Here is a 132,755-nt window from a genome sequence, read left to right as displayed (position 1 = left end):
GCGATTGGATACCACAAAAATTGGGGAGAAAATGGGATAAAAATTTTAAAACAATAAAAAAAAAAAAAAACAATGCAGTTTCAAGAAAATGCAAAAAAGTAAGAATAACAAGTAAAATAAAAGAATAACAAATAATTAAACAGCAGCGTAAAATAACAATAGAGGGGCTATATACTGGTACAGAGTCAATGTGCGGGGGCACTGGTGTCGAGGTAATATGTACATGTAGGTGGAGTTATTAAAGTAAATATGCATAGATAATAACAGAGAGTAGCAGCATCGCAGAAGGGGGGGGGGGGGGGGGGGACAATGCAAATAGTCAGGGTAGCCATTTCATTAGATGTTCAGGACTCTTATGGCTTGGGGGTAGAAACTGTTTAGAAGCCTCTTGAACCTAGACTTGGCACTCCGGTACCGCTTGCCGAGTGTTAGCAGAGAGAACAGTCTATGACTAGGGTGGCTGGATTCTTTGACAATTTTTAGGGCCAACCTCTGACGCAGCCTGGTATAGAGGTCCTGGATGTCAGGAAGCTTGGCCCGGGGATGTACTGGGCCGTACACACTACCATCTGCTCTCGATGGTGCAGCTGTGGAACCTTTTGAGGATCTGAGGACCCATGCCAAATCTTTTCAGTCTCCTGAGTGGGAATAGGTTTTGTCGTGCCCTCTTCACGACTGTCTTGGTGTGCTTGGACCATGTTAGTTTGTTGGTGATGTGGACGTCAAGGAACTTGAAGCTCTCAACCTGCTCCACTATAGCCCCGTCGATGAGAATGGGGGCGTGCTCGGTCCTTTTCCTGTAGTCCACAATCATCTCCTGTGTCTTGATCACGTTGAGGGAGAGGTTGTTGTCCAGGCAACACACAGTCAGGTCTCTGACCTCCTTCCCTCCATCCCTCACAGGATGAGGGCCTGTTTGGGTGTTTGAAGTATATCCTTCAAGTCCGACTCATTAAAGAACAATTCTTCGTCCAATTCAAGAAGATGCTACATATTTATACATCCAGTGAAATATCTGTCTCATTGTTCCATCTGTTGTTGGGTTTTCACTAGTTACATATGTTTTGTGACATCGTCGTGGCAACGGAAAAACATAATCTAGCGACAATTCAAGGAGCCAAGGGAAAATACTTTAATGTCAAGTCAGTCTTGAATTCATTGTTCAAAAGAGTTGGGGTCAAGTAACTTGCTAAAGAGTTGGGGGGACAAAATGGCGCCATAGGGAGAACACTGTGTTTCAGCGAGCTCCCGTGGCATTCGTAAATGTATATTTTTACATTAATCTCCTAGCTTGAAAAAGTGGTAGAATTGGCAAAATAAGTTATCCTACAATGAATCTTGACGGCTATTTGTCAAAACATTTCGACAACATGCCCAACAGAACTACTAAGAACTTGACCAAAACCACCATCCCTGTAGATGTGCAGGAGGAGCTAGCTAGCGTTAGCGAAGCTAACACCTTTGCGGATCCAGGCACAATGGACCTGGTGATTCAAAAGATGACAGATAACATTACTAAAGTGATCGATGTTAAGATAAGAACGGTCTTGGAAGCAATAGCAGGCCATTCAGCTGAACTACAGAGGTTGTCAAACGTGTTGAGGCGGAAGGAAGAATTGCTACAGTGGAAACTTCAACTACATCTATGGACACTAAGATAAAAGCACTTGAGAAACAGGTGCGAGAAATGACGGAGCACATTGACGACTTGGATAATCAAGGACGCAGATGCAATATTCGTGTTGTGAGACTCCCGGAAAATTCTGAAGGGACACGTTCAGTCAAATTTTGAGGAATGAATCCCTGGATACCTACAAATGGACACTAAGGCTGGTCGTGTGAAGCTGGACAGAGCCCATCGCTCTCAAGCACCAATACCCAGTCCCAACCAGCGCCCACGGCCAGTGGGTATAAAGTTCCACAACTTCACCGACAAGCAGCGAGTCATGGATGTGGCTAGAAACATCGGTTCTGACGGTAGTCAACGTAAAGGTCCAAAGGTCTCATTCTTCAATGATTATTCCACAGCGGTTGTACGAAGACGCAAAGCGTTTGAGGCGAAGGCTCGACTCAAGAGAATGAAGATGGACTACGCACTGCTGTACCCAGCCACATTGAAGATTATGGTCAACGGATCGCCTAAACTCTACACACCTGAAGAGGCTGCTGCGTTTATTGACTCTCTCGGGTAAATAACTTTAAGCTGCACCTCCGCAGCATTGGATAACTTTTTTTTATTTGAATCTGATCATGAAATAGTGGTGTGAGTTCTCACGTGCTCCGGTTCAGTAATATTTGTATCTTTATTATTTTTCTTGCTAAAGTACTTGGTTTTAGGTGGAAGAGCCTCAATCTTCTGTTGATTTTAATTTCCATATATATAAAGGATGAGGCTATTGAGTGGCAATGCGTACTTAAGAGTCTACATTGGAAAGTTGAAATCCCCTGCATGTTAGCTAGTGGGAAAACCCCCTTTTGGATCTTTACATTTTTAATTTTTGGGTTTAGTATAGTTTGAGTTCAGGGTTCATATTGTTTGTTTATGCTCGGTGAGATAGAAGAGAGTTCAACACATAGAAAAGGTACCACCACACTTTTACAGTAGGATACAGTATGGATATTGAATGGTCAAAGTGCAATGGCAGGTAACAGACAGCGTGTATGTACATGGAACATTAGAGGGAGCCATAACCCCATTAAAAGGAAGAAGGTACTGTCTTTTTTGAAAAAAATTAATATTGATATTGCCCTGTTGCAAGAAACTCATTTGGATGATAAGGAGCATCTGAAATTACAACAAGGGGGTTTGGTCAAGTGTTTTTCTCATCATTTACATCCAGAAGTAGAGGTGTAGCAATTCTTGTGACAAAGAACTTGCCACTTAAGGTCTTGATTTGTGTGAAAGATACATTTGGTCGCTTTGTTATAATTAATGGTACTTTACAAGGGCAGAACATTTCCATAATGAATATTTACTTCCCCCCCTGCCCACCCCCCTGATTTCCTCACTAAGGTATTTCTAGACTTTTCAGAATTAAACTCAGACACTGCATTGGTTGGAGGAGATTTTAATTGTTTGTTGAACCCCCTTATTGATAAGTTTCCCAGCGGTATAGCTTCACTCTCTCCTCAAGCTAAGTCACTTAAAGGTATTTGTGATGATCTGGGGTATGCTGATGTTGGGAGAACTTTTCATCCCTCCAACAGAGTTCACTTTTTTCTCTGTACATCATGGATGTCAGACTAGAATAGAATACTTTTTTTATGCCCTGATCATGCAGAGGTGATCCTGGACATAACTCAACGGGGCATTCAATCTGTCAAGACATTGGAGGTTGAATACAACCATTCTTAAAGACCATATATTCACATCATATTTTATTACAAAGTTTAAAGCATTTTTCTCTAACTCTCAATCAACAGATAACCCCTCGCTCCTTTGGGAAACCTGTAAAGCGTGCGCCAGGGGTCTGATTATGTCATACACAGCCACTAAGAGGCGTGAAAAGTAAAAAACGTTCGAGGGTGAATTAGGAACTAAAGAGAAGGACTACATTAAAACTCCCACTCCTGCCCTATTAAAGGAAATATCAGTCCTTAGATCAACGTTGGACTCTCCTAACACAGGACGCTGAAAAGAAAATGAGATTTGTCAGGCAAAAGCGATATGAACATGGCGATAAGCCAGGAAAGTACTTGGCGTACCTAGCTAAAAAGAGAGCTGACTCGCAGTCAATTGCTACTATTAGGGATTCTGATGGCAATCATTTATATGAAAATAAATTGATAAATGACTCATAAAATTTCTTAAATGCAAATCTTTATGCCTCAGAACTGCCAAATGATGCATCCAAATTAATGGAAAACTTATTTTCTAAGATTGAGCTCCCTACTATCTCCGAAGAACAGAGGTCTCTCCTTAATGCCCCTATTACCGAGGAAGAGATAATGTTCGCAATTAAGAATCTGCAAAATGGTAAGGCCCCAGGACCAGACGGGTTTTGTAGTGAGTTCTATAAAGAGTTCCATGGCTTGATCCTTGAGCCATTGCGTGATATGTTTAACCACTCATTTTCAAATGACCAGCTCCCTCAAACGCTGAGAGAAGCAAACATATCACTTATTCTCAAAAAGGGAAAAAGTCCAGAGTCTTGTTCCTCGTACAGACCAATTTCCCTTCTGAATGTGGATAAAAAATTGCTTTCTAAAATTCTAGCCACAAGATTAGAGGACTCACTGCCACTAATTGTGAAAGGAGACCAAACTGGCTTCATTAAGGGCCGTAAGACATGCAACAATGTCAGGCTGCTTCTTAATGTAATTCAAGCCTACCAACAAAGTGCTATGGATGGTATTGTGCTCTCCCTAGATGCTGAGAAAGCATTTGATCGTGTGGAGTGGTCTTACCTATTCTTTGCTCTAAATAAATTTGGTCTAGGGGACAACTTCATAAAATGGGTGAAAGTTTTATATGATGATCCTCAGGCTGCTGTCCTTACTAATGGGCTAAGGTCAAATATATTCTCTATATACAGAGGTACCAGACAGGGCTGTCCTTTGTCCACTCTCTTATTTGCACTCGTTATTTATGGAACCACTGGACGAGGCCATCAGGGAAATGCCTGCTATACAGGGGCTGCTGATTGGTGATGTTCACCATGAAATAAGCTGGTATGCTGATGATGTCCTGATATTCAACTCTAGTCCCGAGACTTCAATTACATGTCTTATTAATATTATTGAATTATTCAGCGAATTCTCAGGCTACAAGATTAACTTAACTAAATCAGAGGCTATGCCACTTGGTAACCTTCACTCTGTACCTCATACTTCTCCCCCTTCCCTTTCAAATGGTCTTCCTCAGGTTTTGCGTATCTGGGTATATTTGTTACTCTTAAATTCCAGCAAATGTACAAAGCCAATTTTGTTCCCTTGTTTGATACAATAAAACAGGATCTGGAGCGCTGGAACTGTCTCCCGATTTCTTGGTTGGGTAGAATATCCCTCTTGAAAATGAACATTTTTACCTAGACTACTTTACCCAATCCAAATGATCCCAGTATTACTCTCCAATAAGGTAATAAAGGATGTAAATGGATGGCTAAGTTCCTTTTTATATGGAGTAAACACAAGCCAAGACTGAAAATGGCAATATTGCAGCTGCCAAGTTCTATGGGTGGCTTGGATCTGCCCAATATCAGGTTCTATCAGTGGTGTGCCCACATATGTTATATTTCTGACTGGATCACAAACGATGACTCCTCTATTTGGTTAGACATTGAGACTTCTCTTTCAAAATACCCCTTACAGGATCTTTTATTTTTCAGAAGTTTCAAGTATGTAGAAGATCACTGCAATAATCCCATTACACTTAACACACTCAAAGTATGGAGGTCAGTTCAACGCTTCCTGGGAAGGTCCAAACTAACCTCTGCTCTTACCCCAATTCTTAACAACCCAGATTTTGGTCTAGGATTGCTGGATGCTGGCTTTAACTTTTGGCTTAATAAGGGCATACGCAGACTAAATGACTTATTTGCTGATAAGATTTTATTGTCATTTGAGCAGATGGTCGAGAAATATCGACTCCCAAAGCAGGACTTTTTCCGCTTCCTACAAGTAAGATATTATATTCTGAAGAGCACCACCTTAATTGGTAAACCTGATATGTCTGTCCTTGACAGAAGGCTTTTTTTCCCACAAAGGAAAATGTCTGTTTTATGATGCTTTAAGGTCCTTTTCTGCTATCAACACACAGAGGGTGAAACAAGTGTGGGAGAAAGAATTGTGTGTTACTATTGACGAAGAGATGTGGGGGGACATTTGGAGATATGCAAAAACAATATCTATATGTAATCGTACTAGAGAAATCAAATTAAGAATAATACACAGATTACATATATCCCCAAGTCGCAGACATGCTTTTAGCCCCTCTTCCTCTTCTCCTCAGTGTCTTAAATGCAAAACATACACGCACCCTAACACATTGTTTATGGTCATGTACCAAAATACAAAGATACTGGTCTGGTGTTCTGCAAGAAATTGAAAAGATCCTAGGGGTCGATCTAGAATTGGACCCAGTTTTTATTTTTTTTAAAAAAAATTTACTCTTGGTTCTCCCTAGTAGGCATGTTACTTCTGTGAGTAAGAGGAGGCTTTACAACATCCTTACCTTCGCAGCGAGGAAACACATCCTTTTACAGGGGATTAATGATAAGGTTCCTTCTATTAAAGATTGGCATAAGATACTATTTGAATGGGTGCCTCTGGAATATCTGACATGTACATTGCATTCTAAAACAGATCAGTTCTACAAAGTATGGGAACCTTATCTAAAGTCAGAAATGTTTTATATTCAGTGTATGAGTAGTATAAATGGGTTGGTTGTTTCAGTGATAATGCTCAAGAAGCCAGTGTTTAGAGGATATATTGGCACGGGTGTTATGCCCAAAACAAAGTTGATATATACTCCAAACACCGGCTTCGAGGGCATTATCACTTTTATACCACGGGTTACCAACATATTCAAATAATGATTGACATATTTTCATTAATATTATTTGGATTATTTTATTCACACTTATATAGTCCCGACACAAATCTAGGGTTGCTACCCAAGCCGGCTGGTCATTTGTTCTGTTGCCAGAGACGCGACCCAGTCATTCAGTCTTTTTATTCTGTATCTATGGACGCGACCCAGTCGTTCGTTCTAAATATTCCATTGCCATACTGGCTGGCAACGTTCTTATCCTTTGCTTGCTAGCTAGCCAACTACGGCTAAGTTAGTCACGTCAAACTTCAAAAAGAATAACAATAGCTGCATTTGCATTTCTTTAAACTGGCATAGAAAATGTGCTCATGGGGCCTCCCGAGTGGCGTAGTGGTCTAAGGCACTGCATTGCAGTGCTAGCTGTGCCACTAGAGATCTTGGTTCAGGTCCAGGTTCTGCCGCAGCCGGTCGCGAACGGTCGACCCATGGGGCGGCGCACAATTGGCCCAGCGTCATCCGGGTTAGAGGAGGGTTTGGCTGCGAGAGATGTTCTTGTCCCATCGCGCACTAGCGACTCGTGTTGGGCCGGACGCAATGCATGCTGACATGTTCACCAGGTGTACAGTGTTTCCTCCAACACATTGGTGCGGCTGGCTTCCGGGTTAAGCGGGTGTTGTGTCAAGAAGCAGTGCGGCTTGGCTGGGTTGTGTTTCGGAGGACTCACGGCTCTCGGGAGTGGCAATGATGGGACAAGACTAACTACCAATTGGATACCATGAAATTGGGGATGTGTATGTATATATATTTTATTACCATTAATTTTATTATTTATTTATAAAAAATATATATATATATGTATATATATACACTGCTCAAAAAAATAAAGGGAACACTAAAATAACACATCCTAGATCTGAATGAATGAAATATTCTTATTAAATACTTTTTTCTTTACATAGTTGAATGTGCTGACAACAAAATCACACAAAAATTATCAATGGAAATCAAATGTATCAACCCATGGAGGTCTGGATTTGGAGTCACACTCAAAATTAAAGTGGAAAACCACATTACAGGCTGATCCAACTTTGATGTAATGTCCTTAAAACAAGTCAAAATGAGGCCCAGTAGTGTGTGTGTGGCCTCCACGTGCCTGTATGACCTCCCTACAACGCCTGGGCATGCTCCTGATGACAGTGGGCCTGGGCCAACTCCTGGACAGTCTGTGGTGCAACGTGGCGTTGGTGGATGGAGCGAGACATGATGTCCCAGATGTGCTCAATTGGATTCAGATCTGGGGAACGGGCGGGCCAGTCCATAGCATCAATGCCTTCCTCTTGCAGGAACTGCTGACACACTCCAGCCACATGAGGTCTAGCATTGTCTTGCATTAGGAGGAACCCAGGGCCAACCGCACCAGCATATGGTCTCACAAGGGGTCTGAGGATCTCATCTCGGTACCTAATGGCAGCCAGGCTACCTCTGGCGAGCACATGGAGGGCTGTGCGGCCCCCCAAAGAAATGCCACCCCACACCATGACTGACCCACCGCCAAACCGGTCATGCTGGAGGATGTTGCAGGCAGCAAAACGTTCTCCACGGCGTCTCCAGACTCTGTCACGTCTGTCACGTGCTCAGTGTGAACCTGCTTTCATCTGTGAAGAGCACAGGGCGCCAGTGGTGAATTTGCCAATCTTGGTGTTCTCTAGCAAATGCCAAACGTCCTGCACGGTGTTGGGCTGTAAGCACAACCCCCACCTGTGCACGTCGGGCCCTCATACCACCCTCATGGAGTCTGTTTCTGACCGTTTGAGCAGACACATGCACATTTGTGGCCTGCTGGAGGTCATTTTGCAGGGCTCTGGCAGTGCTCCTCCTTGCACAAAGATGGAGGTAGCGGTCCTGCTGCTGGGTTGTTGCCCTTCTATGGCCTCCTCCACGTCTCCTGATGTACTGGCCTGTCTCCTGGTAGCGCCTCCATGCTCTGGACACTACGCTGACAGACACAGCAAACCTTCTTGCCACAACTCGCATTGATGTGCCATCCTGGAGTCTCATGCTACCACTAGGGTGAAAGCACCGCCAGCATTCAAAAGTGATTAAAACATCAGCCAGGAAGCATAGGTCGGGGCCAAACAGACGGGTTTGGTTTAGATTGTTGACAACATGTAAGCTATATTTCGTCACCAATGTTTATTGAAAACAAATAAATTTGCACAATGAGCACGTGTCTGTCAAATGCATCGTTACAGTTGTTGGTTAGCTAACTAGCTAATTTTTGCCATATTAGCATTGACATGAAATCAGTCAAAACAAGGCATGGTATCAATGAACAAGATGAAACGAGCCATTTACGTTTCCATGCGTCAGTTTCTTGTCATTCTTGCTAGTAATCTGGCCATCCAGAATCACAACACAGCAGACTTCTACCCCATGGAAGCCTGCACATTGTTTTTGTGAGGTTTTCAGCAAAGCCATCTATGGGACTTGTTCTTTACTGTTCTAGTGTGGTTGTGAACTAGACAATCTGAATTAGCAATTCTCCTAAAAGGAAATGTGTGCCATGTGTTACAGAGTACATATGGGTGCCATTCTGTTCAATAGCAATTATGTAGCTTGCCAGTACCTGGTCCATAACAGGTTGGAAAACTCTGTTGTAAATGTCTGATTATTTGTTCTCCCTGAAAGGAGCCCAGAATAAAGAGAGGAGGGTAAGGATCTATAAGTTCTTGCTGGAGCACTTTAGACTCCTAGTGCTTTAACATCACCATCAAGATCAAATAGAACATCCTAGGTAAGAGCAACAACTGTGGTACATTGCATGGTTCTCCCCAAAGAATGTAGGAGTGGCGATGTGCCACCTTGTGGACTGGCTGCATCACTATGTAAATACAAAAAATATATACATTGCATTTTTTACTTGATTTGTTATCATTTAAGGACATTTTGTTTATTCTACATTGCAGGAAATGGCAGTTAGTTGCAAAATCTGAATGCATGCTTTGTGGATGGGGAGCTGCCCCTGGACAGTGATGGGGCGGCGGTGCTAGCCGAGACCTTTGGGATCCTCAGCCTCAAGGAGATCAAGCCTGGGTGTCCTGACTCTCTGAGGTCATTAAAGATCCCATGGCACTTATCGTAAGAGTAGGGGTGTTAACCCCGGTGTCCTGGCTAAATTCCCAATCTGGCCCTCAAACCATCATGGTCACCTAATAATCCCCAGTTTACAAATGGCTCATTCATCCCTCTCCTCTCCCCTGTAACTATTCCCCAGGTCGTTGCTGCAAATGAGAACGTGTTCTCAGTCAACTTACCTGGTAAAATAACGGTAAAATAAATAAAAATAAAAAATAAAAAGCCGTCAGCGCTGTGGGGCGGCAGGGGCTGGTGGCGACGAGTAGATTGCCATGGCCAAGGTGGACCAGAAGAAGGTGGTTTCATAGGTACGTTGAACTTTGAATATTGGTACTATTAAAAATAGATTATGATAATTGTACTAGAAATAATACAAAAGGGTACCGTTTGGTTGCAATTGAAGCTTTGTTTATTTATTTACTTTTACAAGCAACATGTCTTAATAGTACACACAGTGTTGTATTATAAAACAATTGTTGTAGTTGTGATAATATTGATGATATCACTCTTTGTCATTTATATCGAGTGACTTACAATAAACATGCATTTGTCCCACACAGTACTTAAAACCACAACTTGTGTTCCGAGCCACTAGAGGGCGCCAACGGCTAACTAACAAACCCCCATCCATCCTTTCACCCACTCACATCCAGAAGAAAGATTTCATCGATAACATGATTGCCATCATCAATCTGAAGAGCATGCTGAAACAGAAGCGCTGGCCAGTTCGGAAGGACATCATGGGCTGCCTCCAAGTAAGGCAGCGAGAGAGGACAGCCATCCTCATGACATGTAGTCCATTGTCAAGGATAATGTCCTTAGAAATTATACTGAACAAAAATATAAACGCAACAGTTTCAAAGATTTCACTGAGTTACAATTCATATAAGGAAATCAGTCTATTGAAATAAATAAATTAGGCTCTAATCTATGGATTTGTGGATTTCATTCACATGACTGGGAGTACAGTTATGCATCTGTTGGTCACAGATACCTTAAAAAAGGGAGACATCGGTGGCATTGTGTTGTGTGACAACTACACCCCCCCCCCCCCCACCCCCCCCTTTGAGCTATGCAGTCTGCAATCGCCATTCTGTTCGCCTCACATAACCCACGCTGTATTATAAAAACTATACATTCTAAAAACACTTAACAAGACTAGCTAGGCCAACGAAAGAGGACATGGACATTAACATTTTAAATGTAACTTTTTAAGAATGTTTAGCTCTCCCAGCTGACGGACATCCACATGCGGTCTGGGGTGTACACCACCGTTGGGTTCGCGTGGCAGAACAGCAGTGGATACCTCTCCTAGAAACTGGACAGGAACATCAACTAGGCTATACTCGGATTCAGTTTGATCACTGTAGGTTTTAGCCTGATTCATTACGTAGAACAGAGGAGCACGCTGTGTTTACAAACACTGATAAAGCTTAGCTAATCAATCTGCATGTCCAAGAACACGCTACAACGCACAGGGCGTTCTGTTCACAAATGCCGGGGCGAAGGCTCGCACTCCCAGCAACCCATCTTACCTGGTTACCCAAATTCATCCGCACTACCTGTTTTTGTCGCAGGCTGCTTTACCCAGCAGCGAACAGCAACCTCCCCCCGTTAAGGGGAGTGCAATGCGGATACTTGCGAAGGCTATAAGCCTAACATTCATCAAGACCTGCCTGAGCTCTCTGCTGTGCCTTATCAGTTTCAGAGTCTTGCAAGCAAAAAGTTCATGATTTAGTGACATCATCCCTTACAAGCTGTCCCACAGCTTCACCACAATATGCTGGTTGTTTTTATGTGTTCTAAACCCAGAGGCACAACATCGCGATACTTCCAGGAACGCTTTTGAAATGGACCATACAGACCAGGCCAAGGTTTTAGGTTTGAGAAGTGAGTGAGAGAAGTGAAAGGTTCTTCCTTAGTTGTTAATTTTCTCAATCTAAAGGCACACCCTAGATTCAAGCCAATGTCTGAAGTAGTTGAACATGTTACTACTCCAACCTCGTGAAAGTGACAAACTGACACGTTATCATTTGTCAAAAACAATACATTTATGGATTCTTTCAACCCGACTGCCACCCACCCGCCCTTCATCCACAAGGTTTCAATCCACACAACGTTTCATGACCCTAAACCCGCCCGGGGACTGCAGGTTATGAGTCAACCTGTGCATCACTAATACATCTAAACAGGGCTGAAAAGTGACTGGTAGCAGGAATATATAACTACTTATGGTAATATATACATGTGAACAGGAGAAATATTGACCAGTAGCAGGATAAATACTAATGTTAATGGAAATCAATTAATGAACAGCATTGTAATGGAGTAATACATCTAATCAATTACCATTGTAGCAGCAGTATAGGTTGTCTGAGTGGGTAGAGACCTGTAAATGGGCATAGAATCTGTGTGGATAGTCTGAGGGAGAGCAGTAGTTTTGATCCATTTAAGTCTGTTTGTCTAGCTGAGCCTTGATGCACCGTTACCGCCAGCTGGATGTGAGTATGGAGAACATACAAGGGTCACCAGCATCATCTCATCTCTCGTTTCATGATAAGCATATAGACACATGTAGCCCACATGGACGGAAGCTGGCGAAAATGTAGGCCTACACAAGATAAAAAGGCGATGTCCGTTCACTGTTTTGCTGCTTCCAAACTTGATCTTTTTAATAAAGCTTGGGTGAATTTTCAAAGCAGTCTCGAGTCAAAACGTTTATTGCTAGGCTTGGCTACTTGGCGAATGCAATTAGCCTTCATTAAGGGAGGGGTTTTTAATCAAATGAAAGCAAATGGTAAAAAAAACACGATTTTTTTCAACTGTTTATTAATACGAGGGTTACTGGCACACACAAAAACACATCTCCTCTCTGGTTCCATGAGCATAAGGGCACTGTGTGTCACGGCTTTATAGGTTGTGCTTCCGGCTCACAATACATTTTTACCAACAATGTTACTGCTAAGATCTGCTTTTCATTGGTCTAAAATATCCCAATATGCGCTGCATGGAAATGTCACCTTTGCACTTGTTTCAGACACACCTTAAATATTGCCATCCCTCCCACCTCAGCACAAGTGAGCTGATATTAGACAGGTAAATTGCTGAACCTGGCGCATAGGGTGGAAAACGCCAAAGTGCAATTATTTACATGCTGAAATTGTAAACTTTATTAATTTTTACTTCACCTTTATTTAACCAGGTAGGCTAGTTGAGAACAAGTTCTCATTTGCAACTGCGACCTGGCCAAGATAAAGCAAAGCAGTTCGACACATACAACACAGAGTGTTTATTCCATGTGTAAATGTGTGTTTGGCACTTGTGCCGCCGTAGCGGCAGCTGAAAATAAAGGCCAAAGTGAAAATTAAACAGAAGTTATGATTAGCTCCCAACAACAGCTCAAATGGCTTCCTATTTCGCAATAAAGAATTGTTCACTCATGCTGCCAAACATACCCTCGTAAAACTGACCATCCTACCGATCCTCGACTTCGGCGATGTAATTTATAAAATAGCCTCCAACACTCTACTCAACAAATTGGATACAGTCTATCACAGTGCCATCCGTTTTGTCACCAAAGCCCCATAAAATTCATTTTTTTCCCAAATATAGAAGTATCTATCCCTGTCAATCCTGGTATTACAAATGACGTTTGAAAGATATCTGGCTGTAAAAGATAGAATATGAAGAAATGTCTGAATCAGAATTTCAATAGTCTACAAGCTACATATTTAATTTCATTTGTCACATGCGCCGAATACAACAGGTGTAGGCCTTACAGTGAAATGATTACTTACAAGCCCTTAACCAACAATGCAGTTTTAAGAAGAAAAACAAGTGTTAATTACAAAATAAGTAAAAAATTGAAAATCAAAGTAACAAATAATTAAAGAGCAGCAGTAAAATAACAGTAGCGAATTAGAGTCAATGTGTTACAGAGTCAATGTTCGGTGGCACCGGTTAGTTGAGGTACTATGTACATGTAGGAGTTAGTGACTATGCATAAATAAAAAACAGAGTAGCAGCAGCGTAAAAGGGGGGGAGGTGCAAATAGTCTGGGTAGCCATCTGATTAGCTATTCAGGAAGCTGTTCAGGAATCTTATGGCTTGGGGGTAGAAGCTGTTAACAAGTCCTTTGGACCTAGACTTGGCGTTCCAGTACTGCTTGCCATATGGAACATGAGAAAACAGTCTGTGACTAGGGTGGCTGGAGTCTTTGACAATTTTTAGGGCCTTCCACTAACCCCACCTGGTATAGAGGTTCTGGATGGCAGGAAGCTTGGCCCCAGTTATGTACTGGGTCGTACGCACTACCCTCTGTAGTGCCTTTCGGTCGGAGGCCGAGAAGTTGCCATACCAGGCAGTGATGCAACCAGTCAGGATGCTCTCGATGTTGCAGCTGTGGAACCTTTTGAGGATCTGAGGACCCATGTCAAATCTTTTCAGTCTCCTGAGGGGGAATATGCTTTGTCGTACCCTCTTCATGACTGTCATGGTGTGTTTGGACCATGATAGTTTGTTGGTGACGTGGACACCAAGGAACTTGAAGCTCTCAACCTGCTCCACTACAGCCCCGTCGATGAGAATGGGGGCGTGCTCGGTCCTCCTTTTCATGTAGTCCACAATCATCTCCTTAGTCTTGATCACGTTGAGGGAGAGGTTGTTTCCTCATGAAGCTGGTTGAGAGAATGCCAAGAGTGTGCAAAGCTGTCATCAAGGCAAAGGGTGGCTACTTTGAAGAATCTCAAATATAAAATATGTTTTGATTTGTTTAACACTTTTTTTGGTTGCTACATGATTCCATGTGTTATCTCATGGTTTAGATGTATTCACTATTATTCTAAAATGTAGAAAATAGTCAAAATATAGAAAAACTCTTGAATGAGTAGGTGTGTCCAAACTTTTGACTGGTACTGTATATTTATTGTCACATATCAGTTTGCAAACAATGTAAAAATAATAATATTTCAGTTAATAAAACCGCATACAATTTTTTTTCGCTTTCTTGAGGAAGACAGCTCCAGAATGGAAGTTTTTCAGCCTTGCCCAGTGCTGTCCGTGGTGGTGGGGCAGCCAGCGGAAAATAGGTAGAGTAGGGGTTGGTAATGTTCTCTAGTGGTGCCGTGATTGGCTCAGTGTTCTGTCACTCATGGGGACACTACGTCACCGCAAAATCTACAGGGAGAGCTAGAAAATTCAAGCCCCTTGGGTGCTGCCATAGAGTTACATTAGAAGTGCCCATCCAAGAAGGCTCAAGGTCATTGGTCACAGATAAAATGACGTAAAATCATGTTATATCTACCGTAGCTTTGATTGGACTGATCATGTCAACATCATACTTTCAAAATCTTAACTAGCATTCATAATCATGAATCAAGTCGACAATCTACTGGCAAATCCTTTTCAATCCTTGTTATATGAAGAGAAATTATAGATAAAACGTATTGGTGCTCATCGGCCATTGGACATAAACCTTACACAACAAGTTGGACATTGAAATTCAACAATGAGTGGTTTGGAAGTAATCAGTGGCAAACTGCAAGCTTTGCAAAGCAATCACTAGCCTGCTATTCAATGGAGAGGGTGTGTGGTCCAAGTCTGGGTTTAAGGTTCTCTTTTCGAAGCTTAAAAGGATAAACATTCACTTGCAACACACCATGGGCCAGAAAAGGTTGAATTCATTGGCCATGCGTCAATCCAGCATGAATTCTGCCGCGTTCAAATTAACTGGAAACTCTGAACTGGGAGTTCAGTGAGTTCAAGACTGGGAACTCGGGGGAAAAAAAGAGCTCCGACTGGCAAAATATGCTTTGAACGGTCATCCAACTTGGAATTCCAAGTCGGGAACTCGGGCCTCTTTCTAGAGCTCCAACCTGAAGATCACTGGCGGCATGATTTGACCTTGTTTTTTTCCAGAGTTCCCAGTTGTCGTGAAAGCACCGTAAATCCACAGAATGCCAGATTTTTAAGAAAACATTTGTCCACAAGGACTGCCATGCCACCTTCCTGTTCAAGTGACCACAGCACAGTAAGGTGAGTCCAAAAATGTATTGTATGCTGCTGCATAAATGATGCCAGGGAGATATGTATACTGTAGCTAAGAAAGTCATACTAAGTGTATGTTGTGTAGTAAGCTGTTAGTAGCCCATGTGCCTCACCCTAATAACTTGGTCCCTTCCCCCCTCATAACTTAGCCTACTGTTCTGACTGGGTGGTGCACATGTAGCCTATAACCTGTTTGAGAAATGCAATCATCGAATATTGTAAGATTTTTAATTGTCTGCTTATATGCCCCTTATATGCAGTAAATGAGGCTGAATGAACTGTTTCGCTGCCAGACAAGGCTCCGCTGATAGCCAGGTATAGCGGTGGTAAGGATTCACTCCATGGTGCTGAAAAGAAAGCTCTGCTGTTAGGACAGCTTTATGTAGACCATAACAGTTTGTGGACACCGTTTGTCACCATTATAGAGCAATTCATGTATAGTCTAGTGTTGTGTTGTGGCTTTGCTGGCATGCATTGGTGATGAAAAAAAGTTTACCTCACCAAGATTTACATAGTAACATTACCACTGATGGTGTTTTCAGGTACTGTCACCAATTTACTGACTAAATGAAAGGTCCTTAATGTAGAGAGAAAAGTGCTGCCATTGAGCCATGACCCATCAATGGCTGGCAGCCCCATGATAAATCCCACCAAGAACAGTGTCCGGGGGTGGCTATTTCCCAGTCACTAAAGTCATCAGTTGGCACTAAGCTCCAAAGCTAGAAGTGCTACTATCTTAAAAGCTGCTAACCTAATGTGGAACCCTACACTTGATCCTAACCAAACTGCTAACCTTATGTCTAATTTTAAAGACCAAAAAGCTAATTTCCCAACATAATCTCCTTGTTACATGTTACTCAGGTAACATAAACTAAGTTGCATTCAGGAAAGGAGTCAGCACCATCTTCAGTGACCGGAGAACAGGTATGACACATTTTGATCTTTCGACAGATGCCATTTGATCATTAGAACATTGTGATAATGTGTTTGGTTTGGCTTTTTTTCTTTTTCTTTACAGGTTCAAAGACTGGGGAAGATGTCACCTGATCAGCAGTAAGTAAAAATTGTAAAGCGTTAAACCATTGTAATGGGTCGAATGTTTCACCTGATTATTCTGGTATTTTCAGAACTCGTGTCAAGGGAATGGAACTTGCAGTCCCCACTCAATAATAAAACAAGACAAATCCAGCAATAGTTGTTTATGTTTATGTCTTTTTCATGTTCTCTTCTGTCCATACTGAACACATTCGATGTCCTATCTAATATTTTCTGTGTTTATTTTTGTAAATTAAAATCCACCGCACATGTCAGAATATTAGAAGTGAGTTTTATTATTCATAGACATACGGTTTAAGAATTCTCAGAGGATTTGTACCTGGCCTGAGATGGGTGTTACATGAGTCTGGTTCAGAAAATGTAATCAATAAATTAAACATGTGAACACTTGAAAAGCTTGAACCTTTACATGACTTCAATGCCAACCTCCAGCATTGGAGAAATTAAAGGAACATTTTCAACACTGGATAGATGGAACCTCATGATCTTTGGATTGGAGGAAATGTGATTGCCAGTTAGTATTTGGCTTAGCTAGCCCCAACCACAGAACATGTATTGGAATACATCTTTCACTGTGTATTTACAACTAAATTGTAGGTTTTAAAGAAAGGGCTTGTAAATAACAGCTAGGTTTTGTAATTAGATTTTAGATCAGGAAAGGTGATTGTTTACAGCTGAATACTGAGTGGTTGAAACTTATATTTTTCCCAAAACCAAATAAAAAAAACAGTATTTTACAAATATTTAAAAAAGTAAACCTTTATCTATAGGCATTTCAAAATATATTCCATCAAAAATAGTCTGACATTTTGCTGGTAGAAAAAAAAAGTTCTAAATGACAAAGGTTTTTGAAGCAAATGTTTACAGTAGAAATGTGTTATGTTAGATTTACTTCAGAACTTAGCTAAATACTTTTCTCCTCCTGGCAGAAGATCTTACATAAATGTTTTTTTTCCAGCACATGATGTTAAAAACCTTTTAAAACATGCAATAACTGTAACTTAACCCCATAATTTAGCAAAATAAGTTGATTGGTGATAAACGGTCAACAAGTTGGTTTCAAAACTTGTCTGTATCTGTAACGATGGTTAACAGTTCTATATAGATGTGAAAACTTATTACCTTTGGCAAACTTGAATCATTTCAGACATGCTGAGAGCTCAAGGCACGTACTGTGGCAGCTCACTGGTCATCTCACACACTTAATGAGTTCAGTCCAAAGTACCACACCTTTCACTTCCATGCCCTTCGTCTTCCTCTTCAGATGACAAACGAAGATTTGTGTCGGAAGTCACCCTGGAATAAAAAGGAAGAGCAAGTAAGCTAAAGTTTAAAGGGCTGCCTAGTTGAACTTTGAGTTTTAAAAAACGTAGTTTTTCTTTACGCACCTCGTCCTCGGTTCTGACGTAGTCCACTCCTTCTCCTTTGGCTGGTGCTTTGTAACTGTGAAACACAATGGAGACATGATCAGAAGGCATTTATGCTGTTGCAAAAACAACACCATTTCTAGAAAGAATTGTTCCATGCATGTTATAAAACCTTGGGCCGTAAGTTAACCAGGTCAAGTTGTGAAGTCAAGCCTGTTCATAAAGTCTAAATTGGAAAATATTAAACCTCAATGAGCCATGACCCATCCCTATTGCCGCTCAATAGGAAGTTTCACTCACTTGTTTCCAGTCTGTTTCTGGCTGGCGAAGTAACCACGCTTGTACGCAAAGCAGAGGCCCACTGTTATGCACAATAGCACCACCACCAGCACTCCCAGGATGATCCTGGCAATATTGATATCATCTGGGGAAAAACAACAGGAAGAATGAAGAATTGATGTTGAGATCCCTTCAACTGGCTCTTTATGAATTGAATACCGGACGACTGGAATGACATGCTTCAACAAACAACATGTGTCTTGTGTACAAATTTGTCAGCTGTCAGACAGACTTACAGATTTCCATCGTCTGCGGTCCACACTCTGAGTGACCCGCGTCGTTCTTTGCTCGGCAGAAGTACTCTGCTGAGTCGTTCATTCTGACAGCACTGAATTTCTGCAGAGGAAAAACCAACAGCAAGTCTCAATTACACTCCGTATAACCAGAGTTCTTTCATTCTGGGGTGTGTGGGAAAGTGCAGGAAAGTGTGGGAAAGTGCAGGCTTATAACGAGGTTCAATTTGAATTACATTGGGGGTGGAACTGTCCCCAAAATGAGTTACTTTACTGTTCAGATATCCCTTCAGTTCTCGTTGTATGCTGTCTCCCATCGGATTTTAACCCACGTTAATGACGGCCTTGTCCTCTAATTCTAGTCCTGTTACTAATTAGTTGGCTCTCAGTTGGATATGAAAAGCAGATTTGGAAGCATGTGCTGGTGGTCTTCAAAGACAAGCGGCCAATATGAACAGTAGTAGGGTTGTGACACCCTGGAAGTAAAGTATGTCAGTGATAGCCAGGCCAACCTTTAGAAGCCAGTGTAAAGGTTGAGTGGAGTGAAGGGGCCGAGCCACTGACTATCTGGCTGAGCAGGGGAGAGGGAGTTCAGGAATGTGCCAATGAGGACAGCAGATACCCCTAATGGCTCAAGCCCCATCACACCATCAACTGTCACCCCAAAATATCTGCCCCTACCGCTGGGGGCTTGGCCACCACCCCCGCAGCCTCGCCCTGCACTACAGTGGCCCCTTCCCTCCCAGTCACTGCACACAAACACACACTCACCAGGGTGCCTGTTTCGGCGTTGAGCGTGTAGGAGGAGTTGATGAACTTAGGGCTGGTCTTGGGGTCATCTGGGATTTCCTCCTTGTTGCGGAACCATTGGTACTGAGACTTGGGGAAACCCTGATCCTCCACGCATCGCAGCTCTGCCGCCGTCCCTACAGGCACCGATTTGGGGACGGCACATTTCGGCACCACTGGCTTCACTGTGGACACAATCACACATTTAGCAATGGCAACATTCAGCATCCGATTGTGTCAAAAACAGCATAGCCCATGATACACACAGAATTATAGTTACTAGGCCAATGAATGATCTCGGAGGGTGGGCATGTGTTTTGTCCCGTGCCAAACCCTGCCAACACTTTCCATCTTTAGCACTACGATTTAGCGGGGATGCAGTTTCAGAGGTTTCCCCATATAGCCCAGAACACGCCTTTGGGGCAGGGACGGGCCAGTCAAAAAGCATCCTCATACAGTACGTGTGCCAAAAAGTTGGCGTGACCTAAAACACGGTTTCAGCTTACAGCATCGATAGTTGTAACCACTAATGCAGCTCCGTTTTAGTAAAACAGAGGAAAAACGAGTTCCTGTAAACTGATATGGCTGTTTTAGGGTCATTGTGTTCTGTTGTGTTTTGTATGTTATGTTTCATAGCAACTTTCAAAGCTTCAAGGTTTAAGACTAACGGCAAACATTTTCGCAGTGAAATGAGATGCATTAAAGAATTGCAACGCAAATGACTGATGGCAAACATGTAATTTCACAGAGATAGCGGCAATGCTTCCTTCCCTAAACATGTCATTTCAGTCAGCCACAAGGTGATGCATCTTCGTGTGGGTGTATAGTCTTGAATTTGTTCTGGTTTCAATATTATACCACAGTTTACTGTAGTAATACAACTAATGATGTGCTTCTGGTGCAAAAAAGCTGGTGATGTGTTGAGCAGATGTGAAGAAATGCGGCTGGGTGGGATGATAGACCTACCTCTTATGACGAGGTTGATCAAAATCTCATCAAAGGATCTAAAGTCAGTCTGGTCGCTGACCTCGCAACGATAACTGGCTGAGTCTGATCTTGTGGCGTTGGTTATCACCAATGTCGCAGGCTCTCTGATCCTTGCTCTGCCCTCCAAATCTCCTGCAGGAGTAAAAATACATGCTTTAAGTTGCCATTGATTTAATACAGGCATAATTGATGATGAGTATAAAACAGAATGTCATTCCCTTATTAGTCCAAGTTGTTTGTGTCTGTAAGAGGATTTGAACATTTTTGGGGGGGTTTTTCACTTTGATATTGAGGTTGGAGAAATTAGTGAAGATGCCATTACGACAAAGCACTCCATTGAGTCTGCGTTACCTGAGATTTTCTTCTCAAAGTAGACATAACTGGGCTCTCCATCCTTAATTTTCTTCCATTCGATTCTAGGGCTTTTTGTGGAGATGGACTCTATCAAACAGGACAATTCGATAGCTGCCAGAGGAGACAAGAGGGAATTAGATTTAAGATTTTTTTTAAAGGAAGAAGCAAAGGATAGATGTTATCTAGATCTGGTTCCTTAGTGTCATGTCAAGATCAAGCAGGAAATGTCTGTAACTGATTGTCATGTTGGTGTATACATTACGACATTTCTATTGGCTCTTACATTCAAATTCGTTGGCCCATGGCGCATCATTCGTTGTTTTCAGTATTACTGCCAATACGTTGAAGTAGCCTGCAAAACAGGAAAGGAAGCAACATGAGCCTTACTGCCAAACTTTGCTATTACACACACGTGCAATGTCCATTGGTGGCTGTTTGCAGGGCTGTGGTATGTCAGCTGGCTGTTATGCCTGCATTAGGGATGTTTCTACCCAGTCAGTTCATCCAAAATTCCAGAAACTCAATTAACATCAAACCACTCCATCCCCTTGCTCCCAGTCTACCACCCCACCCAGATGCATTCCTCATTCTTTCCAGCGTACCATGACCTGGATCTGTTACCTTCCATTTTTAGTCTGGCGGGGCGAACCAATGCGGGCATATGCAAGGCGAGCTCAGTTTCTGCGCACGGTGGGTAATTGTGCAGTGGCAGCCTAGCCGCCTGCCCGACCCCTCTCTTTCTTTCTCTCTCTCTCTGCGCCTGACACACGTGCCCATGTAGCAGTAATGGGCCATGAGTGCACTGGAAACACGCCGCTTTGGTCTGTGACAGAGGGATGTACTGTAAAAAGTAAAATCTAAGCAATCTTAAATGTGTTTTCTTCTGACCAAACTTAATTATCTAACATCAATGGCAGATAATTTCACTTATTTTAACGAAAAAAATACACACCGTTTTCACATCTGTAGACACTGGTTTGGTGCTGGAAATAATGAATATGAGGTTGAAAAGTGATGGAGTTGCAAGTCATTTATCTTACATGTATTTCAAGATATTTTACCTTAAATCGCCTTATCTTTAAATAAGATAAATTACTTGGAACTCCATCACTTTTCAACCTCATATTCATTATTTCCAGCACCAAACCACTGTCTACATATGTGAAAACGCCGTGTTTCTATGATCTGTGGTTAAAAAGATAAAAAGAGTCTAAAAAATGCTTCTCTGTGACATCACAGGGTGGGATTAAAAGTTTCTTTTAAATGATTTTCAAAACCTGCAACAAGTTTCTAGCCAGAGGGAGGGTATTTTCTTGCTCCCCACATCACCGTGAATCTCATAGTGTTTGAAAATCCGTTTTTTAAATGTTTTAACTTATGATGATAGAACTTTTTAACATTATTGTTTTTTACCAAACGTAGAGACACTGGTTTGTTGCTGGCCTTTTTTAGGTTAAAATAAGCACAATTATCTGCCAATGTTAGTAGATAATTTAGCTTGGTATGAAAAAAAAAACACATTTTAATAAATGAATTATCACTCAATATAAGATATTTAGGCTTGATTAGATTTCACTTTTTGCAGTGTGCACTACAGAATCACACAGAAAGTGTCACGTTCCTGACCTATTTCTGTTAGTTTTTTGTATGTGTTAGTTGGTCAGGACCTGAGTTTTTGTGCTGCAGTCTATGTTTTCTGTTTCTATGTTGGTTTAAGGGTTGCCTGGTATGGCTCTCAATTAGAGGCAGGTGTTTGGCGTTTTCCTCTAATTGAGAGTCATATTAAGGTAGGTTGTTTCACAGTGTTCGTTGTGGGTGGTTGTCTCCTGTGTTAGTGTTTGTTGCACCATACGGGACTGTTTCGTGCGTTCTTTGTTTTATGTAGTCATTTTTCCTGTTGTGCGTTCTTCGTGTTTTATGTAAGTTCGTATGTTCAGGTTTGTCTACATTCGTTTTGTTGTTTTGTTAATTATTTCAAGTGGTTTCGTTTCGTGTTTTTCTCGTCTTGTTTAATTCAAATTATGTCATTTCAAAACGCTGCGCCTTGGTTCAATCCATGCTCCTCCTCTTCGGATGAAGAGGAGGAGGAACACGTTACAGAAAGGCCATGCTCCCACACATGCATCCCAACCCAGTCATACACGCATGAATAGTCTCCCTGAGACTAAAGCTTAGGCTCAAGTAGCTGCTAGAGGCCTAAGCCCCCCAATCCATTAAAAAGACAGGAGCACATTTAGAGCCTTTTACTGTTTTAGAGTTCACCAGGCCTCTGCTGACACAGTGAATTAGCAAAGCACCACACGGTTCTTTCACACAGTAAGGAGAGTCGGTGACCTGAAGAGACAAGTCTTTCTGAAAGTGTAAGGTCACGGATCCTTTGGTAGACCATTCCCCAGGAAATTCTACTCACACCCAGGCATTAAAGTAGGTGTATTTTCTGTGACACTCACCCACTTCCTACTAAGTCAAGGTCAGCTTGCTTTGGTATCATACCAGTTCCCTGCTATCCAATGCACTATCCAATGCATGCATGGTTGAGGGAGCTGTCTGGGGATGCCTTCTAAAGCAGACAGGGTAAGCTGCTTACCTAATGTCTCTGAGATCATTACTAGATCACAGCTTGTTTACCTTATGTCGTCAGTTTAAACACCATGCTATACATTGTCCCGCGTTTTGAAAAAGGTGATTATCCGCCCTCGTACATCAATATAAGATTAAACAATTCATGAGATGTAGTAAGGGAGTGATCCGTTTACCCTCACTACTTGGACAGACCAGACAGAGCCTTAGATATGCAGTTTTAGAAACTGTTCTTCGTCCTGTCAGCATTACATGGCAATACAGGAATTTTGATAGCACGGGCCAGAAGGTTGTAGGTTGTCATACCACTGTGGACAAGAGTAGGGGTGGAAAGATCGCCTTTATGGTAAAAACATTGCATGAATCTATCATCGTATTTGCAGGTCAGAGAAAAAAATGGCCTTTTAGAACCATTTAACGCAATTGTACTTCATTTTACATATTGGGAGAATATTTTTTAATACCACACAAATTACTGAAAGTGCAGGCTAAGGATGGACAGAGCAATAGGCCTATGTGTTTATCTTATCATATTTCTGCAATGCCAAATCAGTGTGTCTTGTTTGCAATGAACCTGTCCCTGTTTGTAAACATTTTTATCTGAGCATGGTACTTTAAAAAGTTAGGCCTACCTTTCCACCCTAGGCCGACCAACGCAAAAAGAATGTAAGCTTTAACTGCTGGCTACTCTTCTTGTGTGGCTTAACCTAACAAAAAAAGGTCACAAGTGTTTACCGAAAAGCTGTCTGGGTTTAAACAAAAACATTATATTGTACCGAAAGTGAATAGCTTAATCAATTGATAGTGACAGAATTAGATTACTTCTCAAGCAAAGTCTATTTTTTGTCTCCTCGGTTAAAGATTGTAGCTCAGCCTCTGAATGTCAAAGAAAATGAAACAATGAAAACCCCATATCCATCGGAGTCACATCTTTCCCAGTATTTTACAACTTGTTTCTAGCGTAAAGCATCGCCGACCAAAAAGCACTGTTATAGATCAGTTTATATAATCGGATCCATTTTATTTTCTTCAAAATGTTTAGCTAACAAGGGGTAGGCCTGTGCTTTTTGCCATTTTATTTAATATGGCATACCCTCTCATACCCCCTCAATTCAAGTCTTGGTTTTAACTTAACAGCCCATCACTGACACAGAGGTAGGCTATTTAAAGAGTGCAAGGTGAGTGTAGCATTGACCTACAAATCTATGGATATAGAAGCTGTCAAGAGGTAGACCTACCTCTTATTTTTTTAAATAGAAATAAATAGGCTCCAACACAAAGCCCTCTTGCTGTTAGTAAAGTCTAATTAAAATGAAGATGGTTTAAAAGAATTATGCCTACTCCAATTTGCCTACATTCAACACCATGAGTTGTCCATTTCCGATTGATTTTGCTGCTGCTTCAAGTTTCAGCACCACAATGCAGGCTAGGCTACTCGGATCTGGCTTATTGTGAGGTCAATAACTCTGATGAATACATCCTGAGCAAGAAAAAAATTGTTGTTGAATAAAATCAATTAAAGTAGTAAGCTATCAAAGTTCACCTCCAGTCCTCATCTTCGTGCTCTCTTTCTCAAACTGAACAGAACATAGGCTAGTCCCTGCGCAAGATAGTGATTTTTTTTTTTGGACTAGACCTAATCAACAACAATAAAAATTGTAAGAAGCCTTTGACTCTCCTCCTGAACTGCCACCCTAGTCCTCCACAGCACAGCCGTTGGTTAGACAGGACACACATTTCTTTTTTTATCAGCAAGATCAGAGCAGGTCGAGGCACAGGGTTGGAATATCCATTGCAGTGTTAAATGCAGCCTACTTGTATTTACACCGTCACAGCATTTATGTTAGAAATATAACTTTGCTCTGTGCTTTTCCGAGCATGGACTTCGTAAACTATAGGCTATGGATCATTTGATTGAGAACACACTAAATAGCCTATAGGTGCACAGTGGAGAATCAGAGATGAGGGGAGGCATCAGGCACACATCAATATATAGCCGAATGTGGCAGGGGCTACAGTCCATTACGGATTACAAAGAAACCCAACCGTGATCTGCCCAACGATGCCTCTCTACCAGACAAACTCACACATCGATATATGGCCTAATATAGCCACGTGGCAGGGGCTACAGTCCATTACGGATTACCAAGGAATACCCAACCATGATCTGCCTAACGATGCCTCTCTACCAGATGAACTCAATGCATTGTATGCATGCTTTGACAACAACTATCAAGCCAGGTGTGAGGGCTGTCAACGACCCAAAGGATTGGGTGATCTTGCCATCTCTGAGACCGACGTGAGAAGAGTCTTTAAATCAGGTCAACACCCGCAAGGCCGGTGACCCCGACGGTATTCCAGGGAGCGTTCTCAGAGCATGCGCAGAATAGCTGGCAGGCATATTCACGGTAATTTTTAACCTCTCCTGGTCCCAGTCTGTAATCTCCACATGTTTTAAGATGACCACAATCATTCCTGTTCCTAAGAACTCTAAAGCTTCATGCCACAATGACTACCGCCCTGTAGTTCTCAGTTCTGTAATAATGAAGTTCTTTGAAAGGCTGGTTATGGAACATAATAACACCACCATCCCAGCCACCCTAGACCCACTCCAATTTGCATACTGCCCCAACAGAGCCATAAATGATGCAATCTCAATTGCTTTCCACACTGCCCTCACACACTTAGATACGAGCAATACCTATGTGAGAATGCTGTTCATTGACTACACCATTGTCCCCTCCAAGCTCATCACCAAGCTTAGGACTCTGGGTCTGAACACCTCCCTCTGCAACTGGATACTGGACTTCCTGCCAGGCAGACGCCAGAAGGTGCGGGTAGGCAACGTCACCTCCGCCACGCTGACCCTTAACACAGGGGCCCCACAGGGGTGTGTGCCCAGTCCCCTTCACCCACAATTGTGTGGCCACGCACGACTTCATTGTCAAGTTCACTGATGAAACGACGGTGATAGGCCTGATCACCGGCGACGACAAGTGAGCCTACAGGGAGGTCAATGACCTGGCAGTATGGTGCCGGAGCAACAACCTATCCCTCAACGTCAGCAAGACCAAGGAGCTGATTGTGGGTGGGGCAGCAGTGGAGCAGGTAGACAGCTTCAAGTTCCTCTGTGTTCAAATCACTGAAGACTTTTAAAATGGTCCAAACACACACGCACAGTCGTGAAGGTGCGACAGTTCCTCTTCCCCCTCGGGAGGTTGAAAGAAATTGGCATGGGCCCTCAAATCCTCAAAAGGTTCTATAGATGCACATTGACTGGCTGCATCACTGCTTGGTATGGAAATAGCTCCGCCCTCCATCACATGGCGCTACAGAGGGTTGTGCGGACAGCCCATAACATCCCTGGGGCCGAGCTCCCTGCCATCCAGGACCTCTATATCAGGAAGTGTGAAAAGAAGGCCCAGAAAATTGTCAAAGAAACCAACCATCCAAGCCATAGACTATTATTTCTGCTGCAGCATGGCAAGAGGTACCCCCCCCCCCCCCCCCCACCCACACACACACACTGTCACTCCAACACACACACACACACTCACTCCATCATTTTCTCACTCACACATAATATGTACATACGTTTATACTGACTCTACACACACATACACCCACTCACATACAAGCTGCTGGTACTCTGTTTCTCTTCTATATTGTTGCCTAGTCTTCTTACCCCTGTACATATCTATCACCATCACTCCAGTATCCCTGCACATGTAAATACGGTATTGGACCTGACTTTTTAAATATTTCCTGTATATAGTATGCTTACTTACTTAAATACACAATAAAGTATTTCATATGTCTTAATCTTATTTCTCGTGTTTTTGTCTAGTTATACATTGTTATTCATTATTGCACTGTTGGGTTTTGAGTTTGCAAGAAACACATTTTACTGTGCATGTGACATTAAAGCTTGAAACTTAATAAGCAACTAATTCTAAAACACAGAAATGGAATCAATGACAAATGACATGACCCTCCCCTGGACTAGGTTTAAAACATACTAAACCCTTCCCTTGACTGAAATTGAAAAAGCATGTCCCTCCTTCGTTTTCATCCAGGTAACCATTATGTAAATTTCGATCCATTGCTAAAGTTCAGGAGTGGGAGCGATGGAAAGGTAGCCTAGCGGTTAGCTGCTTGTTCAAATCACCGAGCTGGCAAGTGGGAAAAACCTTCCGTTCTGCCCTAGAGCAGTTGACCCCCATAAGACAGTTGACCCCCACAACAACTGCTCCCTGGGTGACTATGACGTGGATGTAGATTAAGGCAGCCCCCCTTCAGAGATTCAGAGGGGTTGGGTTAAATATGGAAGATATATTTTGTTTGAAATCATTCAGTTGTGCAACTGACTAGGTATCCCCTTTCCCCTTCTATATTTTACAGTAGGTATGAGGTTCCTTTTTGGATATGCATCCTTCTTTCGACGCTAAACCCACCACTGGTGTGCATGGCCAAAGAGCTCTATTTTCATGACCAAGGGCATGTCTTCTTGTCCCTTGATATTCTGGAATAGAGGAATATGTGAATGTTTCAGGCTTTGACAAAACAATTTGATGTTTCAGTTTAGAAACCATAGTAAATTAGCTTTTCAGTCAAGCATTGTTACAGTATTAACAAAATACTGTATTTTATACTGCTTTTACGCCTTGTCACTTCTAATGCTTGTGGGTTTTTTAAAAGGCAAACTGAAGAACTTTTTCCTCTCATGGCCTAACTTTTGTTGTTTGTCTGAACTAGAACTGTATGAAATGGATCACATCTCAAGAGACAAAGCCCAAAATGCTGTTATTAAAGATGCATAGCCATTAACATTAGCAATGAGGGGAACATTAAAGTTTCAAAGGCTTACACTAAAGGATTACTCATAGTCCTTCCTTTCAAGTAGTGGTGAATCTTTGAAGTTATGGGGCTATTTTGCATCCACTATTTTGCTTCCATCTTTAAGACAATAAACCCATATCAGCTTGCCTAAATATATTACTAAGCACAATAGTATTTTGTTTTTGATTTCACCAAACAGCTTTATTTTTGTTTTTACTGGCTAAAAGGCTAGCTAAGGCTGTAAATAAGACAGTATTAGTGCATATTTGGTGCTTAAGTTAGCTTGAAACTCCGATAAAAGGTTGTGAGGTCTGGCCTAGAAACAACTGCCCAGGAAAAAACGTACAAAAACCCCAGTCAAAAGGAATAACATTGAATTCCCATCTACATCCAGAGCATAATATTAAAGCCACAACACACTCTTTGGGAGTGCAGAAGGCAGCTTTTAAAACAACATACTAAATAATACTGTGAAAATATACTGTCCCCGACGAGTCCCGACGTTTAGACTATTTTGTGTGTAACTTACCAGTCTGCAGGCAGGAAGTCTGAATTCCTAATCATTTCCCTGGTTTGGCAGGCGGGGCTAGCTGAACAATACAAGAGATAGAACGGATCCAGCAGGCCGGGCCCTTGCTTGAACATACATCCTCTTAACAATGACATCCTCCTTAGCGTTTGCACAGCAACAGATGGAGCTTTCCTGATGGGGGCGTTAGCGGATCGGCGGCAGTGGCCAGTAAAGCATTCGGAGTCTAGGCGGCAATGAGGAAGTGATGATTGTGCGCTGTGGGACAGGTATCTCCCGTCTCTCTGCCCCTGTCTGCCACATCCTGCCCTATGACGCCTCTGTCTTCCTGTCTATTCTCTCTCCGCCTTGCTCTGGGAGAGACTCTTCCCAGTGCCATGACGCAGCCCCTGACACCTGCGCCTGAGAGGCTGCTCTAGTGTTTCCCACTGGGTTCATATACAGTGGACGGACAGATCTTTGCAGTGTGTGTGCCTTTGTGTGTGTAGTTTAAGCCCTCAAACCATAAAGGTGCTCTGTGACCTATATTACCCTGTCTTTCCTTCTCTCTTTCCCGTCTTCCTGGCAGGGCACAGCTGTGTGCGATCTGGCAATTTACTTCCTTTTTTTTATATCCCTTGCCCTCCTCAAGAGGGAAGGCTGGTTCTTCTTGGTAATCTTAGTGTAATGCCCTGATAAAATCCCAGGCTTAGCAGTGCTGAATAAAACAATAGCAGAGCAACTGGAGAAAAAAGCCATCCCTTAGCTTAATTTCGAATTATACATGCAGATGACATGGAGCGATGGTGATTGAACTGAAGACTAGAGAAAGGATGTGAATTGGATCCTAGCTTTCTATGGTGTTTTTCTATTGGGAATTGCACAAATAATTCCCCTTATGGTAGTAAAACAAAGTTATAGAGGAGTGTGAAGTTATAAATGGAGGGTTCCAATTAAGCTTCCCAGTTAAATCCCCAAGTGACAACGCTGCCTAGCACCTCAGCAAGATACTCCCATGCCCCTTTGAAAACCACAGACATTAAAGTACCTAGTTTGCAAAGTATCTTCTAGTTGCTGTCTTCAAATACTTTTTTTGTGTAAGGCACACAAACACGTGATTAGCAATTTGACACATCTCCTCAGTGAACATTCAACAGCACGTAAAGCGGATAATATTCCTCGTTATTTTTAAACTGCTCCATTGATTCAGTTCCCCCAGGAGGAGGAGGCTGTGCGTTCGCTGAGCAAGTGGTACCCACAGAGCAATTCATTATCCTCCTTAGTTAGCGATGGGATGTGTTTCTGTGCTCTGCAACTTCCACTCCATATGTGCATTGTGTTAAACTAGGCTCTACCCCAGTGCTAAGAAATACTGTCCAGTACAACACTCCTCAAGAATTAAGCTCTCTTCTCCCTCTACTGCTTTTAAAAGTTCAGCATGGCTGCCCGTTGGCCAAGGTGTGGAAAAGGTCACACATTCTCCAATTCAGCCACTCGGGTAACTGCACTTCTGTACCTCCACAGTGTCTTGGCCTGCAGAGAGTTTAACTTGTAGCCGAGGGAGGCTGTGTGAACACTTGGAATGCCTACAAAGATAGTAAATATTTATCTTTGCAAGCAAAACTAGGTTACAGTTTTTGTCACCACATACAGTGAACTACAAAAGTATTGGCACAGTGACAATTTTTTGTTGTTTTGGCTCTGTACTCCAGCACTTTGGATTTGAAATGATACAATGGCTATGAGGTTGAAGTGTAGACTGATTATGGATAATGCTGAAAGAATCGTGAATAATAATGAGTGAGAAATTTACAGGGGTTATTTTCATCCATATCGGTTGAATCGTTGAACCACTTTTTGTACAGAAGTAAGTAGCCTTGCACAAGCCTTGGCGTGTGCGAGCTGGAATGGCTCATAGGAGCAGGAGCCTATCTCCGGTTTCTGTAGTGTGAGGCAGCTTGAAGTACAAGTACACCCCCTAGACAGGACCCCCAATCTATCTACATAATGCTGCGTGTCAAGCAGAGACGCATCGGGTCCCAGAGATGCATCTGGTTTACATCGGATCCCATTTTTACAGTCTTTGGTATGATTCGGCCGGATCGAAATCACAACCTTCCAATCTCAGGGTGGTCACTAACCACAAGGCCACTGAGTTGGTCATAGTCCCCCCATTTTAGGGGACCAAAGGTATTAGAACACAATTCACTTATATGTGTATTAAAGTAGTAAAAAATTAAGTATTTGGTCCCATATTCATAGCACGCAATGACTACATCAAGCTGGGGAATCTCCAAATTTGTTGGATGCATTTGCTGTTTGTTTAGCTTGTGTTTCAGATTATTTTGTGCCCAATAGAAATGAATGGTAAATAATGTATCGTGTCATTTGAGTCCCTTTCATTGTAAATTAGAATAGAATATGTTTCTATGCTCTTCATGAAATGTGCAGGCTAAACCACATTGTGTTTTTGAGTTACTTGTACCCACTAAAACCAAATGCGTTCACAATACTGTTAGACAGGATAGTGTTCAACAGAACTAAAATAAAAATATAATCTCAGTGGCATGCTTTGCTATCTCTCAAAAATACAGATCTGATTTGTTTTACCCCTAGGAGATGCCAATTCCCACTTAGCTTAGCTGCAAATATATACACTGTGTCTGGACTCAGCCAGACTAATGAATTCATGAATTGACATTTATATTCCATATAGAATAAACTCCTTTCTAAGAAAGGATTAGCACTGACCCCAAAACAAAGCATGTTCCAGTTTCCACAGTTTCTATACCAAAGCATGCAAATTCCTGGACCTCTTTCCCTTCCCCCACCAGTAACCAGGAGCTCTGGTTGTCAGGGTTGGGGAGCAACTGAATACAGTTAATCTCTTACATGTAATCTGATTACAAAACAACTGTACATTTCATCTGTTCCCAGAAAAAAAGCATTGTAATCAGATAACAGATACTTTGAATACTTTTAAATTCATAAAGAATGTTTGTGAAAAAAGACATTATGACACATTTCTGTTTTCTCAATGACTTTAAATTAAGCATTGAAAAAAGGTGCAAGTTTAAGATTGTTTCACCTGAGGGAATCTGACCACAAGTCAAATGCGTTTGATGGATCATTTGTGTTCTTTCCTGCCTCTTGTGGGGAAAGTAATCAAATTACATTACTGAGTTTGGGTAATCCAAAAGTTATGTTACTTACTGATTACTACACAAGGTAAACATCTGTCGTTCTGCCCCTGAACAAGGCAGTTAACCCACTGTTCCTAGGCCGTCATTGTAAAGAATTTGTTCTTAACTGACTTGCCTAGTTAAATAAAAGGTTAAAGAAAAAATAAAGAAAAAAATACAGTTTTGGACAGCAACTAGTAACTAACAGATTACATTTAGAAAGTAACCTACCCAACCCTGCTGGTGGTGGCCCACCTTTTTTATGAGCTGGGGGAAAGTGGCTAAATGGGGGTTTTCCATTACAGCACCAGTGCTTATGTTAATGCAGTGTTATTTTTTGGGAACTGTGTTTCCATATAGCTAGGGCTGACACTGAGGACTTGTGAAGAGCAGATTCAAAAACCACCGCATCATCAAGACAGTTCTTTGTGAGAAAGTGTTAACCATGGAAGGTGTTGTTAACCCATGTTCACAGTTAGCCAATTATGTAAATCCCAGCTGAAAAGTACCAGTGGCCTGGGCTTGGCCACAGGTTAGACCAGGTCCGCCGGAGCAATGGCCCATAAGATGGAAACATAGATGGAAACAGAAAAGTCTGAGCCTTTTGGGGAAAACACTGGTGGTAAGTCCTTAGTAGAAATGTGACAAACTGACCTCAAGTCTTCAGTGAAAATAACAACCCTAACAACAACAATAGCAGGGACCGTTTTTTTGGGCAAAGCTTGCAGGCCGAGTGACCGCAGGTTGTTGTCACAGCTGAGGTCATCCAGCAGTGTCAGTGACCTCCAGTTCCTCAGTGGAGGTCACTCTTGACAGCTGACTTGACCAGTCAACTTTGTTATCCCCTCTCACCCCTATTTTTATGCTTCAGGTCCAACACAGTTTAACATTGTTGTGGGGATACATAGTGGCGAGGGCACACTGAAGCCTCTTTATATAAGAAGTGAAGATTACCACCGTGGGCCGACTAAGACCATTACCAGAGGTATTTAGTTGAATTTTCATCTAGTTTCTTGGACAATAAGCAAAATCGCCCACCATTTGCTTTCGTAAAGTGCCACTTCTGTTCTTATTGGATGATACAAATAACCTCTGGTTTCAATCAAACACTGGATCCATCTGTTCATCTTCCAAGCTTGAGCTCTGACAAGATATTCTGAAATGAAAGGTTTGTCTGCTGGCTCAGATGAAACCCGAGGAGCAATATAAGCATCTGCGCGTAGGCGGCAATGAAATACAATGAACAAAAATATAAACGCAACATGTAAAGTGTTGGTCCCATGTTTTGTGAGCTAAAATAAAAGATACCAGAAATTTTCCAAAAGCTTATTTCTCTCCAATTATATACACAAATGTGTTTACATCCCTGTTAATGAGCATATATCCTTTGTCAAGATAATCATCCACCTGACAGGTGTGGCATATCAAGAAGCTGATTAAACAGCATGATCATTACACACCTTGTGCTGGGGACAATAAAAGGCTACTCTAAAAGGTGCCGTTCTGTCCCACAACTAAATGCCACAGATGTCTCAAGTTGAGGGAACGTGCAACTGGCATGCTGACTGCAGGAATGTCCACCAGAGCTATTGCCAGAGAATTGAATATGCATTTCTTTACCATAAGCCGCCAACATCGTTTTAGAGAATTTGGCAGTACGTCCAACCAGCCTCACGACCGCAGACCACATGTAACCACGCCAGTCCAGGACCTCCAGATCTGGCTTCTTCACCTGCGGGATCGTCTGAGACCAGTCACCCGGACAGCTGATGAAACTGTGTTTGCACAACCAAAGAATTTCTGCACAAACTGTCAGAAACTGTCTCAGGGAAGGTCATCTGCTTGCTCGTCGCCCTCACCAGGATTTTGACCTGACTGCAGTTCGGCATCGTAATCGTTTTCAGTGGGCAAATGCTCACCTTCAATGGCCACTGGCACGCTGGAGAAGTGTGCTCTTCACGGATGAATAGCGGTTTCAGCTGTACCGGGCAGATGACAGACAGCGTGTATGGCGTTGTGTGGGCAAGTGGTTTGCTGATGTCAACGTTGTGAACAGAGTGCCCCATGATCTAGGTGGGGTTATGTTATGGGCAGGCATAAGCTACGGACAACTAACACAATTGCATTTTATCGATGGCAATTTGAATGCACAGAGATAACGTGACGAGATCCTTATGCCCATTGTCGTGTCATTCATCCCATCACCTCATGTTTCAGCCTGATAATGGCAGCTGATGCAGCTGATGCAGCTGATGTGCCATGCTGCATGAGGTAAATGGTGGTCACACCAGATACTGAGTCGTTTTCTGATCCACGCCCCTACCTTTAAAAGAAAATCTGTGACCAACAGATGCCAGTCATGTGAAATCCATAGATTAGGGCCTAATTTGTTCAGTGTAATTAACCCTAGGCAACTTTAACATCTGACCACTATTGCTATGCTGTGATTGCACAATATGTTGTGATAGTACGCTAAGAGTCACACATCATCTTTGTGCCTCATTTCCCCGAATCACAGGTTGTCGCTAGACTTGCCTTGCCATTGCTGTTTTCCTCTCTCTTTTTAGTACTGAGTAATAACTGAACAGGCTAAATACGGCACCGGCGGAAAGTCATTTTGTATCCAGGAGGCTGGGGTTGCTAGTGGATACCAGATCAGGGAAAGTCCTTTTGTATCCAGGAGGCTGGGGTTGATAGTGGATACCAGATCAGGGAAAGTACTTTTGTATCCAGGATGCTGGGGTTGATAGTGGATACCAGATCAGGGAAAGTCCTTTTGTATCCAGGAGGCTGGGGTTGATAGTGGATACCAGATCAGGGAAAGTACTTTTGTATCCAGGAGGCTGGGGTTGATAGTGGATACCAGATCAGGGAAAGTTCTTTTGTATCCAGGATGCTGGGGTTGATAGTGGATACCAGATCAGGGAAAGTACTTTTGTATCCAGGATGCTGGGGTTGATAGTGGATACCAGATCAGGGAAAGTCCTTTTGTATCCAGGATGCTGGGGTTGATAGTGGATACCAGATCAGGGAAAGTACTTTTGTATCCAGGATGCTGGGGTTGATAGTGGATACCAGATCAGGGAAAGTACTTTTGTATCCAGGAGGCTGGGGTTGATAGTGGATACCAGATCAGGGAAAGTACTTTTGTATCCAGGAGGCTGGGGTTGATAGTTGATACCAGATCAGGGAAAGTACTTTTGTATCCAGGATGCTGGGGTTGATAGTGGATACCAGATCAGGGAAAGTACTTTTGTATCCAGGAGGCTGGGGTTGATAGTGGATACCAGATCAGGGAAAGTACTTTTGTATCCAGGAGGCTGGGGTTGATAGTGGATACCAGATCAGGGAAAGTACTTTTGTATCCAGGAGGCTGGGGTTGATAGTGGATACCAGATCAGGGAATGACGTCACATTGGTTGCATCTATATGATGATTGAAACAGTCACTGGAGGAATGTTAACTCTTGTCATAAAAGGATTCAATATCTAATGGTAATACATACAGGCAATCAAATTCCGAGTTCGGAAATGTACATGGGCTTTGTGGTCTTCCCTCATTCCATTGCGACTAAATATAGTGCAGTTCAAGCAAAGATAACGCAAGCCTCTCAAAGAAAATATCTCGGAGTCCTTCAGCTGCCGAGCAAATGTCACCAGGCTTGATATGGGAGAGGAGGGCTGAGCGTTGTAACAGTGCAAGAAAGCAGCAAACTTCAATTGTATATGCAATATTTAAGTGATAATGCCCAAGAAGTCAGAGTTTGGAGGATATATTGTCATGGGTGTTGTTGCAAACCGTGCCATACAAGGGGTTAAACATATTTCCATTAAAAACACAATTTTGATGAATTTATTCATACTATTTAATCCTTCGACAAGATATTTATTTATTTTATCTTTATTTAACTAGGCAAGTCAGTTAAGAACAAATTCTTATTTTCAATGACGGCCTAGGAACAGTGGGTTAACTGCCTTGTTCAGGGGCAGAACGACAGATTTTTACTTTGTCAGCTTGGGGATTCGATTGCGCTAACCACTAGGCTACCTGCCGCCCCATTATAGTCCTGACACAAATCTAAGTTTGCTACCTAAGCCGGCTGGTCGTTCGTTCTATCACCCAGTCATTAAGTCTTTTTGTTCTGTATTTTGGGCAGTAGGAGTGAATGATAATGCCCTCGAAGCCCAGTCGTTCTTTCTAAATGTTCCATTGACATACTGGCTGGCAACATTCTTATCCTTTGCTTGCTAGCTAGCCAACTACGGCTAACTTAGTCACATCAAACTGTGCAGCCAGAAAAACAGTAGTAAGTAGCTGCATTTTGTGTTTGTTTAAGCTGTTTTTAGTGACATTTATTCGGATGTATCCATAATGAGCTAATGATGCACAAATTCGCCTGGCATAGAAAATGTACTCTCTTGTCAGAACACTGTTGTTTAGAGGAACTAGCCAACAACACGCTTAAAACTAAAGCTGGAAAGACAGCAAACTAGCTGCATTTCATTTCGTTTTTACCTGTATATATCCAAAAAAATGATGCCAGCTGATTCATGATTTCGACTGTCTGAGAAAAGCTGCCTGCCTGTCTGTTTTGTCCGGACTCCTGACATGTTTATTACTATGGGACAGCTGGATATCGAATTTCAATATTGAAACAATGTTGCAAATGGCGGAGAGACAGACAGCGAAGTTTATCCAAGTCTCCACTGTGTAATGCTAGTGTAAAAGAAATGGGAGATAATGTCTCAATGCTTTTTATAGTGGAGATCAAGTTTATAAAGTGCCTGGCTGGGCTGATGAGACAGTGGATTGCGCAGTGCCAGTGAAATGGAACAGAATAAATAGACATTTCAACGTCATAGATTTAGCCGGTGGTAACTTGTGGAATAGACACCGGCTGGAATGCAGTTTTAACCAATCAGCATCCAGGATTAGACCCACCCGTTGTATAACATGCTATATCCAGTAAGATACCTACTGCTGAGAAGAAACGGTGTACACTGTGTGTGTGTGTGTATAATGGTCTCAGAAGTTGTGGTTGGTAATCAGTGGTATGCTCATTTACATTCCATCTTCTCCAGGTCGACTCTGGCAGAGTTCAGTTTTACCCGGAAGGGCTCTTTGCGCATTCATTTATTCTGCATTTGCATGTGTGGCTGCGATAAGCCCCGCTTCAGGGCAGCCCCCTGTGCTTTTACGGCAGGGAGGGGTCCTCTTGATCTACGCAGGTCAAAGAGTAGGCCTGACTAGAACCAATGAGAGAGTGGAGGGGTTAGGGGGCGACGGTGTCACCGAATGCCTGGGAACCTGTCACTTTGCATCGGCGTTTTCATCTGGCCGCTATCACTTTGTCCTCCAGCTGAGTAGTTACTAACTGACAGGGCTGGTCCACAAAACTTCACTCTTCACCTTTGGTCGCGCAGCCATACCAGTTGTGATCTGCACTCGCTTAACATTAGAATACAGGATGTCAAGTGCTCTAAAATGTGCTATTCAATTGAATTATTAACTAAATAATTTCTGAATGGTCTTTGAGGAGAATATTGCCACCCTCATTCATCGAGTCATGTGCAGCGTCTATGCATGATAAAATCTTGTTCCTGGATTAAAATAGTGCTCTTGTTTGGTGCTGGTGGTTCACATGGTCCAGGCCCTCGTGCATGCCAATTGAGACCATTGTTTTGTGACACCGTTTTAGGCAGTAGGAGTGAGTGAATGATAAATTCAACTGAACAATTGTTGATGGCTATTGTGTGCCAGGAATAATGGCATTCCAGCTTTACCCAGTAGAAAAGCATAACTAAAACTTGCATCCCCCGGCCTACAGGCCTAACTGAAATAAGAGGTTCAGAGATCTCTCTGGAACAAAATATGCCTGACCAGATTTACAAATGTGTAAAGTAATATAACAGAAACATTGCTGCATTAACTCCTATAAAGATATGAAATATTTATGTTAAATTCAAGGTTGTTAAGAATGTAATCATGTTGTGATAATTTAATGCACTCTTTATTCCTCTTGACTTAATATGATATCAGATCTCAACACTCAATATTGCCTAGACGTAAAGAAACAGGCACTTGATTCACAGTATGTTGCATCTCACTTATCTGCACCAAACAGACCCCTCTGTACAGACTTTACAGTCAGACATCAGTCCTACTCACAATTACCAGCATTTATCCTTACTTTTCTCCATAAACTATTCCGCTGAGCTACAGAGAGAAATGTCATACTGTGTGCTACCTACAGTGCATTCGTAAATTATTCAGACCCCTTGACTTTTTCCACATTTTGTTACGTTACAGCCTCATTCTAAAATGGATTAAATAAAATCTACACACACACACACGACAAAGTGAAAACAGACCTTTACAAAGTATTCAAACCCTTTGCTATGAGACTCGAAATTGAGCTCAGGTGCATCCTGTTTCCATTGATCATCCTTGAGATGTTTCTACAACTTGATTGGAGTCCACCTGTGGTAAATTCAATTGATTGGACATGATTTGGAAAGGCACACAGCTGTCTATATAAAGGTCTCACAGTTGGCAGTGCATTTCAGGAAAAAAAAACAAGCCACGAGGGCAATGGAGTTGTCCGTAGAGCTCAACGACAGGATTGTGTCGAGGAACAGATCTGGGGAAGGGTACCAAAAAATGTCTGCAACATTGAAGGTCCTCAAGAACAAAGTGGCCTCCATCATTCTTAAATGGAAGAAGTTTGGAACCACCAAGACTCTTCATAGAGCTGGCCACCCAACCAAGCGGGGGAGAAGAGCCTTGGTCAGGAAGGTGACCAAGAACCCGATGGTCACTCTGACAGAGCTCCAGAGTTCCTCTGTGGAGATGGGAGAACCTTCCAGAATGACAATGATCTCTGCAGTGATCCACCATTCAGGCCTTTATGGTAGAGTGGCCAGACGGATGCCACACCTCAGTAAAAGGCACGACAGCCCTCTTTGAATTTGCCAAAAGGCACGTATAAAGACACTCAGAACATGAGAAACAAGATTCTCTGGTCTGATGAAACCTGAATGCCAAGCGTCACGTCTAGAGGAAACCTGGCCCCATCCCTACGGTGAAGCATGGTGGTGGCAGCATCATGCTGTGGGGATGTTTTTCAGCGGCAGGGATTGGGAGACTAGTCAGGATCGAGGGAAAGATGAACGGAGCAAAGTACAGAGAGATCCTTGACGAAAACCTGCTTCAGAGCACTCAGGAGCTCAGACTGGGACGATGGTTCACCTTCCAACACGACAACGTACCTAAGCACACAGCTAAGACAACATTGGAGTTGCTTCGGTGTCACGTTCCTGACCTGTTTTCTGTTGTTTTGGTATGTGTTTAATTGGTCAGGGCGTGAATTTGGGTGGGTAGTCTATGTTTTCTGTTTCTATGTTGGTTTAAGCGTTGCCTGGTATGGCTCTCAATTAGAGGCAGGTGTTTGGCGTTTCCTCTAATTGAGAGTCATATTAAGGTAGGTTGTTTCACAGTGTTCGTTGTGGGTGGTTGTCTTCCGTGTCTGTGTATGTTGCGCCACACGGGACTGTTTCGGTATGCTTGTTCGGTTTTTGTGTAGTCTGTTTTCCCTGTCCGTGCGTTCTTCGTGTTACATGTAGTTCTTAAGTTTAAGTCTGTTTAGGTCGGTTTGTTATTTTGTAATCCATCCTAGTGTTTGTTTTCATGTTTCGTCTTTGTGTTAATAAATCATTATGTATGCACAACCCGCTGCACGTTGGTCGAATCACTACTCTTCGTATGAAGAGGAGGAGGAACGCCGTTACATTCGGGACAAGTCTCTGAATGTCCTTGAGTGGCTGCGCTAGTGCCCGGACTTGAACCCGATCGAACATCTCTGGATAGACTTGACATATAGCCGTGCAGTGATGCTCCCCATCCAACCTGACTGAGCTTGAGAGGATCTGCAGAGAAAGAATTGGAGAAACTCCCCAAAATACAGGTGTGCCATGCTTGTAGAGTCATACCCAAGAAATGTGATATCTGTTTTTTATTTGTAATTAATAAGGAAACATTTAAAACATGTGATATAAGTTTTTCTTTATATACATTTGGAAACATTTCTAAAAACCTGTTTTTGCTTTGTCGTTATGGGGTATTGTGTGTAGATTGATGAGGGGAAAAAAATCTATATAATACATTTTAGAATAAGGCTGTAACGTAAGAAAATGTGGAAACAGTAAAGGGGTCTGAATACTTTCCGAAAGCACTGTAGTCTATTCCCTGTGTTGTATTAAATGGCAAGCATACTGTTTATATTACTACCGCTTACACGGAACCCAAACCGGCTGCGTGCGATTTATTGTGCATAAATGTATTTTGCCTCCCTACACCAGACGCGATCACAACACGCAGGTTAAAATATCAAAACAAACTCTGAACCAATGACATTAATTTTGGGACAGGTCAAAAGCATTGAACATGTATGGCAATTTAGCTAGTTAGCTTGCACTTTCTAGCTAACGTTAATCTGTCCTATTTAGCTAGTGTAACGGCTTTCCTCGTCCTCTTCATCCGAAGAGGAGGAGCATGGATTGAACCAAGGCGCAGCGTTGTGAAATGACATGATTTATTAAACAAGACGAAAAAACGAACTACACTTGAATAATTAACAAAACAAATAAACGATGTAGACAGACCTGGACGACGAACTTACATGAAACACGAAGAACGCAATAACAGGAAAACTGACTACACAAAAACCGAACTAACAAACATACCGAGAACAGTCCCGTGTGGCGTAACATACAGACACTGACACAGGAGACAACCACCCACAACAAACAGTGTGAAAACACCTACCTTAATATGACTCTCAATTAGAGGAAACGCCAAACACCTGCCTCTAATTGAGAGCCATACCAGGCAACCCTTAAACAAACATAGAAACAGAAAACATAGACTGCCCACCCAAACTCACGTCCTGACCAACTACCACATAAAAAACTAACAGAAACAGGTCAGGAACGTGACAGCTAGCTTGCTGTTGCTAGCTAATTTGTCCTGGGATATAAACATTGAGTTGTTATTTTACCTGAAATGCACAAGGACCTCTACTCCGACAATTAATCCACACATAAAACGGCCAACCGAATCGTTTCTAGTCATCTCTCCTCCTTCCAGGCTTTTTCATCGTTTAACTTATATGGTGATCCATCTAAACTTTCATTGTATTACCACGACTACCGGCAAAACAGTTCGTCTTTCAATCACCCACGTGGGTATAACCAATGAGGAGATGGCACGTGGGTACCTGCTTCTATAAACCAATGAGGAGATGGGAGAGGCAGGACTTGCAGCACGATCTGCGTCAGAAATAGGAATAAGTTCTAATTTAGCCCTTGGCGTCACAGACGCTCGTTGGCACAGTAATTGAATAACATGGATTTCTAAATTTATTTTGCGACGTATCCGGTCTGGTCAGCATGTTAGGTAATCTCTTCGTACTTGCCAAGGGCAACATGAAATTCAAAACAGCCAGGGCTTTAAGTCTGATAACATCAATAGAATTATGATACGGTGTTCTGATAACAGGTAAAATAATCTAAGCTTGGAACTGCTAATCTACATATTTATATCCAGGCACATTTACACAGGAAGCATTATAAAGTCATGCACATTTTAGTGGGTATGAAAGTGAGAATGGAGAGGAGAGGTGCGTCAGTTCGACATTCTGCTGTGCATAAAGTGAAGCCACCATGCTATATGGGTTGTGCATAGCCTGTTCTGGAGTCAATACTGTACATTAAGTGCAGGTTAGTGGTGATGTGGTGGACAATCAGAGGTAGCGGGTCTGGTAGGGTGAGAACAGGTTAGCGTTTGAGAAGTCTTGCAGCTATAGTGGCCCCCATAGTTCGCTAAATGGTTGCACTCTCAAGTAAGCATAGCAGCACTGCATCTCCTGATGTTTTACGGGCAGCTGGGGAAGCCTTGACCATTCTCCCTTAAGATCAATTGGTGGCTGATTTTTCAACCCCCGGCTGGCCCGTGTAAGATGCTGAAAACAACTTCTGTCAAGGAAAATTGAGTGAACGGCGCCCCTGATGTAGCACTCCAGTGCTTACAATCTGACACGCCATACATTTTGGACGTCAAAATAAATTGGGGAGCTCCCTCAGACCGTGGTAGGGGCTTAAGAGATCCATGGGCCTAATTCAGCTCATCACAGAGTTTTGGCAGGGGACAGAGTCAATCCCATGCTCGAAGCGAAGCTCCTACAGCAAAAATCTGTGTTAAATCGTGTTGCTCTCGGGTGCCAGAATTAGCTGCTCACAGCACTCTGCACAGATGGCATCTGCCCTGCTCACTGCAAATGCCTCACATTCTAGTCCAAGCAGACTGACCTTTTCCTAAATCCTAATTAGGAATGTAATTTCCACCCCAGCTTTTCCAATTGCAAAGAAACTAAATGTCTATGCTTTGTCGAGAAAGGGAAAATAGCTTTTTGTGGGATTAAATAGGTTTCTGGGCCAAATATTATGGTCAAGAAATGTGATTGTGATGACATTTTGAAATATAAACTCAAGCAAATGGGGTTGAAACATGAGTGTTGCTTGTTCACTCCATAACCCCTGACAGAGTTCATACACAGATAGATAATACTATTGTGGTTAAATCTCTGGTCAGTCCCTGAGAGTAAGAGCTACATATGTATAACATCCTCCTATAATAATCCCAGCTCCCACAGACATATCCACAACCCCCCACATGTACTTCTCATCCTTCAACTCTATACCTGCGGTAATAACTCTTTTGTGAAGCTTTCCATCAACATGATACAACTCCTTAATAATTCCTCACGAGCATAAAGAGATACCAATGCGTGAGTTTCCGGAATGTCGCCTCAGCGTTTAGTTTACGTCGTAATGGCCTATTTGGCCCGATACACTGGGGTAGGTTCGGCCACATTGGCCCGAGCTACAGCGATAAGCGGCCATTGTTGAGAGTGCAAGCCGATGTATGCAGCAGACACCGGTGAGCTAAGGCTTGTCTGACAGCTGAATAATAACGCCACACTGCTAGCAGAGACGTGTTGATTTAGTGGGGGCAAAAGCCTTAATCCGCCTCACTTCCTCGTCCAAAGGATGCTCGCTGTACACTGAAAAAGGGCTGAGTTGACAGAGCATCCCGTGTGACACTGCCTCTGGGGACAAGGCCATTGGCCAGACTTCACTGGCTCGCTTGAGCTTTTCACAAAACTGAGACTTTTCACAACCTACATATCTAAATCTAGCAAAGTGGTTTGACCTCATCTATTCATCTCTCTGTGTTTCCCAATGGAAGTTATCTACTACGTAGGCTTAGATCCTGTTGGAAGTGAGTGGAACAGGCCAGTTTTCTATTGGACAATGTGACAATGGCTGAAACACATTGCAGCACAGCCAGAGATGGTCACTTACTGAATGAACTCTTTAGCCACACAATCATGGTGTTCACAGGGCAGAGTCTGTGAGAAGGCAGCAGGAAGCTCATGAAGTCTCCATAATGGGCCTCCCAGGAGCATTCAGTCCACTCATTGAGATGCTATCAGCCCTGGAACAGCAGCCCAAGCACAAATCCTGTCGCCCCCACTGTCTTCCTCTCCAGCAGTCGCCCCCCCCATAGCCAATCCCATTAATTGCCTTTTGTTTGCACTCCTGAACAAAGGCCATCTTGTGCGGTGGGACAGCAACTTCAAATGCCTGGACAGTTAGGCTAGTTGAATGGATAAATAGCCTATACATCCCTCTAGTCACCTCTCTATTCTGGACACTGTTAAGCTCTGTGAAGCTGTTTCTTTTTTCATGACATACCCTGGTTTCATATCAGGGATTTTATGACATGTCATGGTTGTCAACAGCCATTTTATTTGATGAGATAGTGTGTTGCAAGGTATGCCTTTTAGAATGTTATTCTTACTGGCATTAAAAGAAAAATGAGCTAGCACTTCTATATAAAGAATAGTGAAGGGTGGGGGGAGGGAATTGATACGGTTACATATTGCAATGTCATTTTTGGACGATATGTCTATATTCGACTCAATTTGTTTAAAAAAAAATACAGTGCCATCAAAGTATTCATACCGCTTGACTTATTCCATATTTTGTTGTGTTACTGTCTGAAATTAAAATGGATTAAATTGATATTTTTCCACACAATACCCCATAATGACAAACTGAAAGCATGTTGTTGTTTTTTTGCACATTTAAGTATACACTCCCCTGAGTCAATACATGTTCAAATCATTTTTGGCAGCGATTACAGCTGTGAGTATTTATTTCTGGGTAAGTCTAAGAGCTTTGCACAACAGGATTGTACAATATTTGCCCATTTATTCTTTTAAAAAATGATTCAAGCTCTGTCAAATTGGTTGTTGATCAATGCTAGACAACCATGTAAGTCTTGCAATATATTTTCAAGCAGATTTAAGTCAAAACGGTAACTCGGCCAACATTCATTCTCCTTGGTAAGCAACTCCGGTGTAGATTTGAACTTGTGTTTTAAGTTATTGTCATGCTGAAAGGTGAATTAATCTCCCAGTGTCTGTTGGAAAGCAGACTGAACCAGGTTTTCCTCTAGGATTTTGCCTGTGCTTAGCTGCATTCCATTTATGTTTTATCCTGAAAAACTCCCTAGTATTTAACGATTACAAGCATACCCATAACATGATGCAGCCACCACTATGCTTGAAAATATGGAGAGTGGCACTCAGTAATGTGTTGTATTGGATTTGCCCCAAACATAACACTTTGTTTTCAGGAGAAAAAGTGAATTGCTTTGCCACATTTTGCCTTGTTGCAAACAGGATGCATGTTTTGGAAGAAAATATTCTGTACAGGCTTCCTTTTCGCTCTGCCAAGTTGGTTAATAATGTGATGTAACTTCAATGTTGTTGATCCATCCTCCGTTCTCCTATCACAGCCATTAAACTCTGTAAATGTTTTAAAGTCACCATTGACCTCCAGCAAATAAGTTAGGAAGGACGCCTGTATCTTTGTAGTGACTGGGTGTATTGATACACCATCCAAAGTGTAATTAATAACCACAAATGGATATTCAATGTCTGTTTTATTTTACCCATCTACCAATATGTGCCCTTCTTTGCGAGGCATATTTAACCTCCCTGGTCTTTGTTTGAATCTGTGTAGGAAATTCACTGCCCGACTGAGGAACCTTAAAGATAATTGTATTGTTGGGTACAGGTAGCATTAGCTAGCGCTAGTTGGCTGAACCTGTGCACCCACAAAAATGATTCATCCTATAGCATGTTCTCCATCTTCTTTTTAAATAGTGAGCCAACATGTTTTCAGAACTTTTATTTCCCTGACTGGTTAAAACTTTTTTCTCGTGCTCTCTCAGCAGCAGACATATAGTGATAAATATGTTTGGAACATCAAAATCGCAATAAAAATGTCAGTATTGAATCGCAATACATATAGTGAGAATTGCAATATATTGTAGACACCTAAGTATCGTGACACTTTCGTGAGGTCCCTTGCAATTCCCTGCCCTAATCAAGACATATCTACACTTAATTCTACACAGAATTAAAACAACTTTTATTTGTTACATGCTTCGTAAACAACAGGTGTAGACTAACAGTGAAATGCTTACTTACGAGTCCTTCCTATAAATGCAGAGAGAAATAATAGAAAAATATTAAAATACACAATGAGTAACGATAACTTGGCTATATACAGTACACTGGGTACCAGTACCAAGTCGATGTGCAGGAGTACAAGGTAATTGAGGTACAGTTCATTGTAAATAAGAATTTGTTCATAACTAAAAGGTTACACATATGTACATATAGGTAGGGGTAAAGTGAAGAGGCAACAGGATAGATGGTTAACAGTAGCAGCAGCGTATGTAATGAGTCAAAAGAGGGTCAATGTAGATAGTCCAGGTAGCTATTTGGTTAACTATTTAGCAATCTTATGGCTTGGGGGTAGAAGCTGTTCAGGGTCTGTTGGTTCCAGACTTGGTGCATTGGCACCGCCTGCCCTGCAGTAGCATAAAGAACAGTCTATGACTTGGGTGGCTGGAGCCGTTGACAATTGTTAGGGCCTTCCTCTGACACTACCTGGTATAGACCCAGCAAAAAGGGGACGCCCTATTGATTATTATTCTATTATATATATATATAAAAAATAAATGTCCTCGCACTGTTAACTGCATTTATTTTCAGCAAACTTAACATGTGTAAATATTTGTATGAGCATAACAATATTCAACAACAGACAAACTGAACAAGTTCCACAGACATGAGACGAACAGAAATTGAATAATGTGTCCCTGAACAAAGGGGGGGTCAAAAATCTAAAGTAACAGTCAGTATCTGGTGTGGCCACCAGCCGCATTAAGTACTGCAGTGCATCTCCTCCTCATGGACTGCACCAGATTTGCCAGTTCTTGCTTTGAGATGTTACCTCACTCTTCCACCCAGGCACCTGCAAGTTCTCAGACATTTCTGGGGGGAATGGCCCTAGCCCTCACCCTCCGATTCAACAGGTCCCAGACGTGCTCAATGGGATTGAGATCCGGGCTCTTCGCTGGCAGTGTCAGAGCACTGAGATACCTGTCATGCAGGAAATCATGCACAGAATGAGCAGTATGGCTGGTGGCATTGTCATGCTGGAGTGTCATGTCAGGATGAGCCTGCAGGAAGGGTAACACATGAGGGAGGAGGATGTCTTCCCTGTAACGCACAGCGTTGAGATTGCCTGCAATGGCAACAAGCTCTGTCTGATGATACTGTGACACACCGCCCCAGACCATGACGGACCCTCCACCTCGATCCCGCTCCAGAGTACAGGCCTCGGTGTAACGCTCATTCCTTCGACGATAAACGCGAATCCGACCAACACCCCTGGTGAGACAAAACCGTGACTGGACTGGAAAAAAGTGCTCTTCCCTGACGAGTCTGGTCCAGTGACGGTGGGTTTGTGCCCATTTCTACCAGTACTGTCTGGTCCAGCGACGGTGGGTTTGTGCCCAGCATTCTCACATAGGTGTTCCTCTTATCCAGGTGGGAGAAGGCAGTGTGGAGTGCAATAGTGATGGCGTCATCTGCGGATCTGTTTGGGAGATATGCCAATTGGAGTGGGTCCAGAGTGTCTGGGATGATGGTGATGATGTGCGCCTTGACCAAAGCATTTCATGGCTACAGATGTGAGTGCTACACATCTTTTTTTTAATGACTCAAAGATGAAGGTTCGCATCTCTGTATATTTGTAGGTAAAAAATAACCCCAGTTAAGTCTTTTCATAAAAGTTGTTATTTTAAATATGCTGGCCATGTAGGATGGCAACCCAGTGAAAAATGGGTCGTGGCAACAGAACCCATTTTGATGAATGACCCATGAATAGACTCCTGAAAATGATTGAGTGTTATGAACGACTGTACTCAGGAAACAACTAGCATGAGGCGAGGTTGGAAGATGTAGGCTACCTAAACATTGTCTGAGGCATTCATACAGACTATTTAGACTTTGCTTGTTTTCTTTTTGACTTATTGTTTACTGGCAAAAGAGTAGTGTCAACACTTTTATTCCGGTGGAGAGCTGTCCACAATCACTACTATCGATTGAGGGACTCAGCAGTCATACAATTAATATACTGCTTCAGCTAAGAATATACAGTATATTTTTACCAGATTTGAAGTAGACCTGGACTCAATAAATACGGATATATATTTTGTGAAATGCTGTGGGCAGCAGTTCTGGCCTATTTCATTGTTCCTTGGTAAGCAGTTAGTGCGGAGGAGTGTAGAATGTGAGGTCACCCAAAGCATTTGACACAGTGGGGACAACCGGTCACAGGTGATGCAGAGTTTTGACAAGCGTGGACAGGGACAAGGGTCCCTTTTTAAAACGCACCCACACTCTACTCATAGACTTTCAGTGGGAGAAAGTCCTCCCAGGGCGAGGTCAACTAATGACAAAAATCATAACTTCCCCGGTTAATTTGTTTACTGTCCCTTTTTATAATCCTCGCTTGTTAGTGTGAATACCCTTGTACAACATATAAAAAGCTGTTTAAAGTGCCTTGCTGAGGCAAATACATTGCTCTGCTATATTCTATGTAGTAAATGTTATAGTCTTCACTACAGTAGGGTTTGTATTTTCATGTTTATTGACATTACAGCTGACCCCAATTAGTCGACTGGTCAATTGTTTGGTTGATAGACTGTTGGTCGAGATTCTTTTAGTCGAGCAGTGGCAAGTGTATAAAAACAAAATGATGGCACACGAGAAGTGTCGGATTCATGCCTGTCTGAGTGGACTAATCCATTGGAGGCCGCGGGTTTGGCACACCAGTAGTACATTTACCGTTAATTCACATAACTTCTAATCTGCAATATTTATTTGGTGACAGTAATTTCTGTAAATGCATTCAACATATTTTTACAGTTTTATCGTGGTTATTGTAGGAGTGGACACGTTTGCAGAGTGCAGAACCTAAGCTACGCTTGTTTTTTCCCACATTTCATTTAGGAGTTCTCAATTTATTCATTGGCTTTTGCTTGGAGCGCTCCTGTCAATCTTGATTTAAGGACACGCACCTGATTACGCATCTAAAAGTAGGACTAGGCTACCTGGCCTGCTCGCAAATGTAGGCCTACAAATGTGCCCATTTGGAGATCTGATACTATTGCTGATAGTCTTAACTCACCATCACTGTAGAGCTTCTCAAAGTCATTTTTTCTTCACCTCAAACAGCAAGTCAACAGTCTGTTTTTACATCCATTGAGCATGACAAAAGCTCCTCAACGTAGCCTATTTTTAAAAATATTTCCAGCTCTCTCCCTTTTGATTACCACTCAGCATAAAAAGGGGCCTACCTGATTACTTTTTATCCATTTCGCAAAATAGCCTGCAGCTGTGTTTGTCTGTCAGGAGCTCACTGGCATGGGAAACTCTGAGGACCTAGAATATTTAATAAAATGTTGCACGGTTGCTATCATGAGCTTCGGGCAGGACCAAGTTAATACAATGTTTCCAGTTTGTTGCAGACAGGCAATGTGTAGCCAACGTGATTTATAGGATATTTATTTTCATCAGGATATTTACCTGTGGTCTGCAATATTTGTATTTGTTGGCTTTACAGCGCATTCGGAAAGTATTCAGACCCCTTGGATTTTTCCACATTGTTACATTACAGCCTTATTCTAACATGGATTAAATAGTTCTTTTTCTCCTCAATCTACACACAATACCCCATAATGATAAAGTAAAAACGTGTTTTAAAAAAAACAACTAAAATGTCACATTTAAATAAGTATTCAGACCTTTTACTCAGTACTTTGTTGAAGCACCTTTGGCACCGATTACAGCTTTGACTCTTTTTGGGTTTGACGCTACAAGCTTGGCACACCTGTATTTGGGGAGTTTCTCCCATTATTCTCCGCAGATCCTCTCAAGCTCTGTCAGGTTGGATGAGTGTCGCTGCACAGCTATTTTCAGGTCTCTCCAGAGATGTTCAATCAGGTTCAAGGACATTCAGAGACTTGCCCCGAAGCCTCTCCTACATTGTCTTGGCTGTGTGCTTAGGATCGTTGTCCTGTTGGAAGGTGAACCTTCACCTCAGTCTGAGGTCCTGAGAGTTCTGGAGAAGGTTTTCATCAAGGATCTCTCTGTAATTTGCTCCGTTCATCTTTCACTCGAGCCTAATTAGTCTCCCAGTCCCTGCCGCTGAAAAACATCCCCACAGCATGATGCCGCCACCACCATGATTCACCTTAGGGATAGTGCCAGGTTTCCTCCAAACGTGACACTTGGCATTCAGGCCAAAGAGTTCAATCTTGGTTTCATCAGACCAGAGAATATTGTTTCTCATGGTCTGCGAGTCCTTTAGGTGCCTTTTGGAAAAATTCAAGAGGGCTGTCATGTGACTTTTACTGAGGAGAGGTCTCCGTCTGGCTGCTCTACCATAAAGGCCAGATTGGTAAAGTGCTGCAGAGATGGTTGTCCTTCTGGAAGGTTCTCCAATCGCCACAGAGGAACTCTGGAGCTCTGTCAGAGTGACCATCGGGTTCTTTTTTTTTTCTTTTTTTTTTTTAAAATTTTTTTATCCCATTTTCTCCCCAATTTTCGTGGTATCCAATCGCTAGTAATTACTACCTTGTCTCATCGCTACAACTCCCGTACGGGCTCGGGAGAGGCGAAGGTCGAAAGCCATGCGTCCTCCGAAGCACAACCCAACCAGCCGTACTGCTTCTTAACACAGCGCCCCTCCAACCCGGAAGCCAGCCGCACCAATGTGTCGGAGGAAACACCGTGTACCTGGCCCCCTTGGTTGGCGCGCACTGCGCCCGGCCCGCCACAGGAGTCGCTGGAGCGCGATGAGACAAGGATATCCCTACCGGCCAAACCCTCCCTACCCCGGACGACGCTATGCCAATTGTGCGTCGCCCCACGGACCTCCCGGTCGCGGCCGGCTGCGACAGAGCCTGGGCGCGAACCCAGAGACTCTGGTGGCGCAGTTAGCACTGCGATGCAGTGCCCTAGACCACTGCGCCGACCATCGGGTTCTTGGTCACGTCCCTGACCAAGGCCCTTCTCCCCCGATTGCTCGTTTGGCCGAGCAGCCAGCCCAAGGTAGAGTCTTGGTGGTTCCAAACTTCTTCCACTTAAGAATGATGGAGGCCACTGTGTTCTTGGGGACCTTCAATGCTGCAGGCATTTTTTGGTACCCCTCCCCAATCTGTGCCTCGAAACAATCCTGTCTCGGAGCTCTACGGACAATTCCTACGACCTCTGGGCTTGGCTTTTGCTCTGACATGCACTGTCAACTATGGGACCTTATATAGACGGGTGTGTGCCTTTTCAAATGATGTCCAATGAATTGAATTTACCACAGGTGGACTCCAATCAAGTTGTAGAAACAGCTCAAAGATGATCAATGGAAACAGGATGCACCTGAGCTCAATTTCGAGTCTCATAGTAAAGGGTCTGAATACTTATGTAAACAAGGTATGTTCAATTTTTATACATTTGCAAAAATTTCAAAAAACCTGTTTTCGCTTCATCATTATGGGGTAGTGTGGGTAGTTGATGAGGAAAACACTTTAAGTAATCAATTTTAGAATAAGGCTATAACGTAACAACATGTGTAAAAAGTCAAGGGGTCTGAATACTTTCAGAATTTGTAAACGCTGCTCAAAAAAATAAAGGGAACACTTAAATAACACAATGTAACTCCAAGTCAATCACACTTCTGTGAAATCAAACTGTCCACTTAGGAAGCAACACTGATTGACAATAAATTTCACATGCTGTTGTGCAAATGGAATAGACAAAAGGTGGAAATTATAGGCAATTAGCAAGACACCCCCCAAAACAGGAGTGATTCTGCAGGTGGTGACCACAGACCACTTCTCAGTTCCTATGCTTCCTGGCTGATGTTTTGGTCACTTTTGAATGCTGGCGGTGCTCTCACTCTAGTGGTAGCATGAGACGGAGTCTACAACCCACACAAGTGGCTCAGGTAGTGCAGTTCATCCAGGATGGCACATCAATGCGAACTGTGGCAAAAAGGTTTGCTGTGTCTGTCAGCGTAGTGTCCAGAGCATGCAGGCGCTACCAGGAGACAGGCCAGTACATCAGGAGACGTGGAGGAGGCCGTAGGAGGGCAACAACCCAGCAGCAGGACCGCTACCTCCACCTTTGTGCAAGGAGGTGCACTGCCAGCGCCCTGCAAAATGACCTCCAGCAGGCCACAAATGTGCATGTGTCTGCTCAAACCGTCAGAAACAGACTCCATGAGGGTGGTATGAGGCCCGACGTCCACAGTTGGGGGTTGTGCTTACAGCCCAACACTGTGCAGGACGTTTGGCATTTGCCAGAGAACACCAAGATTGGCAAATTCGCCACTGGCGCCCTGTGCTCTTCACAGATGAAAGCAGGTTCACACTGAGCACATGAGCACATGTGATAGACGTGACAGAGTCTGGAGACGCCGTGGAGAACGTTCTGCTGCCTGCAACATCCTCCAGCATGACCGGTTTGGCGATGGGTCAGTCATGGTGTGGGGTGGCATTTCTTTGTGGAGCCGCACAGCCCTCCATGTGCTCGCCAGAGGTAGCCTGACTGCCATTAGGTACCGAGATGAGATCCTCAGACCCCTTGTGAGACCATATGCTGACACATGCACATTTGTGGCCTGCTGGAGGTCATTTTGCAGGGCTCTGGCAGTGCACCTCCTTGCACAAAGGTGGAGGTAGCGGTCCTGCTGCTGGGTTGTTGCCCTCCTACGGCCTCCTCCACGTCTCCTGATGTACTGGCCTGTCTCCTGGTAGCGCCTGCATGCTCTGGACACTACGCTGACAGACACAGCAAACTTCTTTGCCACAGTTCGCATTGATGTGCCATCCTGGATGAACTGCACTACCTGAGCCACTTGTGTGGGTTGTAGACTCCGTCTCATGCTACCACTAGAGTGAGAGCACCGCCAGCATTCAAAAGTGACCAAAACATCAGCCAGGAAGCATAGGAACTGAGAAGTGGTCTGTGGTCACCACCTGCAGAATCACTCCTGTTTTGGGGGGTGTCTTGCTAATTGCCTATAATTTCCACCTTTTGTCTATTCCATTTGCACAACAGCATGTGACATTTATTGTCAATCAGTGTTGCTTCCTAAGTGGACAGTTTGATTTCACAGAAGTGTGATTGACTTGGAGTTACATTGTGTTGTTTAAGTGTTCCCTTTATTTTTTTGAGCAGTGTATGTTGGCAATGGCAATAGAAGTTCATTTTAGATTTGTATAATTTTAATTTAGAATTTTGATTAACCACATGACATTGATTTTGAGGTAGTTTAACTTAATTTATAATAAAGTCTTCATGTTCCACAAAAATGTGCATATTAACATCATAACTGGCACACAGATCAGTAGGATTACTTGGCACTCCAAATGGAAAAGGTTGCCGACCGCTGGCATAGCCTATTACCAGCAATTTCAGGAGAGTAATGGAACAATCTGCAAAGACCAGCAGCAGTGGGAAGCGGGAGGAAGAGGGTCAGGAACAGTTTTTTTTCTTCTGCTTAGGCTATATTTATCTCTGGCACCATCTTTAGTAATTTGTGTGTCTTCATTTTTTGAACGCAGTGCTTAAAGCATCAGACAAGCTCAGTAGCCTACATATAGGGTGTGTTTATACAGTATATGGAAAAATGCACATTTAAACATTTTGACCAATTGATTGGTCGAAAGAACAGATGACTGTCGATTTAAGTGTTTTTATTTTTTCAGGGACAGCCCAAATTGACGCCCCAAAATTATTGTGTTCTGACTTTTCTGGTGGAAAAGGCGTTCTTACCACCCACTCTCCCAACTCTAAAGTCTCCCAAATTCCACAGCATAAGATACATAACTTAATAAATCAGGACTATTTCAGAACCATTTCCAGACTAGACAGACATTTCCAGACTAGACTAAACTCTCATATAACAAAAAATAATTGAGACTTCAAAGTGCGCAATTCCCCGGTGAGCAAACCCAGCGACTGACCCAGTGAGCAGTTCTTCAGAACAACACAAAGGCATACTCCAGACTGAAATAGTTAGCATCGGCCGCCTGAGGAGCAGGACAGGGAATGTTACCACTGACCTCCCCACGGTACCCGTTTCCATCACCTGCTCGGGAGGAATTCCCTTCAGGTTTCTATGGGGAATGCTGGATAAACGCGCTGCATAGCAAAACCGCTGAGCGCTCCGTGCCCCCCATTCCATGGCCGGCTTTAACGCTAGAAATGCAGTCACTCGCGTGCCGTTACAGGAAATAAGACATACTGTACAATGTTACAATGTAACCTGGATGTTGGGACACAATGGTCAGCCACGGAAGTGCTTTCATGACAAGAATAGAGGACAGCTGTTGACCTTTGTCACCTGCCGGTCTTTTCAAACGTAAGTCCTCTGTGGTGTTCTGTTTGATAAACAAAAGTGCTCCACCGTCAATAGCCCTCCTTTATGTTTAGCCTCAAACGTACGGGAGGAAAAAGGGTGAAACATCAAGATTAAAGTCGCATACAAATGTGAAATTTTGCCACAGTTGCCTGGCAGGGACTTTTTAATTAAACAGTATGCCTTTCCCTGAAGCTCTGAAAGACTGAATGATATAGTTGGCAGATTAAGCAGTGTTTACATGTCAAGACGGAGTCACAAAAAAGATCTGGACCTTTCTAAACCCGCAGGTAATCCTCATTATTTATCCACTATACAGATGTGCAGTGCACCACTGAGGTGTGTTCATAACCCAACCTCCCAACCAAAGAGAGCAATCACCAGTCTCTGTCTGAGGGTTTCTTGCTATGCTTGTTCTCCTCTTCTGTGTCTCATGCAATGGAGAATTCCTTTGTAGATACACTTTAATGATACAGTTTAACCTATTATTACAGTACTAGCTGAGTCATTGTAGCATGACTCAGCTAACCGAGAGGGGAAAAAATGCCCTTTAATGGGAAATAATTATGGTCAAGCTCATTAGTCTCACTGAGGAGAATATCCCCAGTAATTGGGGAGTGTCACTGGTCTGCATATTGCTCGGAGTATTATTTTTATTTATTTTTTCAAATATTATTATTTATTTGTATATTGTATTATGCATTGTTGGGAAGGGCCCGTAAGTAAGCATTTCCCTGTTAGTCTACACCTGTTGTTTACGAAGCATGTGACAATTAAAATTGTATTTGATTTGAATGTCCAGATTCTGATGGACTCTTAGCACCTGCAATTACAGTAGCCTCACCGCCGATAAGTGATGTCTCCAACTGATTGGCCAACTGCTGCCTGATCTCTAGTCAAGCGCCCAGCTAAACTGAGGGGAAAACAGTCAAATTGAGTGGGTATCAGTATGTTTAACCTACTGTACATCCAGTACTCTACACTACCTTCATTGCTCAAATCTGGGGCCTCCTGTAGATATATGCTCTATCACAAGGCCTTCCACGAGGCTTTCCAAGCCCTGTCATTCCCAGCGCAACGGAGGTCGGTCTCAAAACATTGCACTAACACTCTCCCTGAAACCACGGGATGCTGCCCACGGACATATGCGGGATGATCCTGAGTGTTGATGATCTGAAATAAAACTGCATGGTTGGCTAGTTCCGCATGAATGACCGTCAGTGCAGGGAATTAATTACACTGAACAGGAGGCTGTTTAAAAGGGACTTGTCAGCCAAGAGATATACTGTAGATTCCCTCTGAAAGTGTGGTGAAAATGCACAAACCCATAAGATCCTTATTGTGGCTCAAACTGGATATAGACAGAATGGATGGGTCCGAGGAAGCTGCGGTTCAACTTTTGGGGGGTGAGAAACTTTTGTTTTTCCTCTTCTCATCCAACAGGCACACTTTGAGGCCCCGTGTGAGCACTAACATAACTCGTCCTGCGTAAAATGCTTTTGTTCTTGTGTTTTCTACCATTCTTATTTATTCAATCAATAAATAATTTGAGTGCTCTATTCCTTCTCTCTGCTGTTTTATGCGTTGAATATTTCAGGAGACGCACAGCTGTGCTCGCATTGTTCTTTCAGGAAAGACTATAAGCCACGTCTTCATCATACCAGCAGTACATACTGGAAATGAAGAACACTGGTCAAGCCCCTGAAGACATTTGACTCTTTCTTTCTCTGTTACTCTTCCTGATCATGACAACTCTATTGGAGCAGGTTGACCAGATGTTCCATCAGGGTCATAGTACTTTCATCTGATTTGACAGGACTGTCAGGATACATCTCTCAAAACTATTTAATTTCATGGTTTGTTATCAATATGCTACCTTGCAATGCAGGCAGTATTTGTTTGAAGATCGGGGTTTGCACAGTGAGGGGTGTTATTTCAACCAATAACAATCTCACAACTGATGACATTTTGGGATTTAATAAGCCTATGTAGGCCTGCAGACTGACTCAACATGGGTCTGACAAGTCACAACACCATTTTCTGTGTCAGGGATTCAGGGCAACTAAAGTCTGCAAACGAAACCAGTTGGTGGATAGATGAATCAGTAGTTCTATATTAATCTTAGCTTTAATCCATGCAGAGGCTATAAGGAAATGGGGAGGATATGACAGAATGATCCTGTACAGCTTGCAGATAAGTTTGTGTGTGTATGTGAAATGTGCATTCATGCATAGAGGGTCTTATAATCAATCAATGGTTTCGAGCATTGTTTTTAGAAAGGAATATTATTCCAGTGGAGACTTGACAAATGCCGCATCTAGGCTTAGTGCTTCGTATTCATAATTTGGGTTTTGGTCATTACAAAAATGGCATGTTTTCTAAGAACTAGAAAACATGCCATTTTCTATCACAATCTATTGTAATACTGACTTCAAAAGCACTATTGTTGCTTCTATTGGAATTAAGTAGGTTATGGGGAAAGTTTGTGGGCCTTTGCGCTTCAACAAAGGAAAAAGGGGGTTTTAAAAGGGACAAATTGAATCTGTCATTGTCTCACCTCCCATGTTGCTTTGCTCACAAGAAGTCGTAATTTCTATATCTCTGCCATTCATCTAGTGGTCTTGAATTCCTTCCAGCGTTACTCTTCTCGTGTCCAACTTACATGGCTATCTATGGTGAATGTACCAGTATCTTTGTTGTGGTATCTTTCCATATTGTGAGGATCTCTTTTAAGCTGCATAATCCCTTCCAATAATACTGTCTGATTATTCTGCCTGTGTGAAACCCTTCCAAGGTCTTGGTGGCTCCTTTTAAGGTCATCTTGTAAGCACTGATCATGACCATTGTGTAAACATGTTCAACTCGGGAAGTGTGACTATCAGGAGGAAATGGCAGATGAGATAGCGTGGTCGTTTTGGGATGTCTCCGTTGCATTTCGCATTAGAACAATTTAGTTTAATTACAACCTTCTTGCTTTAGAAAATCGGGAAATGGTAAATGTGACACATTTGACAACAGTTATCTACTTTTTTTTCTCCTATTCGCTTTTTATTTCCCCTCCTTATTCCTGGCTGATGCAGCAGTGTTTATGAAAATGTATCCAAATGACTGTGCACTTCCATGAGTTGGTCTTTTTTTTTTTTTTTACTTGCCAACGTCACCAGTTCAGGCAAGCACCCTTATCAGCCCATTTATGCTCTGCTACTAAAATGGACTCTTTCGCAAGCTTCACACATGAATGATTAAACCCTCTGTCTCCAGCTCTGAGGCTGCGGCCTTGTCCAGCATCTGGTTACAGCCATGACAAATGTCAGCCAAACCTCTGTTGTCACAATGAAAATGACCCAAATTGTTATTATTTTTCTATAGCTTGCTGTAACATAGTTGACAGGCAAATACTACAGAATATACACCCTCTACCGGAGCTCAGTAGAGGGCCACCATGGTACAAACTCGTCAACAATTTCTGGCATGTCGACAAATATCTCAGGCACTTAATTACCCAAGGTATGCACTCACACACATGTGGCAGCTGTACTGTGTACATACTGTATCTGGGCTTCTACCATGTTCTCAGGCACAACTCATGGCAAACCTGAAAACATGGGTCGCCTACGTCCCTGTGATACATTCTGACAGGATTAGGAAATGCCATTAATGTCGCTGGAAATCAAACATTTCAGTGCTCAGTAAGTATTTACTGTATACATGCTCTGTCCAAACACTTTTCTCAGGCTTTTTTCCCCACTTAACTGATGAGGTTTTAATTGATGTGCTCCAGACTAGGTCAGCTGAAAGCCATCGTGAAGATATTATTACTGGCTATACTTACAGTCCCGTTACTGTCTGTATTTACCTGGTATGTACTAATGAAATTATGTGATGAGAATTAATACTTTTTGGTCCTTAATTCAAATAAAGCAATACTTCAGAACACTATTACTTGGACCCAAATGCTGGTGCTTTTTTCAATTAATCCCAAATAAACCAAACAAAGTTAAAGCTATTATTGATTATTTATTACCATTTCACCATGTAATTTCTAAGTAAGTACTAGATAAATAGCATACTGTAAAATATAGAGTATCCGTGTTAAGAGCATTAGTAGGACAAAGGAATTACTGAGGTCATACTTGCTCAGTTACACTGTGGCATCTCTGCCGCATCAAATCATCCTTTTTACAAGTTAATACTGTAGCCCCTAAGTGTTAGCCCTAATGCCCGGTCACCATATGTTCTGGTTACAATCTTCCAACACTATCTGACCAGTCAGCTAAATGAACATTGCAAGTCTGATGCTAATGGTGGATTTTCAACAGTAAAAAAGGCTATTGATTCTAATAAGGCCTTCCTTTGTTTGACACAAATCATTAATCATTTATTGTAGCTTTGTCCGTTCTCTGTCGCCTACTCACCATCATTTTAACATTTAGTGGAGAAAGGCTTTATTTAAGCAATAAGGCCCGAGGAGGTGTGGTATATGGCCAATATACCACAGCCAAGGGCTGTTCTTATGCACAACGCATCGCCATATATCACAAACCCCAGAGGTGCCTTATTGCTATTATAAACTGGTTACCAATGTAATTAGAGCAGTAAAAATACATGTTTTTTTCATAGCCATGGTTTATCAGACCATATACCATGGGTGTCAGCCAATCAGCATTCAGGGCTCGAACCACCCAGTTTATAATGTGAAATATAGTGTGTGTTGTAAATTCAATCTGGAGTGGCAGAGTGTGCTCTGTGCGCTCGTAAATTCAGAGAGGTGTCAGATTGTCAGTTCGTAAATTCAGAGCGTTTCGCTCTCGGAGCGTTCAGAGCGTGCTGGGCTCACAACGGTAGTCAAGCCAACTGGCTAACGTTGGCTAGCTACTTCCAGACACAAATGAGAGTAAAATCTCACTCTGACCATTTTATGTTATCACCATTTTATGCGTTTTCATGTTATCCAGAGCGTTGGTGACTGTAACCGTGCTGCTGGCAACAATTGAATTATGCTTTTTTGCCGACGTTAACTGACACCGGCCATATTCAACGGGTGTTGAGGGTTCGTAAATTCATCAGCTATTCTGAACTCTGGCACACTCAGACAAGAGTGCTCTGAAATCGGGGTAGACAACCAGAGTGAATTTACGAACGCATCCACATTCAATTGGAAACTGTACTGTAGTTGTAGGCCTACCTATCAGCTGCCCAAATACAGGGCTCGATATACAGGGCTGCCCACTGGCCGGGGAGATTTTGGAAACTCTGGGCCAATCAGTGGCCCGCTTGGGCCAGTAAAAACAATATGGTAATAATGCTATTTTTAATCTAGGCTATATAAATGATTTAAAAAAACGATTCCCGAAGCTGTTATTTCGTTTTTGTTGATTATTTATCACCAGCGCGCCGTACACATATAGTAGGCCTATATCTGTCGGGCAGAGAGAGCATGTAGATCTTAAACAGCTGGTTGTTGCATGGAGTTATGATCTCTACAGTAAATGATAAGGCAAGAATGGGTATGCAAACCAGGTTTTTAAAAAGTTCAAACCGTTGGTTGAATATGTGCAATGCGCAATTCAGTCATGATGTAATTGCCTACTTTTGAAAATCAGACATTTCCTCTTGGCTATTTGCTATTTGAAAAAAAGTATTCAAGTTATGGCAGCCAATTTAGAAGTTCTACTGCACCAATACAATTATTCTTTCATTTATTTTCAGTTTTCATGAGTGTTTCAATTGACAGTGGTTCTACCAGTCTGTTGCTTTCTTTGCGCTAAAACCATGTGCGGTTATTATAAGCAAGACAACATTGAACGCTGGCGTTTCATTGCAAAGGGAAACCGGTTGTTGGTCGCTTTATCGTTTTAAAACATGAAACAATAACCCCTCAATAGCTCTTCAACATCTCAAATGGCAAGACTGACTAGCTACCACATGGACAGATTTCATTAGTGTTTTTGTCGGGAGCATGATGTCTTTAGTCAATGCCCACCTTATTCTTACATATTTTATAATGTGAATGTCAATGCATAATGCCATTGGAAAGGCCTATTAAAACATGCATTATTCTTAGTGGTAATTAGGGTTGCACATTTTGGGGAATATTCAGAGGTGGAAACTTTCCGTGGGAATATATGGGAATTAATGGAAATATATACAAATGAATATTAAAACCGTTTAAATGTAGATGCTTTTTGCATTGGATATATTTACCATATCATATGGAGACAGAAACAAACATTTTACCTTATTATAAGTAGACATAATTGCAAATGATTAAATCCTTCCAATAGAAAAATAAAAAACACATTTAGTTACGAATTGAACTTTAATTAAATGAGTTGACTCTTCACATGGGGTGATTTCACTGAACAGCAAAAGAAAGTGAATATTGAATGATCCATCGCATCTCCCAAAAACGTTTGCAACATACATCTGTAAAATGATAACCAAAGCTTTAGTTTCTTGGCTGTCTTCTTCTCAGGATTCCATGTCTACTCCCTGGACCTCCTCAATGTCCACCTTTTGAACATCAGACTCTGAGGCCTCATCTTCACTGTCACTTTCCTACCTTGTTGAGGATGGCTCGTTGTCAGGCTCAAAAAGCTAAAAGTTTGCCCGGATGGCCACCTATTTGTCAGCCTGTTGCGTGCTTTGGTGTGTGTGTTCCCAAACAAGGACCAGTTGCGCTCTGAGGCGGCTGATGTTGGTGGGATTTGGAGGATGATGGAGGCAACAGGGGAAAGAGCCTCAGATCCACAAAGTCCCTTCCACCAGGTGGCTGATGAGATATGTTGGCACGACTGCCATATTGCATCTCAATCCCAAAGCCCTTGCTTGGAAGTGTACTTCGCCAGACTGCCAAGAACCTTGCCCTCATCCAGGCCAAGGTGGCGAGAGTGATGATGGTAGTGATGACATCATAGGCCTTGTTGATCTCTGCAGCAGACAGGATGCTCTTGCCAGCATACTTGGGGTCCAACGTGTATACTGCGGCGTGTATGGGCTTCAGGCAGAAGTCTTCAGCTTTTTGATGCATTTCAGAACTGTAGTTTCCTCTGAGGTAGATTGCTGCTGTAACTTGATGACCCTTCACATACCTAACCATTTCCTTGGCTCTCTTTTAGAGTGTATCCATTGGTTTCAGTGCCATGATGTCCTTGAGGAGCAGATTCAATGCATGAGCAGCACAGCCAATGGGTGTTTGCAGCATTGTCTGTCACCAGTGCAAGTACCTTCTGTGGTCCAAGGTCATTGATGGCTACCTTCAGCTCATCTGCAATGTAGAGACCAGTGTGTCTGTTGTCCCCTGTGTCTGTGCTCTTGTAGAATACTGGTTGAGGGGTGGAGATTATGTAGTTAATTATTCCTTACCCACGAACATTCAACCACCCATCAGAGATGATTGCAATACAGTCTGCTTTCTCTATGATTTGCTTGACCTTCACTTGAACTCTGTTGAACTCTGCATCCAGCAAATGAGTAGATTAAGCATGTCTGGTTGGAGGGGTGTATGCTGGGCGAAGAACATTCACTCTCTTCCAAAACACATTGCCTGTGAGCATTAGAGGTGAGCCAGTTGCATACACAGCTTGAGCAAGACATTAATCAGCATCTCTGACTACGTTCCTCCATTGAGTCAAAAAAACTTCTGACTTCAGGAGGAGCATGAGCTGTTGCTATCGATAAGGTGTCTGATTCATCATTTTCACCTCGAATAGAAGTAGAGGGACTTTTGTCAGAGGTTGTGAGCTCTGAGGGAACTTTATGCACTCAGCCAGATGAATCTGCATCTTTGTTGCATTCTTCACATATGATTTGGCACAGTATTTGCAAATGTACACAGCTTTTCCTTCTACATTAGCTGCAGTGAAATGTCTCCACACATCCACCCCGTGGCATTTTCCTGTAAAGATTAAGAAAAAAAACGAGTAAAAAAATATAATTCCATGTACAGATAAATAGTTAAGTAGTTAGATTAAACAACTCCTTTGTAAAATAAATGTTTTAAAATGAAACATGTTTGGAAACCGGTGAATTGACACTCCTCAGTTAGCAGGCTCAAGCAAACTAAAACCCACATGGTAGCAAAAACTAACTATCAGAAATTGTTAACAAGGTAGAAATGATTTAAACACACTTTGCTGTAGGCTACTATTTACTAGTTAACAAAAAAATCATGCATGTTATAAAATATATTCACCCCACCCAGTATTGTAATCAAAACTTACCAGAAAGCATGTAGTCCTTGGCTCAGACAGTGTAGTAGTGTGGGCTCAATAGCATCTCATTAGTGTGCAAGATCTTGAGAATCAGCTGTGCACTGCAGAGTTCACTGCACATGTGATGGAAGAATACACTGTGCATGCAGAGGGTTGCAAACATACATACATTTTGTAGAGTTTTTTTTTTCCTATAGGCTATTACAATAATTCATATAAATTTGGTAATTGAATTAGAATTAAGTACTTAAAAAAGTTCAAAATCTTTGAATTTGACTTGCCTCTGTCTGTATGAACCATGTATAGGCTACTAGCAAATCAAATCACCTGCTATTTAAATTATGCACGCATCATTCGCTTTCCTGTCAGATCTTGAACTGGGCCCGTTTATTTTTTTCCTTTGGGCCAGTAGCTTTCAGTTGCCACTGGCCTGTACCTGAATGTCCAGCTCTGTGAATAAGAACCTCTGTACAAAATGACTAGAACTGTGTAATACCAAACTTTGATGGACCAAAGAGTTATCTGATCAAAAATCGAATTTGCGATGGCATGGTAGTCTGCAGTGGACTACTGTACACTTCCTGAGCTTGAAATGGTCGTAGGAAGGATTTCTCCCTGATGATGAATAATTTGTGGCAAATGTGTCACTGGGTGGATAAAGCATCTGGGCCAATTACCTTGGATAGAAACATAAAGAGTCACAGTAAACTCCCAAACACTCCCTTTGGATGACCACAAACATTTTTGCCAGGTCTTAGTGCAAGAATTGCACATCCCTCCCTGGAGGCCGTACAACCATGGCGCTTGTATACTGACCTTTTTCGGTAAGGCACTACATCAAGAGAACGCCTCAGCGTGGATTAGTTACGGTCAACAAAATTATTGTAATGTCTTTTTTTATTACAATGCTGGCGTCATCTGCCCTTCATAGAAGACACTTAAGAACTCTGCTCTACGGGATTGGAGTCATCGTCACACCTGCAATTCACAGGAAGGAGAGTGTTTTGACTGTCAGCTTGGCTGTTGGTGATAGACTTGTTTTGGGACCTAACACCGCTCTCTCTGAAAGTGCCAAATTGCATTTTCAGAAGGGTAGAAAAGCAGCGATGATGGCGCTGAAGGTAGCCAGTTGTCGACAATGTGTCTTTGATGAATTATTTATTGGTCAAGGGGAATTTCTAATATGATTCAAATCTATTCTCCAATTTTGAAGAGGAGAAACAATTTGGAGATAGAATTTAAGATTTAAAAAAGAATTTCCTGAAAAATGGCAATAGTTTCTATAGTAGTTTTATTATGGTTTAGATGTCAGCACTATGCATATGTTTCAAGTTGAATCATATATTTAGAGTTGCTTGATTACAAGCCTAATGCTTTGGAATAAACAGCGTTCAAACACCTGAGGGTGTCTCATGATTCTGGCACCTGGCTATTTATAGAGATAGTAATTGCCTTTGTGACAGTATGGTAAATAGAGGATGAATCCAAAGCGATCATCTGGCTATAACTCCCAGCATGTAGCTCAGCCTTCCCTTGCCTTTTCAGACAGGCATTTCTTCAGCAACATTCACTTCATTATCTGTGCACTGTCATTAATTATTCTGTAATAATTTCACCAATTTGACAGCATCCCATTGTGTGATCGATGGCGGTTCCTCCTGACCTGTTGATGTGCTGGCTCTATCTGAATCCAGTGACTGAACACAGGGAGTAAAAATCCTCTGGTGCTTCCTCCCCTGGGGATCATGCGACCACAGATAGCCAAACAGGAAATCACCCAAGCACTGCTCAGACAGCCGATTTAAGAGAATTTCAGAGATTATCCCGCAGACACAGAATAAACATAGCATAATAATGTCTTAGTAAATCAAATAGCCTGCTATTGACAAGCGGAAATATCTATTCCAGGCTTAATGTTGACATATCTCACGACAGACAAAAGTGCAAGAAAGAGAAATAATGTTTCCATGAAACTACATTGAGGCCTACAGTACCAGTCAAGTTTGGACACACCTACTAATTCAAGGGTTTTTCTTTATTTTTACTATTTTCTACATTGTAGAATAATAGTGAAGACATAAAAACTATGAAATAACACATATGGAATCATGTAGGAACCAAAAAAAAAAGTGTTAAACAAATCTAAATATATTTGAGATTCTTCAAAGTAGCCACCCTTTACCTTCATGACAGCTTTACACACTCTTGGCACACAATGTAGAAAATAGCAAAAATAAAGAAAAACCCTTGAAAAAGTAGGTGTGTCCAAACTATTGACTGGTACTGTATATATATATATATATATATATATATATATATATATATATATATATATATATATATATATATATATATATATATATATATATATATATATATATATATATATATATATATATATATATATATATATATATATGTTCATGGTGGGGTTTGGCCAGTACTTTCAGCTTATACAGCCAGGCTCTAGGCCTATGTTTTTATCAGTGCTTTTTCCACATGATAGTCTTATTGACATTTGAAGAATGTACCTGCTTGCCATTCCTGGAGAGCACAGTAAGCATGTCATTTTCAACTTTCCCCTCAGCTTCTGCCACTGCTTACCAAGAGATGTTTTTTTTAAAGCATGATCGCGCCGACTTCAATAACCTTTCAAGCTCTTTGTGTGAAGTTCATGTGGATTTGTATCTCATGAAAGACCATTCCATTTTTTATCCTGCCTTTATGTGTAACTCCTTCAGCTAACACAACTGTTATGCTTCCTTTCTTAGTCAACTCCCCTTTCATTTTCTTTAAGCCCAATTTATCCGCAGGGGTTTCTTCTATCTCTTAACAAAACAGGTCAATCAAATCTAATTGTATTTGTCACATGCTTGCTTCGTAAACAACAGGTGTAGAATAACAGTGAAATGCTTACTTACAGGCCCTTCCCAACACTAAAGAGAGATATTAAAAAAAAATTTTTTGAAAGAGAATAATACGAGGAATAAATACACAATGAGTAACAATAACTTGGCTATATACACAGGTACCAGTACCGAGTCGATGTGCAGGGGTACAAGGTAATTGAAGTAGATATGCACATATAGGTAGGGATAAAGTGACTAGGCAACAGGATAGATAATAAACAGTAGCAGCAGCGTGTGTGATGAGTCGAAATAGTTAGTGCAAAGGGGGGGGTCCATGCAGATTGTCCAGGTAGCTATTTGGTTAACTATTTAGTAGTCTTACGGCTTGGCACTAGAAGCTGTTCAGGGTCCTGTTGGTTCCAGATTTGGTGAAGTTGTACCACTTGCCTTGCAGGAGCAAGAGATCAGTCTATGACTTGGGTGGCTGGAGTATTACACCCCCTGGTATAGAGGTCCTGAATGGCAGGGAGTTCGGACCCAGTGATGTACTGGGCTGTATGCACTACCCTCTGTAGCGCCTTGCGGTAGGATGCCAAGCAGTTGCCATAACAAGCGGTGATGCAGCCAGTCAAGATGCTCTCAATGGTGCAGCTGTTGAACTTTTTGAGGATCTTAGGTCCCATTACTAATCTTTTCAGCCTCCTGAGGGGGAAAGAGGTGTTGTCGTGCCTTCTTCACGACCGTGTTGGTGTGTGTGGACCATGTTAATTCCTTAGGGATGTGGACACCGAGGAACTTGAAGCCCTCGACCTGCTCCACTACAGTCCTGTTGATGTGGAGCATGCTCGGCCCGCCGTTTCCTGTAGTCCACGATCAGCTGTTTTGTCTTGCTGACGTTGTTGTTGAGCGGGAGGGGAATTGTAATTCACCGTACATTAGAATGTTTTTTCCCCCCCTCCGTATGCTTTTGATTCAGAATGCCATATGTGCTAACATACGGCATCTGAGGTTAGGGAGGGACGCCACAGATATTTCTGGTCACCCATGCATTCACACCAAACACCTCCACCCACTCCTGCTCAGCTGTTTCAGGCCATTCCACTGTAGGAGGTATGTGCTGCGCTGCCTTTATCCCACGCATGGACCTTTGTAGGGCGGTTATCGTCTTGTTGTTGTCCATGGATTAGCTTCAACTTGAGTGTAACTTCTAAATGCTGAAATGAATCTGCATGTTTCGTGCACATCACATAATTCAAAATGACATTTCAGATTGTCAAAACCTAACCCCAGAATAGGTCAACTGTAAACAGCTTTACATGCAAACTAGAAATGTAGGCTAGAGCTGCAAGCCTTATTACAGGAAATGTATACCGTGCTAGTTTAAATGGACAGTGGGTCTACCATTCTCTCACAACTGCTTTGTCTGTTGGGAATAACTCTTTAAACAAACGAGCGCTGAGTGGGCAGCAACTCCTCTCAGAGTGTGCTATTCCCTTTTCCCCTGCCATTTACTGTCTTTCCACTAAAATATCAACCTGGATGTGACTCGCCAGGAAGGGTCCAGCATGCCATTTAGGGAGTGCTCCAAACATTTGCTCACAAGCTGTGGGTGGGAAGGGAAGCATCTGATAACAAGCACGTCCTGGGGGAAGCACTAGCAGCACTTTCCCTGGGGCTCACTAACTCCTGCCTACCCCAGTAATGCCACACATTTCAGACAATGAAGAAAGCACCTGTCGTCTGGCACTTGTTTAAATGGATGCTTGTAGTTCTTAAAGGCGTCAGCATGCTTCAGTTCGGGTGGTGCCTAGCCGGGCTCGGCTAGCAGAACCGAACAAGTGTGCTCGCATACTCCTTAAAAGACCTTTGCTTGAAAAAGAAAAAAAGCAGCAATAGTACTGTTTGTCCATTTTGAGACACCGTAGCCAGTATACATTCTTAAAATAGCCAGAATTAATCTAAGATAAAATTAATGACAGATTTCTTGAGTTAACGGTTTTGACGAGATCTAAGGGCTCCCGAGTGGTGCAGTGGTCTAAGAAACTGCATCTCACTGCAGTATCTGGTTCGAATCCAGGCTGCATCACATCCGGCCGTGATTGGGAGTCCCATAGGGCGGCGAACAATTTGCCCAGCGCCGTCCGGGTTTGGCCGGGGTAGGGCTTCATTGTAAATAAGAATTTGTTCTTAAAATGACTTGCCTAGCTAAATAAAAAAATTGTAGTGCAATTTTGCATCTGACTAGGATCTCTGGTGCAGTATTTCTCTAGTGAAAAAAAATGTGCATAAGGACGAGTCGTCTCTCGTTGAATGACAACAGGCACTTCATTGAAGAATCCCTACTTTTGAGCATTCACCGGCGAGGGGGGACGTAGACTTCGGCTACCATCTTTGGTTTTACTTCGGCTACCGTCTTCGATTTGCCTCGAGAAAAAATGCTGTGTGCCTGAACCGCCGAAAATACCCTTGCCGAAGTCCAAAACATCACAAAATGTCATCATAATATATGCACGAACTGTTCCAAACTGTTTTGGCTGGAAAGCACGCGGACGCCTTAAGTCAAAGAAGACAGACGTCTTATCCTTCACTGTGTGTGTGTTTCTGTGTGTGTGTGTCCGTGTGTGCGTTTTCTTTTCTTTACATACAGTATCTCCTCAAATAAGGGACTTCTCTTCTCACCCAAAGAGGCATGAGGCTTAAGCAGACTTACTGTGAGCTGCCATAGAGCAAAAAAAGAACTAGACCAGAGTCAATCATTTCAGTTGGCCAAGCCTCCACGAGTAGCCTAATAAATGTCCCACTTATTTGCTAAAAGGTCATTTATCAAGTCTGACATGACATTTGCCAGAACCATGCTTTTAAGAAATACATGGTAGATTGTAATGCATGTGTCTTTCACATTTATTCAGACTGGAAACACTTTGAGCATTGTTCAGCTCGCACATATCTTGGCACTTCTAAGTATTGGCAGGAGTTCTCAGGCAAAATGCGGTCCTGACTGCTTTACACCTTTCTTAGGAAAATTGATCTAAAACAACTTATGTAAATCCAACAGAGAAATGTCAGCCTGCTCTCTAAGATCTGTGATGGATAAATACACAATAGCTACATTTCTCATAACTATTCAAAATAAATATAAACTGTGACATGAGTTCAAAACAGTTCTTTGACAATGAACAAACAAGCCAATGACGAGTTAGCCTAAAACCAACAAAAGAATATGCATAGCAAGAGATCTAATTAATTTTAGATTCAAGCAACAAAAATAAATTAAAAAGTGTTTAAATGTACAAAGCTGATTAAAGTTATTTTCCTCAGAAATGTTTAATTATGTTTTTCTTTCAGAACTATAGTTGTGGTCAACAGTATTTCCAACAACAATCAGGGTTAACCAGCTCTTACTATATAGCCTACAGACAATAACAACTGGATAAGCTGTAAAATAATACACCACTTAAAGCACACTAAATCAGATTGTCAGTAGGCCTAAGTCCAGAGCAACAGAGAAAGAAACCAGCAACATATTTGGAAGCAGCCTTCTTGCTATTCCTAATTAAATACACACAGAATTAAGCCAATCCACACACTTGGATGATCAGAGGAGCTGAAGGCACACTGAGGTCTGTGGCCCCCCTTTTCTGGTGTGTGTCTGTCGTCATGAAGGGTTCAACCAGGCTTAAAGTACACCAGGAAAACAGTTAAGCCAAGCCCTTGCTCAAAGCAAATGAGCATCACCAGTCCATCACATGTGGTGCTGTTTAATAAGATCCTGCTATGATCTAGTCTTATTTATTGTGTATGTGAGTAGCCTTTACTTAGTTATTATTAACTTTAGTGATTATCCTTCTCATTACAATACACACAAGATCAATTTGACATAGGCTATACTATAACACCTGCTACAAGTTATTACGAACCATTTGGGAACAATTCTAAATGTTTTGGTTACATTTTTCTTATTCTGAGTTTTATTTTGTTTCATTAAGCATAGGCCTATCAATGACAACAGTTGTGAAAGTTGATACAAACGTAATTCTAAAATGTCAACATAATGATTAAACGTTCTTTCCGAGGAGGATCTGACCATGCATTGTCTAAACACGAGGGAGCACTTTTCCGCGAACAAATTGCATCATACCCTTTCAGAAACATAGCCCAATAAAAACACGAAAAAACGCCACAATTTGGTAAGGTGCAGAGACAAATCGCTTGATCTGAGATGGCTAATAAAAAGTGACATATCAACGTTTTAGAACCGATCTTCAATGAGTTCTCAACGCTTGCAAAGCGCGCCGCATGCTGCTTTCAGGCAGGCTCCTCCCGCGGACTGTCTTTATTCCAGAATGGAAAAAAACGTTCTCGCATCACTGAAGATTGCCAGTCTATCAACCACAACCTTTATCAACCACAATTCAAACACGTTAAAAAAAACGTTTGAGCAAACGTATGTTACTATCAAATACGTATTTATTCAACACAATAACACAGTTAGAGTTGAATTGATTGTTGACAACTTTTGAAAGTAAGGAGACGGACAAAAGGGACTCGACTCATCCCCTTGAAACAACACGCCTCTCAAATAATGTATACATTTTATATCTTCTTCTATTTCATAATGTAAAGTTTGTAACAAATCAACATGCGCTGTCGATAACTAATTGTATGTATAGCAGTTTGCGGGAGTTTCTATCTCCGAAGAGTTCGAGAAGCTAGACATGCCTCCAAATGCCATACAGATAACGGTACACTGTCAGGCTCGCGACGGATCAAACATTCCAACGAGCCAACAAGGCTTGAGCCTCGTGCGTTACCAAACCATTTCTCACTTCTGGTCTTCGATTGCTTACTTTATAATTTTATATATCTCCCTTTTAAAATCAGAACATCATCCATGAATAACAAGTAGTCTGGTTGACTATAGCTAGTTTGCTGAGTTTAGTTAGGATATAACCTAAGTGATTCTTCCTGACCTAACGCAGATCATAATGTAGCTCGAAAATATCAAAGTAGCTAATTCTGAATAACAAGAGCGAACGTCACGTCCAGAATGTATCTGCGCTGGGAAATCAAGCGTGGTCCTCATGCATTTACTTACAGTGAGTTGAGAGCAGGACCAGAATGCAAGCCAGACGTGTTAACGCCATCTTGGAGTCGATGCAATGTTCAGTTTGGCCGTACATGCGCAAAGTTAGGAGCTTTTCAGTGGATGGAGAGAGGAGGACTGGCCGGGGAGAGAGAGGCGGGGGGGGGGGGGGGGGGGGGTGAATCAGGTTTAGGTGAATCAGGTTTCCATGGCTACCAGAAGCATCACTCACACAGTCAAGAATTTATGGTTGACAATAGGTGGGGGGACCATACGTTTTACAACGCTGGAAGCTGTGATTGAGGACTACTGTATTAGGCTACCTATTCTACCCATTATATTATATCAGACAAACTCTGCTGTGGGATTATGATACAAATTACAAATTGATGATTTAAAAAAAATATATTATTAGATATCCAAACAAATCCCATTCTTAAAAATCAAAAATAAACAATAGGCATCCTTCCTAAAACAAATGACTGAGATGTTTTGTTGACTTTTCATGTTGTGTAGAGTAAACACGGGATTAATGTGCATTGATTGGAGGCTCTTTTTACTGACCTAATCCTGTCAGTGGTAACTGCGCTTAAGTAGAACACCACAGCTGTGTCATCAAGCAGATCAAGATTGAAAGAATCTAGCTACTTATCCCAGTTACTCTCAATTGAGGTTGCATGCAATCGTTATTGCTTTTAGATAGCTGAGCCAACCATTGGAATAGTGTCTCCTAAAAAGTATTTGACTGGATGTGTGTGGATTGCGCGAATGTGTGTGCATGTGTATGTACGTGCGTGCTTGTGTGTGTGTGCGTGCTTGTGTGAGTGTTGGTGTGTGGACTAGGAAACATTGTCTGGATTGTGGTGTAAACACCTTAAGTATGATTTTTATCCACACTCATTTATGTGCCTCAAATATATTGCTTGCAATTTTATTGCGACAATATCAGATTAAATGTGTATTGCTTTGATGAACTGGAGGGTATAAAAACTATTCATTGCATTGCACTTTTTGGGTTGTCAGGGTGTCTTCTCCCTAATGAGTTTGTATGGTTTTTAAATATCAGACCATGTAAGTACTAGGTAGTAATACAGCAAATGGAACAATACTGGTCATTTTACTAGTAGTTTAATGTGTTCTATGTTGTCAAGGTCCACGCAGTGAATAACGCTCAAATGTAAAACGCATTCCCAATATGCACCTACTGCACCAGGCTTTTTGATGTACAGTGTAGGAACGTAACCCTTAAACCCCCCTACCCCATACACGCGCAAACAAGATGTAACAGCTTCTTTTGTTTCCATTGTGTCTCTTATCTTGTGAATAATAGAGGTTCCTTGACTCATTTAGAGACTTCCTGAATTCTCAGGTTTACTTTCAGCACTTAAGACAACAACATTCTTCGTTGCCATCCACTTTAAGTCCAAGCTTTTGGCTCTGAGTCCATATTGTATTCACGGTCATCATTCTTATCCCTGGATTCCTATTTCAGGGCATGTTTTAAGCAGAATGGACGTATCAGACGGAAACGTTGACTTGCATGGTTGAATTTGTTTTTAAATCTGGATTTTGCCTTGAAGCCCATCTCTCACATCCCTCCCTAAATATACCGATTAATTTTATTTTTATATACTCGTGGCTGTTGCTCCAAGTCACTTATGTGGCAGTCAGCAAGGTCAGGTGGAAATGAGGCGGCTATCTAAGAAGTTCACAATGAATGTCCTCCCATGAAGGTTTAGACACTTTCTATTTATACTGAACAAGAATATAAACACAGCATGCAACAATTTCAAAGATTTTACTGATTCACAGTTCTTATAAAGAAATCAGTCAATTGAAATAAATTCATTTGGCCCTAATCTATGGATTTCACATCACTGGGAATACAGATATGCATCAGTTGGTCACAGATATCTTAAAGAAAATGTGCCTCACAATGGGCCTCAGGATCTTGTCACAGTATCTCTGTGCATTCAAATTGCCATTGATAAAATGCAATTGTGTTTGTTGTCCGTAGCTTATGCCTGCCCATACCATAACCCCACCGCCACCATGGGGCACCCTGTTCACAACGTTGACATCAGCAAACCACTCGCCCAGATGACGCCATACACGTGGTCTGCGGTTGTGAGGCCAGTTGGATGTTGTCACGTTCTGACCATAGTTCTTGTGTGTTTTACTTGTTTTAGTGTTTGTCAGGACGTGAGCTGGGTGGGCATTCTATGTTGTGTGTCTAGTTTGTCCATTTCTATGTATGCTTGATATGGTTCTCAATCAGAGGCAGGTGTTTGTCATTGTCTCTGATTGGGAACCATATTTAGGTGGCTTGTTTTGTGTTGGGGTTTGTGAGTGGTTGTTTTCTGTCTTTGTGTTCTGCACCAGATAGGACTGTTTTCGGTTTTCACATTTATTGTTTTGTTGCTTGTAGTGTTCACGTTATTATCTTTATTAAACATGTTGAGCACTAGCCGCGCTGCGTTTTGGTCCTCTCCTTCATCCCAGGAAGAAAACCGTTACAGATGTACTGCCAAATTCTCCAAAACAACGTTGGGGGTGGCTTATGATAGAAACATTAACAGTCAATTCTCTGGCAACAGCTCTGGTGGATATTACTGCAGTCAGCATGCCAATTGCACGCTCCCTCAAAACTTGAGACATCTGTGGTATTTTGTTGTGTGACAAAACTGCACATTTTAGAGTGGCTTTTTATTGTCCCCAGCACAAGGTGCACCTGTGTAATAATGATCATGCTGTTTAATCAGCTTCTTGATATGCCACACTTGTTCACGTGGATGGATTATCTTGGCAAAGGAGGAAAGCTCATTAACAGGGATGTAAACCAATTTGTGAGAAATAAGCTTTTTGTGCCTATGGAGATTTTCTGGGATCTTTTATTTCAGCTCATAAAACACGGGACCAACACTTTACATGTTGCGTTTATATTTTTTTTCAGTGTACTTTGTTTATATACTGAGTATACAAAACATTTAGAACACCTGCTCTTTCCATGACATAGACTGACCAGGTAAATCCAGGTGAAAGCTATGATCCCTTATTGCTGTCACTTGTTAAATCCAGTTCAATCAGTGCAGATGAAGGGGAGGAGACGGGGTAAAGAAGGATTTTCAAGCCTTGAGACATGGATTGCGTATGTGGGCCATTCAGAGGGTGAATGGGAAAGACAAAATATTGAAGTGCCTTTGAACGAGGTATTGTGGAAGGTGCCAGGCCCACCGGTTTGTGTCAAGAACTGCAACGCTGTAGGGTTTTTCATGATCAACAGTTTCCCGTGTTTTTCAAGAATGGTCCACCACCCAAAGGACCTCCAGCCAATTTATTACAACTTTGGAAAGCATTGGAGTCAACATGGACCAGCATTCCTGTGGAACGCTTTCGACACCTTGTAGAGTCAATGCCCTGACGAATCGAGGCTGTTCTGAGGGCAAAATGGGCGGGGTGCAACTCAAAATTAGGAAGGTGTTCCTAATGTTTGGTATACTCAGTGTATCTTCTCTATTGATGTTGACATGTGTAATGCGTCAGGTTAGATTTGACTACTCAGCGTTGTTACAACCATCATCAGGGATTGTTACACGGATACTAGTAATACCCTGATTTAACTTTCATTGTTCATTTGTTTATTTTTCATGGAAGATTCTTTGTCCATAAAAGGAAGTGTGCAGAAAACAAACCCCTCTTCACATTATTTAAGATAGAATTGAAATATAATTTTGAAATGATCTGTAAATGTAAAAACATAAAAGCAATACGCACAGTAAAACGTTCTTGGACAAATTGAAAATGTATCTTGGTCTGTTAGGTTTATGTACTCTTGTTTGTATATTTCTGTTTTTGTATTTGTTGTGTTCATAATTTAGAAAAATTTAATATATGATTATTTTGTTTTTAAATATTAATACTAGTAATCAATAATATGGACATTAGCAGATGCCTGTCAGATAGCACACATCACACACTCACCCACAGTTGAGAGGAGCACAAGGTCAGCTGCACTGCATGTTGTGGGGTTTAACACTCCATGGTACAATGCTAAGGGATTGTTGTTAGGATCTGAACCCCACAGCCCTCCAGTTGCCAGATCAATTCTCACTATGTTTTACTGCCCCCACAACCAACGCCATGCTCCAGCTAACAGCCATCGGAACCACAATTTTGGTTCAGTCCTCTGGTTAAGACGCTAAGTCAATATAACACTGACATCATGTCCAAGCCCTCTTCCCCTTTAACAGAGAAATTTAAAGATACAATTTTAAGTGCAAAATGATCTCATCAAATAAATCTTAAATCCCCTTTTCCAGTGTGCACTGCTGTTTTAATGTATCACAAGACCCTTAGTTTACATTTCCCTTTGACTCTGAGTGGCATTGGCTCACTTGCTGCTATGGTGACATTTCTCATGTTGTAAAACGCTGCAGACAGAAGACGAACTGCCTCCCTTGGTCTGTTTTACCCGGACGCTCTTGGTTCACCGAATCTGTCAGTGAAATTTTCTTTGGGTCCGGCGCTGCGACCTTGGCCCGTTAGCACTATAAACTGTGTGAATCTCAGGTGTCCTCTTTATGGCAGTGCAGTCACATGTACCACCAGACAGTACGTGAGAAAAGCCTTCTGGTCCTCTGTCCCCTCGGTCAAATAATCTATATGCCACTGTAGACTAAATCTCTTTTTAAGAGGGCCTCCACGGTATTCCACTATAGTGCAGTATTTGATTTGGATTCATGCCTTTGACACAAAGACATATAGGACAGTATATCAGATTTAAGTGGATAGATGGGTGGGTAGGTAGCTACCCATCCAGGTAGATACTGTACATACTGTATGTCAGTGGTATTCAAACTTTTTCACCAGGCACCCATTTATTCCACCAGAATTTCTGGGACCCCCACCCCAAATCTAATGACATAACCAATTTTTGGATCAACAAACAACCTTCAATTCATTGCATTTTCATCTCTTATCAATGTCACGTTCCTGACCTGGTTTCTGTTAGTTTTGTATGTGTTAGTTGGTCAGGACGTGAGTGTGGGTGGGCAGTCTATGTTTTCTGTTTCTATGTTGGTTTTGGGTGACCTGATATGGCTCTCAATTAGAGGCAGGTGTTTTTCATTTCCTCTGATTGAGAGTCATATTAAGGTAGGTGTGTTCACACTGTTTGTTTGTGGGTGATTGTCTCCTGTGTCAGTGTTTGTGGCACCATACGGGACTGTTCGGTTTGTTTGTCATCGTTCTTTTTGTGTAGTCTATTTTCCCTGTTTGTGCGTTCTTCGTGTTATATGTAAGTTCGTATAGTTCAGGTCTGTCTACACATTCGTTTTGTTATTTTGTAGTTTATTCAAGTATAGTTCGTGTCATTGTTTTGTCGTGTCTAATAAATCATTATGTATTCAACACCCGCTGCGTTTTGGTTCAATCCATGCTCCTCCTCATCCGAGGAGGAGGAATCTGATAACGATCGTTACAATCAAAAGGAAAAGGAATCAGTAAATATATTTTCTCAATAAAATAACCTCAAAAACGTTTGTATATACTCAAAACATGTTCTTCATAAAAATATTTATTTTCGACCCATTTAAAAAAAAAATGGCGACCCAACTGCAGTTCAACCGCAACCCAATTGCAGATCCCCCGAGGAGTCGTGACCTCGGCTTTGAATACCACTGCTGTAGGTGGATGGATAACATCTCTTGTATCATAGTTTGTAAAATCCCTCAAGGCACATGTCAAATGAGCAAATAATTATATACACTGAGTGTATAAAACATTAGGAACACCTTCCTAATACTGAGTTCCACGCCCTATTGCCCTCAGAACAGCCTCAATTCGTCCGGCATGGACTTTACAAGGTGTCAAAAGTGTTCAACAGGGATGCTGGCCCATGTTGACTCCAATGCTTCCCACAGTTGTGTCAAGTTGACTGGATGTCCTTTGAGTGGTGGACCATTCTTGGTACACACGGGAAACTATTGAGTGTGAAAAACCCAGCAGGGTTGCAGTTATTGACATACTCAAACCGTTGCGCCTGGCACCTACTACCATACCCCGTTCAAAGGCACTTAAATATTTTGTCCTGCCCATTCACCCTCTAAATGGCACACATACACAATCCATGTCTCAATTGTCTCAAGGCTTGAAAATCCTTCTTTAACCTGTCTCTTCCCCTTCATCTACACTGATTGAAGTGAATGTAACAGGTGACATCAATAAGGGATTATAGTTTTCACTTGGATTCACCTGGTCAGTCTGTCATGGAAAACGTGTGTGTTCCTAATGTTTTGTACACACAGTGTACATAATCAATTCAACAGTTCCAGTGTAAAGGAGTTGGTTCAGTGAGTAACCTCGCCTGAGACATTAGCTCCCAGAGATGACACCTAGACTTAGTAATGATCGTTTTCGAATAACAAATCCTCAAAGACAGTAGAAGAGGAAAGGAGAAAGAAAAAGTATAATCAAATAAAAAGGGCCATATCTGTCCCCTCCAATGATATATATAAACCCTGTATTGCTATGTACTGGCCAATGAGAGGCTTTGAAGTCACCGGTCAGCCATATTGGCACTCCTCAGAAAAGCAGTCTTCCATAGGAATGAATGGAATTCTACAGTGTTTCATTTAAATGTTTCAAGGACAAAATTACATATATTTAAGTATTTTCTTGTTGCAGTGGTGACAGTAACATTAGTAATTTAAAAAATTATACTTTTAGGGAAATGTTTTATGTTTAGCTCACAATATAATTTAAAAGTATGCACTACGGTGTCTGTAATAGAATAAACATTACAAAAACAAATGTAGACATTTATAAATCCATTTCTATAGCTTCCAAAATATGCTTTACAACGGTGGGGGAGTGCCAAGATGGAGGTGCAGCGGCTTCAAAACAGTGGCCCCTGTAATTCATCTAGTGTATATATAAACCATTTGTCCCCTTGGTCTTGCGGTTCAGCAGCAAAGCCATTACATTACCCTGCTGATGTGCGAACGTTACAGGCTTTCGTCATTTGAAGCCTTTATCAGAGTCAAGGACGCTCAAAGGAGAAATCTGAAAACCGTCACAACACTCAGTACTCAGACGGATCTCCAGTCTCCACAAGGGGCTGGGGAAGCAGGCACGCAATCAGGGCCCAATGTGACACTTGATTGGCGAAGGGTGAAGACAAGGGTATCAAGTCAGTCAATGTATTTATATCCCTGATGTTTCATGTGTTATATTTAGAATGTGATAGACAGGACAACTGAAAGCTTTTATCATCCAAATTATCTTCAGGCATCTCGCATAGAACAAAAGGTAACACTTGTCTTGACACCCAGTGTCATAACACGTTATGACACGGTCATAACCATGTCATAATATGTCATAACAGCTGACATAATTTATCCTAACCTGTCATAATATGGTCATAACACTGTTATAACACATATCTTTACACCTGTTGTAACATATATTGCGTTATTTTATGGCTGGTTATGACTCCTAAATAAGTGTCAAAACCCACGTTTATTCAACAAACCAAAAAATCCCCGCCAAGAACTTTCCTTTCGTTTGAAAGTTTGTTTCTTAATTAAATCATTAGTTGTTGTTGTGATGAATTCTTTACAGTAATTTATTTCGTCATATTTTAAATAACTTTTAGAAAATACACTTTACTGTCAAGAAGCATTATGACCATATTGTGTCACTTTACTTGGACTAACAAAATACACCTTTTGACACTGTCAAGAACCATTATGACCATCATAATCATAAACTCAGCAAAAAAAGAAACGTCCCTTTTTCAGGACCCTGTCTTTCAAAGATAATTCGTAAAAATCCAAATAACTTCACAGATCTTCATTGTAAAGGGTTTAAACACTGTTTCCCATGCTTGTTCAATGAACCATAAACAATTAATGAACATGCACCTGTGGAACGGTTGTTAAGACACTAACAGCTTACAGATGGTAGGCAATTTAGGTCACAGTTATGAAAACTTAGGAGACTAAAGAGGCCTTTCTACTGACTCTGAAAAACACCAGAAAAAAAGATGCCCAGGGTCCCTGCTCATCTGCGTAAACGTGCCTTAAGCATGCTGCAAGGAGGCATGAGGACTGCAGATGTGGCCAGGGCAATAAATTGCAATGTCCGTACTGTGAGACGCCCTAGACAGCGCTACAGGGAGACAGGACGGACAGCTGATCGTCCTCGCAGTAGCAAACCACGTGTAACAACACCTGCACAGGATCGGTACATCCGAACACCTGCGAGACACGTACAGGATGGCAACAACAACTGATGGTCGGATTTGCGTTTATCGTCGAAGGAATGAGTGTTACATCGAGGCCTGTACTCTGGAGCGGGATCGATTTGGAGGTGGAGGGCCCGTCATAGTCTGGGGCGGTGTGTCACAGCATCATCAGACAGAGCTTGTTGTCATTGCAGGCAATCTCAACGCTGTGCGTTACAGGGAAGACATCCTCCTCCCTCATGTGATACCCTTCCTGCAGGCTCATCCTGACATGACCCTCCAGCATGACAATGCGACCAGCCATACTGCTCATTCTGTGGGTGATTTCCTGCAAGACAGGAATGTCAGTGTTTTGCCATGGCCAGCGAAGAGCCCGGATCTCAATCCCATTGAGCACGTCTGGGACCTGTTGGATCGGAGGGTGAGGGCTAGGGCCATTCCCCCCAGAAATGTCCAGGAACTTGCAGGTGCCTTGGTGGAAGAGTGGGGTAACATCTCACAGCAAGAACTGGGAAATCTGGTGCAGTCCATGAGGAGGAGATGCACTGCAGTACTTAATGCAGCTGGTGGCCACACCAGATACTGACTGTTACTTTTGATTTTGACCCACCGTTTGTTCAGGGACACATTATTCCATTTCTGTTCATCAATTGTTTGTGGAACTTGTTTAGTTTTTGTCTCAGTTTTTTGAATCTTGTTATGTTCATACAAATATTTACACATGTTAAGTCTTCTGAAAATAAACGCAGTTGACAGTGAGAGGACGTTTATAAGCCAGATAGGCCTATCACGTACATGACCTTATGTCAGTCTTCAGTCAAAAAGAGGGTGTCTTGTCCTCAGCCTGAAATCTGCTCCTGCATTCATCCCAGTCATCAGCCACAGAGCATTGGGGTAGGTGCATGTCTGACATGAATTTGTGCGGAACTATAATGATAGTTTCATATGGTCAATTTAAAACAAATATATAGATATCATAAACATACTGTTGACATGTTGGCTATGTTGTAATGGAGAGGTTTGCCTGTGTGGTAGGTTTTGTGGGTTTTGACACTCTTATGTAGGTGTCATAACCAGCCATAAAATAATGCAATATATGTCACAACAGTTCTAAATATATATGTTGACAGTGCATTTATTACCATATTATGACAGGTTATGACAAGTTATGTCAGCTGTTATGTCATATCATGACATGATTATGACCTTGTCATAATGTATTATGACGCTGGGTGTCAAGTAAAGTGTTACCGAAAGAAAATAGTTGTGAAAAAACACTAGCGTCCAGAAAATGATATTTTTGATGAAATGGTCTGTAATATTTTCCTCCTTTCATGCTCGTTTACAATTTCCACTTGGAACTGGCTTAAGGGAGTAAAAGGATTGAGGAAAAAAATAGAAAGCGATTGAGAATCCAGATTAAATAAATGGGGAATTCTTTCCTAAGGGGATGCGATGTGTTGCAAGTAATGATTTATTATGCTCTGGCAATCTGTCACGGGCATATTGAGGATGCTACCATACAGTTATCATTACAGTTTAACTTGGAATGACCCTCAACTCCCAGGCACATAGTGCTTAATAGCACTGTAGATATTCTCCCTGCTATCACTAAATACTCACAGCAAACCCATATAGCACAAACCTTAGAGGAAACAAAGCACAAGTCGCTGCTAAAGTTTGACGAACAAAATTACTGTTAAGTGTTGAAGCCTTTCACACATCAGAGTAGGAATTCACAAATGTCTTTTTTCTAATTTGTTTTATTTAGTTGCGCTGCTGAAGCTGTGCCTTGGTTAACAGAGGAACCCTAAAGTTGTAATTGTGCAAATCGTGTATAAAACGGTAACTTTAACAAATGTATTTATTTATTCATTTTATTTAACCTTTATTTAACCAGGTGAACAATAGGAGAATACACATTCCACTTGACTTTCGGCGCAGACAGAGATGGCCGCCTCGCTTCGCGTTCCCAGGAAACTATGCAGTATTTTGTTTTTTTATGTGTTATGTCCTACATTGTTACCCCAGGTAATCTTAGGTTTTATTACATACAGTCGGGAGGAACTATTGGATATAAGAGCAACGTCAACTCACCAACATTACGACCAGGAATACAACTTTCCCGAAGCGGATCCTCTGTTTGGCCTACCACCCAGGACAATGGATCGGATCCCAGCCGGCGACTCAAAACAACGTAGAAGGGGCAGACGGAGCGGTCTTCTGGTCAGGCTCCATAGACGGGCACATCGCTCCCGAGCATACTACTCGCCAATATCCAGTCTCTTGACAACAAGGTAGACGAAATCCGAGCAAGGGTAGCATTCCAGAGAGACATCCGAGACTGTAACGTTCTTTGTTTCACGGAAACATGGCTCACTCGAGACACGCTATCTGAGTCGGTACAGCCACCTGGTTTCTTCACGCATCGCACCGACAGAAACAAGCATCTCTCTGGTAAGAAGAAGGGCGGGGGTGTATGCCTTATGATTAACGAGACGTGGTGTGATCATAACAACATACAGGAACTCAAGTCCTTTTGTTCACCTGACTTAGAATTCCTCACAATCAAATGCCGACCGCATTATCTACCAAGAGAATTATCTTCGATCATAATCACAGTGGTGTATATTCCCCCCCAAGCAGACACATCGACGGCCCTGAAAGAACTTCATTGGACTCTATGTAAACTGGAAACCACATAACCTGAGGCTGCATTTATTGTAGCCAGGGATTTTAACAAGGCTAATCTGAAGACAAGGCTCCCCAAATTCTATCAGCATCTCGATTGTGCTACCAGGGCTGGCAAAACCCTAGACCACTGTTATTCTAACTTCCACGACGCATATAAGGCCCGTCCTCCCTTCGGAAAAGCTGACCCCGACTCCATTTTGTTGCTCCCAGCCTATAGACAGAAACTAAAACAGGAAGCTCCCGCGCTCAGGTCTGTTCAACGCTGGTCTGACCAATCGGATTCCACGCTTCAAGATTGCTTCGATCACGTGGACTGGGATATGTTCCGCATTGCGGCGAACAACAACATTGACGAATACGCTGATTAGTTTTATTAACAAGTGCATCGGTGATGTTGTACCCACAGCTCTATTAAAACATTCCCCAACCAGAAAACGTGGATTGATGGCAGCATTCGAGCAAAACTGAACTTGCGAACCACTACTTTTAATCAGGGCAAGGTGACCGGAAACATGACCGAATACAAACAGTGTAGCTATTCCCTCCGCAAGGCAATCAAACAAGCTAAGCGTCAGTACAAAGACAGTCGCAATTCAACGGCTTAGACACGAGAGGTATGTGGCAGGGTCTACAGTCAATCAAGGACTACAAAAGAAAAACCAGCCCCGTCGCGGATCACGATGCCTTGCTCCCAGACAGACTAAACAAATGTTTTGCTCGCTTTGAGGACAATACAGTAACACTGACACGGCCCGCTACCAAAACCTGCGGGCTCTCCTTCACTGTAGCCAACGTGAGTAAAACATTTAAACGTGTTAACCCTCACAAGGCTGCAGGTCCAGACGGCATCCCGGCCGCGTCCTCGGAGCATGCGCAGACCAGCTGGCTGGTGTGTTTACAGACATATTCAATCAATCCTTATCCCAGTCTGCTGTCACCACATGCTTCAAGAGGGCCACCATTGTTCCTGTTCCCAAGAAAGCTAAGGTAACTGAGCTAAATGACTACCGCACTCACTTCCGTCATCATGAAGTGCTTTGAGAGACTAGTCAAGGACCATATCACCTCCACCCTACCTGACACCCTAGACCCACTCCAATTTGCTTACCGCCCCAATAGGTCCACAGACGACGTAATCGCCATCACACTGCACACTGCCCTAACCCATCTGGACAAGAGGAATACCTATGTAAGAATGCTGTTCATCGATTACAGCTCAGCATTTAACACCATAGTACCCTCCAAACTCGTCATTAAGCTCGAGACCCTGGGTCTCGACCTCGCCCTGTGCAACTGGGTCCTGGACTTCCTGACGGGCCACCCCCAGGGAGTGAGGGTAGGTAACAACATCTCCACCCCGCTGATCCTCAACACTGGGTCCCCACAAGGGTGCGTTCTCAGCTCTCTCCTGTACTCCCTGTTCACCCACGACTGCATGGACATGCACGCCTCCAACTCAATCATCAAGTTTGCAGACGACACTGCAGTGGTAGGCTTGATTACCAATAACGACGAGACGGCCTACAGGGAGGAGGTGAGGGACCTCGGAGTGTGGTGTCAGGAAAATAAACTCACACTCAATGTCAACAAAAGAAAGGAGATGATCGTGGACTTCAGGAAACAGCAGAGGGAGCAGTAGTGGAGAGGGTGGAGAGTTTTACGTTCCTCGGCGTACACATCACGGACAAACTGAAATGGTCCACCCACACAGACAGCGTGATGAAGAAGGCGCAGCAGCGCCTCTTCAACCTCAGGAGGCTGAAGAAATTTGACTTGTCACCAAAAACACTCACAAACTTTTACAGATGCACAATCGAGAGCATCCTGTCGGGCTGTATCACCGCCTGGTATGGCAGCTGCTCCGCCCATAACCAGAAGGCTCTCCAGAGGGTAGTGAGGTCTGCACAACGCTTCACCGGGTGCAAACTACCTGCCCTCCAGGACACCTACACCACCCGATGTCACAGGAAGGCCAAAAAGATCATCAAGGACAACAACCACCCGAGCCACTGCCTGTTCACCCTGCTATCATCCAGAAGGCGAGGTCAGTACAGGTGCATCAAAGCGGGGACCGAGAGACTGAAAAACAGCTTCTATCTCAAGGCCATCAGGATGTTAAACAACCATCACTAACATTGAGTGGCTGCTGCCAACATACTGACTCAACTCCAGCCACTTTAATTATGGAAAAATTGATGTAATCAATTTATCGTTAGCCACTTTATATTTTATAATGTTTACTTACCCTACATTACTCATCTCATATGTATATACTGTATGCTATACCATCTACTGCATCTTGCCATCTTGATGTAATGTAGCACTAGCCACTTTAAACAATGCCACTTCATATAATGTTTTCATACCCCACATTACTCATCTCATATGTGTATACTGTACTCTATACCATCTACTGCATCTTGCCTATGCCGTTCAGCCATCACTCATTTATATATTTTTATGTACATATTCGTATTCATTCCTTTACACTTGTGTGTGTATAAGGTAGTTGTTGTGAAATTGATAGGTTATATTACTTGTTAGATATTACTGCATGCTCGGAACTAGAAGCACAAGCATTTCGCTACACTTGCATTAACACCTGCTAACAATGTGTATGTGACAAATCAATTTGATTTGATTTGATTAAAACATCCAGGCATTGAGCATGATTTGATCGTACACTAACAGAAAAGCTGTTATAGAGTTCACCCATTAGTTGTTTGTTTGTTTGTGTAACGATCGTCCTCCTCCTCTTTGTCCGAAGAGGAGGAGTAGGGATTGGACCAAAGCGCAGCATGAAAGTTTGACATAACGAATTTATTAAAGAAAAGACGAAACACGATAAACACTTGAAAGGATTACCAAAATAACAAAACGACGTAGACAGACCTGAACATGGAACTTACATAAGTACACGAAGAACTCACGAACAGGAACAGACTACATACACGAACGACAAAACGAAACAGTCCCGTGTGGTGCACATACACAGACACAGGAGACAACCACCCACAAACAAACAGTGTGAACAACCTACCTTTATATGGTTCCCAATCGGAGGAAAACCTCAAACACCTGTCCCTGATTGAGAACCATATAAGGCTAATTACAAACGACCTAAACATAGAAACACAAAACATAGAATTCCCACCCCAACTCACGTCCTGACCAACTAAACACATACAAAAATAACAGAAAACAGGTCAGGAACGTGACAGAACCTCCCCCTCAAGGTGCGAACTCCGGACGCACCACCAAAAGTCCAGGGGAGGGTCTGGGTGGGCATCTGTCCACGGTGGCGGCTCAGGCTCTGGGCGTGGTCCCCATCCCACCATAATAAATCCCCGCTTTTTTAGCCTCCTCCCAATGACCACCTTCCAAATAAACCCCACTGGATTAAGGGGCAGCACCGGACTAAGGGGCAGCACCGGATTGAGGGGCAGCACCGGACTGAGGGGCATCACCGGAATGAGGGGCAACATCAGAATGAGGGGCAACATCAGAATGAGGGGCAACACCAGAATGAGGGGCAACACCTGATTGACTGGCGGATCCTGGCTGGCTGGCTCTGGCGGATCCTGGCTGGCTGGCTCTGGCGGATCCTGGCTGGATGGCTCTGGCAGATCCTGGCTGGATGGCTCTGGCGGATCCTGGTTGGATGGCTCTGGCGGATCCTGGCTGGCTGGCTCTGGCGGATCCTGGCTGGTTGGCTCTGGCGGATCCTGGCTGGCTGGCTCTGGCGGATCCTGGCTGGTTGGCTTTGGCGGATCCTGGCTGGCTGGCTCTGGCGGATCCTGGCTGGCTGGCTCTGGCGGATCCTGGCTGGATGGCTCTGGCGGATCCTGGCTGGATGGCTCTGGCGGATCCTGGCTGGATGGCTCTGGGGCTTCCTGGGTGGATGGCTCTGGCAGATCCTGGCTGGCTGGCTCTGGCGGATCCCGGCTGGTTGGTTCTTCCGGATCCTGGCTGGCTGGCTCTGGCGGATTCTGGCTGGCTGATGGCTCTGGCGGACCCTGGCTGGCTGACGGCTCTGGCGGACCCTGGCTGGCTGACGGCTCTGGCTGGTCATGGCTGGATGACGGCTCTGGCTGGTCATGGCTCGCTGACGGCTCTGGCTGGTCATGGCTCGCTGACGGCTCTGGCTGGTCATGGCTCGCTGACGGCTCTGGCTGGTCATGGCTCGCTGACGGCTCTGGCTGATCCTGTCTGGCGGAAGGCTCTGGCTGATCCTGTCTGGCGGAAGGCTCTGGCTGATCCTATCTGGCGGAAGGCTCTGGCTGATCCTGTCTGGCGGAAGGCTCTAGCAGCTCCTGAAAACGGACCAAATACAAAACTGTTTGCACTCAAAACAGACAAAAACCAGAGATGGATAAATTATTGATTTAATAAATCATAAGTACTGGTGCACGGCACAAGGTGCTCACGAGGTGAATAGTGGGGAAGCGTTTCAGTGCTTCACACACAATCAAACATAAAAGAAAACGGATCAAATACGAAACATGTTGCACTCAAACCACCCATCCAGGACATCTAGTTGAAACGGTGCCTGAGGAAGTCCCGCAGCATCATCAAGGACCCCACACAACCCCAGCCACGAGCTGGTCTCTCTCTTACCGTCGGGGAGACCGTGTTGGAGCATGAGGTCTGATACCAACAAGCTCAGAGACAGTTTCTATCTAAGCCATCAGACTGCTGAACACTTGAACTGGACTGAGCACCTGCAATGACTCCGCACCTTAGCACATATGCTCTCACTCAGACACGCACAGAAATACACACACACACATATACAGCACATTCATGTTACAAACAACATCACAACTGCTGCTACCAGTCTCTTATTTACTGTTGCTAATACTGCACAATTTAAACACCTGCCGCCCAATCCCCCATTTCCTGATAAATGTCTAAATATTGGACTGTAAATTGTGCTTTCATGTATTATACCCGTGCTAAAATTTTAGCTTAGCTATTTACTTTATGTTTTCGTATTCTTATCTTTTAGAATTTCCTATTGTTGTTGCGTTGTCGAGAAGGAAGCTACAAGTAAGCATTTAGTTGGACAGTGTATACCATGTGTATCCTGTACATATGACTAATAAAACTTGTGAAAACTTGAACAGATGGCACTCTGGGTAGGTGCTCAGCGAGGTGGGCCCTGGAGAGAAAGGATGGGTGAACCCACATCCCCCAAAAGGTGACATAAGATCACCCCAGCAGACATCCACAAACCCTTACTCAAGAGATCCTTATCGCAGCAAAAGCAGGGGAGGATCTTCTTTTCAACAGGCAAAATAATATATAACTAGTGAAACAGAAAGTACATTGATAAAGGTGTCATCTGAACAGGGGGAAGCGGGTGGTGTTTTTTTTTAAAAGGCAGGAAAGAAGAGGAAGGAAGCTGGTGCAAGGGTGCCCTTACAGGATATATAGAGGTTAGTCTTCTTAGTCATAGAATGGAGCTCAAACAAACTACAATTTGTACCTACACTATGGTTACACTGAACTTGTCTATTGGCTTTGTAACAACCATGTACTGACAAAAAAATATATATTGTTTGGTAGTCTTACATAAATGGTGTGTTCGTGAAGAGTATTTTAAGTCTTGAAAAAAGGCAGAACACCTTAAAAGCTGATAAAAGGGATAATCTATTCATGAAATACGTTTTTTTAATCTTATTTTTCTGATTTTTTTGTAACGTTTTTCAACCATGTCAAGTTACTTCAGTAGGCTATCAGCCCACCTTTACCAAAACCATTATGCTAACATGTTAATATGCTATCCTTCACTAAACTATAATATGACATACTGAAATCACTCCTTACTGTAACATACTGCCAGTGCCATGTGGCTAATTTTAGCTGAATGGCTTTTTAAAGGAATCATGCTGTTGTAATGATAGTCAGGACAGTGGTCCCTAACTGGTTGATGAATACATTCATTGAATAATGGCAACAGATGTCTGGCTAATACACAAGTGATTAATTTATTTCTGCTGAGGCGAGCGCTTTGCCCGCACATAATCAGCCGTTGGATTCTGTCCGGATGTATGCATTTATTACTCGGGTAAGGGTCTGTTTTGCTGTATCTTGCATCCTGTAACCCTTGAGGGGTTTGTTTGCACAGACGGGGTGGACGGGGACGGGGGGCATGCCCTTGTTTTGGTATGCCTTCTCTCGTGCAGTCGTTCCTGCTTTTCTGAAGGGGCACCTATCCAAGAAGGCTAACGACATGGACTTCCTCACTGGCACAAGAGATAGCTCCAACTTCCCTTCCATTGGAAACAACATGTTTTTCACAGATCTCAGGAAGTGGTTTTTGAGGTGTGTTTTGTATATATCTTATTATCAGACAGATATTTTTAGCTATTAAGCTACACTTTGGAAGTTATAATTAAGAAAATCCGTTTAGGGATATTGTCAGAGAAATTAGTATTGCTGGGGCATTATTTACAGTTAATTTCATTGATATAGTGGCAGTTTAGGCCTATCTCAATGAAAAGAGAAGACACATTGTATTGGGTGAACTTTAAATGAGATGGTGTTTTCTTCTTTTGCCAGAGTCTGTAGGTCACTTGGTCTCATCACAACAGGTCACACATTTATTCTTTCTGCAAACCAAAGTGTCAAATATCAGTCACCATCCTATTACTTTAACTGTACACTATCAGGATGGAATCACTTTATCTGGTCAAAGCAACACTGTAAATCACTTAACTTAGCTATCCATAATATGATTGTTCCCCACTAAGGCAATCTTGTCTCTCTAGCCATAAGAGAAATGGCCTCAGTTTCCTCTGAGTTTTTCAAGCGTCTCCAACAATCACCCAATCCGTTTTAGGCCAAACATGACATCATTCTGCGCCCATAGAGATAGACAAACTTGTTCCTGTTAAGAAGAAGGAAACATGTTAATGGAGAGGAAATATAAAGGGAGAAGCAGCCTCATAACCTCCTCAAACCATCCTGCCTTGTGTCAAAAGAAGCTGTACCAATGTTTTTGGCCCATTTATGAGTCTTTCTCATATCAAGTTTTCCTCCAATTGTTTGTATTTTTTTATGTCACATGTGCCAAATACAACGGGTGTGGTAGACTTTACTGTGAAATGCTTACTTACAAGCCGTTAACCAACAACGCAGATCAAGAAGTAGAGTTAAGAAAATATTTACTAAATTAACTAAAGTTAATAAATAAAAAATGTGGCAAAAAGTAAGAGAAGAAAATTACATAACAATAATGAGGCAATATACAGGTGGTACCAATACCGAGCCAATGTGCAGGGGTACAAGTTAGTCGAGGTAATTTGTAAAGTGACTATGCAGCACGGTAAAAACAAATGTAAATGTATTTAGTCCAAGTGGCCATTTGATTAATTGTTCAGTAGTCTTATGGCTTGGGGGTAGAAGCTGTTTAGAAGCCTCTCGATCCTAGACATGGCGCTCCGGTACCACTTGCCGTGCGGTAGCAGAGAGAACAGTCTATGACTTGAGTGAAAGGGGTCTTTAACAATTTTTTGGGCCTTCCTGACACTGCCTAGTATATAGGTCCTGGATGTCAGGAAGCTTGGCCCCAGTGATGTACTGGGCCGTACGCACTACCCTCTGTAGCGCCTTCTGGTCAGATGCCGAGCAGTTGCCATAACAGGCGAAAATGCAACCGGTCAGAATGCTCTAGATGGTGCAGCTGTAGAACTTTTTGAGGATCTGGGGACCCATGGCAAATCTTTTCAGTCTCCTGAGGGGAAAAAGGTGTTGTCGTGCAGTCTTCACAACTGCCTTGGTGTGTTTGGACCCTGATAGTTCGTTGGTGATGTGGACTCCAAGGAACTTGAAACTCTCGACCAGCTCCACTTCAGCCACGTCGATATTAATGTTTGACCCTCCTTTTGACCCTCCTGTTTGACCCTCCTTTTCCTATAGTCCACGATCAGCTCCTTTGTCTTGCTCAAATAGAGGGAGAGGCTGTTATCTTGGCACCACACTGCCAGGTCGCTGACCTCCTCCCTATAGGCTGTCTCATCGTTGTCGTGATCATGCCTACCACTCAATCAATCAATCAAATGTATTTATAAAGCCCTTTTTAATCAGCCGATGTCACAAAGTGCTATACAGAAACCCAGCCTATAACACCAAACAGCAAGCAATGCAGATGTAGAAGCACGGTGGCAATGAAAAACTCCCTAGAAAGCCAGGAACCTAGGAAGAAACCTAGAGAGGATCTAGGCTCTGAGGGGTGGCCAGTCCTTTTCTGACTGTGCTGGGTTGAGATTATAACAGTACATGGCCATGAATGTTCAAACATTCATTGATGACCAGCAGGGTCAAATAATAATAATAATAATAATCACAGTGGTTGTAGAGGGTTGATGAGTGTTGATGTGAGCCATGAGCAGCCTTTCAAAGCACTTCATGGCTACCGACGTGTGTGCTACGGGTCGGTATTCATCTAGGCAAAAGGTCTTGCTCACTTCGGCTACGGAGAGCGTGTCCAGAACAGCAGCTGCTCTCATGCATGCTTTAGTGTTGCTTACCTCAAAGCGAGCATAAATGGCATTTAGCTCGTCTGGTAGGCTCGCGTCACTGGTCATCTCGAGGCTGGGTTTCCATTTGTAGTCCGTAATAGTTTTCAAGCCCTGCCATATCCAATGGTACTGATGTTGCCTGTAATCCATGGCTTCTGGTTGGAATATGTACGTATGGTCACTGCGGGGACGACGTTGTTGATGCACTTATTGATGGAGCCGGAGACTGAGGTGGTTTACTCCTCAATGCCATTGGATGAATCCTGTAACCTATTCCAGTCTATGCTAGCAAAACAGTCCTCTAGCAAAGCATCCGCATTATCTGACCACTTCCGTATTGAGCGAATCACTGGTACTTCCAGCTTTAGTTTTTGCTTGTCAGCTGGAATCAGGAGGATATAATTATGGTCAGATTTGCCAAATGGAGGGCGAGGGAAAGCTTTGTATGCTTCGCTGTGTGTGGAGTTAAGGTGGTCTAGTTTTTTCCCCCTCTGGTTGCACATGTGACATGCTGGTAGAAATGAGGTAAAAACGGATTTAAGTTTGCCTGCATAAAAGTCCCCGGCCACTAGGAGCCCCGCTTCTGGATGAGCATTTTCTTGTTTATTTATGGCTTATACAGATCGTTGAGTGCCGTCTTAGTGCCAGCACCGGTTTGTGGTGGTAAATAGATGGCTACGAATAATATACATGTGAACTCTCTTGGTAGATAGTGTGGTCTACAGCTTATCATGAGGTATTCTACCTCAGGCGAGCAATACCTCGAGACATCTTTCATTTTAGACATTGTGCACCAACAGTTATTGAGAAATAGACACACACCCCGCCCCTCGTCGTACCAGACGTAGCTGCTCTGTGCTGCCGATGCACGGAGAAGCCAGCCAGCTCAATGTTATGCGTGTTGTCGTTCAGCCGCGTCTCGGTGAAACATAAGATATTGCAGTTTTTAATGTCCTGTTGGTAGGATAGTCTTAATCGTAAATCGTCCAGTTTGTTTTTCAATGATTGCACTTTGGCCAATAATATGGAGGGTAGTGGTGGTTTACCTATCGTCTGCTAATTCTTACAAAGCACCCCGCCCTCACCCCCCTTTTTCTCCGTATTTTCTTGACGCGGATGATAGGGATTTGGGCCTTGTCTCGACAAAGCAGTATATCCTTCGCGTCGGACTCATTAAAGAAAAAATCTTTATCCAGTTCATGGTAAATAATCACTGTTCTGATGTCCAGAAGCTCTTTTCGGTTATGAAAGACAGTAGAAGCAAAATAATGTAGAAAATTTGTTGCAAACAATGTGAAAAAAACAAACAAACAAACAAAATAGCACAGTGGTTATGTCACTCCCTGGCCTTAGTTATCTTTGTTTTCTTTATTATTTTAGTTAGGTCAGGGTGTGACATGGGGGATGTATGTGTTTTTTATTGTCTAGGGTTTTTTGTATGTTTATGGGGGCAGTGTCTAGTATAGGTGGCTTGTTTTGTGTTGGGATTTTGTGGGTGGTTGTTTCCTGTCTCTGTGTTTTCTCTGCACCAGATAGGGCTGTATCGGTAAGCCACATTTGTTATTTTGTATTTGTTTAGTGTTCACAGTATTTTCGTAATTAAATATGTTGAGCACAAACTACGCTGCGTCTTGGTCTGATCCCTGTTACACCCTCTCTTCTCATGAAGAGAGGGAAGGCTGCCGTTACAGGTTAAGAGCCCGTAAAACAGCAGCCGTCCCCTCCGACGCTAACATTAACGCCCCAAATATATGGAGGAGGAGAGAAGAGTGCAAGAATCCTTATTATCTCCCAATGAACATGCTTCCTTTCATGTTAGTGCTCTTGTTTCCCTACAAAGCCTGTCTTCAAACACTTTGAAATATGGGTCATGTTGCCTGTAGTTTTCTGTCAAAGTTAATAGATATTAATGAGCCGTTTCGAATCCGTTTCATGTAAAGGCGTATCTATAAAAAGAGTGACACGTAATCTGCCAGCCAAACATTACCATCATTGTTCAAAAACATATTTTTAGTAACTGGGTTGGTTGAGGGGATACAAATAAAACTTAGTACTGGCAACTATTTCTGCACAATTACTAGGACTCTCGTTTTGATGCCAAACCCACTACTGGTGTGCTTGGCCAAAGAGCTTTATTTTCATGTCATCTGACCAAAGCATCGGTTCCAATCCAAGTGCCAGTGCCGTTTAGCCAACTCCAGGCATTTACATTTGTTGGATGACATGAAAATAGAGGTCTTTGGCCACGCACACCAGTGGTGGGTTTGGTGTCGAAATCCGAATGCATGAGCAGAAAATAACCCCATCCTACTGAAAAATATGTTGTTGGATCTTTGATGTTATGGGGCTAATTTGCTTCCACTGGTCCTGGGGCCCTTGTTAAGTTCAACAGCATCATGAACTTGACCCAGTACCAGGACATTTTAGCCTAAAACCTGTTTGCCTCTGAGGTGAATTTGAGGCAAAGTGGGCGCTGGAGCTCTGAACACCTCCACCAGTAGTGCAATGCAAGCAAAAACCCAGGAAAGCTGCATCTCAATACCAATTAGGTAATGGGATCTGACAGCGGGTCGCCACACCCAGGCCGAGACACAGCCAGGAGAGGGGAGAGGCGGCTGCAGCGGGCTCACACCCCCTGTCCTCAAAACCCCTAGGGGAAGATAGGGGGAGGTAAGAGGTGCATCAAAAATGAATAGAGCGAGAGGGATTTCAAGACAATTACACGAGAGAATATGATAAATTGTGTGAGAGTGAAACGACGAGAGAGCACAGAGAGAATCGTTGTGAGTGAATCTAGAGAAGGGAGTGAATATCAGAGTGAGGTGGCTGTTGCAACAGATATGGAGGGGAAGTGAGAAAGGGGAGAAGAGATAAATGGAGAGAGAGTGACAGAGAGAAGGAGAAATTGACAGGAGGGGACTCATGAGAGTCATCTCCTGTTCAAATCTAGTTGAAGGCCAACTTAACAAGGAGAGAATCAATTCCTTAATTAATTTGGGTGGCAGGGTCATGGGAACATTAAACCCTTGTTGTTTACGTACCTAAATTAAGCGGGATTAAAGGGAGCTGATTCAATCGGATGCTCTGTGCTTTGTGACATGGTGGCGCCATCAAGGCTCTTATGTAGTAATATCCAAGGACATACCAATAGCTTTCTCCAAAGAATTAAAGGCCTAAACCTCTTACACCGTTCTTCCTAAAGCTCTTAATGTGAAGCAGGGATTGTTTCTGGATTTTCCTCACATCACTGAATGAAAGAAAGACGAATAACGTTTCAGTAGTCTGTCCGTGTGTTCTCCTTGAAGGAGACGGCGCAGTAGAAAAAGGCTTCTTTGGCTCATGGAAGTTTGAACTTGTCTTTATGGCTCAACACCGGAACACTTCTTTTTATTTCAGCAGTTGTTTATTCATCTCAGTTGACTTTCATTTTCACCTTATTTTACAATATCACTCAAAACAAATGTTCAGACACTGTCATGCAGTATTATACATTTTCTGTCAAAGGGGGACTTCCTCCAAAGTCCTTTATCTATTAGCCCCAAGCGCCTATCTTCCAAGCCACTGACTTTACTCACTTTCAGGCATTAGTAACAAGTGGATTATCAAGTAGCCAGAGCTGCCATGCCTGGGATTTCTGGCACGTGATGTAAGAGCGAGGCTCTGGCCAGGGTGGCCCGCTCACCCCTCACACATGCGAGCCTCACTCGGATGAGCACTGCCCACCTGTCCCTCCCGGCCTGCCACGACTGAGCGACTGTCTCGCCATCTGCCCCAGCATGCCATGCGTGCACTGGGCGAGTCTGGCCCAGGAGGGAGAGCTGCCATTGGTCGGGAGGTTGTGTATATCGGAGCGATGGCATGTAGTCCCTGTATCCTCCCCTCCCATGGCGGCGCACGGACAGATTTCAGGCCGCCCTCTTCCCTCCCAGGGCTCGTGACGCGCTAACATCTGCACAGAGAGGAGTGTCGGCTGGGGGGAGAGAGGGAGACGCTGGCCTCCTACCTTGATTGCAGATGCTCCAGTACAGTATGTTAGGCTAGCAGGGCTTCCCAAACTTTTTTGCCTCGTGACCCATCAATTGAGGTGTCTTTTGAGTCGCGACCCACCATCAGGGTTGAGCAGTGAAAAAACATACACAGAAAAAGTAGAACATAGATTAATAATACCATCTTCTTCAAAACATTTAACTGAATGTAGATTTGAGTATGAGCTCTTGTAACCAATCTTAAGAAATATACTACAATTATGCAGTTATTTGTAAAAATTCTGAGGGATTTGGTGGTGCAAGTGACAAGGGGTGTGGCAATGGCCTGAAATCTGTCTGGGCCCTAGACAATAATATCTGAGGCCCTCATCTTGGCACAGGAGAGAACATTTTGCAATGTTAAACCTAATTTGCAAATCTACACATTTTCCAATGGAGCTGAGAGAAAATGTTGCAGTTTCCTAATTTCCTACAATTCTACACATTTTGACATGGTAATACTTATGGTAAATTCTTATGCTCCAATATAACACAATCAATGGTGGCCTGATTGTCTACCTTTTATTTTGGTGATTGTAAGTTCTCAAAGATTATAGGCTATTATTAAAAACATATAGGTCCACTATATTTTCTACATACTTTCTATTTAGTTTTAGTAGTTCAGTTTACACTGAAATTGTTTTTAAAAGACAGCTATTTTAAATGTATTTTTATGCACAAAAAATGTCCTCCCGTGACTCACATGGACCCCTTCCGCAACCCATAAGTGGGTCCCAACCCACAATTTTGGAACCAATTACCATGGATTGGGTTTAGATAGCCTCACACTCATTGGAGTGGATAGCCAGAGCGAATTTACCAGCTATGTCTATCAACAGTTGTCACAGTAGCATTCTGTTGAAATGGATACTTGCATAGTGGTGTATTTTGTTTAGACATGTAGCTAGCTCAACAATTAACCTTAATCCAAACTCATGACGTTACTACCCTGCATGAATCTGCAGGTAGCTAACCAACCAGGTTCAATGTTAGCTAGCTAACGCTAGGCTATAAATAGCAATGCAAATGGCTCTAAAATACTAATAATAAGATCATACACGTAACGTTAGCTAGCTGGCTAATAGTACACTTTAACTTGATATTGAAAACAACTTTGTATAAATTAGAAATGTGTAATGTCTGAAAATGTAGGTAGCTAGACTGTCTTATCTGTATACATCATGGTTGGACACTTCTCCCTGTCACGGATGCCATAGTTGCCCTTAGTTTGAAAATGTAATCTGGAGACAGGTGTTTTCTCCATCTCCATAGCCATCATGCTCTAATTCCACTTTCCACCTAGAAGGCCAGCATCCCAGAGTCGCCTCTTCACTGTTGACGTTGAGACTGGACATTTTCTTTGTTCAACTTTTCTAACCTGATAGGTGGGCCTACCTACCCAAGTCTTTATGAGGCTGTCAGTTCTGTAAAGCTGGTCGGTCCAAGTCGTGTTCCTTCCGTAAGACAGAATTCGCAGAAGTGTGCAGCAAACCTGGTGTCCAGATGGTGAGTGCATAACACTCCCCTCACTGGTTAGCTTCACTTTTCATTTCAATTTCATCCTGGTTTGTAGAAGAAATAAACTAGTGAGCCATTTAAGCAGTGCATTTTCAATTGTTTGGTTACGGTAATAACATGTGCTGGTTCTCTTACACTAAATGAAAATGGAGATGACAATACTTTGTTGTCTGGAAAGAGGCCAGTTTTAAGAAATGTTTGCCCTGGTATAATAATATACATCTTATCCATGAAATAGCACTCTTATCCAACAAAAACGTCAATGGACTTGAAATTACTTTTCTTTAGAAAGCAAAGCATTACTTACATTTGACAACTTAATTTTTTTGTGTCTTGCTGTAGGCTGAATGTGTACCATGAACCACAGCAATTAAAATGAATGAAAATTGATTCACCTCTGAATGTAAACCCCAAACGCACAAAACCACTGAAGTCGTCTGATTGTTAACTATGTGTGCTTCTCTGCTTCTTGGAAAGCTATTTTCTGTGCTAAATTCAGCACAACGGGTTACAAATGTATGCATTTAGCAGTAAACGTGTATGCTATAGCGCTAGTAAGAGACTAGGAAATGGTGTTGCTCTCTGGTCAACACCACTTTAGTATCCAAACCCTCGTCGTTTGCTGCAAAGTAATAATATTTTAAATCATTGTGGATTAGGAAAGACAGTCTATGGCATTGATGTAAGTTCACTATGCTGGATAGTTTGAATATGCTTTGAAGATACAGTACTTTGTTTTCATCTGTGGGTTCATTCATGTTTTGGGTTCTCAGACATGCTTCGATTGTTATGAATTTGGTAGATCAATGAAGTTGTGCCGGTGTATGACATTGTAGCTTATATTGCGGTTTGTCAATGTATTTGCCCTGCTCATAGTGTAGTTACTATTACCTCTGGTGTGATACTGAATTTGTCCTGTGTAGCTGAATTGGTAGAGCATGGCCAGGGTTGTGGGTTCGATTCCAACGGGGGACCAGTGCAAAAAAAGTATTCAAATGTATGCACACAGTACTGTAAGTCACTCTGGATAAAACGTTCATGGCTGTGCCCAGTAACTCCTCTCTGGTTTTGAAGAAAGTGTAGCATCCAGTTTTGCAAAGGAGAGTACTCTTTATCCTGGCAATCTTCAAAGTGGTATGAAAACAACATCACAGACCAATACAAATGCATATGGTGTAAACCACTCCCACAAATCTCCCACCTGCATTCCAATTGTGAGTACAGAGGATATTGGAATAAAGTTAGATAATACCATGCTGTGTTAGAACTAAAATTATAATCTGAGAAATACAAATTCATACAATTTAGCTAATGCCACTCAAGTCAGTCTTTGGGCTCCTTAAAATGCTGTAACTGTTGACCGTACCTATTTTTCAGGGTAAATAAATTGATAAATACATTTTATTGCACTCACAACACTGTGAAAGAAAGGGATGGAATGAGGGACTGAATGAGAAAGAGAGAGAGTGAGCAAATGTGTAGGGAGGAGTGTGAGATTATGGTGGAATACTGACAGTCCAGGTGAGACCCATAACAGCTCTGGAGCCACTATGGACCACTGCATGATTTTACACACAATTTTTAGCTCCATGACACAATATGCAACTCCACATTCCTTTCTTTCTGTCTCTCCCCGCTGGGCACAGATGTCAGTTCAACAACTAGTTTTGATGTACGTTGGATTGAGTTGTCAACTAACGTGAATTCAACATGAATGAACAAAAATGTTAACCATGCCATTGGATTGATGTTAAAAGTTGGGTGACAAGAATCCCCCAAATATTTTTTCCGCATTGATTCAACGTCATCACATAGAATTTTGTGAACAACGTTGATTCACCCAGTTTGTGTGCAGTGTGTCTTTCCCCTTCTCACCCATCCATCGCTCACTCAGCCCATCCTCTCTCACAAAGTTATTCACAATGACACCGCCCTGTCAGAAGCACTTCTTCTCTCATGCCAAACACATTTTAATTATAGAAATGAAGTAAAAAGAGAATAATTGAGAGGTGGAATGGCTTCCATTTTGTGTCATGAACTTAAAAGTATGGATCAAGACTGTATCACATCTGGCCGTGATTTGGAGTCCCACAGGGCGGCGCACAATTGGCCCAGCATTGTCCAGGTGTTGCCTAGTTATACAAAGGTTAAATAAAACATGAATAAAAAGTAGGTCAGCGTCAGGCACTGTGTCCAGAAGAGTGGTGGTGACAGAAGAGTGGGATAATTTCCATTAGATGACCCCTGCTACCCAGGGGTGGAAAAAGTACCCAATTGTCATACTTGAGTAAAAGTAAAGATACCTTAATAGAAAATGACTCAAGTAAAAGTCAAAGCAATCCATTAAAATACCACTTGAATAAAAGTCTAAAAGTATTTGGATTTAAATATACTCAAGTATCAAAATTAAATGGAATTGATAAAATGTACTCAAGTATTGAATATAAAAGTTTAAATCATATCAAATTCCTTATATTAAGCAAACCAGATGGCACAATTTTTTATTTATTTTTATTTTTTATTGACGGATAACACTCAGACACAATTTAAAAACGAAGCATTTGTGTTTAGTGAGTCTGTCAGGTCAGAGACAGTAGGGATGACCAGGGTTGTTCTCTTGATAAGTGAGTGAATTGGACAATGTAATGAGTACTTTTGGGTGTTAGGAAAAATGGAGTAAAAAGTACATTATTTTCTTTTGGAATGTAGTGAACTAAAAGTAAAAGTTTCCAAAATATAAATAGTAAAGTAAAGTACAGATACCCCCCAAAAATACGTAAGTAGTACTGTAAAGTATTTTTACTTAAGTACTTTGCACCACTGCCGCTACCAAAGTCAAAATGCCCTGTAGTACAAAAAGGTGGCACATTGCCTTAAACAGAGGGCACAGTTTAGGATTCTCCTTTAGTCTACTGTGGTGTGTCCTATACATTGTCATCAGAGGTAGTCTGAACAATCTAAAATGACAGGCTTCTGAGAGGTAGAATGACACAAGTGAAGGCCATTCACCACACACAATGACTTAATCAGGCGTGTGCATGCATAATCTATTTTTCCTGTTTCCCTTTAAATGAACTGTATTTTAATGTAATTAGTTAATTGCTTTGCCAGACTGCCTTTACAATGCATTTCAATGCATGGGAGTGCAGCCGCAGTGTGAATCACTCAACTGCTGCTGAGAACAATCGCAACATACTAGGTCAACAACTTTCCCACCCTATATTTTGGTCACTTGTTGACGTCCATTTGTTGGGAGTGTAGCGCGTGTGAAATCATCTCAAGCGTTTCAGGAATAATCTCGAGTTCCATGCTTTTGCTATTTCATAAACATCATTGCCCCCTATGGTGGCGGAATGGAAAAGGAGAATCTAACATGATGTCATCACTATCCACAACAACATTACATCACTATTCCTCACATGTGCCACACGTGTGCAATATTTTTTTTATGAGCGAATCCCATACAATTTCAAATACTATCTGTGCTTTTAAATATCAGTATTGCGTTCATGTAACTTGTCATAATAAGACATATTTTCCTCTAAAGTACCTTCTCTATTTTCTCCTTTTTGTTACTCATACCGCCCTGGATTCTAGCATTTTTCACCATGGATCTTTATGTATTTTCAGAATGAGCCTATCGGCAAGGTCATAACCCTTTGGGTGGTTCAACTAATTTCTCCTAGCCAGTCGCGGTTGTAGTAGCACCAACAGCAACGCAATGCCCCCCTCCCTCCCTTTCCCTTAGAGCTCCACCCAACCTTTCATTTTTGCTAAATGCTTTGATGGCAGCCTAGCCCAGGGAACTCTGGGAAGGTGATTTAATTTCCCTGTCAGGTCACAGTGTACCTGTTAGTGGAAAATACCTGCCCACAGCAAAGTCACTTAAAGTCAGTCCTCTGTGAAACAGGCAAAGGGCCCACTAAATTGGCCTGACAGCGGAGGAATCATAGAGCAAAATGCCAGGCTGCAGTTCGCTGGCAGCCAAAGCTTTTGACACACAGTAATAGCCCCTAGATGTATAGAGCTGCCTGTCTGCACTCTCCCTTTTTTTCTTCTTCGTGTGGGATTGCTCTCTAGTGTTTCGCTTCAAAGCGCTACTGCATTTAAGCCTATGTTGTCTATTTGAAGTCTTTCTCAGCTTCTCTTCCTGACACACACTTCTTTTCTCATATTACTTTTTTTCACTGGCTCAAACATTTGTTTACCATCGGCTTAGAGCCTATTGGGCATTGCAATCACATTGAAAAACAGAAAAATGCATTTGAAACTGATCTTTCACGAAATTAATTGGATCTTTCTCTATACCTTTACAAGGTGTCAAAAGTGTTCCACAGAGATGCTGGCCCATGTTGACTCCAATGCTTCCCACTGTTGTGTCAAGTTAGCTGGATGTCCTTTGGTTGGTGGACCATTCTTGATACACACGGGAAACTGTTTGAACGTGCACTTCTTGAAACCCAGCAGCGTTGCAGTTCTCGAAAGACTCAAACCGGTGCGCCTGGCACCTACTACCATACCCCGTTCAAAGGCACTTAAATATTTTGTCTTGCCCATTCACCCTCTCAAGGACACACACACACACAATCCATGTCTCAATTGTCTAAAAAAAAATCCTTCTTTAACCTGTCTCCTCCCCTTCATCTATACTGATTGGTGTGGATTTAACAAGTGGCATCAATAAAGGATCCTAGCTCTCACCTAGATTCACCAGGGCATTCTATATAATGGAAAGCAGGTGTTCTTAATGTTTTGTATACTCAGTGTATAACCAACGGTCCAGCTGTTGGGCCCCCACCTGTACCATCCTGTGTCTGCAAACTTGATGCCCAAACGTTTTTGATGCACTGTCTGGCCCAGATGTTTAATTGGCCTTACCTGACCATCCAGACCGAAAATGGGCTACCCCGCTAGAGTCTGGTGCCTCACAAGGTTTCTTCCCATGTAGGGTGTGTTTACTTGCCACTGTGTCTCTGTGTGTTCTTTTGATGTTTGAGGCAGAGTTTCAGTTTTGCACTTTGTGAGATAAAATGTGACTGATCATTTTTTGAATCTTTCAGAGAAATGTCACTGATTTCAATGGAAAATTGAAAACAGACACTTGTGTGTGTCCCTTATTACAGTTGTGTCCTCTTTATGGTGAAATTCTGCCCTCTGGAGGCTAGACTGTAACCGTATTCCTTGTACATCGAGGCTTTTCAATTACAGTCATGGAGGACCAAAACATTTCAGGTTTCTTTCTGCTGATCAAAAATAGTAAAAATAAAAGCCAACTTGTTTTTTTTTGCGAATATTCTTCTTTAAAAAATTATGGGAGTTCTATTGATGGGAATATTGACAACAGCAATGAATGAATGTATTTTTTTGTTTGTTGCAAAACTAGAATCTTTTCCTCTTGAGGATCTCCGGTTTCCAGTTTATTCAGTTATTCATGGGATAGACCTTCCAGGTTAGCGAGTTCTGGTCAATCAGTGACATTAATAAATGAATTAGATCAACTCCAGCAATACCTTGGCCCTTGAGGGCTGGATTTGAATAGCCCAGCAGTGGCTTATTATAATTTACATGAAGACTATGTGTATAGAATGAATTCCTATATTTTAATACCGTGTCTCAAAGATGGTCAGTGTTTATCGTAAAAAAAAATCTTATTTACCATTAATATTTATAAAAAAGAGGGCAAGAGGAATAGGAGTGACTTATTTTTATTTTTCGGAATGTTTATGACCAATATTTCAAAAAGTCCAATTCCTCCTTTGTTGTGTGGTGGATGTATAATTCATTCTGGGATAAACAACAAAATCATGCCTTTTCAGCAAATAATGGCAACCCCATAAATGGCAATAAATGAGTGTATATTGTTATGAGAGCGGTTTTATCTGTTATCTACACTAGAGGGCAACCTTTGTTAATGAATATTGGTGTACTTGCTCAGTGGATATCTCTGCTTTTGTTTCAAGCCCCACATTAGTTGTTTAGATCCTGTGGAAAAGGATGAAAGGAGTAGGTATGAGCCTAACCACTGATTCAAGGACAGATATTGTTGAATCCCCCTGATGGTAAATGCTAGGACTATCTGATCCTAGATCAGTCAACATTTACCCTTAGTGTGGAAAAGTGTGCAAATTATTGTACGAACTAACCATATAATTTAGAAGTTCAGTTCTAATACTAAATCTCATGTCAAAACCACGTCTTTCCCTCTTTGTATTTGTGTTCTATCAATTGGGAACAGTATTTGTTATTACATTTTTTTGTCGATTACAAAGGTCTTTTCCTTTATATTGATCTAGGAATTGGTTGCAAGGAAAGTGTGAGGTGTTGAAAGAGACCATCATAAGCGGCGGATGGCTAGATGGCCATTGTTAGTACGAAGGACCAGGTTAGGAATTTAGCAGGGACTTCAGCAACACTTCAGCACATTCCAGGTGATCTTGAATGATCATTGAGAGTCAGGACCTACTTTGAACTGCAGGAGGGCACCCTTTGCACAGAAGTGTGTCCAACCGCTGTCCTGGAGCTTTAGGGTCTCATAAGCTTGTCCACAGGCTTTCCCCTCACCTACGAGAACAATGTGAGCGAAGCCTGGAAGGCGAGTCTAGGGTATAGACCAAATTGAGGAGTACCCACTATATGTCACTGTAAAGAGTACAGATGAAATACTGTAGCATATGAACTCGAGGTTAACTTTGTCAGTGAATCTGCAGAGCAAATATATGATGTAATCCCCTTGTGTAGTCTCAGTCAGCAGGTGACAGTAATCTGTGTTGATAAAATCGCGGTGCCAGAATCACAATGAATTTTAATGAGGTGCCAGCCTGCCACCCAGAATACTTCTGAAGTGTGAGAATGAGGCACACATTTTTGGTGACATCATCGGTCACATTCCCATGTAGCAAGTAGAGGCGCTGTAATGGGTGTAATGCTCTTTTTTTAAAGCCTGTAATGAGAAATCTCCCTTGCCCGACCTCTTGCTTTTCAGAGTTCTTATCCCAGGGTGGATCGGTGATTTAGCGCTAGCTACTGATGAAGTTTTCTTTAGGTCTGATGTCATCCACAATTCATTTTAAATGACCTCCAGCACATGTACAAACAAGTGTATGGTGTCCATATTAGGACAGCCTTAGCCTTAGCATACTCAAGTCTTGGGGATGCAGAACCTGTGCTCAGAAGATTTTGTTTGGATGATTTCATGCATGTCTTGTATGTCTTGTTGTAAAGTGCAACAACAAAAACAAACAAACAAAAATAATTCTAAGGTGAGAGCTTTCAAGGATCATCATAGCACTTGAAGTCTCCAGGAAATCTTCTTACTGAAGTTACATTTAAATTCTCTAGGGTTAGGGGTTAAAGTTAGGGTTAAGGTTAGGGTTAGCGGAAGGGGAAGGGTGAGCTAACATGCTAGTAGTTACAAAGTAGCTAAAAACGTATAAGTAGCCTAGTGGAAAGGTTGCTAATGAACAAAAATGCTAAAGTTGTCCGTGATGAGATACGAACATGAAACCTTTGGGTTGCTAGATGTTCACATTATACACCCACCCATCCACTCCAACCAAGCACCATCCTTTCCATTTTGCCTTAAGTAACCTTCTACACTACATTACCATAAGTATGTGGACACCTGCTTGTGGAACATCTCATTCCAAAATCATGGGCATTAACATGGAGTTGGTCCCCCCTTTGCTGCTATAACAGCCTCCCCTCTTCTGGGAAGGCTTCCCTCTTGGTGTTGGAACATTGATGTGGGGACTTGCCTCCATTCAGCCACAAGAGCATTTGTGAAGTCGGGCACCGATGTTGGGTGATTAGGCCTGGCTCGCAGTCGGCGTCCCAATTCATCACAAAGGTGTTCGATGGGGTTGAGGTCAGGGCTCTGTGCAGGCCAGTCAAGTTCTTCCTCACCAATCTCTATAAACCATTTCTGTATGGACCTCGCTTTGTGCACGGGGGCATTGTCATGCTGAAACAGGAAAGGGCCTTCCCCAAACTGTTGCCACAAAGTTGGAAGTACAGAATCATTGTATGCTGTAGTGTTAAGATTTATCTTCACTGGAGCTAAGAGGCCTAGCCCGAACAATGAAAACCAGCCCCAGACCATTATTACTCCTCCACCAAAATGTACAGTTGCCACTTTGCATTGGGGCAGGTAGCGTTCTCTTGGCATCCACCAAAACCAGATTCGTCCGTCAGACTGCCAGATGGTGAGACATGATTCAACACTCCAGAGAACTCGTTTCCACTGCCCCAGAGTCCAATAACGGCTAACTTTACACCACTCCAGCCAACGCTTGGCATTGCACATGGTGATCTTAGGCTTGTGTGCAGCTGCTTGGCCATGGAAACTGCTCATGAAGCTCCCGAGGAACAGTTATTGTGCTGACATTACTTCCAGAGGCAGTTTGGAATTCGGTAGTGAGTATTGCAACCAGGGACAGATGATTTTTACGTGCTATGCGTTTCAGCACTCAGTGGTCCCGTTCTGTGAACTTGTGTGGCCTACCACTTCGCGGGGTGCCGCTGTTGCTCCTAGACATTTGCATTTCATAATAACAGCACTTACAGTTGACAGAGGCAGCTCTAGCAAGGCAGACATTCTATGAACTGACTTGTTGGAAAGGTGTCATTATATGACGATGCCACGTTGAAAATCACTGAGCTCTTCAGTAAGGCCATACTACTGTACTGTCAATATTTGTCTATGGAGATTGCATGGCTGTGTGCAACGGGTGTTGCTGAAATAGCCAAAACCACTCATTTGAAGGAGTGTCCACATACCTTTGTATATATAGAGTATCTTATGTAACCATACCATACCAAACGTAACACATGATACTCATTTGAGTGACCCGGATTTACATTTGCTATGTTACGTCTAGTCTATGAGACCAGTCTGCAAACACATTCACACACCACACACACCAGCCATCATTGATAAATAAATCTACCCTGCTAACCCAAATATCATTGGGTCTTATGACGTTGTGTAATCTCTCACTGTTATTCCAGTCTCCTAACCTGTAGTTAGTTGCCATTGCCGATATGTGTTGCCAGGCAATGCAATCCCCCTGGATCCCACTGTTATGAATAGAGACTTATGACCTTTCTCTCTGGGGAAGCAAAGTCTTCAACTACACACTTGTTTTGAGAACAAGGTTGCCACTTAGTAGCTCCAAACAAAAGTCTCTTCATGTTCTCTTCATGTTGTTTTCCACAGGGCTACAACGGCTCTCACTCACTGTCAGCCTCCATCCAATCCTCAATGAGACCTATCAATAAGATCAAGGGAGTGTTCGTAAAGTCAATCTGGAGTGCCGGAGTGCGCTCAGAGTGCCCACTGGGAATTCGTAAATTCAGAGCATTGTCAGATTGTCATTTTGTAAATTCAGAGCGTTTCGCTCTCGGAGTGTTCAGAGCGCACACTTGATCTGAGCTTTCTGGCCTCACAACGGCAGTCAAGCACCGAAGCTAACTGGCTAACGTTGGTTAACTGGCTAGCTACTTCCAGACACAACTGAGAGAACAGCTCACTCTGATCATTTTACTCGCCCTAGCAGAGCTGGTTTGGCTGTTTTTATGTTATCCAGAGCGTTCGTGACTGTAACTGCTGCTGGCAACAATTTAATGACACTATTTGCCAATGTTTACTTTCACCGGCCATATTCAACGGATGTTGGGCGTTAGTAAATTCACCTTCATTCTGAGCTCTGACACACTCAGACGAGAGTGCTCTGAAATCAGAGAGATAGCCAGAGTGAATTCTACGAACGCGCCCCCAAGTGCTGAGTAAAGCAGACGTGTGAATCGGGGCTTTCTTCTGAGCATGGAGCTCACGACTCACATGCCTCTCCATTGTTAATGACGTTCAAAAGCGTTGGCTCATTACTTTTCAGTAAGCACACCTCTACACACTTTTCAGGTTAATTGTACACACTTGAGTGTTTGGCTTTGTGTGGGCGAGCGGTTTGCTGAAGTCAACGTTGTAAATAGAGTGCCCCGTCGTGGCAGTGGGGTTATGGTATTATTATTGGCAGGCAGAAGTTACGGACAACGAACACAATTGCATTTTATCGATGGCAATTTGAATGCACATAGCTACCGTGACGAGATCCTGAGGTCCATTGTCGTGCCATTCATCCGCCACCATCACCTCAAGATTCATCATGACAATGCACTGCCCCATGTCGCAAGGATCTGTACACAATTCCTGAAAGCTGAAAATGTTCCAATTCTTTCATGGCCTGCATACTCACCAGACATGTCACCCATTGAGCATGTTTGGGATGCTCTGGATCGACGTGTATGACAGTATGTTCCAGTTCACACCAATACCCAGCAACATTGCACAGCCATTGAAGAGGAGTGGGACAGCATTGCACAGGCCAAAATAGTACGTTTGTACAGTGTTTATACAATTGATGTTCTTAGCTGTGTTTTCTCTAAATGTCTTATTAAGACCACAAATCTGTGGACTCTGAGAGAATAGTGAAAAGAAAACTGCATGAAAAGTGACTCTTTCATGCGTCATTCCTCACTATGACTGTAAAGTGCGTAGGTAGAGCTGAGTAGAGTCACCAACAGTGTGACAGTCATGACCTTTACCTCCATGTCATGATTTCACAAGATGACCAACATCGACAGTGGGGCCTGAGATTATTGACACCATTGACAAAATTAGCAAAAATAATAAAATAAATTATTCACATAATGAGCTCCAACAAATGGATAAATTACCCTTAACAAAAATGCATTCAAATAAATTACCGTAACCAAAGTAGCAAACATTGTAGATTAATTATAGGAATTAATGTTAAATGTACTACTGGTGATATATGTAATGGGGAATTGATACACATTAACAATCAAACGCAAATAATTCACAAAACGAAGTGATGAAAGAATGTGTGCATTCTGGAGAGAGAAGTGCATTGTGCATCTGGGCACATGGACAAACTGAAGTCTGCATTGGCCATGCAGCATTTAAGCTGTAGACCACACTATTCACCAAGAGAGTTTCCATCTATATTCTTCGTAGCTGTCTATTTACCACCACAAACCGATGCTGTCACTAAGACCGCACTCAATGAGCTGTATACGGCCATAAGCAAACAGGAAAACGCTCATCCAGAGGCGGGGCACCTAGTGGCCGAGGACTTTAATGCAGGGAAACTTAAATCCGTTTTACCTTATACCAGCATCTTAAATGTGCAACCAGAGGGGAAAAAACTCTAGACCACCTTTACTCCACAAAGAGAGATGCATACAAAGCTCCCCCTCGCCCTCAATTTGGCAAATTTGACCATAATTCTATCCTCCTGGTTCCTGCTTACAAGCAAAAACTAAAGCAGGACGCACCAGTGACTCAGTCAATAAAAAAGTGGTCAGATAAAGCAGATGCTAAGCTACAGGACTGTTTTGCTAGCACAGACTGGAATATCTTCCGGGATTCTTCCAATAGCATTGAGGAGTACACCACATCAGTCACTGACTTCATCAATAAGTGCATCAATAACGTCGTCCCCACAGAGTCTGTACGTACATACCCCAACCAGAAGCCATGGATTACAGGCAACATCGCATTAAGCTAAAGGGTAGAGCTGCCGCTTAGAGCCTAGGAGCCAGACTCTAACCCCACTAATCCCGCTATACCCTCTGATGAACCATCAAACAGGCAAAACATCAGTGCAGGACTAAGATTGAATCGTACTACACCGTCCGTAATACCAACATGTTTCAAGCAGACCACCATAGTCCCTGTGCCCAAGAACACTAAGATAACATGCCTAAATGACTACCGACCCGTAGCACTCACGTCTGTAGCCATGAAGTGCTTTGAAAGGCTGGTCATGGCTCACATCAACACCATTATCCCAAAAACCCTAGACCCACTCCAACTTGCAGACCGCCCCAACAGATCCACAGATGATGCAATCTCTAGTGCACTCAACACTGCCCTTTCCCACCAGGATAAAAGGAACACCTATGTGAGAATGCTATTCATTGACTGCTTTTGTTATTTTACTGCTGCTGTTTAATTATTTGTTACTTTTATTTCCTTTTTTTTTACACAACACTTCTTTTTCTTAAAACTGCATTGTTGGTTAAGGGCTTGTAAGTAAGCATTTCACTGTAAGGTTAATTCGGCGCATGTGACAAATACAATTTGATATGATTTGATTTACGATGACATGGCCTGAGCAAAAGGCAGGGCATTCATACTTCTTGCGCATCACGGAGCAGTGCAGAGCTGTTGTCAAAGAAGTGAGTTTGTATTTAAACAGGATGTACCGCCCCCACCTACCGTCAACCAATCATGTCAATGTGGAGCTATACAGAGCCCATTTCTTGAAGCTCCCAACGAACAGTTATTGTGCTTATGTTGCTTCTAGAGGCAGTTTGGAACTCGGTAGTGAGTGTTGCAACCGAGAAGAGACTATTTTTAATCGCTGTCCCGTTCTGTGAACTTGTGTGGCCTACCACTTCGAGGCTGTGCCGCTGTTGCTCCTAGACATTTACATTTCACAATAACAGCACTTACAGTTGACCGAGGCAGCTCTAGCAGGGCAAACCTTTCACGAACTGACTTGTTGGAAAGGTGGCATTATATGACGGTGGCACGTTGAAAATCACTGAGCTCTTCAGTAAGGCCATACTGCTGTCAATGTTTGCCTATGAAGATTGCATGGCTGTGTGCTCAATTTTCTACACCTGTAAGCAACAGGTGGGGCTGAAATAGTCAAATCCAAAAATTTGAAGGGGTACATACTGTACATTTGTATATATAGTGCATCTTAGGTAACCATACCAAACGTAACAGTGACCCGGATTTACATTTGCTATGTTACGTCAAGTCTATGAGACCAGTCTGCAAACACAGTCACACACCACACACACCAGCCATCATCATTAAATATATCTACCCTGCTAACCAAAAAATATCAATGGTCTAACTACATTATGTCTCTCACTGTTGTCCCAGTCCCCTAACCTGTAGTTAGTTGCCATTGCCGATATGTGTTGCCAGGCAATGCAATCCCCCTGGATCCCACTATTATGAATAGAGACTTATGACCTTTCTCTCTGGGGAAGCGAAGTCTTCAACTACACAGTTGTTGTGAGAACAAGGTTGCCACTTAGTAGCTACGAACAAGAGTCTCTTCATGTTCTCTTCATGTTGTTTTCCACGGGGCTACAACGGCTCTCAAAGGGGAACACTATCAATCCCGACAAGCCACACTGTTCATTCACTGTCAGCCTCCATCCAATCATCAATGAGGCCTTGAACAGATCAATAAACTCAAGTGCTTAGTAAAGCAGTTTGTGTGAATCGGGGCTTTCTTCTGAGCATGGAGCTCACAAGGCTCTCCATTGTTAATGACGTTCAAAAGCGTTGACTCATCACTTTTCAGGAAGCCCACCTCTACACATTTTTCGGGCTGATTGTATGAAAATAGTAACAATGTTGTAATTTGTATAGTGTTTATACAATTGATGTTCTTAGCTGTGTTTTCGCTAAATGCTTTATTAAGACCACAAATCTGTGGACTTAATAGTGAAAAGAAAACTGCATGGAAAGTGACTCTTGCATGCGTCATTCCTCACTATGACTGTAGAGTGCGTAGGTAGAGCTGAGTACACTCCAACAGTGTGACAGTCATGACCTTTACCTCCATGTCATTGACAGTGGGCCCGAGATTATTGACACCCTTGACAAAATTTGCTAAAATAATCAAATAAATTATTCACATAATGAGCTATATTGTATGCTCCAACAAATGGGGAAATTACACTAAAATATAAACGCAACATGTATAGTGTTGGTTTCATGTTCCATGAGATTAAGTTAAAGATCTCAGAAATGTTCCATACACACGAAAATGTATCTCAAATTTTGCGCACAAATTTGTTTACATCCCTGTTAGTGAGGATTTCTCATTTGCCAAGATAATCCATCCACCTGACAGGTGTGGCCTATCAAGAAGCTGATTAAACAGCATGATCATTACATCGGTGCACCTTGTGCTGGGGACAATAAAAGGCCACTGTAAAATGTGTAGTTTTGTCACACAACACAATTACACAGAAGTTTTGAGGGAGTATGCAGATGGGATGCTAACTGCAAGAATGTCCACCAGAGCTGTTGACAGATACTTTTATGTTCATTTCTCTACCATAAGCCGCCTCCAATGTAATTTTAGAGAATTGAGCAGTACGTCCATCCAGCTTCACAACCGCAGACCACGTGTAACCATGCCAGCCCAGGACCTCCACATCCGTCTTTTTCACCTGCAGGATTGTCTGACACCAGCCACCTGGACAGCTGATGAGGACAACCATCTCTGCAGCACTCTTCCAATCAGGCCTTTATTGTAGAGTGGCCAGACGGAAGCCACTCCTCAATAAAAGACACATGACAGCCCGCTTGGAGTTCACCAAAAGGCACCAAAAGACTCTCAGACCATGAGAAGCAAGATTAGTTGTTCTGATGAAACCAAGATTGAATGCTTTGGCCTGAATGCCGAGCGTCACGTCTGGAGGAAACCTGGCACGATCACTACAGTGAAGCATGGTGGTTGCAGTATCATGCAGTGTGGATGTTTTTCAGGGACTGGGAGACTAGTCAGGATTGAGGCAAAGATGGAGCGCTCAGCACCTCAGACTGGGGTGAAAGTTCACCTTCCAACAGGACAACGACCCCAAGCACACAGCCAAGACAATGCAGGAGTGGCTTTGAGACAAGTCTCTGAATGTCCTTGAGTTGCCCAGCCAGAGTCAGGACTTGTACCTGATCGAACATCTCTGGATAGAACTGAAAATAGCTGTGCAGCGACACTCCCCATCCAACCCGACAGAGCTTGAGAGGATCTGCAGAGAAGAATGGGAGAAATTCCCCAAATACAGGTGTGCCAAGCTTGTAGTGTCATACCAAAGAAGACTCGATGCTATAATCACTGCCAAAGGTGCTTAAACAAAGTACTGAGTAAAGGGTCTGAATACTTATGTAAATGTGATATTTCTTTTTTTATATATACATTGCAAACATTTCTACCTGTTTTTGCTTTATCATTATGGGGTATTGAGTGTAGATTGATTGAGGGGAAAAAACTATTTAATCAATTTTAGAATAAGGCTGTGACATAACAAAATGTGGAAAAGTCAAGGTGTCTGAATACTTTCTGAAGGCACTGTATACACTAATCTTCCTTGGGTTGAAAAACTGAATGTGGCAATTTTCAGAATGACTCTAACCACAGTTTTCTTTCTTTCATGTGTAAAGGCTCTCTTAAACTGTTTTTTTTATGATTCATAAATACTTTCCTAACTCTAAATAATCAACAAGATCAGATTATTAAAACTACCAATTGGTGTTGAAACAAAGACGAATATGCATATACATTACATGACCAAAAGTATGTGGACACCTGCGCGCCGAACATCTCATTCCAAGGTCATCGGCATTAATATGAAGTTGTTCCCCCCTTTGCTTTCTGCTCGATGTTGGAACATTGCTGCGGGGACTTGCTTCCATTCAGCCACAAGAGCATTAGTGAGGTGGCACAGATGTTGGGCGATTAGGCCTGGCTCGCAGTCGGCGTTCCAGGTCATCCTAAAGGTGTTTGATGGGGTTGAGGTCAGGGCTCTGTGCAGGCCAGTCAAGTTCTTCCACACCGATCTCGACAAACCATTTCAGTATTAAAATCTTCTGTTCTCTCGAGCAATCGATTGGTCTACATTTTTAAGTGTATTTTTGACACACCCTATGTGTTTTAATGAAATCAACTACATGCGTTTAGCTTGTCTGATGCTTTAAGCTTTCAGTTAGATGAAATAATAAAAATGCCTCAAGAGGGCGCCAGAGATCTAGCTAATCAGAAGAAAAAAAACTTAACCTGACCCAATTACTCTACCTTCAGCTCCTGCTGGCCTTCACAGATTATGTTATTACTCTCCCGAAGTTGCTGTTAATAGCCTACATATGGAGTCTGCAACTTTTCTCATGTGAAATATCAATTTCACACAATTTCACACCATTTCTGCTGATCTGCGTGCCAGTTATGTGCCTATTTTCGTGAAACCGTTTCATAACATTTTTGTCACGTCTTCATATCTCAAAATCATATGGTTAATAGAAAATCTATTCATTCTAAACTAAAATGAAAGTAACTTCTACTGCCATTGCCAACTATGTAAAAATAGCATACATAAAGTCAACAAATAAAAACATTGCAGCCTGCAGGTAGAAAATATCCTGATTAAAAACAAATATCCCATAAATCACATTGGCTACAAATGGCCTGTCTGCAAATAACTTGAAATATTGTACAATCTATTAATTTGTGTCTGGCCTGAAGCTTGCGCTAGTGAATTGAAAAAAAATTGTATACAGTGCCTTTGCAAAATGTTCAGCCCCCTTGGCGTTTTTCCTTTTTTTTAAGGGGGGTCAATACTTTTGCAAGACACTGTAAAATATTCTGGGCCCTCAGTTTCCTGGCACCCGGTGAGCTCAGGACAGACACAGCTCAGGTTATGAATGTGTCACTGCAACCTTAAAGGTCCTCAATGATGTCATCATTGCCCTTGATTCTAAGCAATGTTGTGCTGCTATTTTTATTGACTTGGCCAAAGCTTTTGATACGGTAGACCATTCCATTCTTGTGGGCCGGCTAAGGAGTATTGGTGTCTCTGAGAGGTCTTTGGCCTGGTTTGCTAACTACCTCTTTCAAAGAGTGCATGTATAAAGTCAGAAAATCTGCTGTCTCAGCCACTGCCTGTCACCAAGGGAGTAGCCCAAGGCTCAATCCTAGGCTCCACTCTCTTCTCAATTTACATCAACAACATAGCTCATAGCTCAGGAAGCTCTCTCATCCATTTATATGCTGATGATACAGTCTAATACTTAGCTGGCTCCTCCCCAGATTTTGTGTTAAATGCTCTACAACAAAGCTTTCTTAGTGTCCAACAAGATTTCTCTACCCTTAACTTTGTTCTGAACACCTCCAAAACAAAGGTCATGGGGTTTGGTATGAAGAATGCCCCTAACCCCACAGATGTGATTACTACCTCTGAGGGTTTAGCATTTGAGGTAGTCACCTCATACAAGTACGTAGGAGTATGGCTGGACAGTAGTGTTCTTCTCTCAGCACATATCAAAGCTGCAGGCTAAAGTTAAACCTAGACTGGGTTTCCTCTATCGTAATCGCTCCTCTTTCACCCCAGCTGCCAAATGAATCCAACCTATACTAGATTACGGCGACATGATTTATAGATCGGCAGGTAAGGGTGCTCTCGAGCGGCTAGATGTCCTTTACCATTCGGCCATCAGATTTGCCACCAATGTTCCTTATAGGACACATCACTGCACTCTATACTCCTCTGTAAACTGGTCATCTCTATATACCCGTCGCAAGACCCACTGGTTGATGCTTATTTATAAAACCCTCTTAGGCCTCACTCCCCCCTCTCTGAGATATCTGCTGCAACCCTCATCCTCCTCATACAACACCCGTTCTGACAGTCACATTCTGTTAAAGGTCCCCAAAGCACACACATCCCTGGGTCGCTCCTCTTTTCAGTTCGCTGCAACTAGCAACTGGAACGAGCTGCAACAAACACTCAAACTGGACAGTTTTGTCTCAATCTCTTAATTCAAAGACTCAGTCATGGACACTCTTACTGACAGTTGTGGCTGCTTTGCGTGATGTATTGTTGTCTCTACCGTCTTGCCCTTTGTGCTGTTGTCTGTGCCCAATCATTTTTGTACCATGTTTTGTGCTGCTACCATGTTGTGTTTCTACCATGTTGCTGCCTTGCTATGTTGTTGTCTTAGGTCTCTCTTTATGTAGTGTGTGTTTTGTCCTATGTTTATATATTTTTAATCGCAGCCCCCGTCCCCGCAGGAGGCCTTTTGGTGGGCCGTCATTGTAAATAAGAATTTGTTATTAACTGACTTGCCTAGTTATATAAAGGTTAAAAAAAAATGTAAATGTAGTTTCACAACTCAGGATATCACCCAGATGCAGACACAGGATGCAGATAGTACAGTTCTCAGATAATTTATTATAAACACGGGGCAGGCAAAGGGCAGGTCGAGGACAGGCAGAGGTTCGTGATCAGGTCAGAATCAGGCAGGTACAGGACGGCAGGCAGGCTCTGAGTCAGGGCAGGCAGAATGGTCAGAACCGGGAAAAACTAGAAAACAGAACTTGAGAAACAGGAAGACAGGAAAGCACGCTGGTAAGACCTGGCAAGAAAAGACGAACGGGCAACAGACAAACAGAAAACACAGGTATAAATACACAAGGGATAATTGGGCAGATGGGAGAGGGGTGGAGAGGGGTGGAGACAAGCAAATGTAGGCTATTTGCGCCAGGGATAAGAAGCAGTGGTTGAATTGGGCAGGAGCTCACTGGAGCTGAGTACCGACACCTCAAAAGTTCTATTGCTTGATCTCCTGTTCCTCTTATAGAATATAAGCTCAAAAGTTTTGTGGAGCTCCTGCACCTAAATGTAAACAGTACCAACACCCAAAATGAGTACCGGAACCTATTTCAGTCCAAGTCAAGCACTGATAAGAAGCAATCAGGTAGGCCTATTTTATGACGTTTCCACTGGATCAGGGCATGGCATTTTCCCTTTCATGCTGAGTAGTTATCGAAAGGGAGAGAGCTGGAATGACTTTTCAAATACATTGAGGAACTATTGTATTTCTCAATGGATGTAAAAACAGACTTTGTTTGCTTGCTGTTTGAGGTGAAGAAAACATTTACCTTGAGAAGCTCCACAGGTCATTAGTGGAAATACTATCAGATCCCCAAATGGGCACATTCATATGTCTATTTTAACGCGCAGGCCAGGTAGCCTATAGGCGTACTCCTATACATGCGCATCCTTACTCAACATTGACAGGAGTGCTCCAAACAAAAGACAACTACTAAATTGACAAAACTAGTAAACAGAATGAAATAAACCAAAACTTGTTTCTCAAGTGTATTATAGGTTGTGCACCTTGCAAACAATGTGTCCACTCCGACAATGAGATTGGGAAGACTGGAATAATAATATCAAATACATTCAAATAAATTACCATAACCAAAGTAACAAACATTGTAGATTAGAAATTATAGGAATTAATGTTAAATGTAGGTGATATATGTAATGGGGAATTGATATACATTAACAATCAAACGCAAACAATTCACACAATGAAGTTATGAAACAATGAATGTGCACAAATTGGCAGTTTAGAGTGCATTCTGGAGAGTGAAGTGCATTGTGCATCTGGGCACATGGACAAACCGAAGTCCGCATTGGCGTAGGGCGGCAGGTAGTCTAGTGGTTATAGGGTTGGACTAGTAACCGGAAAGGTTGCAAGATTGAATCCCCGAGCAACAAAAATCAGTTGTTCTGCCCCTGAACAACGCAGTTAACCCACTGTTCCTAGGCCGTCATTGAAAATAAGAATTTGTTCTTAACTGACTTGCCTAGTTAAATAAAAGTTAAATAAAAAAATAAATATGGCCTTAGTAATAGTCAGGGCATTCATGCTTCATGGAGCAGTGCAAAGCTGTTGTCAAGGAAGTGAGTTTGTATTTACACAGGATGTACCGCCCCCACCTACCCCATCAACCAATCATGTTAATGTGGAGCTATACAGAGCCCTCCTCATTGTTACAAATTCCGCAATTGCAATTGCGTCACACCCTCCATATGGAGCCTCTGACCACATTTTCAGATCAAACATAAATTGGCTTGTAGTCTAGGCCTCCGCAATGGATTAGTTCAGTAAGATGGACCCAAATATATATATATATATATATATATATCTGTTACTGCTCGATTAAAACAATCTCGGTCAACCAAAAGCCTGACAACCAAACAAAACTAATTGGGGTCAGCCCTAAATGGAACTAAGGGGCCTAGCCCAAACCATGAAAAACAGCTCCAGACCATTATTCCTCCTCCCCTAAACTTTACAGTTGGCACTATGCATTAGGGCAGTTAGCGTTCTCCTTGCATCCACTAAACCCAGATTTGTGCGTCGGACTGCCAGATGGTGAAGCGTAATTCATCACACCTGAGAACGTGTTTTACTCCAGCCGACGCTTGGCGGCTTGGCCATGGACACACATTTCAAGAAGCTCCCAATGAACAGTTCTTGTGCTGACATTGCTTCCAGAGGCAGTTTGGAACTTGGTAGGGAGTGTTGCAACCAAGGACAGACAATTTTTACTCTGTGAGCTTATGAGGCCTACTACTTCGCAGCTGAGCTGTTGTTGCTCCTTGATGTTTCCACTTCACAATAACAGCACTTACAGTTGACCGGGACAACTCTGACAGGGCAGAATTGACAGTGCCAAGTTGAAAAGTCACTTAGCTCTTCAGATAGACGATCATTGCCAGTAGAATGGCCTGTGGAAATTGCATGGCTGTGTGCTCGATTTTATAAACCTGTCAGCAACGGGTGTGGCTGAAATAACCAAATCCACTTAGGGGGGGTGTCCACATACTTTTGTATATACAGTGTATTTACAGTATTTACAGTTACAGAAGTCTGAAGTTTACATACACTTAGGTTGGAGTCATTAAAACTTGTTTTTCAACCACTCCATACATTTCTTGTTAACAAACTATAGTTTTGGCAAGTCGGTTAGGACATCTACTTTGTGCATGACACAAGTCATTTTTCCAACAATTGTTTACAGACAGATTATTTCACTTAAAATTCACTGTATCACAATTCCAGTGGGTCAGAAGTTTACATACACTAAGTTGACTGTGCCTTTAAACAGCTTGGAAAATTCCAGAAAATTATGTCATGGCTTTAGAAGCTTCTGATAGGCTAATTGACATAATTTGAGTCAATTGGAGGTGTACCTGTGGATGTATTCCAAGGCCTACCTTCAAACTCAGTGCCTCTTTGCTTGACATCATAGGAAAATCAAAAGAAATCAGCCAAGACCTCAGAAAAAACATTGTAGACCTCCACAAGTCTGGTTCATCCTTGGGAGCAATTTCCAAATGCCTGAAGAGACCACGTTCATCTGTACAAACAATAGTATGCAAGTATAAACACCATGGGACCACGCAGCCGTCATACCGCTCAGGAAGGAGACACATTCTGTCTCCTAGAGATGAACGTACTTTGGTGCGAAAAGTGCAAATCAATCCCAGAACAACAGCAAAGGACCCTGTGAAGATGCTGGAGGAAACAGGTACAAAAGTATCTATATCCACAGTAAAACGAGTCCCATATCGACATAACCCGAAAGGCCGCTCAGCAATGAAGAATCCACTGCTCCAAATCCGCCATAAAAAAAGCCAGACTACGGTTTGCAACTGCACGTGGAAAAAGATTTTTGGAGAAATGTCCTCTGGTCTGATGAAACAAAAATAGAACTGTTTGGCCATAATGACCACCGTTATGTTTGGAGTTAAAAGGGGGAGGCTTGCAAGCCGAAGAACACCATCCCAACCGTGAAGCACGGGGGTGGTAGCATCATACTGTGGGGGTGCTTTGCTGCAGGAGGGATTGGTGCACTTCACAAAATAGATGGCATCATGAGGGAGGACAATTATGTGGATATATTGAAGCAACATCTCAAGACATCAGTCAGGAAGTTAAGGCTTGGTTGCAAATGGGTCTTCCAAATGGACAATAACCCCAAGCATACTTCCAAAGTTGTGGCAAAATGGCTTCAGGACAACAAAGTCAAGGTATTGGAGTGGCCATCACAAAGCCCTGACCTCAATCCCATAGAAAATTTGTTCTCAGAACTGAAAAAGTGTGTGCTAGCAAGGAGGCCTACAAACCTGACTCCGTTCACCAGCTCTGTCAGGAGGAATGGGCCAAAATTCACCCAACTTATTGTGGGAAGCTTGTGGAAGGCTACTGTCACGCCCTGACCTTAGAGAGCCTTTTTATGTCTCTATTTGGTTTGGTCAGAGTGTGATCTGGGGTGGGCATTCTATGTTCTGATTTCTATGTTTTTGTATTTCTATGTTGTTGGCCAGGTATGGTTCTCAATCAGGGACAGCTGTCTATCGTTGTCTCTGATTGGGAATCATACTTAGGCAGCCTTTTTCCCTTTTGTCATTGTGGGAAGTTGTCTTTGTTAGGGGCACTATAGCCCTTGTAGCTTCACGGTTGTTTTTGTTATTTCTTGTTTTGTTGGCGACATTTTACAAATAAAAGAAAATGTAGTGTATAGACCAGATCTAGTATGCAGGGAAGATTTGGACATAAAGTATGGACATGATAGATTGGACACTATATCATTTGATCCGGTTGTCATGCAATATTTCATACATTTATTACATTCTAACTCTTTATATCAGTATGTAAAAATGAATTCAGAACCTAATTAGGCCTAACATAAGTAATATTTCCTTTTAAAATCTCAAAATGAATCAAAAAGAGGCTTGAGATGATATTGTTGGATAAAGCTGTTACCAAAGTTATGCTCCGCTCTGTATGACATTCACCTATACTTCATAAACAGTGTCAGAGGATGGGTTTGTGTTTGGGACCACCTGTGTAGACGTACCCTTCATATACAGAGCTGTGAGTCAGTCCTCTCCCCCACTCTGCTTGCTGTGCAGTCAGCAAACACGTAGAGTGAGAGGGAGGCAGAGTTTGAGTAGGGAGCTTCCCGCACAGTGCAGTGACGAACACGCTGGAACCCATGGCAACGCCGGGGAACAAATGTCAGCCATTCTTCATTCTCCATGTGAAACAGCCATACATTGACGGCGGGGCTGACCATCGTGTGCCATAGGTAGGTAGGTGGGTGGGCAGGGATGCTGACTAACTCACCGTCGGGGGCTTCTCGATGAGTCCTTTATTCCTACACCTCCTCTGTACACAACAAGGGGGTCGAGGGAGTATGGAGGAGGGGTATAGTGACTCACTCACTGGATGGAATATAGTCCAAGCACATTACAGTAGGAAGCCGCCTGTTTTATTATATTTCACGGAGGAACAGATGGATTCAGTGGGTGGCTCACTGTAAGACGTCAGGTAGAGTAGAGTACAGTTCACAATGTAGTGTGTGGGTGGGTGGTGGGTACATGACTGGTTAAGGGAAGGCTCGTGCTGTAAGTAGGTTTTGAAAGACAATGTCTGGCGTCGCTGTTATTCGGTGTGGTTCTGATGAAAAAGGTCATTAGTCTTCATCACTCATGGTCACAGCCCACTCATCAAAATATCATCCTTTGAGTCAAGGTACGTTTCTAGCAGGCTGCTGTTTCAAATGGAGGAATACAAAATGTATTCATTCCCATGTGTTTCTCTGCACTAATAATGCTAACTTTTTTTCTTAAGTAAACAACATATTTTCCATATTTGTAAATACATAATATACTGTATGTATTTATGTATTTCATAATGTAAACCTATAGTATTCATCTCCCACAGGATGAAAGCCTTTGCAAGATCATTCCACAGGCTCAAGATAGAAGTAATACTGTACCCAGACATGTACAACTTTTGCCAGAGAGAGAGAGCTGCAATTGGGACTCAAACCATGGCTACTACATATGTATATTGTGTTACAGTATTCCCCCTCAAGAAAGAAGCCGACACTGCGCCTCAAACTCGTACAAGTGCACGCTCCCCAACTCGTTGTGGAATGATCCCTCCACTGCCACCAATGTAGCGGGAGAGAAAAAGCTGCAACAGGAACTCGAAACAATGCAGAGGCAATAGTCCAATAGACTGTTCCACAAAAGCCTAGGCTTTTTGTCTGCCCCCCAGGGCTCCATGTGCTACCACATGCCACCCCCCCAGAATATCAGAATCTGTCTTTCCTCTGAGTCCAGCGCGTTGGGGTATCCTGGAGTGTGCGTGAGAGGGCCCTCCAGCATAGGTCAAGACCACGGGCTGGGGGTGGAGGAGGCCGGTACACTCACCCAATGACTCATGGGTATGGTGAATGGCAGTGCCTCTGCCTCACTCTACCAACCCCACTTTCTCCCCAGTAGTGTCTTTTCAGGACTCATGCTGGGTGTGGTAACCGTATGCCGAGGGCAAGACGACGAGAAGTAGGTAAATCAATGCTCACCTGACATTCGCTTCACTGTGGCAAATGTACAGTATCCATGTAGAGTGGCATTACCTGGAATGGAAGAGAGGTACGCATAAGAGCATCTTCTAAATAGCTAAAAATGCAAATGTGTGAGGAGAAAGAAGATAAAGGAGGTGGTTTGTTGTCTAAATGGGATTTTTTTTCAAATTATTACCAAGTAATATGCATAGAAGTTGGATATAAATGGATGTGCCTCACATTTATAAAATGTAAACACAACTAGACAAGCTAGCAAAAAAAGTGCAAAAACAGTTCCAAACTAACTGTAAACAACTTTGACTAGACAACCATTTTGTTTAACTGTGAGGCGAAGCGATTCACTTTTTTAATAAGCAGCAGCACCATCAGTCTTCGCTAGCAAATGTGATGCTAAACTACAAGTTGTCTCCAGTAATGTTTACCTTTTGACATTCTATGACGTCTATTGTCACTTAAATGATACAATTCTCAACCAAATGTTAATCCTACCGGAATCAATGTGAGGAATTATCCCCACACCTCCAATACGTAGCTATTGTACTTTCCGCTGCTAGATGATCTTCTAAAAGATAATAGAATGGTTCTGCCCTCCATTATCATAGCTGTTCCTTTAAGATCAGCTGGCAGAGGAACGAATAGTAATAACGCAACACAAACCATGTCTGTGTAACGGTCCTGACCTGTTTTATGTTGTTTTTGTATGTGTTTATGGTCAGGGCGTGTGTTTTGGGTGGGCAGTCTATGTTTTCTGTTTCTATGTTGGTTTTGGGTTGCCTGGTATGGCTCTTAATTAGAGGCAGGTGGTTTGCGTTTTCCTCTAATTAAGAGTCATATTTAGGTAGGGTGTTCTCACTGTTTGTTTGTGGGTGATTGTCTTCCGTATCTGTGTTATGTCTTGCACCATACGGGACTGTTCGGTTGTTCGTTTCGTTTCGATGTAGTCTGTTCCTGTCCGTGAGTTTTACGTTTTAGTTAAGTAAGTTCATGTTCAGGTTTTTTCGTCTACGTCGTTTTCTTGTTTTTGTAATTTTGAAAGTGTTTTGTTTTTCGTGTTGCCATCGTCGTTAATAATAAAGAGATGGCTTATTTCCCGAATGCTGCATTTTGGTCTGATGATCCTTCTCTCCTCTCCTCGTCCGAGGATGAGGAGAACGACAGCCCTTACAGTCTGAACAGAACTGGAAGCCATACATTATTGCACACTGTTTGCTTAATAACCCATTCAGGCATGTTTGAGACGGATTTATTTAGATTTATTCCACCCCAACTATGCTATTTACCCAGTGTTCATATCAATAAATGACATGCTTCCCCCGAGACTGACAGCACATGGTGGCTAATAGAATATGACATTACCATAATCACTCCAAGACAGCATTACTGTACAGCACAATGCAACAAAAAACAATTTGGCTTTCTACATCTCCCTGGTGAATATTCAGGCATTCAAATTATGTGGGAGAGTTTGAGTTGCATTGGCCTATTTCAGTTCAAATGAAAGTTGAGTTGCATTGATCTCTGCTGTTCAAATGAAAGCAACTTTGTGTCATGTTTGCCATTTTGCCTTGTGTCCATCCAATCCAAACCACTGTAAATATATTTACAGTAGGGTTATAAATATTTGGACATTGACCAAGTTATTATTATTTTCGCTGTCTAACACATCTTGGTGCAGACGTTAAGCTTTAAAATGAAGGTATTTACATCCAAATCCGGTGAACGGTGTAGGAATTACAGCACTTTTTATATGTGGTCCTACCCTTTTAAGGGCCCAAAAGTAATTGGACAATTGGCTGCTCAGCTGTTCCATGGCCAGGTGTGTTATCCCTTCATTAGTTAATTTACAAGTAAGCAGATAAAAGGTCTAGAGTTGATTTCAAATGTGGCATTTGCATTCGGAATCTGTTGCTGTTAGTCCTCAATATGAAGCCCAAAGAGCTGTCACTGCCAGTGAAGCAAGCCATCATTAGGCTGAAAAATCGAAACAAACCCATTAGAGAGATGGCCAAAAAATTAGGTGTGGCCAAATCAACTATTTGGTACATTCTTAAAAAGAAAGAATGCACGCACTGGTGAGCTTAGAAACACCAAAACGCCCAGAAGACCACAGAAAACAACTGTGGTGGATGACAGAAGAATTCTTTCCCTGGTGAAGAAAACCCCCTTCACAACAGTTGGCCAGGTCAAGAATACCTTCCAGGAGGTATGCATATCTGTGTCAAAGTCAACATTCAAGAGAAGACTTTACCAGAGTAAATGCATAGGGTTTACCACAAGTTGGTACGCCTCAAAAACAGGAAGACCAGATTAGAGTTTGCCAAACAACATCTAAAAAAAGCCTGTCCAGTTCTGGAACAACACCCTGTGGACAGATGAGACAACAATCAACTTGTACCAGAATGAAGAGAAGAGTATGGAGAAGGGAAGGAACTGTTCATGATCCGAAGCATACCACCTCATCTGTGAATCATGGTGGAGGTAGTGTTATGGCGTGGGCATTTATGGCTGCCAATGGAACTGGTTCCCTTGTATTTATTGATGTGACTGCTGACAAAAGCAGCAGGATTAATTCTTAAGTGTTTAGGGCTATATTATCTTCTCTGATTCAGCCAAATGCTTCTAAACTCATCGGATGGCGCTTCAGTGCAGATGGACAATGACCTGAAGCATACTGCAAAAGCAACCCTATACTTTTTTAAGGCAAAGAAGTGGAATGTTATGAAATGGTCAAGTCAATCACCTGACCTGAATCCAATTGAGCATGCATTTCACTTGCTAAAAGCATAACTGAAGCCAAACTCCCCAAGAACAAGCAGGAACTGAAGACAGCTGCAGTAAAGGTCTGGTAGAGCATCACCAGGGAAGCAACCCAGCATCTGGCGATGTCTCTGGGTTCCAGACTTCAAGCAGTCATCGACTGCAAAGGATTTGCAGCCAAGTCTTTAAACTCACAATTTAATTTATGATTGTTTGTTTGACCAATTACTTTTGATCCCCTAAAATTGGGGGGACCACATATGAAAAGTGCTGTAATTCCTACACCGTTCACCCGATTTGGATGTAAATGCCCTCAAATTAAAGCTGAAAGTCTTTCAACTCATCAAAGATTGTTTCCTTTCAAATCCATTGTGGTGGCATAGAGCCAAAATAATAATAACTTGGTCAATGTCCAAATATTTATGGACCTGACTGTATGTATGATATGACATGCCTTTTGCCTGAGGCACAAACCTAATTATTCCCTCCCTGGTATACATTCATGTTTCATTGACCATTAAGAAGAATCATCCAAAATGTAAAAAATGTATGAATTGTACTCGATAAAAGTGACAGGGCGATATTGTGGTCTAAAACTAGCCTGGGTGGGCAACCAGAATGGCCGTAATGTAGAGATTTTAACATGGGGCATAATCTCCTTTAAAACAGTGGAATCACTTATTGAGGGTGTGTGTCACGGCTGTTGAAAGGAGAGGACCAAGGTGCAGCGCCGAATGACGCCGAACAAAACAATAAACACTACAAAAACAAACCGTGAAGTTCAAAGGCTATGTGCCCTAAACAAAGTCGACTTTGTTTAGTCGCTCTGAATAAGAGCGTCTGCTAAATTACTTAAATGTAACTTCCCACAAAGACAGGTGGAAAAAAGGGCTACCTAAGTATGGTTCTCAATCAGAGACAATGATAGACAGCTGCCTCTGATTGAGAACCACACCCGGCCAAACACAAAGAAATAGAAAACATAGAAATAAAGAAACTAGAATGCCCACCCTAGTCACATCCTGGCCTAACCAAAATAGAGAATAAAAACCTCTCTATGGCCAGGGCGTGATAGTGTCTCTCTGTTTAGGGAGAATTTAGATATAATCTCTCTTAGCAAGGTCCGACTGTACACTGGCTTTCACTTAAAAAAGGAGATAATTTGGTACAGTAGGACTAATTGAGCAGTATGTGCGATCTGACCTATACGGACTACTGTATTCCCTCTCCTCAACCTGTCCTGCTCTGAATGAGAGAAAAACAGTAGTGATATTAAACTTTTTTTTCTGATATGAAAATGACTTCTCTAATAATCAGTACCTTAGGTCTCATCTCATATTTACTGTTGTGCCTTGTCAATGAAGCTGTTATTTTGTATTGTGTATTTTCGGGGTAAACAGTGGTGATCTCTCTGGGCAAAATCTCAAAGAACACCCTATTCCCTAAGTCAGCATCACTCATGGTCATATCATTCTTGTCAGTGTCGAATGCTCGAAGTTGGAATATGTGAACTGTAATCGAATACTTCATTGGTTGACCTGTGTAGCCAACACTAATATAACAATAAACAATAATCCGTTTTTATTTTGTAATTTTATTTTCATATGCAAACATTGGTGACGGCTACACTTAATGAAATGCCTTATCTTCTTACAGGAAAAAACCATTGTGGCTCACCTCTGGCTAGTGATGCCTCCTCCATTCCCTGACACTGGAGATGGTCCCAAATCGCCAGTTCCCATACTTTTCTCTTGTCTGCACTTTTATTTTCCTTCAGCTCCCATCCCCTTATGGTAATACATTTGGACAGGTCTATGATTAGATTTTAAACTCTTAGCTCCAGCGCCCCTAACCCTCTCTTCTTTGGTCAACCTGTTCTCAGAGCATTTCGTATTATTCTTTAAGAAAATCCGAGACACTCCATTTGGTATGATATGTTACGTTTCGGATTTACATTTACTATGTTACGTCTAGTCTATGAGACCAAGCTGCTTTGGTACATTTCTCCAATTCTATCACTTTAACTACATGGGAGCTGCGTCCTGTGCTGCGCTCTCCGATGGCTCCATTCCAGAGAATGACAGTGTAATATTTGCACCTGGTTTGCCTGGGCAGCGGTGACCCTTCAAGGAGGCGCCGATGGCCTCGTTGATATTCTGAGTCTTGCCTCGGATCAGGGAAGGATCAGAGGAGATTGAGCGGCCCAACTTGAGGAAGTGACAGGCAGGAAGCGGGCTCTGCTGGGATAATGAAGATGACTGCTCTCCTTGAGTGTCTGTCCTACCCTTTACTGCCCCCTGGGAAATACGGTAACCATTTTTCTATCCCCCCCTCATAGTGCAGTGGTGTGTTCTGGTGTGTCCAGTTTTTCAGAGAGCTCCTATTGGAGCAGACGTCATATCGACCCTCTTCTGCTGAGAAGGCCCTGAACCATGTTTGATGATGTCATGTAGTATTACAGTTGGAGCATAGGTATCACATATAATCATTTGGTTTATATTTGTCCTATTTCACACATGTACGAGACACGCTCAGAGAGTGGGGTCACAGCCAGGGTCTGACATTATGAACAGCGACCCTGGAGCAATTAGGGTTAAGTGCCTTGCTCAAGGGCACGTCGTGGATTTGAACACTCCAACCACTAAGCTACCTGCCGCCCCTCCTAATATCATCAAGAGTTAGCTGGAGTACATCTTTACCCCTTCAAACAACCTTAAAAAGGACTGCAGAGTAGAATGTTTTTTAGTGCAGTTGGCGTTATGCATGTATTAACATCTTTTAATATTTGGAGAGGTATCCGTCAATGTCACTATCTCAAGACTAATTGTCTTGGGAGCTTTGCACCTCCGAGTGACTTTGCAAAATCATTTTGTTCACAAAGGTTCTCTTATCATACATTTCCAACACATTTTTCTTGACAAGAGGAAGACTCAGGCCAGCGTAAAGGCATGGCTACAACATTGCTGTAATGTTCAAGGTGGAATCAGTGAGATAGTCTAGTGGATATTGGGGATAGAATATTCCTACTGTTGAAGGTAGATACTTAATGCCTGCTGCACCAATCTAGGTATTTGCATTTGATAATTGCATTACTGAATAATTTATTGGACAGTCACTGTGTGAGCCACGGCGTTTCGACACATTCTCAGTGTCATTACGGTGTGCACAGTTTGTAACACATGAAGGTTGAGGCTACAGCCACACAGAGATCAAGTGTCTGAAAAAGAAGGATTGAGATAATGGCTTTGATGATGGACAACCATGACCATTGTCCTTTGAGACACGCACCATATGTCCGGCTTTTGCATTGGCAGCTCATCCGAAAAGAGTTCACTCGAGTTCAGTTTTTTACAGACAATGATGAATGGGTCATCCAATTTCATACTGTACGTCTTCATTTGGGTCTGTCTGGCCGTGGTCTTTCAAAACCTAGCTGACATACCGACATACAGGATCATCCTCCATCCAGACGTTTCAACCAATAAGGTGGTGTTCCAACCCCAGTGAGATAGATCTGTATTCTTCCGCGTCCATAGAGAGAGCTCTGATAATACCAATTAGGATCTATTAATGGAGAGTCCCAAAGTGTCCATATTTCCTTTAGGATAAGTTACATTAGTCTTGTGGTTTGAAGATAGTGTGATTATTGTCTTTGCATGTGATCCAGTAGTACTATCAGTGTCATCCTTATTTGTGGAGTAGTGCATTGTCTGATTCTGAAACAAAACAAATGCCCATTTTTGTGGATTCACTTTCAGCTCAAGAAATTGAGGCCGATTTCAACCTCTTTGACTCTTTCAAGTTTGATTAACTCACACAATCTGAGAATTAATTAGCTCGCTCAATCAAAGCCATCTCCCTCTTGACATTCTTTGTTTGCACTTAAAAGAGAATCGTATACTGGAGAGGGTACCCACCTCAGAACCACAACCACAAACCACTGGGCCCTATCCTACTTCGGTGATTAACCTGACTGGGTGACAGTGCATAGCTACTCTAGTTTACCTTCCATTGAGATTGATGGTGTGCTGTAATAAACCGCTCCTCCACTAAAATACATAATTCCCACCCCGTAAAGGAAATGGCTTCTTCACAGCCACTCTTAGCGTTGCCATGAGAGATGAGAGGACCCACTGGCTCTTGAATGGAGATAGAGCACATCAATTAGTCCCCAGATAATTACTGAAGGAGATAGCAGTGCAAGGCCACAGATCATTCACGTGCACACTCTAACACGCACGCGCACACACACACACACACACACACACTGCAACAACCCTGCTGCTGTCAAACGGTGTGTGGGGAGTTTGTGAGTAATAGAGTTTGTGGGAGTGTGGCGAGAATGTGAGTCAGTGTGTTGTGTGGATGGGTATTAGTTTTTGCATGAGGAATGTATGTGTGAATGGGTGTCATAATAATTAATGGTCTTTCTTAATTCATGGTCTCACTGTCTTATCTATGACTTGTGAACTTTCAAACCACTCATCTGTTGGTCTTCGCTTTAGTTTCAGCCCGTGTTGCCCTTCATGCCTCATAATCCTCCTTGTTTTATACAGGATTGCTTTGCTCAAACTCATGGTGCATATACCCACTGCTGCATTACTTCTACTGTACAGCACAATAGAGTCGTGTGCGATGAAGATTGTGAGTGATCCTACCAAGAGATGAGGACTGGTCAGACTTTGACAGAGGGGAAAGAAGAGGTCAGCTGCATATCCCTATCATCATTGCCTCATACCCGTTCAGAAGCCTCACTGTCAGACGCAGCACCTTGAATTTGGGTGACAACACTGAATCGTTACGATTAGCAGCTTTAAGATGAATGAAATTCAGCCTCTCTGCGATCCCGCTCAGCATCTTGACGTAGCCTCATGGTAGCAGCTGTCAACAAGGCCCGCTCATCTCTTCTCCTGCCACCTTTGTTTTGTTTCATAAAAAAGGAGGTAGAGCTTCAAGGCGTATGGACAGGTGGCAGAACATGTGAAGTCCAGTCGCCTATATTGTTCTGTTGCTGGACAACTGTCCTTGAAGATCGCTTGTCAAGCAGATTAGACGGTTTGGTAAGTCAGGTTTAGTGTTTGTTTGCGGTAAAAATCCTCATTGTAACAATCCAAAACCTAGAAATAGCGTGCAAGGAGTTTTACTATAATTTCGGCAATGCATGACCAGACGAACCAAGTCTCGGGCCCTGCAAAGGAACATTTTAAAGGCCACACCACTTGTCATCAGAGAGAAAATGTAGCAGTTTTCAAGCTAATTTCCTGCAATTCTACATGCCTCTTTTTTGGGAAAAGGGGATGGGCTTGGAGAAATGTAACCACTTTCAAATTCATAGATGAATATGGATGCAAGGTATGATCATCGATGACATCAACATTATCGTTTTGACAATGTTTTGAGGCTATATGGTGTTTGTTTACACTGTTTACAAACATTGGAGTAAAACAAATGTATATTTTGGATTCTGATGGGTACCCCAGTTGAACTAAGAATATTTTATTACATCGTGCAGTACCTCCGCGGACCCCACTGAGAACTCCTGGACTAGAGGACAGCCTCCTTAGTCTGTAGCACATATGGACAAGAGCACAGCGTGGACTGACAGGGTAATGTTAGCCCACTGTGTCTCAGGATCATCTTTTAAGCACTGTTTGTTTTTCTGCATAATTAAGCAGAGCGTCGCAACTGTCCGACGTAGTGGATCATGTGGAGTCAGTCTGTCTACCCTCCATCTCTCACCAAACCCTTTTGCCTCCCTCTAACATTGGCCATCCATCTGGCCCAGGGGCCATTTGTCCACTTTAGTGTGTCCACTGCCAGACAGTGGACCTTCATTAACCAACTTTTGATATTAGTTGCTGGAAATGAATGTACTTTTCTGTGCTTTTAACTATCAGAGATCACACATGATGTTGCCTGACTCTGGCTATACATAGACATATTGTATGATCATCATGACCATATGGTTTGCTTATGTGCCAAAACCAAAACCCTCTCTTGGCTCTTCACTGAGCATGCCACCATTTTTCAAAAGACACAACTTCCCACTTGAACGACCAGAATGACTTGAAGCTTGGCTGTGTATCACCTGCTTGTATTAGCTTGGGAAGTGTTTTTTTAAGAATTATGAACATGTTATTAACCTACAGATACCCTGCATAAGAATATCATGACTACCCTGACATTGCCACCATAAGCTCTGGACTTGGGACCAACGTCATTACAGGCCGTGACCTGCTTATGTAGAAATGCATTACCTTAGACTGAGTAGATACAGCACACATATTTACAGTGCAAACAGAATTCCCATTTAAGCCATATCAAGGCTTAACTATCAACTGTTGGGACAGGGAGAAGCTGCCGTCCACTTTTGCGTACAGTATTTTGTACAGAAACTCAGCTCTGCTAAATCCTCTTCCAGGCCATTAGCCTGTGAGGAGACAGACACTGACATATTTCTCCTCTGCTGATTACGCATCGAAACTTGACCAGGGTGAGTGGGTAAATTGTAAGAGTAACTGATTCCATGCCAAGCCTCTGCCAGCGATTAAGCCATAGTTCTGCCTGTCATCAGGAAGGACCTAGTTGGTTGGCTGTCTTATAACCTTGTCATGGTGGTCACCTGACTTGAGATCAGCCAAGATGATGAATGGCACCATTAGAGAATTATTCTTTTGAAACCATCAATCACATTGGAGAGTATAACGCAAGAGTACGGTGACACAACTTCCATTAGCACACTTCCTAATATGGACATCGTATGAGAGTGAACATTCCTTTTGTGCTGATAGAAAAGACTATAACTCAATACCAAATCTTTTTTAAACTGTTTCATGTCTTGAGATGTCTTCTGTTAAAGCTTAACCATGAGCTTAATTAACTGTATTACTTATTTTGATGTTTTATAGTCACTTTGTAAATCTATATGATTTCTTGTATTCTATTTATACAGTATAATAAGATATCCTTCCTTTCAACTGTCAGTCATTTCTGTTGAGGGGACACAGTGGTAATGCTCACATTTAATAATAAGTCATATTAAATTATCTACTCCTCTTCACTCTGAGACTCACTGTCACCAAAACATATCGCAAGCAGTGTGAGTGACCGGTGCAAGACATTTATGCATACAAAAATAGAGCTGCTCACAGACTGTGCAAAACGAATGCATCTGAGTTGTCCAGAAATATCTGATTGTGATGACATGTACAAAATATATTCAAAAGTATGAGGACACCCCTTCAATTGAGTGAATTCGGCTATTTCAGCCACACCCATTGCTGACAGGTGTATAAAATCGAGCACACAGCTATGCAATCTCCATAGACAAACATTGGCAGTAGAATGGCATTACTGAAGAGCTCAGTGACTTTCAATGTGGCACCGTCACGGGATGCAACCTTCCCAACAGGTCAGTTCGTCAAATTTCTTCCCTGCTAAAGCTTCCCTGGTCAACTCTAAGTGCTGTTATTGTGAAGTGGAAACATCTAGGAGCAACAACGGCTCAGTCCTGAAGTGACAGGCCACACAAGCTCACAGAACGGGACCGTCTGTCCTTAGTTGCAACTCACTACCGAGTTCCAAACTGCCTCTGGAAGCAACATCAGCACAAGAACTGTTCGTCGGGAGCTTCATGAAATGTGTTTCCATGGCCTAGCAGCCACACACAAGCCTAAGATCACCATGCGCAATGTCAAGCGTCAGCTGGAGTGGTGTAAAGCTTGCTGCCATTGGACACATTCTCAGGAGTGATGAATCACGCTTCACCATCTGGCAGTCCGACGGACAAATCTGGGTTTGGTGGATGCCAGGAGAATGCTACCTGCCTGAATGCATAGTGCCAACTGTTAAGTTTGGTGGAGGAGGAATAATGGTCTAGGGCTATTTTTCATGGTTTGGACTAGGCCCCTTCGTTCCAGTGAAGGGAAATCTTAACACTACAGCATACAATGACATTATTGATGATTCTGTGCTTCCAACTTTATGGCAACAGTTTGGGTGAAGACTCTTTATATTCAGCATGACAATGCCCCTAGGCACAAAGCGAGGTTCATACATAAATAGTTTGTCGAGATCGGTGTGGAAGAACTTGAATGGCCTGCACAGAGCCCTGACCTCAACCCCATCGAACATCTTTGGGAGAAATTGGAACTCCGACTGCGAGCCAGGCCTAATCGCCCGACATCAGTGCCCGACCTCACTAATGGGCTTGTGGCTGAATGGAAGCAAGTCCCCGCAGTAACGTTCCAACATCTAGTGGAAAGCCTTCCCAGTAGAGTGGAGGCTGTTATAGCAGCAAAGGGGGGACCAACTCCATATTAATGGCCATGATTTTTAAATGAGATGTTCGACGAGCAGGTGTCCACATACTCTTGGTCATGTAGTGTATGTTGCAATTTAATATTTTCCAAACTATTTTGACTGTTCATGACTTATGGAACAGTAGTGTTTTGGAAAATCCTAAATATACTCCATGAAGTTGTGTTATCGAGGATTTTGGAAGGACAGCCTTTAAAAATCGAACACACAGTATTTTTTTGCCCCAGTAAATAATTTCTGCTTTGTTTATTACATTGCTTTTATCTTCCTACCCAATATCCATCCCCTTGTTTACCAGCCCCAGTCCCTCCACTCCTGTTACCTTCATCACTGCGACCCTTCGGCTGTTTTGCACGGAAGTTCCCTCTTAACAAAAGGGATTTCTAAAATTAGTCAATGAAAATCTCTGGTCTGCTGCGATATCCCTCGCTATCCCTCCGATGCAAACGAGATGGCCACTCCAGCTTTCCCCACGGTAGCAATTAAGCCTAAGCACTGCCATAAAACATTAATCGTGGCCGCAAAGCATGCTGGGCTCTGATTTATAGGGCCGCTCTCCATTGAGAAAATGTGAATATTTTTGTGCTGGAAGTCCCCAGCTAAGATCCTAATAGAAGGCACTCTAGGGCTCTTAGCACAATGTTGACTATGACAGAGCTCCATCTCGTATATATTGTAAAATACTGGATGTATGTCCAGGGAGTTGACATAATATATACAGTATATAAATAATGATGTTGTTGTGTCCAGGGTGATGTGTGACTCCACTGTGTAGGTTTTCTTTTATATTTTATTGAACCTTTATTTCACTAGGCAAGTCAGCTAAGAACAAAATCTTAGTTACAATGACTGTCTACCCCGGCCAAACCTGGACGATGCTGGGCCAATTATGCGCCGCCCTATGGGACTTCCAATCACGGCCAGATGTGATACAGCCTGGATTCAAACCAGGGACTGTAGTGATGCCTCTTGCACTAAGATGCAGTGCTTTAGACCGCTGCGCCACTCGGGAGCCCTGGGGGTGGTGTGCCAAGGGGTGGTGTGGGGTGTGTGTTGGGGAGGAGGGGGGTTAGGGGATGATGTGCATATAAGCACATACAATATGTATGTCTGTGGTGTACACAGTGTTCACGTATGTGCAAACAAGAACACTGTGTATGCTACAGACCAACAAACTGATACTGCATTCATTCATACACATTATATGCTACCACTGGTTTATTATATTACCATGCTAACAGAATGTATATGGCACAGCGATTGCAGTGATTGATTTTATATCAAATGTCATATATTGCAATGTGCAACCCTCTCACGGACCGCTGACGATCGCGTTTAACATTTCTGAGATATGTTAAGGTTCGCCCACTGTCTCTGCCTTACTCAATTTATCTAGAAGTTGGAGAAATATAGTGAAATCCAATCATGTTTTCTGGACAGTGTATTTATTGAGGAACCTTGAACACATGCTAACTACATGTCCGATTCGGTCCTTATCGGGAGTTTGCATGTGAAATCCCATAAATCCATGAAGTGTTAGCCGAAGGGGTCTGTCATTAATCACTTTGTTGTGGACCCCCAAGAACACACACACACACACAGCCCCTGACAGTGGAAGACAACTTAAACTGGCTGACTGGCGTTCTGAATCTGTCTGTAAGCTGCTTTGCAGTACAGGTATGCTTAGCTTGGACCTGACAACATGGAGTTCATTCATGAATTCCCTTATCTTTGGTGTAAAGCTCTGAGGCTTACACAAATCCATATCTTTCTCAGGTTTTCAGTACTTTCCCCAGACAAAATAACCCCTACATTGAACTAAGCCACGTTTTTTATGCTGCAAAGTGCACTTTGGGCTTTACAATAGCTCAACCAAATGGTGGTTTTAGTACCTGTGAGTGAAAAGTTTTGTCAGGGCCAAATAAAACACATACTACATTAAACTGTAATTATGCGCTGGCGACATTGTGATAGCGCGTTCCAATACAGTGGACTGCAATGGTAATCACTCACGGAGAGCCAATGATAAACAGGCAGACAACGTTATCAACATTGCTGGTATCACAAGGCAGCCCAACAACGGAAGAAAGTGGAAGGAGTGAGGGAGAGTATTAAACAAGGGCTAGGTATGGAGAGGGAGGGAGAGAGAAGGGGAATAAAGAAGTGAAGGAGAGTACTAAACAAGGGAAAGGAGGGAGGGAGAGGTGGGATGATTTCTGTGCACAGGTGTTCTTAGCTCCAGGCACTACTTCTGAATTCTAAATCGACCCCTAAACCCTACCCCATAGGCACTCCTGTAGATCTGAAAGCATATTGAATAGGTTTTATACAATATGTAAATTGCTTGCCTTTGCCTTATATGGGCTGGGTGTAATTTTGTGCCATGTTGTGCTTACATCTATCCAATTGTTTTAGATCTTCCAAGATGAGTAACTGGGAGTTGGAGTAAATTTGCAATTCTGCATATCAATATCAAAGATAGATGTAGATAGAAGCTGTTAGCAATAGCGTTATACTTTTCATCATTATAGGGGAATTCCAACCAAATCCCTTTAATCCTGGTAAACCAAAGAGACCCCATATGGTGTGCATACCTTGGTCCTAACCAAGTAACACACTTGGTTCAGATAATTGAGATCATTGAATCTTTCAGCTTTTG

General features: G+C 42.5%; 1 protein-coding gene across 1 annotated transcript; it reads right to left on the bottom strand.

Moving 5' to 3' along the window:
• Nucleotides 1-16,977: 16,977 nt before the first annotated feature.
• On the bottom strand, nt 16,978-70,082 carry LOC129819295 (junctional adhesion molecule 3B-like). The gene is made up of 9 exons (XM_055875752.1): nt 69,967-70,082; nt 21,079-21,147; nt 20,793-20,906; nt 20,421-20,573; nt 19,437-19,639; nt 18,669-18,768; nt 18,394-18,517; nt 18,115-18,169; nt 16,978-18,022 (listed from the first exon to the last, which is right to left on the bottom strand). Exons 1-9 carry the CDS (start codon nt 70,049-70,051, stop codon nt 17,987-17,989), a joined length of 939 nt encoding a protein of 312 aa, XP_055731727.1. The 5' UTR covers nt 70,052-70,082; the 3' UTR covers nt 16,978-17,986.
• Between the last annotated feature and the right edge of the window lie 62,673 nt (nt 70,083-132,755).

Source organism: Salvelinus fontinalis, chromosome 2 (assembly GCF_029448725.1).
Source record: "Salvelinus fontinalis isolate EN_2023a chromosome 2, ASM2944872v1, whole genome shotgun sequence".
Lineage (NCBI taxonomy): Eukaryota > Metazoa > Chordata > Actinopteri > Salmoniformes > Salmonidae > Salvelinus > Salvelinus fontinalis.
The sequence above is the reverse complement of the archived record's forward strand: the minus strand, read 5'-3'. Positions and strand labels throughout refer to the sequence as shown.

Coding starts and splice junctions, on each gene's coding strand:
- LOC129819295 (XM_055875752.1), bottom strand. CDS start 70,051: ATGTACGGCCAAACTGAACATTGCATCGACTCCAAGATGGCGTTAACA. Junction 20,907..21,078: donor ATGGGCCAACGAATTTGAAT/GTAAGAGCCAAT, acceptor CTCCTCTGGCAG/CTATCGAATTGTCCTGTTTG. Junction 18,023..18,114: donor ACGTCAGAACCGAGGACGAG/GTGCGTAAAGAA, acceptor TTTTTATTCCAG/GGTGACTTCCGACACAAATC.